Source organism: Oryx dammah, unplaced genomic scaffold (genome assembly GCF_014754425.2).
Source record: "Oryx dammah isolate SB20612 unplaced genomic scaffold, SCBI_Odam_1.1 HiC_scaffold_11163, whole genome shotgun sequence".
Lineage (NCBI taxonomy): Eukaryota > Metazoa > Chordata > Mammalia > Artiodactyla > Bovidae > Oryx > Oryx dammah.
In genome coordinates, this window is record NW_024080556.1 from 980,268 (window position 1) to 1,124,446 (window position 144,179).

Below are 144,179 nucleotides of genomic sequence, written 5' to 3' on the forward strand. Positions count from 1 at the left end.
GGTCTTGATCCCTGTCTCCTGTACAATGTCACTAACATTCCATCATTCATCAGGCACTCTATCTATCAGATCTAGGCCCTTAAATCTATTTCTTACTTCCACTGTATAATCATAAGGGGTTTGATTTAGGTCATACCTGAATGATATAGCAGTTTTCCCTACTTTCTTCAATTTGAGTCTGAATTTGGCAATAAGGAGTTCATGATCTGAGCCACACAGTCAGCTCCTGGTCTTGTTTTTGTTGACTGTATAGAGCTTCTCCATCTTTGGCTGCAAAGAATAGAATCAATCTGATTTCAGTGTTGACCATCTGGTGATGTCCATGTGTAGAGTCTTCTCTTGTGTTGTTGGAAGAGGGTGTTTGCTATGACCAGTGCATTTTCTTGGCAAAACTCTATTAGTCTTTGCCCTGCTTCATTCCGCATTCCAAGGCCAAATTTGCCTGTTACTCCAGGTGTTTCTTGACTTCCTACTTTTGCATTCCAGTCCCCTATAATGAAAAGGACATCTTTTTTGGGTGTTAGTTCTAAAAGGTCTTGTAGGTCTTCATAAAACTGTTCAACTTCAGCTTCTTCAGCATTACTGGGTGGGCCATAGACTTGGATAACTGTGATATTGAATGGTTTGCCTTGGAGACAAACAGAGATCATTCCACCATTTTTGAGATTGCATCCAAGTACTGCATTTTGGACTCTTATGTTGACCACGATGGCTACTCCATTTCTTCTGAGGGATTCCTGCCCACAGTAGTAGATATAATGGTCATCTGGGTTAAATTCACCCATTCCAGTCCATTTTAGTTCGCTGATTCCTAGAATGTCGAATTTTACCCTTGCCATCTCGTTTGACCACTTCCAATTTGCCTTGATTCATGGACCTGACATTCCAGGTTCCTATGCAATATTGCTCTTTACAGCATCGGACCTTGCTTCTATAACCAGTCACATCCACAGCTGGGTATTGTTTTTGCTTTGGCTCTATCCCTTCTTTCTTTCTGGAGTTATTTCTCCACTGATCTCCAGTAGCATATTGGGCACCTACTGACCTGGGTAGTTCCTCTTTCCGTATTCTATCATTTTGTCTTTTCATACTGTTCATGGGGTTCTCAAGGCAAGAATACTGAAGTGGTTTGCCATTCCCTTCTCCAGTGGACTGGGGTCACAAAAAAGAGTCAGATAGGACTAGCAAATTGTTGTTGTTTATTGCCAATATATATGCTGTTCTTAAAAAAAAAAAAAAAAAGCAGAACTGTTATGAAGAAAATCAAGCCAGTGGTTAATACGGATAGAAAGTGAAGAATTTGGTTGACTACAAAGGAAGCATGTGGGAATTTTTAGGGAAATGGAACTATTTTATACTCTGACATTATGGTAGGTATACAACTCTGTGCATATGTCAAATCCTATAGAACTGTCCATCACAAATAACAAATTTTACTTCTTAAAAATCTTTATAAATCATCAACAATGTATGGGGAAACCACAGTAAATACAACCTATAATTAATGAACTTTGTTGCACTAAAAGTAATAACATTACTACTCAGAATGGAAAATCATATTTTGATTGGATAATGTAAGACAAAAGACTGAAAGAACCCATACACAAATATTGTATTCTAAATAGGAAGCTTGTTCTCATAGAACTATAGGTTACCAATCCTGAAAATACTTTATGTTTATGCTAGATTTAGAAAATAAGTATATGGTAGATATTGAGAGCTGGGTAGTTTTTTTTTTTTTTTTAAACTATTAGACAAAGAAGTTACAAATGATGCAAGAAACTGGGGTGGAAAATCTAGAATGAACCCAAGGCATTTGATTAAATTCACAAGAATCAATATGAATGCATGTTTTTGTTTTGTTCTTGTTTTATGCATTTGAGTGTATGTATGTGTGTTCATATGGATAGATAAGGAGATAACGTAGATGTGTATGTTGGCATGAAAGATAGACAGACAGATAGATCCAAGCTCCTTTGCGCACTGAGAATACCTAGAAACAATGAAATTTTACTAATAATTAATCCATCTAGCATCTATATGATAAATTCTAAATACCATTCTCAAATAAATAAAAGGAATCAAACTAGTTTTAGTCATGAAAGGTCAGTGAAACATGTGATCCTGGCACAGAAAAAGCCTCCATGGAAAAGTGGTTGATTCCTGGCTGATTCCAGGTAACTACTAATGTCTCTTCAGCAGCAGCATCTGACAGTTGATCTCTGGTCTCTTCAGCTGATATGGACTTGCTCCGGGCAGAAAGCAAGATGGCTCACTACCTTCTCTCTCGAGGTCCTGAGAAGATACTCACATTGCTGCCTCACTCCCAAGTGTAAGACCAGAGAGGCAGCAGGCATTTGCTTAATGGTCCAGGTGTAAGTAATGAAAGAGGTCTCTATTCTCTTCTTATGCAGCTTATCTCTGACAAAAAACAACATGTTGAAAAACTAGTAAGATGAAGTAAATGGAAATTAATTGTAACGTTGTTGCTCAGTTGTGTCCGACTCTTTGTGACCCCATGGACTGCAGCACACCAGGCTTCCCTATACAATATTTATGAAAATTGATATTGATAAGCTTCTATTGTATTGTGCTATTCTCAGGGTCTTATTTCAGTACACATGAAGAATGTTTAAGTTCATTCTTGGCCCTGGTCCCTCCACACCAAGCTTCAGTTTTTACACATGGGAGTTCTCAGGAGTGTCGCCTACAGACAAGCAGACAAGGAGCCTTCTGGCCCCTGAAGGTCCTGATCACCTACATCTTTGCTCCTCTCCTCAGACACATGCCTGACAACTGCTATTTCTCAAACATCCATGCTTAAAGATCATTGCTGGATGACTTACTTCAGGGGAACCTTCATGAATTTTCGATCATCTTTAAAAGAAACAAAACTAGTACAAAGCAATGTTAAAACATTATTTTTTTTTAATAAAGCAAGCACACACTTCCAATTTACAATGAAAAGATTTTCATTTTTATATATTCAATGTTGATTTGTGCCTAGAGGCAATCATAATGTTATATGGTTCTAATCATTGGTGTAGAAGGAATTTTATAGTCTTTTTTTTTTTCATTTAAGCAGATCATGAACATTTTCCCTATACTGCCTAGTCTGCATAATTACAGTTTTTAAGAGCGGCATAATATTCCATCTAGTGGGTAGAGCATAGTGTATTAAACCATATTCCCAGTGTAGGTCTTTTAAGTTGCTTTAATTATTTTTTATTATGAAGAGTGTTGCAATAAAATTAGCCATTTGTGAACCACTTTTGTTCTTTCAGGGGGTTTCCTCCAGGTACGTCTCCTTCTTCCCACAAATTTCCTCCATATCACAGATGTCTGGGCCACAGACTCTCGGATAGAATGCTGCTGCCTTATTCACTCACTCACTCATTCATTCAATGATCCTATTTGTCTTGATTGTTGGAAACACAGAGGTATATATGACCTGCAAGGAATTTACAAGACAGTAGGAGAGACAAACTTATAAAAGATCATTGTATTTCAGTTAAGTTTTATGGTGGAAAGAGGCACAAAGTGTTTTGGAAAAGAAAGTGAGGATGGTAACTAACCAAGAATGAGGAGGTCAGGGGAGGGTCCTAGTGAACCAGAATATCAAAACATAAAGAGGGATGGAAAAGGGAAATGATGGAAGATAGAAGATGTGGGCGAATAAAAAACTGCCCTCTAGGCAGAAGGGAGAGGATGAAGGAAATGATGGAGTAACAGCATGCACACTGTTGCTGTTGTTCAGTCGCTAAGCCACGTCTGACTCTTTGCGACCCCATGAACTGCAGTGTGCCAGGCTTCTCTGTCCATCACCATCTACCTGAGTTTGCTAAAATTCATGTCCATTGAGTCAGTGATGCCATCCAGCCGTCTCATCCTCTGTTGTCCCCTTCTCCTCTTGCCCTCAATTTTTCCAACATCAGGGTCTTTTCCAATGAGTCAGCTCTTCGCATCAGGTGGCCAAAGTATTGGGGCTTCAGCTTCAGCATCATTCCTCCCGTGTACAGTACCTTAAGTAAATCATGGTGACAGAGCATAAAGGGTAGAACTTAGAGCTGTAGTAGTAGAGGTTATCAAAGAGAATGTTGTCAAGATCTTAGGGGCAAAGGTTCCTGCACTCCTGAAGAGTGCTGCATGCTACAGTACATCTAGCCACATGTGGTTAATCAAATTTAAATTAATTAAAATCAAATTAAAGTTTCAGTTCTTACATTTCAAGAGCCTTTAGCCACACTGACTAGTATTTAGAATAGAGAACATTTCTACTATCGCAGAAAGATTTCTCGGATATCACTGCCAGCGGCAATGGAAGTATACATAAAAAGTTGTTAAAAGTTGTTTTAAGTATTTTGCTCTAGGAGAGGCAGAAAAGAGACATTTTCAAAAATGCAAATATTTATTTGTACTTGCCTATATCACTAGCTGGGGGAAAAAAAAGTGCTGTATTTTAGTTTTGCTAAACTCTACATTTCCAGAAAGATGGATACCTGAGCCAATGAGGATTAAAGCCCTGTTTCCTTGGGAAAAAACTTGGTGGTGTCAATGCAAGGAAGAGAATAAGCTTCTTCCACTTTAGGGGCAATTAATTCTTTCCATGGACTTGGAGATACAGAAGGCAACTTAGTCAACTGCCATAAAGTAACTGTTCCCATTTAATTGGCATCCAGATCAAGAAGCAGAATATTACTAGCATCTCCTAAATGCATCCACTCTGTGTTTCCTTCCTGGTGCTGCTCCCACAAGTGTAACCACTGCCCTGGTTTTGCCAGTTGTAAAATTTTATATAAAGATTTAGGTATGTACCTTTTCACATCTGATTTCTTTCATGAAACATGTTAACACGGTACTGTTTTTTAATTTTTTTTTGCCATGGACCATTTTTTAAGTCTTTCTTGAATTTGCTACAATATTACCTCTTTTTTGTATGGTTTTTTTGGTTGCAAGACGTGGGATCTTAATTCCCCAACCAGGAATTGAACCCATACCCCTTGCATTGAAAGGTGAAGTCTTAACCACTGGACCACCTGAGAAGTCCCAACCCATGTTTTTTTACTATATGAATTTTAAAATTCTTTAGTTATGTCACAGGCATGCAAGAAAAAGCACAAAATGCACATGTGTGTTTGAAGTGAAATGAGAAAATAAAAACCTATGTATCCTCATCCAAGTTTACAAAATAGACTTTTACCAGGATCTTAGAAATTCCCTGTGTGCTTTTCTTTCACTAAAACTGTTTTTATCCAAACAGAAGTAGCAACAAACTTGCCTGTGTAAGGAAAGGACGACAGTAACAACAGGAAGACAGGCAGAACAGAGCGTCTGGGTCCTGCTTCATCCAGCTGGAGGTCTGGGAAAACCTCTTCCAGGAACATCTGTGCTAAAGTACTCCTGGCAGTTCTGGGAAACCTAGGGCTCACTACAGTCAGGGCAGGTGACAGCGACCTGCATGGACCGGGAATGTATTGTTGACCTGAAACAAATAGACTGCCAGATATTTCTCCAGCAAAGATGAGTTGTTTCAAGGTTAGCAGAGAATTGTAATTCCAGGTCTATCACCATGGTGAGCCATGTGCAATTCCCCACACAGCAAGTGAAGGAGAACACTTTTTTTTTTTTAAATATAATTTGCTTTTTTATTGAAGGATAATTGCTTTACAGAATTTTGTTGTTTTCTGTCAAAGCGCAACATGAATCAGACATAGGTATACATATATCCCCTCCCTTTTGAACCTCCCTCCCATCTCCCTCCCCACTAGGTTGTTACAGAGCCCCTGTTTGAGTTTCCTGAGCCATACGGCAAATTCCCATTGGCTATCTATTTTACATATGGTAATATAAGTTTCCATGTTACTCTTTCCATACATCTCACCCTCTCCTCCCCTCTCCCCATGTCCATAAGTCTGTTCTATATGTCTATTTCTCTTTTGCTGCCTGTAAATAAATTTTTCAGTATCATTTTTCTAGATTCCGTATATGTGCATTCAGTTCAGTTGAGTTTAGTTGCTCAGTCGTGTCCGACTCTTTGCGACCCCATGAACTGCAGGACGCCAGGCCTCCCTGTCCATCACCAACTCCCGGAGTTCATCCAAACTCATATCCATCCAGTCGGTGATGCTATCCAGCCATCTCATCCTCTGTTGTCCCCTTCTCCTCCTGCCCCCAATCCCTCCCAGCATCAGAGTCTTTTCCAGTGAGTCAACTCTTTGCATGAGATGGCCAAAGTACTGGAGTTTCAGCTTCAGCATCAGTCCTTCCAATGAATATTTAGGATTAATTTCCTTTAGGATGGACTGGTTGTATCTCCTTGTAATCCAAGAGACTCTCAAGAGTCTTCTCCAACACCACAGTTCAAAAACATCAATTCTTCAGCACTCAGCTTTCTTTATAGTCCAACTTTCACATTCGTACATGACTACTGGAAAAACCATAGCTTTGACTAGATGGACCTTTGTTGACAAAGTAATGTCTCTGCTTTTGAATATGCAATCTAGCTTGGTCATAACTTTCCTTCCAAGGAGTAAGTCTTTTAATTTCATGGCTGCAATCACCATCTGCAGTGATTTTGGAGCCCCCCCAAAATAAAGTCTGACATGGTTTCCACTGTTTCCTCATCTATTTCCCATGAAGTGATGGGACCAGATGCCATGATCTTCGTTTTCTGAATGTTGAGCTTTAAGCCAACTTTTTCACTCTCCTCTTTCACTTTCATCAAGAGGCTTTTTAGTTCCTCTTCACTTTCTGCCATAAGGGTGGTGTCATCTGCATATTTGAGGCTATTGATATTTCTCCCAGCCATCTTGATTGCAGCTTGTGTTTCTTCCAGTCCAGCATTTCTCATGATGTACTCTGCATATAAGATAAATAAGCAGGGTGACAATATACAGCCTTGATGTATTCCTTTTCCTATTTGGAACCAGTCTGTTGTTCCATTGTTACTTCTTGACCTGCATACAGATTTCGCAGGAGACAGGTTAGGTGGTCTGGTATTCCCATCTCTTGAAGAATTTTCTACAGTTTATTGTGATCTGCACAGTCACAGGCTTGGCATAGTCAATAAAGCAGAAGTAAATGATTTCTGGAACTCTCTTGATTTTTTGATGATCCAGCAGATGTTGGCAATTTGATCTCTGGTTCCTCTGCCTTTTCTAAATCCAGCTTGAACATCTGGAAGTTCACGGTTCATGCACTGTTGAACCCTGGCTTGGAGAATTTTGAGCATTACTTTGCTAGTGTGTGAGGGGAGTGCAACTGTGTGGTAGTTTAAACGTTCTTTGGCATTGCCTTTCTTTGGGATGGGAATGAAAACGGACTTTTTCCAGTCCTGTGGCCACTGCTGAGTTTTCCAAACTTGCTGGCCCATTTAGTGCAGCACTTTCACAGAGTCATCTCTTAGGGTTTGAAATAGTTGAACTGGAATTCCATCACCACCACTAGCTCTGTTCATAGTGATGCTTCCTAAGGGCCACTTGACTTTGCATTCCAGGATGTCTGGCTCTAGGTGAGTGATGACACCATCATGGTTATCTGGGTCATGAAATTCTTTTTTATATTGTACTTCTGTGTATTCCTGCCGTCTCTTCTTAATATCTTCTGCTTCTGTTAGGTCCACACCATTTCTGTCCTTTATGTGTCCATCTTTGCATGAAAAGTTCCCTTGGTATCTCTAATTTTCTTGAAGAGATCTCCAATCTTTCCCATTCTGTTGCTTTCCTGTATTTCTTTGCATTTATCACTGAGGAAGGCTTTCTTATCTCTCCTTGCTATTCTTTGGAACTCTGCATTCAAATGGGTATATTTTTCCTTTTCTCCTTTGTCTTTAGCTTCTCTTCTTTTAACAGCTATTAGAAGGCCTCCCTGGTGGCTCAGACAGTAAAGTGTCTGCCTGCAATGCGAGAGACCTGGGTTCAATTCCTGGGTCGGGAAGATCCCCTGGAGAAGGAAGTGGCAATCCACTCCAGCACTCTTGCCTGGAAAATCCCATGGACGGAGGAGCCTGATAGGCTACAGTCCATGGGGTCACAAAGAGTCGGACACAACTCAGTGACTTCACTTTCACTTTTCAGAAGGCCTCCTCAGACAACCATTTTGCCTTTTTGCATTTCTTTTTCTTGAGGATGGTCTTGATCAATGCCTCTTGTAAATGTCATGAACCTCTGTCCATAGTTCTTTAGGCATTCTGTCTATCAGATCTAATCCCTTGAATCTGTTTGTCACTTCTACTGTATAATCATAAGGGATTTGATTTAGGTCATACCTGCATGGTCTAGTGGTTTTCCCTACTTTCTTCAATTTAAGTCTGAATTTTTCAATAAGGAGTTCATGACCTGAGCCACAGTTAGCCCTTGTCTTGTTTATGCTGACTGTATAGAGCTTCTCCATCTTTGGCCGCAAAGAATATGGTCAATCTGATTTCAGTATAGACCATCTGATTATGTCCATGTGTAGAGTCTTCTCTTGTGTTGTTGGAAGAGGGTGTTTGCTATGACCAGTGCGTTCTCTTGGAAAAACTCTGTTAGCCTTTGCCCTGCTTCATTTTGTACTCCAAGGCTAAATTTATCTGTTACTCCAGGTATCTCTTGACTTCCTTCTTTTGCATTCCAGTCCCCTATAATGAAAAGGACATCTTTTTTGGATGTGAGTTCTAGAAGGATTTATAGGTCTTCATAGACCCATTCAACTTCACCTTCTTCAGCATTACTGGTTGGGGCATAGATTGGATTACCATGATATTGAATGGTTTGCCTTGGAAACAGAGATCATTCTGTTGTTTCTGAGACTGCATCCAAGCACTGCATTTCAGACTCTCTTGTTGACTGTGATGGCTACTCCATTTCTAAGGGATTCTTGCCCACAGTAGTAGATATAATGGTCATCTGAGTTAAATTCACCCATTCCAGTCCAGTTAGCTGATTCCTAAAATCAGCTGATTTTAGTTAGCTGATTCCTAGAATGTTGATGTTCACTCTTGCTGTCTCCTGTTTGACCACTTCCAATTTGCCTTGATGCATGGACCTAACATTCCAGGTTCCTATGCAATATTGCTCTTTACAGCATCGGACTTTATTTCCGTCACCAGTCACATCCACAACTGGGCATTGTTTTTGCTTTGGCTCTGTCTCTTCATTCATTCTGGAGTTACTTCTCCACTGATCTCCCATAGCATATTGGGCACCTTCCGACCTGGGGAGTTCATCTTTCAGTAACCTATCTTTTTTGCCTTTTCATGCTGTTCATGGAGTTCTCAAGGCAAGAATACGGAAGAGATTTGCATTCCCTTCTCCAGTGGACCAACTTTTGTCAGAACTATCCACCATGACCCCATCCATCTTGTGTGGCCTTACAAGGCATGGCTCATAGTTTCATTGAGTTAGACAAGGCTCTGGTTCATGTAATCAGTTTGGTTAGTTTTCTGTGATTGTGGTTTTTATTCTGTCTGCCCTCTGATAGAGAAGGATAAGAGGCTTACTTACTCTTAAGGAAACTTACTGATGGGAGAGACTGAGGGGGAAACTGGGTCTTTTTCTGATGGGCGGGGCCGTGATCAATAAATCTTTAATCCAATGTTCTGTTGATGAGTGGGGCTCTGCTCCCTCCCTGTTGTTTGATCTGAAGCCAAACTATTGTGGAGGTAATGAAGATAATGTCCGCCTCCTTCAGAAGGTCCCATGCACGCACTTTTGCCCTCAGTGCCACCGACGCTGCAGCAGGCCACCGCCGACACACGCCTCCGCCGGACACTCACAGCAAAGTCTGAATCAGTCTCTTGTGGGGTCACTGCTCCTTATTCCTGGGTCCTGGTTCACACAAGGTTCTCTTTGTTCCCTCCGAGAGTCTGTCTCCCCAGTCCTGTGTAAGGTCTGGTGGCTCTATGGTGGGGGTGGTTAATGGTGACCTTCTCCAAGAGGGTTCATGCCATACCCAGGCCTGCTGCACCTGTCTTAATCAGTGGCTGCATAAGATGGGCCAAGTTCAGATAAGATTCCAACTCGGCGCCTCCCCCACTCCTGCCCGGTCTGTCTTCCAGGTAAACACAGAGCAATTGGCAGTGCAAATATTTTAAGAACAGCCGTGAGTCTGTTGCATCACACTGCCTGTCTCCTAGTACTCACTCACTCTTGCTTCTGTTAATGGGATTGGAGATAAATCATAGCTTTTTTTTTTTTTTCAGAATAAAAGAGAGGAAATGTCCACTCCCTCAAGAAAACTTCTTGTTGAAAAGCCTTGTGTTAAAAGGCCCTGGTCTGCAAGGGGGCAGTTTCCAAGGTGCTGCAGTGGTGAAGAATCTGCCTGAAATGAGGGAGACCTGGGTTTGATCCCAGCACTGGGAAGATCCCCCTGGAGAAGTGAATGGCCACCCACTCCAGTATTCTTGCCTGGAAAATTCCATGGACAGAGGAGCCTGGTGGGCTATAGTTCATGGGATCATGAGTCCAGCAGGACCGAGTGAGCACCACAAACAGGGAGCAGCGTATCCAGGTGACAGGATGCAGGGTTATCAGGTGGGGTGGGGAGGGGTGCCCCAAACCAACTGCCTGGTTTTGCTGTTGCTTATACTTTCTTCTTACCGAGCTGAATGCATCAAGGCAGAATACAAACAACCTGCTTTATTTCCCCTCCTTCTCAGTAATAAAGACATTCTATTATCTAAATGGGAGTACATTGAGGTGACGGTTGGGGGGGGGGGGGCAGTCAGAGACCATTTCAGCCAGAGTTAGAAAATAAGCTCTTGTCCTCCACTGCCTGGGGTTTAAGGCCAAGGCAGAATCGTCCCTTTGGGTCCTTCTTGTTAGCCTTTATCCACCACAACACTCCCAGGTCCAGGTGAGAGCTGTAAACACAGAACAGGCTCTTAGAGAATTAGTTCTGTTCACAGGGAGAATTCTGAAAAGTGCCATTCATTGCTAGCAGCAGAGCCAGTGTGGGGAGGAAAAGCTTGGCTCCTCAGTTTGGAACGTGTGTCTAAATGTTTGTTTTCCATTCAGCTCGTAATTGCCAGGGTTTCTGGGAGGTGACCCGGGAAAGGGCTCCTGAATTCATCCCAAGTTAAAACCGCCACGAAAAGAAGCAGGGTTGCTTTTAAAAATGTAATAGGAAAGCAGTTCATTGCCCTCTGGGATCAATAGGGAAGTAAACTAGTTTTACCTAATTTCTAGTTTCGATTGGAGCGTGTAGGTTTGCTGTAGCATTTGCAAAAAATATTTCACAGCACTGGTGAAGGAGGCTAATGGGTATATGGGAAGGGATTTTTGGTGGTTAAATTTACTTAAAAGAGATTTAAATAAGTTAATCATTAACTTGCTATGAACAGTCATAGTGAATTAGCTAGGACATTCTAATTGTAGTTAATGGACTATTTATTGTATTTCTTTGGTCAAACTCAGTTTTCTTATTAAACATAAAAAGCATTACTTGCTGCTGTTGCTGCTAAGTCGCTTCAGTCATGTCCAACTCTGTGCGACCCCATAGACGGCAGCCCACCAGGCTCCCCGGTCCCTGGGATTCTCCAGGCAAGAACACTGGAGTGGGTTGCCATTTCCTTCTCCAGTGCATGAAAGTGAAAAGTAAAAGTGAAGTCGCTCAGTCATGTCTGACTCTGAGCGACCCCCGTGGACTGTAGCCTACCAGGCTCCTCCGTCCATGGGATTTTCCAGGCAAAGTAATGGAGTGAGGTGCCGTCGCCTTCTCCGAAGCATTACTTAGGAGGTGCTATAATTTTATTTCCAGAGGGAAATATGCCCTTTAAACCACAAGAGGGCAGCAGCATCACATTTTTAATCCAATGCTTGTTTTGAAGCCTAAAACCATTATTACACTGTGACAATTACTTTTTTCTGCAAATGGTTCTTGTTAATTCTGATGGTGTTTTATGAGGAAAGTTATTTTTAAAATTTTTGTGACTGTAGTTTGTTACAGATGAGACTACTTTCAAAGAAAAGTGCAATAAGATCATTTTAATGAGTGAATTAAAGTGCTTCACTAGGGTGAGTTTTAAAAAAACCTTTAAAATTCATTTTTAAAGATCACATCATTAAAATTCTATGAATAGAGCTTTTCAGCAATATTAAAGGGTATTAAACAAAACTATATTTAACAATGGATAAAACTTGTCGCAGTCTAGATGTATGTATTTTTTATAGCTATTATCTGGTAGTAAGTTTTAATAAGTTATATGAGCTTTAAAACTAGGCATAGTTAAAATGAGAAATCAGTACGCATGAAAATTTACAATGAATACCCCAAATGTAATGTAAAAAATAATGGAATATTTTTCTGTGCTGAATCTACATTTTCTTCATTGTTCAATATTCTGTGACAACCTAATTGGGAAAAGAACTTGAAAAAGAATATACATGTATATGTGTAACTGAATCACTTTGTAGTGCACCTGAACTTGTTAATCAACTATGTGTGTATTAGTCACTTGTGTCTGACTCTGTGACCCCATGCATTAAAGCCTACCAGTCTCTTCTCTCCATGGAATTCTCCAGACAAGAATACTGGAGTGGGTAGCCATCCTTCTCCAGGGGATCTTTCTGACCCAGGTATCAAACTTGGGTCTCCTGTGTTGCATGCAGATTCTTTACCTTCTGAGTCAAATATTCAAATTATTTAAAATAAAACATTTTTAAAAAATACAATATAATGGCAATAATTTCATTTCACCACCAGATGGTGCTATTTAAACAATGAAATAAATGCTGCTACTGCTAAGTTGCTTCAGTCGTGTCCGACTCTGTGTGACCCCATAGACGGCAGCCCAACAGGCTCCTCTGTCCCTGGGATTCTCTAGGCAAGAGTACTGGAGTGGGGTGAAATAAATGGGAAAGACCAAATAAAAGAGCCAAGATTTAATACATATCCAACACATAATTAGAAGACTCTTGAGAGTTCCTTGGACTGCAAGGAGATCCAACCATCCTAAAGGAGATCAGCCCTGGATGTTCATTGGAAGGACTGATGTTGAAGCTGAAACTCCAGTACTTTGGCCACCTCATGCAAAGAGTTGACTCATTGGAAAAGACCCTGATGCTGGGAGGGACTGGGGGCAGGAGGAGAAGGGGACGACAGAGGATGAGATGGCTGGATCGCATCACCAACTTGATGGACATGAGTTTGGGTGAACTCCAGGAGTTGGTGATGGACAGGGAGGCCTGGCGTGCTGTGATTCATGGGATTGTAAAGAGTCGGACACGACTGAGCGACTGAACTGAACACATATTTATATATTCACTAGATTTTTTTGACAAGTACAGACTAAGTTTAATTTCTGTGATGGAATCCTTTGAGAAAATATGTTTTAAAAAATCCAGGGAAAGAAAATGCACTGTCTGGAGCAGATACTTCACAGAACTAATATGAAATTCATGAAATTCATGTAATGGTAAAACTTAAATGTGGATGCTGATCTTTTCACACACAAAAGACAAAAGAGTCTATTCTAACAAAAGTCTTGCCCCATGGAAGCTACTTATTTTTGTCTGTGAAATTATTCCTTTTGTTTCTCAGGCACCGAAAAACAATCACATTTCATTACCTTTCACTTTAGTAAAAGGAGAAAGAAAATTGTTCCCTGATTCAGCAAAAGATGAACTCAAATCAAATCTCATGGAATCTGTATCATCTTTACATGCTGAAGTAATTATATGTGTAGAGAAGCCGAACTTTATCCTTATTCATTCATTCAAAAATAGTTCTGTTTAAATTTGGGGTGTGTGTGTGTGAGACAAATAACATGATTGTAGATATTCTGCTATGGCATAAATGAATTTGGAATGCATTACCCATTTCACTAAAAATGTGCTTTACATTGATTACTTGTAGTATAACCAATCAAATGATAACAAAATTATGAAATTTTACAGGTATGAACAGTTTTAGGTCTCCTATGCATTGTTGTCAAAACGTATATAGGAAAAGGAGCTACTAACACTTACTGAGTTCTACAGAGATGATTTTTTTTTTCATTTATTATCTCTTTTCTCTGTTTGACCCTGTAAGCCGTGCTCTTTTCTTCAAGGTTGGTAAAATCAATGAGGGGACAGGAATGTCACTTCATGCCTTCAGCAACAATCACTAAGTGATTCTGAACTTCTTTCCCTCTGAACCCAGATGGGGCTTTGGATTCTCAGTTTAGCATTCCAGGTAATTCCATCATCAACTTGTGGCAGAGAGTGAGGTTTAAAACTGTTTGCTATCTTGCCTTTTTAAGTCATATTGCTCATAAGCAGAAGTTCTCTTTTCTCAAAGTTTCTTTAAAATTCTAGAAGCAATTATCAGCCATAGAACACTAAATTGTAACAGAAGGTTGAGACATTTGATTTTAGTTCGTGAAATTAAGTCCATATTTACTTGTATGTTTTGTTGATAGTGAACAAATGTCTGTCTTTTCTTAAGTTTCATTAATTCCCTGGTAGAGGAAGGTATATGCCCTAAAATTGTTGGTATTTGAATTTTTGTTATCTAATTAAACAAGATAGTAATCAAATAATAGCTAGTATTTAACGAGTCCTGAGCTATTAATCTGTGTCATCTACTGTTCTAAGTGCATTTTATGTGTCCTCTCAACAGTCCTATGAGCTACTTTTTATTATCATACCCATTTAATAGATAAAGAATTTAAGGCAAAAACTTGCACATCAGTAACCACAAATCCAGGAATTTTGTTACACCTTTGGGTCAATCATGACCCAGAATCATGACCTCAAACACTTTTCTCTGTTGGTCACTGGCTCCTTTGCTGATCTTGGCCTAATCATATTAAACCTTATGCTAGGTATTGGTTTATTTATTTATTTATTTCAGCTACAAACCTTGTCTTTACTCTTCTTTGTGGTGCTAGGGCTAGAACTTTACAGACTACAAGTTTGCTTTGCCAGCATCTCCTAAGAAACTCTACCAATAGGGGGATGCCATGGGAAATAGATGGGGAAACAATGGAAACAGTGGCAGACTTATTTTTGGGGGCTCCAAAATCACAGCAGATGGTGACTGCAGCCATGAAATTAAAAGACGCTTACTCCTTGGAAGAAAAGTTAGGAGCAACCCAGACAGCATATTCAAAAGCAGAGACATTACTTTGCCAACAAAGCTCCGTCTAGTCAAGGCTATGGTTTTTCCAGTGGTCACGTATGGATGTGAGAGTTGGACTATGAAGAAAGCTGAGCGCTGAAGAATTGATGCTTTTAAACTGTGGTGTTGGAGAAGACTCTTGAGAGTCCCTTGGACTGCAAGGAGATCCAACCAGTCTATCCTAAAGGAGATCAGTCCTGGGTGTTCATTGCAAGGACTGATGCTAAAGCTGAAACTCCAGTACTTTGGCCACCTCATGGGAAGAGTTGACTCATCGGAAAAGACTCTGATGCTGGGAGGCACTGGGGGCAGAAAGAGAAGTGGATGGCAGAGCATGAGATGGCTGGATGGCATCACTGACTTGATGGACATGAGTTTGGGTAAACTTTGGGAGATGGTGATGGACAGGGAGGCCTGGTGTCCTGCGATTCATGGGGTTCCAAAGAGTCATACATGACTGAGCGACTGAACTGAACTGAACTGAACTAAGGGGCTGAAAGTGTGCAGTTCCCCTGAGCATCACCCTGGTGATGCTTCACCCAAGGAAGAGCAGTGCCTTTTTGCAGCAGCGGCTGAATCCAGCATGCAGTTTCTCCAAAGTCTGTGGTTTTTCCAGCATTTTCTGTTTCCCAGCATTTGCAGAAGCAGCCTCATTGCACCCTTCTCAAGGATTCCACCAGGTGAGCACAAATACTCCTTCCTCTTGGAGATGGAAATGGCAACCCCTTCTTGTATTCTTGCCTGGAGAATCCCCGTGGATGGAGGAACCTGGCAGGCTACAGTCCATGGGGTCACTAAGAGTCGGACACGACTGAGTGACATACACACACACGCCCCTTGCTCTAGCTCCTTGAGGGAGCCTTCTCTAGGCTTCTACATTTTATGTTCAGCCCCTTCACTTTGCCCCTCCAGTGCTAGTGGTGGTAGCTGTTCCTTCAGTTTCTATCTCTGTGAAATGTTTTGGTTTTTAGATTACCTAGTATTATGGATTCAATTGTGTTCCCTTAAAAGATACTGAATTCTAAGCCCCAGTACCTGGAGTGGAAACTTACTTGGAAATAGGATTTGTCAAAAACCAAACTCTGCACAGTGAGAAAAACAAAGGAGAAAGAGGTGTTTATTGCAAGGGTTTCCACCTGGAAACTCAAGACTCTGAAAGCAATGAATTCTGAGTTGCTCACAGGTTAGGGGTTTTAATGAGGCAAACGTGAAAGTGATTTGGCTTTTTCATATGACTGGTTGCCGAGGGGTTTTCTTCCCTATTGGATCGAGGAGAACAAGCAAGTCCAGACCTGATGTGGGCAGACTTGGTGGCTGGGAGATTCCCTGAAGTCCTCTGCTGATTTCTGAGGAGAGCTGAAAGTTCGGTAACTTAGGTAAGATTAAGGGTCATTTTCTTCGATACGCTTGCAGTGGCCAATTCTATTTTGTCCCTAACATAAGCGACTGCTTTAAGTTCTGGTTCTTCAGGCCTTTGCAGATAGTTAAGATGGGCTCACTGGGGTGGGCCCAAGTGCAATAGCTTGTTATTTTGTTGTTGTTAAGTTGCTCTTCTGCGAGTCTGTGGACTGCAGCCTGCCAAACTCCTCGGTTCATGGGATTTCCCAGGCAAGGATACTTGTACGGGTTGCCATTTCGTACTCCAGGGGATCTTTCTGACCCAGGGATCTAACCTGCCTCTCCTGCAAGTCTCCTGCCCTGCAGGTAGATTCTTTACTGCAGCCATGGGAGAAGCCCTGTGCAATATGACGGCTGTCCTTCTAAAAAGGGAAATTTGGACACAGAGCCAGTTGCTCACCCGGGGAGAACACCATGTGAACAGGAAGGCAGGGATCAAGGTGAGATAGCCATAAACCAAGGATTGCCAAAGATTGCCAGAAAGCAACCAGAAACGAGAAGAAAGACAAGGAACAGCTTCTCCCCCGCCGCCTTCAGAAGGAAGCACCCTCCTGACACCCTGAGCTCGGACTTCCGGTCTCCAGAACTGAGACGATAAGCTCCTGTTGTCTAAGCCCTCCAGTTTGCGGTACTTTGTTACGGCTGTCCCAGGGAATTCAGATGGCTAGTTGGCAATTTTTTAGGTTAAATTCTCTGTGAAAATAGCTAGCATGACTTCTCTCTCTCAACTGAGCACCAAATAATGTAAGTACAGAGAATCGTAGATCCTGTTTTTATCATGGTACCTTTACGGGTCCTCCATTTTACATCGCCGCCACAAGATTCTTATTGAACTTTAGCTGCTGTGTTTCTTTTGCTTGCGCCGCCATAACAAAGCACTCCAGACTGGGTGGCTTAAATAACAGAGCTTTACCTCCTCAAAGCTCTGAAGGCTCAAAGTCTGAGATCAAGGTGTCGGCAGAGTCGGTTTTCCTCTGAGGTCTCTCTCCTGGACTGATTTTTCTCCCCGTGTTTTCACACCGCCTTCCCTTTGTGCGTTTCTGTGTCCTAATCTCATCTTGAAAGGTGACCAGGCATATTGGAGCAGGGCCTGCTCGGACGGCCTCATTTGAACTTAATCACTTCTTTAAAGACCCTATCTCCAAATACAGCCACATTCTGAGATACTGGTGGTTAGGATTTCAACCTATAAATTTTGAGGTTGACTCAGTTCAGCCCATAACAGCAGGAACCTTTTGATAAAGAAAAAGTTAATTCCTTGGGGTCACACATCCTCCTTTCAGCAGCTCTTAGAAAGGCCATGTGGCAGACCTTCCGATTCTTCTCTTGCAGAAGCTCACAAATCGTTCCTTTAATAACAATCTAGTTCAGGGTGTTGCCCAAGGTCAGACTCAAGAGCTCACTGATCTGTTTTGTCTCCTCTTGAAAAATCAAAACTAGTCTTCAAACTTTTCCTATTCCTCCTGATCTCCAGCAGTGTTCAGAGTTTAAGAGACCGGCAGGTGGGTCCATGGGCTTTCTCAGAATCCTAGAAGGTGGTCCGTCCATAAGAACATTTTCATTCTTTTAAAAGAGAAATGTGTTCTCTTAAAAATCTTTCACTCCTCTGGGCAAGTTGAGTAGTTCCACATGACTTTGCCATGCCTTACCAAGACTCTATTTACCCCAGACTATTGTAATTATTTTGTTTCAAATGTAACTTAAAATCCTTTTAATCAGCTTTAATATTTTAATGATATTTATCTTACTTTGAGTTCTAGAATTATCAATGAAATATCAAGTCCATTTACTTTGTTGTCAGTTACCTAATTTTCCCTCCATTATTGAATTAAAAACTGAGGTCTTTAGGAAGCACTCTGAGAAGGCTTTATACTTACCAACCCCTCGCACTCTCTTCCTAAAGTAGAGCATCGCTAATCAAGATCTGGTTTTAAGATCAGATACATCTTTTCAACAAATTCTGTGCAGTGTGGGATGTAACTTTAACCATTCCTAACCTTTCTCCATGGAGAAGGCAATGGCACCCCACTCCAGTACTCTTGCCTGGAGAATCCCATGGATGGAGGAACCTGGTGGGTTGCAGTCCATGGGGTCGCGAAGAGTCAGACAAGACTGAGCGACTTCACTTTTACTTTTCACTTTCATGCATTGGAGAAGGAAATGGCAACCCACTCCAGTGTTCTTGCCTGGAGAATCCCAGGGACGGGGGAGCCTGGTGGGCTGCCGTCTATGGGGTCGCACAGAGTTGGACATGACTGAAGTGACTTAGCAGTAGCAGCAGCAACCTTTCTCCACAGAATACCAAGATGGTAATTCTGATATTGAAATGACACTTGGACATCTAGTAAAACACAGGGATAATTCATGCTAATCCTCATAATTAGCCAATTTGAATGAATCTAAAAATAGTGTGAGTTGATTGGGAACCCTGGGAAATCTCCCTGATTGCAGGGAAGTGATATTCATCTCATTAGGGAGGAATATTAAAATACTCCAGGTGGCACAAGCTGTCACTACCCTCCACTAATTAGAACTCCCTACATTTCAAGGCCAGCAAGGTGATTTCTCCTGCCAGACCTCTTCCTATACTGGCAAGCTGTAGGTAGTGATAATAACTCATGAAATATGAAAATCTTTACTTAGAGCAGAACTTGACATGAAAAACTAGAGGAAAGCCATAATGTAGCTCTTCAGAAAACTGCAGTTATTAATTTCAGAAATAGTTCTTCTGAGAGAAAGTTACCACAATATGTCTTCATTTAAAGTGACAGGTTCAGTTGGTTTTGAGCCTTCACTCTGTAAAGAGAAGTGTACCTGTGCCATGAAATATAGAGGAAAAGCTAAAGTGTTAGCCGCTCAGTCATGTCCAAGTCTTTGCAACCCCATGGACTGTAACCCACCAGGCTCCTCTGTCCGTGGGATTCTCCAGGAAAGAATATTGGACTGGGTAGCCATTTCCTTCTCCAGGGGATCTTCTTAACCCAAGGATTAAACCCAGGTCTCCTGCTTTGCAGGCAGATTCTTTACTGTCTGAGCCACAAGGGAAATGTGAATATACTGTAGTTTTAATAAAGTCACAAACTGAAGCTAAAATATGTATGATCACATCAAAGTTGTAAATGATCTGGAATGTTGTGTTTCCTTCCCTGTCCACCATTATTCTCTTTGCAATACGATGAAATTTTTACCTAATGAATAAATCCTGCAGATAAATTCAAAATTATCAGTTCATCTTGGTCATGACTTACCTGCTTCCAAATATTAGATTGAAATAATGATAATTCAAGAGAATAAAAAAGCTTTCAGTGTTCATTTCTGAGATATAAGTGGTGGGGACTCAAGCCGATATAGTCACAATTTTGTTTAAAAGAACTAAAATGGTAGTTGATATAGATAAATAAGAAGGTATCTATATGCCCCAAATATTTTTGGTCACACATTTTCAAATATTTATTTCATTTCAAAGTTCTTGCTCCTTGTAATAATACATGTTAAACATAGATGAGTATGCAAACACAGCTATTTGGATTTTTGACTTTTTTTTCTTTTATTTTATCCTGGTGTATAGCCAATTAACAATGTTTTGGTAGTTTCAGGTAGACAGCAAATGGACTCAGTCATTCACATATATGTATCCATTCTTCCCCAAACTCCCCTCCCACATAACATTAAGCAAAGCTCCTGTGGTCCTTGTTGTTTATTTGTGTTTAATCCAGCTTTATGTCAGTTTACTAACACATTTGCACAGGACTCAGGAACATGGCCACTCTTTAAAATACCTACATACCTACTCAATCATTCTCTGGTTTAAGGAGAAATATCTGTTCTAGAAAATTCTGTTTCTAGAATTCCTCCCAGCTAATTCTTCTTGTATTACTCTTGCCTGTTTCACTTGCTTTTTTCCCTCTTCTTGCCTTTTGGTTTCAAGCATAGCAACCAATGAAGAAAAGGTGCCTCCTTCCTGCATTTCCAGCCAGTCCCCAGTCGGGAGGGAAGGTGGATGATAAAAACTGAAAGAAAAATGAGAAGCAGAGAGGCTCTATACGTGAGACACCAGGGTGCTAACTACTTGTTTTGCTCTTATACTTACTGTTACACTATTGATTTGGAATCACACAACTCAACAAGAGAAAAATGGACCATTCTTTAAAACTTAAAAGCATGAGCAAGTCTGTAAAAGAGAAACAGTGAATGATCAATACAAAAAGACGCATCTCTTCTCTAATCATCCACATCATCTTGGGGGATATTTAAGATGGATCACAACTTCCCTACTTCTGTTTGCCGTGAGGAGGCCCTTTCTCTCAGCACTCCTGGTCCTTGTCTTCTATCTCTGTCTCCCCAGAGGAGGGAAAGTAACTTAGTTGCATAGGAAATTTGAAAGAGATACTCAGCTTGGGGCTTCCCAGGTGGCTCAGTGGAAAAGAATCCACCTGCCAAAGCAGGAGATATAGGAGACTAGGGTTCAATCCCTGAGTCAGGAAAATCCCCTGGAGAAGGAAATGGCAACCCCCTCCAGTATTCTTGCCTGGAGAATCACATGGATAGAGGAGACTGGCAGGCTACAGTCCATGGGGTCACAAAGAGTCGGACTCGACTGAGTGAGCACACATGCACCCATGCACCCTTATCTTAGCTGGGCCTAACTGAAGCTCTAACTGTCCTTTTTTTTTCTCAACCCCCCGGTCCCCTTCTTCAGGGCTCCAGACTTCTCCTGAGAGCCTGCTGCTTACAGGAAGCACTGTTTCCTCCTTCTTCCAGCTCTGCCCCCGAGGAGAGAGGTGAAGGTTGGTTGGTGCAAAGGCCAGAGCTTCTGTGACTGGTGAGTCAATGTTCTTATCCAAGGTTTGCATAACGGGTGAATTTGGCTCACCCAGGCATCCATCTTATTCTTGACTAAACTCTCAGCACAGATACTAGTTTGGTCTTCTCTTTATTCTGTTTTATTTATCTATTTGTTCAGTGGAGAAGAGGGATGCTGTTTGTTGGAAACTGTCTTGTAGACCAGCAGTCCCCAGCTGTTTTGACACTAGGGACAGGTTTCGTGGAAGTCAGTTTTTCCACTGGGGGAGTGGGAGAAGGGGAGGGCATGGTTTCAGGATGATTCAGATGCATTACACTTATCGTGTACTTATTTCTAATTTAATGCCCCGCTGATCTGACAGGAAGTACCTGTCCGTGGCATGGAGATTGGGAACCCCTGTTATAGAACATACCATATTGGTCATAATTTACTTAAATGCTCCATGAGCAATCAATACATATAGAATTAAACTTATTGCTGAGACTTGGGTTTACAAAGCTGAGCCTACCAACATAGGCTATTGAAAACAGTTCAGTAGAACTAAGAACATCTTTAAGTGGAAATATGGGTATTTGTCAGCCTTCAAGTCTTGAAGTCTTTATATTCACTACTGCTTCTTCATCAAAGCTTTTGCACACAGTTTAAGTCTGGATTAAATCTCTTCTTCCCTCTTCCTCTGTTGTATTAAACCTCTTGTGTAGCACTTGCCAAAATCTGCTTTGTCTTACAAGTGTTTGCATATTGTTTTCATTGGAGATCAGGGGCCATGGGTTATTGTAATTAAATGCTTCCAACTCCCAGATACGTGCCCTGCATAGAGTTATACTCAATAAATGTTGATTGAAATCAATTAAATCACAGCTTCCTTGAAAGCTAACAAAGAACAAATATGAATTGCTTTATTAATAACTAAGAACTAAAGAGTTAGATAATAAAGGCGTGTTTATTCCACTTTACAAAATTGCTGTAGCTAGACTAGATAATTTTCCAATGTTTGTGTTTTCAAAATCTGTGGCAAGCTTTATTTCTACTAAGTTTGATGGAATATAAATTTTAATAAATTGAAGTTTATTTAATAAGTAACGTAGCCTTCAGTGATAATAGTAATTCATTCTGTACATGAAGAAGTACTTGGTAATGGGAATAATTACCTCCTGTATAACTTTTTCTGATATTTCTCTTCACATATGCTTGAAATTATCTTTGCTTTCTGTTTATTCTTTTAAGAACTTAATTGCAGTTACAGATATTATTTTTGGAGTGGCAGGGCTTGACACATGCTGTTTCTCAATTTGATGAAATTCTCTCCTTTAAAAACTGACAGTCATAGCTGTCATAACATGCAGGACTGTATATTTAGTCAAGTAATTTAAAAATATCAGGAATTCTATATAATCATTTATTATTTGTAAAAGAACAAAAGGCTTATGATTAGAGAACCTGACATATAGTCCTTGGTTGATCACTTGTGAAAATTGAAGTTGCTCAGTCGTGTCCGACTCTTTGCGACGCCATGGACTGTAGCCTACCAGACTTCTCAGTCCATAGGATTTTTCAGGCAAGAGTACTGGAGTGGGTTGCCATTCCCTTCTCCAGGGGATCTTCCCAACCCAGGGATTGAACCCGTGTCTCCTGCATTGTAGGCAGACGCTTTACCCTCTGAGCCACCAGGGAAGCCCACTTACTTGTTATGAATTTGGGCAAATAAGTTATTGTGGATAGTTTTCACTTATTAAAAGTGAAATAACTACTTCAAGGGTTAAATGAGAAGATCAAGTAAGATTATGTATATAAATATGCATTGTCAACTTAAAGTTTATATAAACAATCATTATCATTACTTAACAAGGAAAACATTTGCTTTCTGGTCTCAGGATTATTAGAAAGATATGAATAAATTATCTTCAATTTTTTGTTACTTGTAATCTGGTACTTTGATGCATAGATGAAATGCCACCTAACAGTGCTGTAAGCCTTAATGGAGTAGTGGTTGAACAACCTCAAGAGACCAAACTCAAAGTCACAGCTTAAAGACTTCAGAAACAACCCGTAGTCATAACCGAAGGTCTTTATGAATCAATATGATTTATTGATGTGGTAAGTGATTATATGGTATGTGGTTATATGCATAACTCTTGAGTTCTACAATTTCTAACACAAAGGTATTACTTTTTTCTGTTTTCTATGTTATCATCAGCAACAGTTTGGCTAAACTCTCCAATACTTCCTATCAAAAATCTTTTCCCCCAATGTCCAATAACACTTTCTCCCTGTCTGCCTAAGCTTTATAACCTTCTCCTTGAGATATTTTCAGTTTTCAATAACAGTCTGCTCAAGGCCTTTCAGTCTCCTCCTAACCCCAGACTCAAAAGCAACGCCAGTTCTTTGTAGCCTACATGGAAGCGCCCATGTAGGTTGTATCACTATTACATAATATTCATCCCAAAGCTTACTGTTCTAGTCTTATTACAAATCCACATATTCAATGGGAAAGAAATTCAAACAGGATGTAATAAGAATAGAAATTTGAGTCTTCTCTATTCTGTGATGTCTGGGGCCTCAGTTGGGAAGACTGAAAAATTGGATCTTAAGATTGGGTACTAGAATCATCTGGAGAAAGTCATTCACTGTCCATGATGTTTGCTGACTGCTGCCTTGGAGACAAAGGATGGGGAAGAACAGCTGGTCCCACAGCACACACAGGACACGTGATTCTATCATGATCTAGTGACTTGTACAAGCTGAAGCAGCCCCCTCAGTGCAGAGGAACGCCTGTAATTAGCTCCACCCAGGAAAGCATGAAGAGTTTGGCTAGTCAAGAACAGGTTGATACAGTTTATTATTAGATTTTCTTTTAGGCTAGTCCTTTCTAAAATTAGTCTAAAGCCAGTGATATTTCAATATTGCAAAGGAGAAAGCCTTTGACTTACACTTTTAAAAGTGATTAATCTACAAGTATATAAGATTTTATTTCACATAGACTTAAATGTGATTGGGTGTAGGTTTGACATATTTCATATTTGCTAATATTGTTTTATAGATATTACTTAACATTGTTTTCAATTCTATAAAAGGAATTTGCCCCTCTTCCAAAATGTCCTATCTTGAAGTGAAGAAATAGAATTCCAGAGAGATGACATAACTTGCTCCAGTCTCTTAATAATTGGGCACAATCCCTAACTAGGTCTGTTTACATCAGATTTCATGTTCTTTCTGTTGCATGGTGTGGGAGAGTTAGTTACATAAGACAATACTTTTTTTTTTCCATTTAAATATAATAGTTATGCTTTGGTTTGTCACTTACATTAACAACTAAATAGCAAACTAATTACATGGGTGGACAATACATGCTATTATTTTCTTATTCATCAATGTGGTGATATCATAAATGCCAGTGAAAGACAGATAAGGACTGACTCTCCTTATCTCTTTGGATTGAGTTGTACTTGAATTGCATTTGAAAAAGTGCACTGTTAGAGATTTTAGACCCAAAGTCTTTGAAAGGAAACATTAGTTAAAAGAAAAAAAAGTTGGGTATTTTGCTTATTGATGTTATATTAAAAATCATTACCCATTGATACTTGACATTTTCAGAGTATTTTTGAAAAAATTAAATATGCTCTAGAAAACTTGAAAATCAAGTGAAAAATAAATTTATTGGTATAAAATTTTTGTAAATTTAATGAACTATGTGGTTTTATGGGTGGTACATGAGCATTTAATATACCATCTTAACAGTTTATTGCCTAAAACAGAGAGGAGAATTCCCTTGTGTATATAATTCTGAAGGGACACTATGAAGTATTTTGTATTTTTTCCTAAAGGACAGTGTGAAGCTAGTAAAAATTTTAAGCAGTACAGAGACTTCATAATTTTTTAGAAAAGAATTCTGGGTGTGGGCAGAAAAATGAAGTAGATGAAGCATGGGACAGAGTGGACAAAAACCAGAAATAAATCATAGGTCAATTACTGTGGTTTAACTGATCGATAGTAGTAGCTTGGGTATAGATGTGGCAAAGGAGCAGATCAAAGTAGATAGACATACTTTACAGAATCAGTATTACTGGCAATTTATTAGGGGTGTAAAGTATCAGAGAAGGTGGTGTCAAGAATGACTCTGAGGTTTCAGATACGTGCAAATGGGTAAGAAGTGGAGTAATTTACTACAATAGAGATCACAGCAAGAAGATCAGGTTTGGGTGCCAGGAGTCAATATCACGAGTTTAATTCTAGGTCTGTGGAACATAAGAGGCCTGTGAGGCATGTGCTTTTGCAGGGATTTGAGGAAAAGTCTAGCACAATCTGAACTATTTTCTTTCCATTCTCTGCTGGGCATTTGTCTTCTATGATCATGCTCGTTCCTAACCTACAATTGGCCCATGCTGTATTATTCTTTGCTTTAAAAGGTCAAAGGCAGGAAAATACCAATGTATGTTGCAATAAAAAGCAAAGTGGTCAGCCTGGTAAGGTGAAGATAGTTATATATGCTGAAATGCTGAGTCAGGCCATGATCCAAGTTAACTTTGCTAAGATCTAGAGATGATTCATAACAGATCAGGAGGCCATTAGCTTTCTAGTCCACCCTAACAGAGGAAGATACTCTGCAAAGATGGCCAGGATGGGCTCCCAGCTTCAGGATCACAATAGCTAGGAGGATGGTGGTATGGGTCATTCCTCTACTTACTGATATTAATTCTTGAATATATCCCCACATGTCAAAGAATATCACAGTGTCTATTTTCTTCCCTTCTCTTTGTCCTATACTTTCTTCACATCTCTTCTCAGTGTCCCTCTTGAGATAGGGCTTTCCTGATCATCTCTGTAAATTTATAGCCATCTCATAACTCTATACCCTCTTCCACTTATTGATTATCCTACTAATCACCACCTGAAGTATATTTATTTGATTTGTCTCCCCTGTCCTCCCATTCACCCCACTATAGAATGTAAACTCTTTTAGGGAAAGGACTTGTGCCATTCATCATGTATTTCCACTTCATAGTAAAATCCCTAGCACATAGTAGGTGCTCAATAAATAGTTGCTGACTGAGTATTGGTTGAATAATACTGGATGAGTGGATTACTGGAAACTGGGGTAGAGAGGAAGGAAGAAGTGGCAGGCAACTGGAAAACCACACCATACCCCTTCTGATTAGAATGAGTTAGAATGTCCTTTGTGTGTTGTGTTAATCATTGTCATACAGAAGTTTCATTTTTTTTACAGTCACCATGTTTTAAATTTTCCTTTAGATCACTGGGTCCTAGGATTCATTGATTCATTATTTCAGGTCAAGTGAAAAACTTTGAGTCTCTAAACCAACAGTCAAATATGTTTATTTCTTCGGTTAGCCCACTGATTGCCCCCCACTCTCTGTCCCAGTATTCATGCCTCATTTTTGCGCATGCCATCAGTTCAGTTCAGTCACTCAGTCATGTCTGATTCTTTGCGACCCCATGGACTGCAGCATGCCAAGCATCCCTGTCCATTACCAACTCCGAGAACATGCTCAAACTCATGTCCATTGAATCGGTGATGCCATCCAACCATCTCATCCTCTGTCATCATCTTCTCCTTCCGCCTTCAATCATTCCCAACATCAGGTTCTTTTCAAATGAGTCACTTCACATCAGGTGGCCAAAGTATTGGAGTTTCAGCTTCAACATCAGTCCTTCCAATGAATATTTAGGACTGATTTCCTTTAGGATGGACTGGTTGGATCTTCTTGCAGTCCAAGAGACTCTCAAGAGTCTTTTCCGACATCACTGTTCAAAAGTACCAATTCTTCAGTGCTCAGCTTTCTTTATAGTCCAACTCTCACAGCCATACATGACTACTGGAAAAACCATAGCCTTGACTAGAGGGACCTTTGTTGGCAAAGTAATATCTCTGCTTTTCATTATGTTGTCTAGGTTGGTCATAACTTTCCTTCCAAAGAGTTAAGTGTCTTTTAATTTCATGGCTGCAGTCACCATCTGCAGTGATTTTGAGTCCTCCCCAACCCCCGCCAAAAAAATAAATTCTGACACTGTTTCCATTGTTTTCCCGTCTATTTGCCATGAAGTGATGGGACGAGATGCCATGGTCTTCGTTTTCTGAATGTTGAGTTTTAAGCCAACATTTTCCCTCTCCTCTTTCACTTTCATCAAGAGACTCTTTAATTCTTCCACCCTTTCTGCCATAAGGGTGGTGTCATCTGCATATCTGAGGTTATTGATATTTCTCCCAGCAATCTTGATTCCAACTGGTGCTTAATCCAGCCCAGTGTTTCTCATGATGCACTCTGCATGGAAGTTAAATAAGCAGGGTGACAATATACAGCCTTAATGTACTCCTTTCCTGATTTGGAACCAGTCTTTTGTTCCATGACCAGTTGTAACTGTTGCTTCTTGACCTGCATACAGATTTCTCTGGAGGCAGGTCAGGTGGTCTGGTATTCCCATATCTTTAAGAATTTTCCACAGTTTGTGGTGATCCACAGAGTCAAAGGCTTTGGCATAATCAATAAAGCAGAAATAGATGTTTTTCTGGGACTCTCACTTTTTCTATGATCCAGCAGATGTTGGCAATTTGATCTCTGGTTCCTCTGCCTTTTCTAAATCCAACTTGAATATCTGAAAGTTCATGGTTCACGTACTGTTGAAGTCTGGCTTGGAGAATTTTGAGCATTACTTTACTAGCATGTGAGATGAGTGCAATTGTGTGGTAGTTTGAGCATTCTTTGGCATTGCCTTTCTTTGGGATTGGAAAGAAAACAGACGTTTTCCAGTCTTGTGGCCATTGCTGTTTTCCAAACTTGCTGGCATATTGAGTGCAGCACTTTCACAGCTTCATCTTTTAGGATTTGAAATAGCTCAGCTGGAATTCCATCACCTCCACTAGCTGTGTTTGTAGTGATGCTTTCTAAGGCCCACTTGACTTTGCATTCCAGGATGTCTGGCTCTAGGTGAGTGATCACACCATCATGATTATCTGGGTCATAAAGATTTTTTTGTATAGTTCTTCTGTGTATTCTTGCCACTACCATAGCCTGTAAATAAAAGTACACCATTTAAAGAAAATGGTCACTCAGAAGTCTAACTACTTGGTGTGAATGAAGTCGCTCAGTCATGTCCAACTCTTTGCAACCCCATGGATTGTAGCCCACCAGGGTCCCCTGTTCATGGGATTCTCCAGGCAAGAATATTGGAGTAGGTTGCCATTTCCTTCTCCAGGAACTACTCTGTGTAATACTACCCAAATACCAGCATATGGAGCTATTCAGCAACATCCTGATTACTCTTCCCTGAGAAGAGCGCTGTCAGAGAAATTGCAGATTTTCCAAACTGAAAATTTGAGGTTTTAGCTGCTTCAGTCCCCACAGTAAGGGACATCTTTTGTGTTTTCTCTTGTTCTTAGTGATAACTGCTTTAGGTGCAGGTCTTACAGAAAGCATGTGCCCCAGAGCAAGGACAGGTATCTGGCTCTTTTTTTTTTTTTTTCTGTTTCTTTTTAAGCCGCTTGGCTTTTGGGAAAGACCTCTACTCTACATTAGTACCTATTTTCACTAACCAAAAGAAATTCAAAGAGGATTTTTCTTTTATGAATTAAGCTCTTTTCTACTAATACAAGTCTTCTGTAAAAGCAAAGTGATGTAAGGTGAGCTTTTGGAAAGCAGGGGGAATATGCTCTTTTTATGCTATTTCAGCCCAAAGGTTTCATAGGAATGTTCTGTTGCTGGATAGTGGGGGAAACCTGTGTCTCATTTTCCAAATGCTGTGGAATTGACTACTCAAGGTGCACCTTTCATGAGCTTAAGAAAATGTCTATTCTAGTTCCAACTTTGTCCTGATTCACTGTCTAGATAGGGTGTTCATTTTAAAATAATATCTAATTAGGTGATCACTCCTATTGCTTCCACTTTAAAACTTATATTTTATGTCACTCTTTTCAGACTCTTCTAGGCAAAGCCAAATGCTAAAAATAGCTAAAACTAGAAGGCTTGTGTCAGTTTTGCACTCAGAGACCATGTGAAGGATGTGTGAACGCATGTTCTCTGAAAATAAAGTGAAAGTTTTATTCTAAATACATTGTTTTTGAACTGTTTGACTTTGGGCAAAATTCTCAGCTTCTCTGACCCTCAGTTTCTTCAATTATAAAATGACAATAAGGAAACCCATTTTTCAGAATGGTTGCAAGTTTGACTACTGAGGAAGCTAAAACTACAGTAGTTGTGATCTTGTTTTACAAATACGTGTTCTGTACAACACTGTATATTAACCCAGGAGCCCCAAACTCACAGTAGAACAACATATTTTAAAAGACAGTGTGTTGGGAACTTTCTGTGAGGAGTCAGACCTGATTTAGATAGGCTTAGAAAAGAATATTTCTTGTTTTTAAATAGAGTGAAACTCCAGTACTTTGGCCACCTCATGAGAAGAGTTGACTCATTGGAAAAGACTCTGATGCTGGGTGGGATTGGGGGCAGGAGGAGAAGGGGACAACCGAGGATGAGATGGCTGGATGGCATCACGGACTCGATGGACGTGAGTCTGAGTGAACTCCGGGAGATGGTGATGGACAGGGAGGCCTGGCGTGCTGCGATTCATGGGGTCGCGAAGAGTCGGACACGACTGAGTGACTGAACTGAACTGATCCAGAAAAAAAAGAGATGCCAGTGGATAAGACCTGTTTTTTGGGTAGCAGCAGCAGCCGCATGCTGTGGCTATGGCAGAACTACTGAAATTTTCGCAGCCAGCAGGCAAACCAATTGTCTAGGTTGGTCAAGAACTCAGAACATGAGCCAAAGAACCTGAACGTCACCAAAAGAAACATAGATTCATGCACTTAATTTATAGGAATGCCTTTGGCACCTGGGAAGCCCACATGAATCTCTACAGACACATTTTTATTTAAAAAAGGAAAGAAAACAGTGCTTCTAACCTGAGTTGAGGAGAAAACAAAAATAAAAATTAAAAACTAGTGGTAAGAAATTTCAGATCCTGACAGTCCGTGGCTGTTTAAGTACTACCTGGTTATGAGTCCTGGGACCCCCTCATTGTAAAACAGCACCATACAACCACTGACATTCAGAGTGATGAGTGATGGGCCCGATTTATGTGTGTGGAATGTATTTTGAAAATATTACCATATTAAAGAATCACGGGTGGCAAGCTTCGTTTATTATTTCAGTTTAATTTTCTGATTCTGAATTTTCCATGGTTTCTTAAATCATGCTTTCAGAAAGTTTTAAATCATATAAAATTTAAAACCTGATTCCTTCATTCATGTTTACAGTGATCTAATGTTTTCTGAGTTTATTCTGCATGTGAGACAGTGATCAGAACATACTGAGAGGTCTGATCTCTTGCTGTTTTTAATAGTCCTTTACTTTCAGAAAGTTAAGTGAAGTGACAGTTGCTTAGTCATATCCGACTCTTTGTGACCCCATACAATCCATGGAATTCTTCAGGTTTGAATACTGGAGTGGGTAGGTAGCTTAGTTGGTAAAGAATCTTTCTGCAATGCTGGAGACCCTGTTTTGATTCCTGCGTGGGGAATATCTGCTGGAGAAGGGATAAGCTACCCACACCAGTATTCTTGGGCTTCCATGGTGGTTCAGCTGGTAAAGAATCTACCTGCAATGCAGGAGACCTGGGTTTGATCCCTGGGTTGGAAAGATCTCCTGGAGAAGGGAACGGCTGTATAGTCCATTGGGTCACAAAGAGTCAGACATGACTGAGTGACTTTCACTTTCGCTTTTACTGTGAGAAAAAGATATCAATGCAGCTACAGTTTATGTAAGACTCTGAAGTATTTTTCTACGCTTTGGGACAACTACTTAGAGCAAGCTGAAAGAGCACAAATTAGCTAACAAATCCCATTACCCCTTGCCTTCTCTTTTATGATTGATACAACAAATGAGAAAATGTAAATGTAACACATTGTAAATCTATGACTTACAAAAAATACAAAAAGAGATGAGGGAAATATTTACCCAGTGAAAAAATGTAAATATGCATATTTAAGTGGGTATTATTGATATATGATAAATAATTTTTAATAGAAGTACATGAAAATGCTAATCCTTTTTTATTAATCTAAACTTATCATTTCAAACATTTGTATGCTTGTCTGGGGCAGGTTTAATTACAGTATGTAAGGCCAAATTTATTCCACTGAAAACAAGGGAAGTTCTATTCAGCTGACATGTGAAAAATATAAATCCAAATTCAGTCCAAGACATCTTTTCCTTACTTGTTTTGGTACTTGATGGTGGACTCCTACATTTGCGGAGAGTTTGGAAACAGACTCAAGTCCGCTTGTGCATCGGTGCCCGATGTATTCCTCAGCACTGGTTCTATTTCTTTGAGGACTTTTCATTTTCCTCAAAATGCTGTTGTGGTTGGAGTAGAGTTGAATTCCTTAAGTCTTGAAATATACATCGTTTTAAATGATCCAAAAGTAAAGAGGGATTGTGTCATTAAGTCATTTGGGCACCATGGAATCGACAGCAGTAGGAAATAGATGTGTGAAAAATTGTGAAAATGCTGAGCTCACTCAGTGAGCACATTCATCACATCTTGTGACTGGACCCTTCAGTGGTATTTGCACAGAATCCAAGAAGCAGCGATCTTGAGATGTGTGTGAGAAACTGGCCATTACATTCAGACTCCAATCTCATATTAAGCAGGCAAATGTATTGGCTACGTGACTTGTGCTGATTGTTTTACATATCTATCCCATGAATGGCCTCAATAATCTTCTGAGTAAATATTGCATTCATCTTTTTAATAAGTGATAAAACTGTCACTCAGACAATTAAGTTCCTTTTCGAAAGTCACCTAGTAGATAAAAGACAAAAGTGGGATCTAAATTTTCTGAATGATTTTAAGGTCCACGTTCTTTCAACAAGTACTGTCTGACACCTTCTAATGCCAAGGCGCTTCTTAAATTGACCTTGAAGATAACAAAGCTTCATTGTAGTTAAGTAGGACCTTCTGTGTCCAGTGTCAGCCCCAGGGAAAGCTAATTAGATACAGTAAGTTCCTATATATGAACCCTCAGTTGCAAACTTCCAAAGACGCGAACATGCATTCCATCAGCATCAGGTATGAGTGAAATTGCAGCTTGCTCTCATCTCCTATTGCTGACAGTCCGTCAGCTCTACCGTCTCCTACCTCTTCTCCTTTCTCCAGTCAGTAACGCTTCTTGCCTCTTCACTGGAGGCCAGCCCCAGTATGCCAGCTGTTGTACTGTAAGATAAAAAGTGTTGTGTTTTTTGTGTTTGTTTTTAATAAAGTATTATTTGTGTGAAAAGTAGTATACACCTATTAAAGAACAGTAGGTATAGCTGATTGTATTAGCTGGGAGCCTAGGCTAAGTTTCTTGGACTGAGGAACAAATTAGACTTATACAAATGCACTCTTGGAATGGAACTTGTTTGTATTCAGGGAACTTTTTTTAAAAATATGCTTTATTTTTTAGTGCAGTTTTAGGGTCAGTTTTTGCTTCCCTTGTGGTTCAGAGGATAAAGGGTCTGCCTGCAATGCAGGAGACCTGGGTTCAATCCTTGGGTCGGGAAGATCCACTGGAGAAGGAAATGGCAACCCACTCCAGGATTCTTGCCTGGAGAATCCCATGGACAGAGAAGCCTGGTGGGCTACAGTCCATGGGGTCACAAAGAATCAGATACCATTGAGCGACTTCAGTTACTTTACTTACTTAGGGTCACAGGAAAATGGGATGGTAGACAGATTTCCCAATGCCCTCTGTCTTCATTCATGCATGCTGCTGCTGCTGCTGCTAAGTCGCTTTAGTCGTGTCCGACTCTGTGCAACCCCATAGACGGCAGCCCACCAGGCTCCCCCGTCCCTGGGATTCTCCAGGCAAGAACACTGGAGTGGGTTGCCATTTCCTTCTCCAAGGCATGAAAGACAAAAGTGAAAGTGAAGTCGCTCAGTTGTGTCAGACTCTTAGCCACCCCATGGACTGAAGCCCACCAGGCTTCTCCACCCATGGGATTTGCCAGGCAAGAGTACAGGAGTGGGGTGCCATTGCCTTCTCCCTCATTCATGCATAACCTTCCCCATTATCAACCTCCCTCACCAGGGTGTACAGTTATTTCAATGGATAAACCTACATATCACTTCATGGCAAACAGATGGGGAAACAATGGAAACTAAGAGACTTTATTTTCTTGGGCCCCAAAGTCACTGCAGATGGTGACTGCAGCCATGAAATTAAAAGATGCTTGCTCCTTAGAAGAAAAGCTATGACCAACCTAGACAGCATACTAAGAAGCAGAGACATTACTTTGCCAACTAAGGTTTGTCTAGTCAAAGCTATGGTTTTTTCAGTAGTCACATATGGATGTGAGAGTTGGACTATAAAGAAAGCTGCTGCTGCTAAGTTGCTTCAGTCATGTCTGACTCTGTGCAGCCCCATAGATGGCAGCCCACCAGGCTCCCCTCCCTGGGATTCTCCAGGCAAGAACACTGGAGTGGGTTGCCATTTCCTTCTCCATAATGAAAGCTGGGAGTCGAAAAATTGATGCTTTTGAACTGTGATGTTGGAGAAGACTCTTGAGAGTCCCTTGGACTGCAAGGAGATCCAACCAGTCCATCCTAAAGGAGATCAGTCCTGGGTGTTCATTGGAAGGACTGATGTTGAAGCTGAAACTCCAATACTTTGGCTATGAATAACATCACAATACTTGTCTCAAATTTTCTTATATGATCATTTTAGAACTCTTTTTTAAAAGAATATTTAAATTGCATCTTGAATCTCTTTGATTTTGGGTAAAGTTTATTATTATCTACACTTTAAAGTTTACTACCAAAGTTTTGGAACTTTTCTTGTGAGTATCACATTGAAAGCAGAAGAGCCAGGTCTTCATGACTTAAAAATATCTACTGTGTATTTTAATCATTTACCATGTTATTTATTTGTTTTCTCTGGTAGGATATAAACTCCTTGAGGTAAGGGATTCTTATTTCTTCCATTTGTCACACTAGGCTCTGATCCTAGAAACAGTAGCTGATATATACCTTCTCAATGACTGTTGTGAGGCAATGACTATTTAGCAAAGATTGTATTGTTGAATGAATGAGTTCCCCTTGCTTCCTTCAGTATGACACAGAAACTGATATTTCCCAATATGTTGTCAAAATGACTTTAATCTTCTGTCAGTACTTTAGTTCATCAATTATCTTTTTCAGATGAGGTTACTGTGGTACCACAGTCATCCCCCTTTACATGGGGTTTCACTTTCCATGGTTTCAGTTATCTGCAGTCAACTACAGGCCAAAAATATGAACTAGAAAATGCCAGAAATAAATAATCCTTAAGTTTTAAACTCAGAATTGCCATTCTGAGTAGTATAATACAATCTTGAGCTCGGACCCTCCATCCAGTCTGAGATGATCTCTTGTTCAGCGTATCCTCCGTTAGTCACTTAGCACCTGCTTGGCACCTGCCTCCGTTATCAGATTGTGTATCACAGTACTGCAGTGCTTGTGTTTAGATCACCCTTATTTTACTTAAATAATGGCCCCAGAGCACAAAAGTAGTGATGGAGGCAATTTGGAAATGTCAAAGAGAAGTCAGAAACTGCCTCATTGAAGTGAAAAGGTGAAAATTCTCAATAAGGAAAGGAAAAAAAATGATATGTTGAAGTTGCTAAGATATGCTGTAAGAAAGAATATCCTGTGAAGTTGTGAGGAAGGGAAAATAAATTTTTCCTAGTTTTGCTGTCACATTTCAAACTGAGAAAGTTACAGCCATTGTGTATAAGTGCTTAAAGATGAAAAAGGCATTAAATTTGCAGAGACCACATTCACATAACTTTTTTTACACTATACTGTTAGAAGTGCTCTATTTTATTAGTAACTGTCAATCTCTTACTGTACCCGATTGATAAATCTTTATCATAAGTATGTACATATAGAAAAAGTCATGTATGCGTCAGGTTCAGTTCTGTCTGTGGTTTCAGGAATCCACTGCAGGTCTTGGGACGTATCCCCCGTGGATAAGGAGGCAGTACTGTAACATGAAACTAAAAGACGCTCACTCCTTGGAAGGAAAGTTATGACCAACCTAGACAGCATATTCAAAAGCAGAGACATTACTTGGCCGACTAAGGTCCGTCTAGTCAAGGCTATGGTTTTTCCAGTAGTCGTGTATGGATGTGAGAGTTGGACTGTGAAGAAGGCTGAGCGCCAAAGAATTGATGTTTTTGAACTGTGGTGTTGGAGGAGACTCTTGAGAGTCCCTTGGACTGCAAGGAGATCCAACCAGTCCATTCTGAAGGAGATCAGCCCTGGGATTTCTTTGGAAGGAATGATGCTAAAGCTGAAGCTCCAGTACTTTGGCCACTTCATGCGAAGAGTTGACTCATTGGAAAAGACTCTGATGCTGGGAGGGATTGGGGGCAGGAGGAGAAGGGAATGACCGAGGATGAGATGGCTGGATGGCATCACTGACTTGATGGACGCAACTCTGAGTGAACTCCGGGAGTTGGTGATGGACAGGGAGGCCTGGCGTGCTGCGATTCATGGGGTCACCAAGAGTCGGACACGACTGAGAGACTGAACTGAACCGTAACACTTAAGCACATAGAACTAGCACAAACGTGCTATTTACTTATGAAGTAATTTATATAATTTTCATACAATTTACACAGTTTACTTATGAAGCCTCCATGTTAAGCATATATGTTCTATTTATATTAGGAATGCTAAAAAGTTCATTTGGTTTTTTTCTATGCCACCTTACAAACATATTTAACATCCTAAAATATTTAAAAATCGTTTCAGCCATTACCTGGAATTTGACCACAAAATGGACTGGGAGCACACAGTGGATGGAATTACTTAAATAGATTTTGCCATAACTGTTGCAATAGCTTCAAGGATTGTTGTTGGCTTAAAAGTTTGGGGCATTATGACTATTTACATTATTAACTGTTTAACTTGCAGAGTATTTAGGGTCTTCACCTATCAATAGAGAAACAATAATAACCAAAGCTACAAATCATCTGATCCCAAGAATACAGCACTTGCTATTTGCCCTTCAGCTTGCTTTATTTACTCCTTGATATTAGAGAATAGCTTGCATAATTTATTATTTCTGGTATGTGTTCAATAACTGGCTGTGCCTCCTAAGGGCATTTGAATCATGAGTCTGGAGACAGCAGTAGAATATATGATTCTTTACTTGAAAATGTTGCTCCATTTCACTTTGAGTCTTCAAATGCTGTCTGCTGAAAAACATATCTGTAGGATAAAATTTGTTCTTCTAGAGGTTAAAGGAGAAAAAAAAAACAACGTGACAAGCTTTCATGCAAAAGATAAAATTCATGAACTGAACTGAACTAAAAGAGCCTGTAACTTCTGTGCACTGGTATTACAGAAATTACTTGTAACTTGTCAATCAAACAATCACTGGACTTTTGCTTAAAATATTTGCATTTTGGTACCTAGACTGTCAATTCAGTTCAGTCGCTCAGTCGTGTCCGACTCTCTGCGACCCCATGAATCGCAGCACGCCAGGTCTCCCTGTCCATCGCCAGCTCCCGGAGTTCACTCAGACTCACGTCCATCGAGTCAGTGATGCCATCCAGCCATCATCCTCTGTCATCCCCTTCTCCTCCTGCCCCCAATCCCGCCCATTATCAGAGTCTTTTCCAATGAGTCAACTCTTCGCATGAGGTGGCCAAAGTATTGGAGTTTCAGCCTTAGCATCATTCCTTCCAAAGAAATCTCAGGGCTGATCTCCTTTAGAATGGACTGGTTGGATCTCCTTGCAGTCCAAGGGGCTCTCAAGAGTCTTCTCCAACACCACAGTTCAAAAGTGTCAATTTCCTGTAGTCATCCAATTAAGTGAGCATTGTTTTAAATTCATATCTACTTAGCTGTTTTTAGTTGTTACCTATTTGCTGAAAACTTGAAAATCCATATTTTAGGCCAGCTCTTTTACTTTCAAAAATCTTTGTTTTGAAATGAGGAAAATTTCTGAATAATAAATGTATTACTTTAATTCTTGATTTATGTCCATCAAAATCAACAAATAAATTTTGTACCACTCCTTTGAATATAATTAGGTTTGGGGACAAAACAAGCTTAAAAATGAAATAGTTTGCTTTACCCTGTCCCTTCTACCCTTCCCTCTAAAAGAAGATTGGAACTTGAGAGAAGTGAAAAAACCTGATGACTTAACTTTTTGAAAAATCCCTACACTTGGATATGTCAAATATTTCTTTTTTCAACCCAGCCTTACAATACCTAAATGTTAAGTTTCTCTTGAAGACCTATGAAAATTTTTTTAATTAAAGCAATTTTTCTTTAATGTGAAGGAGAGTAAATTATTCACATTTATCTAGAATCCAATTTCAGAGATGTATTTAAGCTTATGAACTTCCAGGTTACAATTATGCTTTCCTTCTCTCCCACTAAACTCCAGTTGCATTTTAGATAAATCTGCTTATATTTTAAGAGCAGTTCTAGGTTTACACAAAATTGAAAGGAGAATAAGTTTTATTATAAGCCCCTATCCCCATACATGTATAGCCTCCTCTGTTTTCAACATCATTCAGTAGAATAGAATGTTTCATACCAAGGATGAACCTATATTGACACATAAGTCTTCCTAAGTCCATAGTTTATCTTGGGGTACACATTTGGTGTTGTATATTCTATAGGTTTGGACAAATATACAGTGACATATATCCATCATTATATATCACACAGAATAGTTTCACTGTCCTAAAAATTCTCTTTGTTCGGCCTGTGCATCTCTCTCTACTCCAGTTCCTGGCAACCACTGATGTTTTATTGTCTTCATAGTTTTCTCTTTTTCAGAATGTCATAAGTTTGGAATCTTACAGTATTTAGATTTTTCAGATTGGCCTTTTTCACTTAGCAGTGTGCATTTGAGTTTCCTCTGTGTCTTTTCACGGCTTGAAAGCTGCTTAATTTTTTAATGTCTCAAAACTTTTTCTGTATTTTTAAAATATTGCTAAAATACTCCTCCAGAGGGCAGTATGGTCATGTCAGTGAATATAGCAGAGTGGTTCTTTGCAGAAAATAGGACAGATGAAATCAAAAGTAATTAAATAACAAGAGGGTGCTGGCTGCATCTTTTTCTAAATTTTTTTCCTTTTCTATCATTCTCAAGTTGCACACAGAGGATCTCACAAGGGGGTTATACAGAAATTAGAAGAGGCATTTTGTTAGGACAGAAGTGAAGGAAAGCTAAAAAATGAAAAACAAAGTTTTAAAGGAAATGTATTGTCCAAATGTCTGTAAATTTTTCACTTTCATGGCTTTACTCTCTGGGAAAGCACCTGCTCTTTCTTAAAGATTCCTATGTGAGATGTCAATTTTTCCCAGAGGCTTCCTAATTGACTGTCAACCTCTGGAACAATGCCCTTCTTATGCACTCCCAGAACAGCCTGTGTTGCTCAAACCCTAGTATGTCTCACACTAAATTATTATTTTCTACTGGTTCTACTGTTCTCAGCTGTCTTTATCAGCTTTTTATGTTCATGGCCTAAAAAAGCATTAACACATAGTGACTTTTAAATAAGTATTTTTGAAGGAAAAGTTAACTAATACATGGATTTAATTATACACACACCGTTACATTTATTAAATAAGACTTAGATGGCTCTCATGACATGACAATCTCATAAGCAAACCAAAATTCCTCAGGGTTACAAAATCAAAACTTTAAGGGCAACAAATCACAAACAGCCAACTAGACTTTAAACTGCCAGTTAAATAATTTCCTTTCTCTTCTTCTTTTTCTTTATAGAAGTTTTTCTTCCTGCCTCCAACAGGAGTGCTTCTAACCACCTCTGGTTTAGCGCTACCTGATTGGAATGGTTAAGTGCTCAAATAAACCCTTAAAATTTTTAATACACCTCACTTATCTTTTAACAATACACATCTGTGTTCTTTTGGCAAATGTAAGATATTTAGGAAGAGTTTCAGGTATCAAAAGCTAAAATTTCTGGATAAAGTACCTTAAGAAGGTATTTCAATGCATCACTAAGCTACCAGAAAAGAAGGATTCCAGAAGTTTAGATAGGAAGAGAACACACAAACCCCAGGAGGAAAGGGATGGTTAAAGTTACTGCTCTACAAGTAGCACCTGGAGATTTCTGCCCAGAGCTTGGACTTAATGAAACCTTGCCCAAATTGGAGAAAAGATATGATTTTGCACTTGTATTAATAACTTGGGAATTGAGTTCTGACTCTCTTGCGTAAAACCAAAACACCTTTCAATGGAAATCAGGTGGAAAGCATGATGCGAAGTCAGTGGAACTACTTGTTTATTTTATTTTGGCTCTGGGTATAAAATAAATACAATTTATAAATATATATAAATTTATAATGTGAAAGTTTTTTGAGTTGGTTTACAGGGGTTACTGGCAAAACTAAATGTCAATCCTTTCTGTAAAAAGGCATCTTAAACCCAAGTAGAAAAAGTAAAATGTAAATAAGCCAATAAAATGTGTTCCAAGGAGCATGATTTCATGATTTACAAAAAGGAATCATTTCACAAAAAATGATAGTTATGTGAGTTTAAATTAACAATATAGAACATGAAAGAGTAATTTTTATTTAAAGGAACCAAATTGTATATTGAAGATATGATACATAAATAAAAGACTGTCTAAACAGCTTCCATAAAAAGATTATCTGAAGAGGAAAATAATTAATGATTGCTATCAGAGACTCAATGAATGAGTTGCCAGCAAATTAATCTGAGGTAAAGAATTCATACTCTAAAGATAACCCTAAACTCAGGATTCAAGGCAATGACATAAGAAATTAAAATTATGAAAAGATAAAATTAGAAGAAATGAAAAGTTCTAACACACCCTTAATGAGAGATTCAGAAAGGGGAAAAGATATGTCCAAGAAGCGCTATGTGAAGACCAAAGCAAAATCAGATTCCTCAGGTCTAAGAGAAGCTAAGAAATGGAGTAGAGAAATAAAAGGAAATCTACCCTAGGCATGTCATGTTCCCACTGTAAAACAGCAAAGGCAGAAAGAAGATCTTAAAAGTAACCAGTGTGGGATGAGGGGATGGAAATGGGGAGAGGGTACGTTACCTACAAAAGAATGATAACTTCCATGTGGCTGACTTCTCAGCAGCAACAGTAGAAGCTGGAGGATTGTGTATCAGTATTTTCAAAATGCTTAGAAAAAACAACCATCCACCTACATTTTCATAAACTGTATAACAATCATTCAAGAAAAGGAATGAGATAAAGCTATTTCCAGGCCAAAGACAAAAAGTAATATTGTGGGGTGATGTTCAGTTCTGCCTAAAATGGTCAGCTAATTCCTCTGTTTGTCCTCCCTTCCCATCAGTTCTAAAAGAACTAGAGAGGAAAAGTGAAGAAAAATAGAAGAAATCATTCTAGTGACAGCTGGACACAGGAGGTTCTTTGGAGCTAATGTGTGTGCAGAGGAGTAGATTTGACCTAGGACTGGAGGCAACCTGTCAATGTTGTAAAAATGTATACTTTTTTTTTTTTAATAGGAAAGGAAAGAAATTGTTGGAAAGTTACTCTTGCTATTGCCTTGGGAAACAGTGCATGACCCACACCTGCCTGACTCGGATCTCTGATCCAGGTCCCCTCAAGGACAGAATTCAGTTCAGTTCAGTTCAGTTTAGTTGCTCAGTTGTGGCCGACTCTTTGCGATGTCATGGACTGGAGCATGCCAGGCCTCCCTGTCCATCACCAACTCCTGGAGTTTACTCAGACTCAGGTCCACCATTAAGTCGGTGATGCCATCCAACCATCTCATCCTCTGTTCTCCCCTTCTCCTACTGCTTTCAATTTTTCCCAGCATCAGGGTCTTTTCCGATGAATCAGTTCTTTGCGTCAGGTGGCCAAAGCATTGGAGCTTCAGCTTTAGCATCAGTCCGTCCAATGAAAATTCAGGACTGATTTCCTTTAGGGTTGATTGATCTCCTTGCAGTCCAAGGGACTCTCAAGAGTGTTCTCCAATACCACAGTTCAAAAGCATCAATTCTTTGGCACTCAGCTTTCTTTATAGTCCAACTCTCATATCCATACATGCCTATTGGAAAAACCATAGCTTTGACTAGATGGACCTTTGTTGGCAAAGTAATGTCTCTGCTTTTGAATATGCTGTCTAGGTTGGTCATAGCTTTTCTTCCAAGGAGGAAGCATCTTTTAATTTCATGGGTGCAATCACCATCTACAGTGATTTTGGAGCCCAAGAAAATAAAGTTTCTCACTGTTTCTGTTGTTTCCCCATCTATTTGCCATGAAGTGATGGGACCAGATGCCATGATCTTCATTTTCTGAATGTTGAGCTTTAAGCCAACTTTTCCTTTCTCCCCTTTCACTTTCATCACGAGGCTCTTTAGTTCTTCTTTGCTTTCTGCCATATAGGTGTTGTCATCCGTGTATCTGAGGTTATTGATATTTCTCCCAGGAATCTTGATTGCAGCTTGTGCTTCATCCAGCCTGGCATACTTAGAATTATTTTCATTGGTAGGCACAGTGGAATTAGGCCATAGTCTCTTAGTGTATAACATTATCACACTTTGGAATTAATTACTGTTGCATTCATTTTACAAAAAGATTCTGAAAGTTTCTCTCTCTCTCTCTTTTTTTTAAACTATTCTTTGAAGCAAACTAAATAACCCTGAAATTTATTAGCTCTTCAAAGACTTGGTAAAATTTTTTGTGAAACCATCTGAGCCTTCTGATTTTTAGTAATATACTCTTTGACAAATTGGTCACCTGTGAGAATCAGTCTATTTAAATCCTCTAATGCTTTAAGAGTCACTTTTTGTAAATTTCCTGGAAAATTATATATCTATTCTTATTTTCACATTTGTTTTGAATTGAATTATGTAGTTTCTTATGGTTTATTAAAATTTGAAGTATTGTTATTCATTTCCTTTTTGAGGTCAAAAAACTGAAGCTGAAACAACATTTAGTTCCCAACTGTCCACTTATGAGAAAACAAAGCCTGTCTTTAAAAATCAGGTTTCTGACTCATCTTTGCATTTGTTCTCCTAAATCTCATTGCAGGTCCACTCTCCACTCAGTTTCCAAGCAGCCGGTCTTGACAGGACACTGAAATGTTAAGTTGTTGTCAGAGGGTGATAGAGTCTCCTTAAAATAATGCTACTTTTGCTATGACAGTATTATGAGTTCTGTCAAATTTCCTCACTGAAGATAAATCCTGGCCGTCCTTTACTGAAATTAAGCAGCCTGAATGTAGCTAAGGGGACACTAATCAAAATGACATCCTGTCATATATTGGGCTAAGGAAATGGACTTCTTCTTTAAATTTAAAAAAAAAATCAAATTAGGCTCTCTTGCTGTGTTGCAGCCTTTGCAAATGTGTGTCTGCGGGTAAAGAATACAACTCAATACAAATTAATAAAAAGTATCTCATAGGAATATTTCCAACTTACATTATTCCTCATACAGAGTGGAAATGTTTATTGCAATTAAAGTCTAATTAAAAATAATACAAATAAGTAATATATATTTTAGAGGAGATGTACTTGGAAACAAGGTTTATAGAATGGATTTTGATATATCAATTTATTTAGGTTTTTAGATTGACATAAAAATTGATTCTGGGTGAAAATATAATGGAACATCTCTTGCAAATGTAATGAAATGAGCAATTCTGCCATGCTACCAGTGCCAGACAATTTCTATCCTGCATCCAGGAGCTCCAAGCACAGCGTAGAGTACAGTGCTCTGTCCGTCTTGTGAGCCTGAACTTGCCAAGAGCCGGAGCAGCCTTTGGCGTGGACTTAATCCACGGGACCGAGGACAGCAATTCCACACTGTTTTCCAGCTTCACTGTGGGCTATGTTCCTGCTTGTTCCCTAAGCTTCGGTCACTCTGCCTGGCTTTTCAATTCTGGGAACATACATATTTTACTTGTTACAGATTGGACCTGATTACTTTCCCCCACCCCACCTTAAGATCTCCATAAGGCTAACTCTGTCACTATTCAGCATTCAGTTCAAATGCCACTTTCACAGAGATGTCTTCTCTGACCACATCTATTATTGCCCTGAATACAGGTTAAATAGCAATGACTTACACAGGACATTGTATCAATACTTCTAGGATGTGTTTATTTATTTTTTGTCTGTTTTTTTTTAATTTATTTTTTATTTTACTTTACAATTCTGTATTGGTTTTGCCATACATTGACATGAATCCACCACGGGTGTACATGCATTCCCAAACATGAAGGTACATTGAGCTTTGAATATGAAATAGTATGAAAATCCTTGATTTTGTAATCTGCCTGGAATGAGAAATATTTCCAACTGAGAAGAATCTGTTTTAGCCTTTATAAGAAGATTCTTTTACAAAAAACAATGTCATAAAAACTTGCCATATTCAAGCATGAATTTAAAAGGCTTATATAAGACAGATAAAAATGTTTAGAAAAAACAATATTTTTATGTTTATTACAAATATCTATACACTGATGCTACATTATATTCATGCATTTTAGACTTGCATTGAAAATGCACTTAGCTCATTTAAAGGGATTTCAGTGGGGACTTCAAAGGGATCTTCTTCATGCAAATACGATCCAAGATGGTACAAGATTGGATCACATCTACATATAGTATTAGCTACTTTACTAAAATATAAACTACATTTTAGATACCATTTCTTTTTTATCAGTTAATAATTCTACCACCACAAAAATTGTTACGAGGTTACAAAAAAGTATAATAGGATCTTCATTCATACTATTAGTATAGTCTTCTAATAGAAAGATGAAGTACATACAGGAGAGAACTGGTGACTAAGACAGCCTTATGTACTGAAACAAATCATAAATATACTAAATAATAAATACTAAATGATGTTAGAGAAGAGGCTGTAATGTGAGAAGTTTCTGTGTAAAAGATTAGTTCTTGGGGCCCAGAGGACAGTAACATGAACTAGACTTCTCAGAGAATATTCATTGAATTATTGGAACTTCTCTAGGGCTGTTGAAGGAAGATGAGACATGGATAAGATGAAAAAGGAAGAAGGCTGTTTCTTAGACCTTTTAGGGTTTGTACTTTTTTGTGTGCATATATTCACAAAGTCGAATATTAATATATTCCAAAATAGATTTAAGTACATTTCATTTATGTTTTATATTGTTTCAATTATATGTTGACTATACATTATGTCCACACAAGGACATAAGAACTCATCTATATATTTGACTCTTTTTATAGTTGTAAGAGCAATTAATTGCTCAGTTTGGGAGGCAGTGGGCTTCCCAGGAGGCACTAGTGGTAAAGAACCCACCTGTCAATACAGGAGACATAAGAGACCATCCAGAGGATTCGATCCCTGTGTCGGGAAGATCCCCTGGAGGAAGGAGGGCAACCCACTCTAGTCTTCTTGCCTGGAAAGTCCCATGGACAGAGGAGCATGGTGGGCTACAGTTCACAGGGTTGCAGAGTCAGACACAACTGAAGCTACTTAGCATACACGATGGAGGCAGCACAAAATTCAACTCATTCAAATTGTCGTCAGATCTCTTGTACAAGTTACTAGGTTCTCATCTGAGTTCTGCTTGCCCATGAAGCTAAGTGCTTGTGGCAGCTAATTTCCTGTTTCCAGATGATATTTTTTTAACGTCTCTGTTTGGACCTATGCTTATATTCTGGTGGTTGGCAGAAGTGTGATAGCAAATAGAACTTTAATATATATATATATAGCAAAAAAAACAAGTGTTAATCAACTAGTGTTCTAACTAAAATCCCTAGATTTTGTCATCCTATAAATATTCCAACAGTGAAGTTCAAGGATCACAATTTATTTGTGACTTTGTAAGATCAAGCATAAAGAAATTACTGAAACACCAAACAAATAAGTGCAGATTAAGAGAGTTGGACATGACTCAGTGACTTCACTTTCACTTTTCCCTTTCATGCATTGGAGAAGGAAATGGCAACCCACTCCAGTGTTCTTGCCTGGAGAATCCCAGGGACGACAGAGCCTGGTGGGCTGCCGCCTATGGGGTCGCAGAGTCAGACATGACTGAAGTGACTTAGCAGCAGCAGCGGCAGCAGCAAGGGCCACAAAACAGGTGATGAAAAAATCTTTTGATATTGTTAACATTTTTTTAACCTTAAAAAAATTTTTGTTTGGACAATTTTAACCATAAATAAAGCAGAAGAGCCCCACGAGCCCCCAGATAACCAGCTCTACATCAAGTGACATCAACTTGCTCTCCTCCATTCTGGTTTCAGCCACACACTCAGTCTTCCAGCACTCCACCTCCTCATGGGATTATTTGAAAGCAAGTTCCATATTTCATTTATCCATAAATAGCATAAGATGTGGCTCTTTAAAATATCCTGAAGAAACTCCCACACCTGCAAAAATTAACGAATCTTTAAATGTCTAACAGGTAGTCAGATTTAAACTCAGCCCATGTCCTCAGCCATGTTGCACTGTGTGTCAGAACTTCATTCCTTTTTGTGGTTGAATATACCATCATGTGTGTTGGTATATGGCACAGCACATTTGGTTCGTTCATTCATCTGTTGATGGACACTTGGGTTGTTTCCAGCCTTTGATATTGTGAATAATGTTATTAAAATAGTGGTACAAGTATCTCTTTGAATTCTTGTTTTCACAATTGGGGGTATATATCTGAGAGAAAAATTGCTGGATCATATGGTAAATTCTATGTTTAACTTCTTCAGAAACTGCCAAACTGTTTTCTACAGCAGCTGCCCTATCCCATTCCCAAGAGCAGCGTTTGAGGGTTCTAATTTCTGCACATCCTCACCATTTCTTATTTTCCATTTTTTGATATTAGCTATCCTAGTGGGTGTGAAGTGGTATCTCATTGTGATTTTGATTTGCATTTCCCTACACCCTTATGGCAGAAAGCAAAGACGAGCTAAAGAGCTTCTTGATGAAAGTGAAAGAGGAGAGTGAAAAAGTTGGCTTAAAATTCAGCGTTCAGAAAACTAAGATCACGGCATCTGGTCCCATTGCTTCATGGGAAATAGATGGGGAAACAGTGGAAACAGTGACAAACTTTATTTTTGGGGGCTCCAAAATCACTGCAGATGGTGACTGCAGCCATGAAATTAAAAGATGCTTGCTCCTTGGAAGAAAAGCTATGACCAACCTAGATAGTATATTCAAAAGCAGAGACATTACTTTGCCAACAAAGGTCCATCTAGTCAAAGCTACAGTTTTTCCAGTAGTCATGTAAGAATGTGAGTGTTGGACTATAAAGAAAGCTGAGGGCTGAAGAATTGCTGATTTTGAACTGTGGTGTGGGAGAAGACTCTTGAGAGTTCCCTGGCCTGCAAGGAGATCCAACCAGTCCATCCTAAAGGAGATCAACCCTGGGTGTTCATTGGAAGGACCTTTGTTGAAGCTGAAACTCCAATACTTTGGCTACCTGATGTGAAGAGCTGACTCATTTGAAAAGACCCTGATGTTGGGAAATATTAAAGGCAGGAGGAGAAGAGGACGACAGAGGATGAGATGGCTGGATGACATCACCGACTCAATGGACATGAGTTTGAGTAAATTCTGGGAGTTGGTGGTGGTGGACAGGGAGGCCTGGAGCACTGCAGTCCATGGGGTCACAAAGAGTCGGACACAACTAAGCGACTGAACTGAACTAAGGATCTTGAACATCACTTCATGTGCTGATTAGCCATTTGTATGTCATCTTGGAGAAATGTCTATTCAAATCTTTTGTCCCCTCCCCCCATTTTTTTTGGTTCTGAAATTTATTTTATTTTATTTATTTATTTATTTTTAGTGGAGTACACTTTATTACACCAGCAGGCCCAAGGCAGAATCTCCTCTTAGCCAAGGACCCTGAAAGTTTTTTAAATTATTCAAGTACTTTAAATTGTCTGTCTGTATTGAGGTGGGTTTTTTTTGTTCCAATATTCCATAAAATAGAAACTGTGTGCCCACTTCCTTTATTTCACTTCTAAAAGATATGTTAATGTACAGTATATAATTTTTAGATTAAGACTAAACTGTATTAAAAACACTAAAGCATTTAAAAAATAGTGTGCAGTTAGAAATAAAGCTTTTTCTTGTATGAAAATGAGATTTTGATCTAAATTTGTAATAATATGTATGTACCTTTACTTTTGCACTAAGTGATTTCATATTTATTTAATATTGCAAATGAAATTCCCAGGAGGCTTCTCTCTGGAAATGGAGCTGTCCTGGTAGTATCTTTGATAACTTGCAAATATAACACATTCTTTCTTAATCACATTTTTAGAAAAAGTTTTTCCACTGTCCTTGGTGATAACTGCATTGGAACTATATTTTGCCATTAAAATATATCAGCTGCCAAATTCAGTAGTATTTATTAGTAAGTATTATTTAATGGGAAATAGATGGGGAAACAGTGGAAACAGTGGCAGACTTTATTTTTTTGGCCTCCAAAATCACTGCAGATGATGACTGCAGCCATGAAATTAAAAGATGCTTAGTCCTTGGAAGGAAAATTACGACCAACCTAGATAGCATATTCAAAAGCAGAGATATTACTTTGCCAACAAAGGTCCGTCTAGTCAAGGCTATGGTTTTTCCAGTGGTCATGTATGGATGTGAGTTGGATTGTGAAGAAAGCTGAGTGCCAAAGAATTGATAATTTGGAATTGTGGTGTTGGGGAAGACTCTTGAGAGTCCCTTGGACTACAAGGAGATCCAACCAGTCCATTCTAAAGGAGATCAGCCCTGAGTGTTCTTTAGAAGGAATGATGCTAAAGCTGAAACTCCAGTACTTTGGCCACCTCACGCGAAGAGTTGACTCATTGGAAAAGACCCTGATGCTGGGAGGGATTAGGAGCAGGAGGAGAAGGGGACGACAGAGGATGAGATGGCTGGATGGCATCACCGACTCGATGGATGTGAGGCGAAGTGAACTCTGGGAGTTGGTGATGGACAGGGAGGCCTGGCGTGCTGCGATTCATGGGGTCACAAAGAGTCGGACGCGACTGAATTGATTATTTAATAGAGTCTGCAATGAATCATTCAGCACATGAAGAAATGCTTAGAAATGGGAAGAACTGCTTCTTCCGTCATGTCTTTGATATATCTATTCACATATATTTGAAGTAATCTTTAAAGGATGCAAACATTGGTACAGTTGGTTCTGGCTTATGGTATGGATTGAGGAAGGAGACAGTGGTCAAGAATGAGGCAGCTACTTGTTAAAACATGGAGGTGAGACCAACATGGCCTGTGCTGAGAGAATGGCAGTCATTCCATGTTTCTGGAGCATCAGTATTCTTTCCATGGCTTTTGAATTTTTATTCTAAGTCTGGAAGGCTTTGTAATGATTATACTTCAGGATCCGACAAATCTGGGTTCAAGTCACACTAGGTGTCTGACACAATATTTCTCTGACTCAAGACAAGTTATACATCTTTGCTAAGCCTTCCTGCCCTCATCCATAAGTAGGGTTAATAATGCCTGATTCCTCAGGTGCTTCTAAAGAATAAAGGGAATAATGTGTGTCAGTATTGTCTCTCAGTAGAGTGTTTAGAGTACAATCAGCTAAAAACATAATAGGACTCTTGACCTTACTTGTGTTAGTATTCTATATGGTTGATGCCCGTGTCTGGGTATTTTGTGGGCTTGTTAAAGGATCCTGGTAATGTGTCGTGATCATTGATTCTTGTACCATGTAAACCAGGGATTTTCTCTCCTTTACAGCTACAGCTGATAATCCTTAAAGCCTACCAGGGAAGCACAGAGAAGACACTGTGCAAATATACTACTCTTACTAGAAACCAGCAATGCATGGTGTGTGCATGCTTGGTTGTGTCCGACTCTTTGTGAGCCCGCCAGCTCCTCTCTCCATGGGATTCCCCAGGCGAGAATACTGGAGTGGGTTGCCATTTCCCCTCCAGGGGCTCTTCCTGGCCCCGGGATTAAATCCTCATCCTGTGTCTCCTACATTGGCAGGTAGATTTTTTACCACTAAGCCATCTGGGAAGCCCAGAAAGCAGCAATACTGCTACCTTATCTTTGAGTTCTACTGTTTCAAAGCACTTTTACATAAAGCTGTGAAAATTATATAGAAAAAAGACACTACCATAATTAGCCCCCTTGTTTAGATTTGTAAATTAATCAAGAAATATAAGTAAATTAATCAAAGTCAATATATTTTGGCTCTTACTCAAGGTACATTAGTCATATCTCCTTATGAGAAAGTCTAATAATCATGATTATGAGATACAATATTATTTTGATTTATACTTCTTGTTTGCTGGTAAGCCTGCTGCCAACATACATTAGTCCACAGTTAGGCAAAACCATCCTATTAAAGTGTAATAGATCACTGGTCTGTAGTCATCTCAAAGTGATTTCAGATGTAATGATATCAAAGGTATGTCTTCTACAAATGTGCACACCAATGCTGACAGCCTAACACACGCAAAAGTCCTAAAATAAAGTTGAAGAAACAAGACAAGTCAGTTTGTATTTGCTTTAAACCAGCGGGATATCTCATATTTCCATTTCAAACAAAAATTTTATGGAACTTCTGTTTTGTGTCGGCACTATGCTAAGTAGCAATAGGACATACAAACATCATTGTCAGTCTTAAGCAACAGAGAGCTCATAGGGACTGAGTCAGAAAACAAATAACCATAGCACGCCACATGAAATGTTTATAGTTACATAGCTTCATAGTTTTATAAAAATGTAAGTGCCATAGTGTGAAAGGAGAGATCTGGAAATTCAAATGAAGAGATCTGACTTGGGTCTGGGCAACCAAGAGAAGTTTTGTGATAACATTGAGGTTTAAGATGGTTCTTGAATGACAGATGGTATTTTTATATGCGGAACTGACAGAAAAGAATATCCTCTGGGTCATAGAAGCAAAAAGGAGATGCATCGGGGAGAAAGTAACTTGATAGGCTAGGCTAGAGCATGAAGTAGGAGAACCATGGAAAAACAAGCAGGATGTGACTATTAACAGAATATTATGGGAGGGTCTAAAAGTGAAGAAATTCCACTCATTTTCCTTTTCAACATAATGGGATGTCAGTACATGTTTCTGAGAAGGAGTAGGATGTGTGGGGAATAACTGAATCTGATCTACTTGACAATCGCTCAACAGATCTTTGAGGCTAGATGCAAAGGAAAAAAGGTAGAGATTGTCATGCTGAGTGGAGTCAGTCAGACAGAGAAGGGGAAATATCATATGACATCCCGTACGTGGGGAATCTAAAAAGAAATGATACAAATGATCTTAGTTACAAAACAGACTCAGAGAATGAACTTACAGTTGCTGAGTAGCGGGGAAGAATGAGGTGGAGGGATAGTTATGGAGTCTGGGCTCAATATGTATACACTGCTATATTAATAAAATGGATAGCCAACAAGGACCTACTGTATAGCAGAGGAAACTCTGCTCAATGTTATGTGACAGTCGGCATAGGTGGGGAGTTTTTAATAATAAGAGCATAATACAGGATGTACATGGAGAAGGCAATGGCAACCCACTCCAGTACTCTTGCCTGGAAAATTCCTTGGACAGAGGAGCCTGATAGGCTGCAGTCCATTGGGTTGCTAGGAGTTGGACACAACTGAGCGACTTTCACTTTCATGCATTGGAGAAGGAAATGGCAACCCGTTCTAGTATTCTTGCCTGGAGAATCCCAAGGATAAGGGAGTGTGGTGAGCTGCCATCTATGGGGGTCGCACAGAGTCAGACATAACTGAAGTGACTTACCAGCAGCAGCAGCAACAGGCTGTAAATATGGCAAGGGAAAGGCTAGAATCAAAGCCTGGGTCTTGGGAGAAGTTGTAGGCATATGACTTTGTAAATCTAAGTGAAGCAGTGATGATGGAAGAAGGACACGGGCTTCAAGCCTTGCTGACAGTATCTTCTCAGGCCAAAAAAAAAAAAAGTGCAAATGGGAAGTGAGGAACTGTCATCCCTGATTGCACTGACCAATTGTGTCCACTCTGCATCTGACCAACGAGGCCACAATCTTCTCTTTTATCCATCATCATTTTGTGCATCTCTCCTGAAGGATCGAGCATGTCTAAAATATGAGGACTTGCCTAACTTGAGGAAGAAACTGTGTGAGGCAGTGGTATGAGGAACAGTAATCTGAAAACATGTGTTTCAAACAGGGAAGTCCAGAGGAAGAGAATTTGATGAGTTTGGTCTTGAACACATCAAGCTTATTTATTTATTTTTTTTAGTAGTGTTGGGGGAACGAGTATCTTTCCTAAAAATTAATGTGTGAATTTTACTTTAAATGCTAGGTATCTCAATTGTTTCTGCTATTTTTAAATTTTTTTTCACTGGTGTATAGTTGCTTTACAATATTGTGTTTCTACTGTACAACGAAGTGAAACAGGTATATGTATACACATATCTCCTCTTTTTATAGATTTTCTTCCCATTTCAGTCACCACAGAGCACTGAGTAGAGTGCCTTGTTCTATACAGTATGTTCTCATTGGTTATCCATTTCATACGTAGTAGCGTCCAAGGTAAGAGAAACCCAAGTAAGATGGTACGTGTTGCGAGAGGGCATCAGAGGGCAGACACACTGAAACCATAATCACAGAAAACTAGCCAATCTGATCACATGGACCACAACCTTGTCTAACTCAATGAAACTAAGCCGTACCGTGTGAAGCCACCCACGACGGGAGAGTCATGTTGGAGAGGTCTGACAGAATGTGGTCCACTGGAGAAGGGATTGGCAAACCACTTCAGTATTCTTGCCTTGAGAACCCCATGAAGAATATGAAGAGGCAAAATGATAGGATACTGAAAGGGGAACTCCCCAGGTCAGTAGGTGCCCAATATGCTACTGAGATCAGCAGAGAAATAACTCCAGAAAGAAAGAAGGGATAGAGCCAAAGCAAAAACAATACCCAGCTGTGGATGTGACTGGTTATAGAAGCAAGGTCCGATGCTGTAAAGAGCAATATTGCATAGGAACCTGGAATGTTAGGTCCATGAATCAAGGCAAATTGGAAGTGCAAACAGCAGATGGCAAGAGTGAACATTGACATTCTAGGAATCAGCGAACTAAAATGGACTGGAATGGGTGAATTTAACGCAGATGACCATTATATCTACTACTGTGGGCAGGAATCCCTTAGAAGAAATGGAGCAGCCATCATGGTCAACAAAGAGTCTGAAATGCAGTACTTGGATGCAATCTCAAAAATGACAGAATGATCTCTGTTCATTTCCAAGGCAAACCATTCAATATCACGGTAATCCAAGCCTATGCCCCAACCAGTAACGCTGAAGAAGCTGAAGTTGAAAGGTTCTATGAAGACCTACATGACCTTTTAGAACTAACACCCAAAAAAGATGTCCTGTATATTATAGGGAATAGGAATGTAAAAGTAGGAAGTCAAGAAACACCTGGAGTAACAGGCAAATTCAGCCTTGGAGTACGGAATGAAGCAGGTCAAAGGCTAATGGAGTTTTGCCAAGAGAATACACTGGTCATAGCAAATACTCTCTTCCAACAATACAAGAGAAGACTCTACACATGGACATCACCAGATGGTCAATACCAAAATCAGATTGATTATATTCTTTGCAGCCAAAGATAGAGAAGTTATATACAGTCAGCAAAAACAAGACTGGGAGCTGACTGTGGCTCAGATCATGAACTCCTTATTGCCAAATTCAGACTTAAATTGAAGAAAGTAGGGAAAACCATTAGACCATTCAGGTATGACCTAAGTTAGATCCCTTATCAGAGAAGGCAATGGTACCCCACTCCAGTACTCCTGCCTGGAAAATCCCATGGACGGAGGAGCCTGGTAGGCTGCAGTCCATGGGGTCACTAAGAGTCGGACACGACTGAGTGACTTAAATTTCATTTTTCAGTTTCATTGGAGAAGGAAATGGCAACCCACTCCAGTGTTCTTGCCTGGAGAATCCCAGGGATGGGGGAGCCTGGTGGGCTGCCGTCTATGGGGTCGCATAGAGTTGGAGACGACTGAAGCAACTTAGCAGCAGCAGCAGCAGATCCCTTATGATTATACAGTGGAATTGAGAAATCGATTTAAGGGCCTAGATCTGATAGACAGAGTGCCTGATGAACTATGGACGGAGGTTCATGACATTGTACAGGAGACAAGGATCAAGACTATCCCCAAGGAAAAGAAATGTAAAAAAGCAAAATGGCTGTCTGAGGAGACCTTACAAATAGCTGTGAAAAGAAGAGAGGTGAAAAGCAAAGGAGAAAGGAAAGATATAAGCACCTGAATGCAGAGTTCCAAAGAATAGCAAGAAGAGATAAGAAAGCCTTCCTCAGCGATCAATGCAAAGAAATAGAGGAAAAGAACAGAATGGGAAAGACTAGAGATCTCTTCAAGAAAATTAGAGATACCAAGGGAACATTTCATGCAAAGATGGGCTTGATAAAGGAAAGAAATGGTTTGGACTTAACAGAAGCAGAAGATATTAAGAAGAGATGGCAAGAATACACAGAAGACCTGTATAAAAAAGATCTTCACAACCCAGATAATCACAATGCTGTGATCATTTACCTAGAGCCAGACATCCTGCAATGTGAAGTCAAGTGGGCCTCAGAAAGCATCACTATGAACAAAGCTAATGGAGGTGATGGAATTCCAATTGAGCTATTTCAAATCCTGAAAGATGATACTGTGAAAGTGCTGCCCTCAATATGCCAGCAAATTTGGAAAACTCAGCAGTGGTCACAGGACTGGAAAAGCTCAGTTTTCATTCCAATCCCAAAGAAAAGCAATACCAAAGAATGCTCAAACTACCGCACAGTTGCACTCATCTCACACGCTAGTAAAGTAATGCTCAAAATTCGCCAAGCCAGGCTTCAGCAGTATGTGAACTGTGAAATTCTAGATGTTCAAGCTTGTTTTACAAAAAGCAGAGGAACCAGAGATCAAATTGCCAGCATCCGATGGATCATTGAAAAAGCAAGAGAGTTCCAGAAAAAACATCTATTTCTGCTTTATTGACTATGCCAAAGCCTTTGACTGTGTGGATCACAATAAACTGAGGAAAATTCTGAAAGAGATGGGAATACCAGACCTCCTGACCTGCCTCTTGAGAAAGCTATATGCAGGTCAGGAAGCAATAGTTAGAACTGGACGTGGAACAACAGACTGGTTCCAAATAGGAAAAGGAGTATGTCAAGGCTGTATATTGTCACCCTGCTTATTTAACTTCTATGCAGAGTACATCATGAGAAACGCTGGACTGGAAGAAGCACAAGCTGGAATCAAGATTGCCGGGAGAAATATCAATAACCTTAAATATGCAGATGACACCACTCTTATGGCAGAAAATGAAGAGGAACTAAAAAGCCTCTTGATGAAAGTGAAAGAGGAGAGTGAAAAAGTTGGCTTAAAGCTCAAGATTCAGAAAATGAAGATCATGGCATCTTGTCTCATCACTTCATGGGAAATAGATGGGAAAACAGTGGAAACAGTGTCAGACTTTATTTTTTTGGCTCCAAAATCACTGCAGATGGTGACTGCAGCCATGAAATTAAAAGACGCTTACTTTTTGGAAGAAAAGTTGTGACCAAACTAGGTAGCATATTGAAAAGCAGAGATATTACTTTGCCAACAAATGTCCATCTAGTCAAGGCTATGGTTTTTCCAGTAGTCATGTATGGATGTGAGAGTTGGACTGTGAAGAAAGCTGAGCGCTGAAGAATTGATGCTTTGAACTGTGGTGTTGGAGAAGACTCTTGAGAGTCCCTTGGACTGCAAGGAGTTCCAACCAGTCCATTCTGAAGGAGATCAGTCCTGGGTGTTCATTGGAAGGACTGATGCTGAAGCTGAAACTCCAATACTTTGGCCACCTCATGCAGAGTTGACTCATTGGAAAAGACCCTGACAGTGGGAGGGATTGGGAGCAGGAGGAGAAGAGGACGACCGAGGATGAGACGGCTGGATGGCATCACCGACTCAATGGACATGAGTTTGATTGAACTCAGGGAGTTGGTGACGGACAGGGAGGCCTGGTGTGCTGCAGTTCACGAGGTCGCAAGGAGTCGGACACGACTGAGCGGCTGAACTGAACTGAGTGTCTATGTGTCAGTTCTAATCTCCCAACTCATCTTACCCTGCCTCTCCCCCTTTGGTGTCCATATGTTTGTTCTCTGTGTCTGCATTTCTTTTTCTGCTTTGCAAATAAGTTCATTTGAACCATTTTCCTAGATTCCACATATATGTGTTAATATGCGATATTTGTTTTTTTCTTTCTGACTTTCTTCACTCTGTGTGACAGCCTTTGGATCACCCATGTCTCTGCAAATGGCGTATTTCATTCCTTCTTATGGCAGTATAACATTCTGTTGTGTATATGTGTGCATTTTCTTTGTCCATTCCTCTATTGGTGGACGTTTAGGCTGCTTCCACATTGTGGTTATTTCAAATAGTGCTGCAATGAACACTGAGGGGCAGGTCTCATTTGTATGACTAGCAATTGAGCAGGACCAGGCAAAGTTGTTTAGATTAAAGAAGTCACAGAGCATTCACTGTGAACACAAAATATACAGTGGCATGGATTATGAAAAATCCAGAAACCTATAAGAAGTACAGTTACTTTGAAGAAGAGAGGACAGAGATGAAACCTGTCCACTAACAATCAGAAAACATTTCCATCATTGAACATACATCCACCCAAATGCATCCATTGGCACACGTGCAATATTGGAACAATTCCCCTGGGGACAACAGTAATAATTTGTAAACTGTACCCAGATTTTACGTTCCATTAACAGTCTCCCTGAGACTTAACTCGACACTCTAGCAGTAACTCAGCAAGCGACTTCGAAGTTAAAAATATTCCAAGGTCAAAGAATCAGAGTCCCTAGGTGCTAAGATTGTCCTAGGAATTAATTCCAGGCCCTATTAACTTTAGGGCATGAGGTACTCATGTGTATTAGTTCTAATTTATAAGTAAAATTGCTTATAATTATGTTTGACTTTTATTCATTGTGTAAACTGGCTCAAACCAGACAGGAGATTATGGTATAATCCCCACTTGGGCTTGGGCTATTTAATATTACAAAATAACAGAGAAGAAACAAATCCCATATCCTGGCCAGTCCTCATGGCTGCTTAATGCACTCTGGGCCCTTACCCACCCTCATTGCCCCAGCAGTATGTTTTCCCATGCCTGAATAATTCTTTTTTCTAAAAAAAATAAATCACCATCAAGATCATTGGTGGTAGCCTGTGCTTTTCAAGATCTGCATGAAATTCTAAGGGAAGGAGGTATGGACTCTTTAAGTATCCCTTCAAGATTTGCAATCCAGGTGAGTGAGAAATACTTCCTTTCCATGGATAATTTTGTGAAAGAGACACAGATACACATCAATGTATATATAAGCATATACACATTTCCCAGGGGCAGTTGTTGATTTTGAAGGACAGTAATTTTTGAAAAGGCTCTAACCTAAAAAAAAACAAAAAAAAAGGGAAACAGCTCCCTAGCTGTCCTTTAATTTGCAAGGTAGTATTTTTCACAAAGGAGTTTATGCTGGGGGATATGAAGCAACGTTGTGTTCAGCTATTTTCTCAAATTCATTCCAACTTTTCCCCCTGATGCCTGCTGGGCATGAGAAACATCTTCCTACTGCTGAACTACATGCCTTTATGATGTTTGCTTTCTCAGAGCCACATAAACCCAGGTGAAATACTGAGTTTTATGCTCATAGGTATTTTTTTTTAAGATTTTTTTTATGTGGAACACTTTTAAAGTCTTTATTGAATTTGTTACAGTATTGCTTCTGTTGTTTATGTTCTGGTTTTCTGGCCAAAAGGCATGTGGGATCTTGGCTCCCCCACCAGGGATCCAACCCACACCCCCTGCATTGGAAGGTGAAGTCTAACCCCTGGGCTGCTGGAAAGGTCCCACACATGGGCATTTTATCAAATTCTTAAGCAGGACCTCCCTCCTGTCTTTGTCTTCATAATAGAGCAGGTTTGTTCACTCAGTTACTCTTTTGTTTTTTTTCATTCTGTAAGTTATTTCATTTTTTTTTTAACTTATGAAATTGTGGCATATTTCCCAAAGCCCTTAGAGTCAGTTCCACTATGTCTTAACAGGAAACTTGCCCACTTATCTACACCAATGACCTGTTACTTCATGTATGTTAGTCTGATTCTCCTAAACATACAAAAGAATCCTTAAGGCAGAAACTGAGATTTATACTTTTAGGATCTCCTAGAGCAGCGCTGTCCAAAAGATCTTTCTGTGATGATGGAAATGTCCTAGCGCTGGCGGTTCAGCACCAGAGCCTAGAGCCACATGTATCTACGAGCACTTGCAGTGTGGCTAGGGCAGCTGAGGAACTGAACTTTAATTTTATTTAAGTATGCATAGCTCCATGTAGTTAGTAGCTAAGATACTGGAAAACAGAGCCTTAAAGCATCCAGTTCAAATAGATTATACACAAATGCTCAGTAAATATTGGCTAATGAACACATAGACCTTCATTGGGCATAGTACTTCTGTTTTCATGTACAGAATTTTTATTTCCTTTGGAATTATATCATTAAGTAAGGAGGAATAAACAACTTTTCTGAAAGAAAGGAAGGGAGGGAGCTGGCAAGAAGGGATGGAGGGAGGGAAAAAGGGAGAGGGAGGGGGTGCTGGAATGAGATACTTTAAAAGAGGACTTTAACTGATGCCCTTGAAAATCACTTTAAATTAGAAGTTATTCTCTTCACTTAGAGTTGGACTTAACTGTGTTATAATCTAGTTTCAAAGATTTCTTATGGAAGCTCAAAATGTGAAGTGGTTCTTACACTGATTGTAGTGAGCCAAATGATCAGTAATATGAGGACACCTAATTTCATTCGAAATTGTTCAATCAGATTTAATCAGCCGGAACCAAAGAACATCCATAAACATTTTCACAAAATGTGAACTTGAATTGACTTAAAATTGTATTGTATTCTTTTTAAATGTATTGATTAGCATTTTCTTGATCAGTATTTTAGACTGTAAACTCATGCTTTTGCTTCATAAAATAATTGATGAGCTTTTAAATGAATTGAATAAATGTTATTGTAAGTTTTATCACAACCCTTAAGATTCATGTAATGTTGCAATGTTGTAGGAAGTACATGAGCTGGTTAGAGTAAGATAGCTATTCTAATTCTGTACCTGTGATTCAATTCTAAGTGGAAGAGGATGTATAAATTTTAAACTATAGTCTGAAGAATGGTTGAAAATATTTAATTTTCACAAATACAAAGACTGACATGCCTAAAACATTTACCCATAACCCCCATCACATATGTTTTTAAACAGGCTCAGTATCTTCATTGATTACATACCTTAAGAAACAAATATTAACAATTTAAACTTATAACTGAATTTATATTAAAGAAATATCACCTATACATATTTTATACAGGGGTTCTTATAAGGTTCTATTTGGACATGCTTCACTGCTCAAATCTTTCAGTACTGCTGGCCTGTAAGGTACCTTGGACTCATCAGAGCAATCTTGATTCCAGCTTGTGCTTCATCAGCCCGGCATTTCTCATTATGTACTCTGCACATAAGTTAAATAAGGAGAGTGACAATATACAGCCTTGATGTGAATTGTATTAATCAGTTGCTTTTCACTCCTATGTCCATTATCATAATTGATCTTCCTCAGGAAGATAAGATTGGTGTGTGCCTGCTAGCTAAGTCACTTCAGTTGTGTCCGACTCTTTGCAACCCCATGGACTGTAGCCCACCAGGCTCCTCTGTATATGGGATTCTGCAGGCAAGAATACTGGAGTGGGTGGTTATGCCCTCCTCCAGGGGATCTTCCCAACCCAGGGATTGAACTCCCATCACTTTTGTCTTTCTATTAGCAGGCAGGTTCTTTACCACTAATGCCACCAGATTGATATGTTTGCTTAAACTTATATATTATAATTATGATTGCAAGCCTCTTAAGCAACCTAGATCTTCTGACTAGTCAAGCTTCCTTCCCACAGAACTTTCCTGCACTTGGTATAATTTAGGTTGAAGATCTTCCTCTCCAAGGTCTCCTAGCCTGATGTTCCAGGGAGCTGTGGTCTATCTAGAAGTGTAAGACAGTTTTTCCTACTCTCAGATCTTGAACATCAGATGATTGAAATTGTCCTCGTAGTTATTGATCGCTGAAAGAAGAATTTTCACATGACAGGAAACTCCCAAACTTCTACATTAAAAATCATGAAGCACTCAGCTCAGTAACTGCTATAGATAGTCTACCTGGTGTGTGAGTTTAATTGCATTCCTCCAGGTGTACCATTTGGCAAATCTAATTTGATTTGTACAAAGAGTCTTCCCTTAAACAGTGTTCCCTGAAAGTCCAGGGAGAAGGAGACTTGAATATAAAGTAGGAAAAGTTCTGATTCAGTTGATACACTGCCAGTCACATCCTTTAGACTTCACGGCTCGTGATAAGATGATGGAAACCAGCCATATATCTGAGTTGAGGACCTGAAGAGCGATGAATTGGAAGGACAAGACCCGTCTCAAACCTCAGAAATACCTGGAAAACCAGGATCTCTGACCAGGTGTGGGAAACAGATTATCTTTGGAAAAATGTCACTCACCATCAGGCTTTCTGTCTCAAGTAGGTAAACATTTTGACTCATCCTTACTCCTGTTTTCTTTCAAGTTTTGGAATTTTGTATGTAAGATTCAGTCTCCCAAAAGACATTAAACTCACTATCTTTGATTATCCAATGCTAATTTTTGCAGAAAGATTTGACAGGTCCAGCTTAGGTCAGCAAATCATATTAAACCAATCAGCTATGTCAATGGTGAGGTGTGGTCATTGGCTTATTGATTTGGATCAGATGCTCATATTTCATGCATTGGTGGGACAAAGGTTGAGGTTAATAATGACATGCTGTGTACCTGCCTCTTCCTCAGATTTTGAACTCTTTGAGGGTATAGACTGCTATAGTCCAATTCTGTAGCATAATGCTAGGCACATAGTAGATGCCAAATGAAATGTTATGACTTCACTGTTGACTTGTATACTTTGCATTTGGGTTAGTATTGGAGCCAACATAAGAGCTTGTTAAGCAGGTTCATATGTATTTCAGAGACCACAGAACTTATAATGGTTTCAATTTGTGTACAAGTTTAGGCTTAGCCCCCACCACTCTATCCAAGGACTGTACACCAAGGCTTTCCTTATGTAGTTATGCTCCCTGATCCTATAATTTTAATTGCATTCTCCCAGGAGCTCAGCTTGACGTCCAATTTGATTTGTACATAGACGTTTCCCTAAGGCGCTTCCCTAGAGTTGCTTACTCTAATGAATTTTAAAATCTGTCTTTCCTGGTCAGTTGATGGAGCTATTTTTTTTCTTTTAAACAAAGAGAACTTCTCAATTTTTCCAGAAAATGTCTCACTTTGCTTATATTTTCTTTTTGTAATATTTCCTGTATTTTATTTATTAATCCAGGGAACTATTCATTGCTTATTTTCAATATTGGTTTCTGAATATGTAATTTGTCATTTCAATACTTGTCGTTTTGTTTTTTTTTCCACATACTATTGCCCTTCCCTTTAAAGACAAGATATTTATGGGCAAGAAAATAGTCACTATGTGAAAAGAGAATTTAACAAAAATCACAACTGGCCAAAGAAATTCAATTCTTCCCTGAAGCTTGGAAACATCTCAAGGTCAAGTGTGAGGAGAAGCCAAAGAGTTCTTTCTTATAATTATATCCTCTACTTCCTATTTAGGATGATTCAACTGGCAGAGTTTTGGGTTTTTTTTTTTTCCATAACCAATGTACATGTCATTTTGCATGAAAACCCTACCATTTTTGTTTGGTGTTATTTGCCAGGGTCACAGATAAAAATCAAGCACTCTTTTATGTAATTCAACTGCTTTTACTTTTTTCAGTGTGTAGAGGGATTGTTGATGAATTTAAACTTATGAATAACATTAAAAAACAAAAAAAGGTCTCCCTTCAAGATGGAGTCAATTCTGGAGCAACATAAAATACTGAGATTAACTTGCTGCAGTCACAGTTACCTCTCTATTTAGTACTAGCCATGTGCCAAGCATAATTCATGTACTTTCCTTACTTCCACTTATGCTGGATATATCAGTTAATATTTTTGTGTCTTCATTTCCTTATCTCTAACAGAATAATAGCTACCTACCTTTTAGGATTGTTCTGAAGGTTAATTTTTAAAACATGGTATTCTTAAACTAATCCGTAACACTTAGTAAACAGTCAGGAAATACTAGTTATTCTTACTGGATTCTACAGGGCCAAACTGGTATTACACTTCCACTATGGTCTAGAAGAAAAAGTAAATCTAATAATTTCTATTGTGTGTACAAAAATTCACATAAAGGTGATGAGTGGCAATCAAGATCTTATAAACTTATGGTAATTTTTCTTAAGAACATTAAGCTCCTTCAATGCTATGCCCACCAAGCAATACTTCCAAGTTGCTGCATAAGATTGGGCTGCACAACTCTAAGGACATCATTTGCACAGTAGTCCATGTAAATGGGGTCCCTGCCAGTTGTTCTGTGTACAACCTGCACACCCCTACATGGCAGCCCTACTTCTCCTGTACTCATATAGAACCTACCCAGGGCAGAATGAGAATTTCTGAAACTTTCAGATTCATGAGTTCTTTCATGTGGTTCACTACTTCAAACTCTTACTGTCTCTAAATGAATTGATGTGATCAAGTCACTAAATTCCAAAGTCTAAGCAAAGAACTATTGATCTGCAGTGACACCACTTGAAAATAACAACACTCTAAAGTCCACCTTAACATCAGGCCAACTTCTCTCGTCATCATTTTTTTGGATAGAGTTACAGCAAATTTCTACTGAGCACTACTTATGGATGTGCACTGGGATAGGTTAGGTCCTGGATTGACTGTTGTTCAGTTGCTTGGTCACGTCCGACTCTTTGAGACCCCATGGACTGCAGGACACCAGGCTTCTCTGTCCTTCATCATCTCCTGGATGATAGAGGTGAAGAAATTAGATGTGAAAGTTACTATCTAAACAGTAGTATCATCCTAGGTTATAAAAATCTGGCAGACTTGTATCCAAGTGCAACAGGTAATTGTTACCTCTCCTGTATCTCTTAATGGGGGTGCAGTGGAATTTGGGGCAAGTGCTTCTCCATCATATAGGAATGTCCCCTGTAAAGCAATAGGATCCCTGGCCTTCAGGCCATGAGGTCAGGTAGCAAATTTCAGTCATGGTGACAATAACATTATTAGTCATTTTCCAGATATTTCAGTTGGAGAAGGAATGGTACTGTTTTTTGCATTTTTGGTTTTTGAGTTTGTTTAGCTCCCGCCTTACACACTAACCACTACTGGGCTAGAAATTCATCCATATTCTGAAAGAGCTTAATTCTGGGATGTTCAGATAAAAGAGAGAAACCTTGTTACTTTCTTTATATCTCCCCCTTGAATGCTTTGATCATATGGCTGGATTATACTGGGATAGAATATTTTTTCTAATGAATTCTGTCACTGTTTCAAACTTCTTTCTTTAATGCTAAGATGTCCATCTTATCTGCATTCAGAATTTCATTCAGAATTTTCCATCTGTATTATCTTTGTTTTTTTGTAAAATCAATAAATGTAATGTCAAATATGCTGTGATAGAAAATATAAGGGATAGTGTTGCTTGGTTGGTTTTTAAGCTCATTTTATTCTGTTATCAACACAATGTTTACTGAGGGTATACTATTATTTATTGATTATTTCCTTGCTCTCTAAGCAAATATTTTTTTTTAACTTTAACATAGGACTTTATACCAATGTTCTTCTTTGCCACTGCTAAGTCACTTCAGTCGTGTCCGACTCTGTGTGACCCCATAGACGGCAGCCCACCAGGCTCCCCCGTCCCTGGGATTCTCCAGACAAGAACACTGGAGTGGGTTGCCATTTCCTTCTCCAATGCATTAAAGTGAAAAGTGAAAGGGAAGACGCTCAGTCATGTCCGACTCTTCGCGACCCCATGGACCGCAGCCTACCAGGCTCCTCTGTCGATGGGATTTTCCAGGCAAGAGTACTGGAGTGGGGTGCCATCGCCTTCTCCAATGTTCTTCCTTACCTTTTGATATTCCACTTTTCCTACAGCATTTTTCTTTTCTCTACTACAATTTCTTCCTTTCTTTTCTATTTTTTTCAATTTTTTATCAAACTTTAAAATAGTTTAACTTTTATTTAAATATACTTGTCAAACAGATGAACAGACATAAACAAAGAGGAATAACCAATATAAAATATTGAATATGTCCTCTCTTATTTAGAATATTGAGTCAATAATCCTGAGATAAAGCTTACAATCTTACTTTGTTTCACGAGTCCAATCTGCCAGATGGGGATAACAATATCTGTACCATAATTTTTCCAGTGGGGCAAACAACTAACCCCAGTATTGTGCTTTGACCTTTGAATACACAAATTCTTTATATGGTAAGCTTACTTTTATAAAAATGAGTTTAACTGAATAGACTGTATGACCCAGATGCATGATTGTTCTGTCAGACACAGTTTAATGTACAAACTATGTTGAAATGCATACATAAACTCTAACCTCCTCACGCCTGGCTTTGTTGTCTATCTAATTACTTGGCTAATGCTGAATGAGCCAAATGCTTAAAGACCATTAATTTTCCTCTCCTATTACTCCCTAACACTTTTCAGAAAAGCTTGTAATTTTCTTATCTAAATGTTTCAAGTATTAGGAACCACTGCTGAAGTTGGAATGGTAACATAAATAGCTATGAAAATTATCTCAGTAACCAGATATTATTTTCACTCCCTAGCATCCATCACAGGCAATTTTGTTCCAACCGCTAGGGAATGTCAGTGACTAAAATCTAGAGCACATTGTGTCCCTTTAATTCTTTGCATTCAAGTCCAAGTATGGTAAGCAAACAGCTCTAGTCTTTTATTTTAGCTTTCTGTTGACCTTAAGAGATGCAGTAACTTTGTAGCTAATTGCATATATTAAAAAAAAAACTCACATAAGCTCTTCAAACTATAGTTAGCATAGAGACTATCACATATTAGAGGATAGCAGTTTGTTATTTTTCAGCTTGGCATGGGCTGTAGCAATTTTCAAGGGTCCTTGCTCCTCTGTGAAGGCTAGTTCAATAAATCTACATCAAATTTCCCACCATTCATCTAAGGCTTTATTCCCAGATTGATTTGTGTTCTTTTCAAATATGTCTGGTGGTTCAGGATTTAGGAAAATAGGTTTTACTGAGTATAAAGTAGGGATGTATTTAAAATTTTACTTAAAAAAAATCTAGATTCCAGACAAATCATAGAGAAACCAAAAAGTGAGATGAGTAAAACTGATGTTTTTCCTAAATATCTGCATAATAACCTTCAAGAAAGGGTGGCTTTGGGTGAAAAATCAGATTTTAAAAAATATAGTCAAGTATACTGGTGTACACATTTCCATTCTCTTAAGCTTACCTGCCACTTGGAAGTTGTTTAATAAGCATTTGCTGAAGTAAAGCATAAATCAATGGTTAAGAAACAGGTTCTGGATTTGTACAGTGTTTCTATCACTGGTGGGCTTTCCTGGTGGCTCAGCTGGTAAAGAATGCACCTGCAGTGTGGAAGACCTAGGTTCAATCCCTGGGTTGGGAAGATCCCCTGGGGAAGGGAAAAGTCTACCCACTCCAGTATTCTGGCCTGGAGAATTCCATGGACTGTATAGTCCATGGGATCACAAAGTGCCGGACACAACTGAGTGACTTTCACTCACTCACTCTCTCTATTACTGACTAGCTATGGGATGTGTGACCATTTATTTAACCTCACAAAATCTATTTCCTTATGTTGAAAGGATTAAATGACCTAATGCTCAGTGACCACCTAGCATAGCCCCTGACCCACTGCTGCTGCTGCTGCTGCTGCTAAGTCGCTTCAGTTGTGTCTGATTCTGTGCAACCCCAGAGACGGCAGCCCACCAGGCTTCCCCGTCCCTGGGATTCTCCAGGCAAGAACACTGGAGTGCCTGACCCACTAGCACTCAAGAAATGTTAGAAAGTAGATAATAATTATAATGCTCATAGAGGTTTACTCAAACTGTAGGCAGCAGGATAGGAGTTCATGCTTTCTCTCCAGGCACTGATATTGACATGACTCAACTCTAAATATTTTCAGTATGTGAGTGCCTTCACCTTAAGTTTCCAGTTGTTTGGAAAGGGAATATTACCAGCCCAATTAGGGTCAAGTATCTACCCTAGAGACAATCAGCATGGTCAAAAGGACAGAGCCATGTAATGCTATCACAAGGGTAGGAGTTTTGCTTCTTTGTTGCAGGCCTATTTCCATTAAAAGCAAAGGTGACTGAGAACACAGTAGTCAACTCAGGTAGTGGCTAGTTCTACTATTGTGTTACATTGTTATTGATTTCAGGTTCAGTTCAGTTCAGTCACTCAGTCGTGTCTGACTCTTTGTGACCCCATGAATTGCAGCATGCCAGGCCTCCTTCTCCATCACCAACTCCTGGAGTTCACTCAGACTCACGTCCATTGAGTCAGTGATGCCATCCAGCCATCTCATCCTCAGTTGTCCCCTTCTCCTCCTGCCCCCAATCCCTCTCAGCATCAGAGTCTTTTCCAATGAGTCAACTCTGCATGAGATGGCCAAAGTACTGGAGTTTCAGCTTTAGCATCATTCCTTCCAAAGAAATCCCAGGGCTGATCTCCTTCAGAATGGACTGGTTGGATCTCCTTGCAGTCCAAGGGACTCTCAAGAGTCTTCTCCAACACCACAGTTCAAAAGCATCAATTCTTTGGTGCTCAGCTTTCTTCACAGTCCAACTCTCACATCCATACATGACCACTGGAAAAACCATAGCCTTGACTAGACGGACCTTTGTTGGCAAAGTAATGTCTCTGCTTTTGACTATGCTATCTAGGTTGGTCATAACTTTTCTTCCAAGGAGTGAGTGTCTTTTAATTTCATGGCTGCTCAGTGATTTTGGAGCCCCCCAGAATAAAGTCTGACACTGTTTCCACTGTTTCCCCATCTATTTCCCATGGTCCAGTATTTCAGTTAGTATTGGATTCATTCCTATTTAATGTTCTACTTCCATTAATGACCAGAGGATGTGACCTATTAACTTTAGCAGTTGGGGCCAGGTTGTGGGTTGGTATAGAGAGAGTTGCAGAACAATAAAAACCAGAAAAATGAGGTTAGAATAAATTTTACATTAAGGAGTTAAGGAGTCAGGCAAAACAACGGGTTACCACGAAGAGGTAGTAATATCATTAGAAGACTATAAGATGGGTTAGACTCTATAATAGAATAGAAAAAAAAAAAGTTTTTTTTTTTTTTCCTCTTAGGTTTTGGCTATTTTTATGTTTATATGAAATATGGTTGCTCATGGTATTCTAGGAAATTACTTCAGATAAAGTAATGAAACTAAATTATGAAAACAGATCAGTGAGAACTGGGAAGCAACCCCATGTTCTAACCTATTTCCTTAAGTAATAATCAAAGAAATCAACTTTTCTGTCTTTCAAACATTTCATCAATCAAGAAATGTCTCAAGACGTATTTGAAACTGAAAACACTCTTGTAGAAAAGTAAATAAAAAGAGTTACCCCAAACTATGATTTTATTCCACTAATGTGGAATCATTTTGTGTTAGCAAATAAATTCTTTTTTTTTTATTGATTTTACTTTATAATTCTGTATTGGTTTTGCCATACATTGACATGAATCCAAGTTGTGAAAAGTTCAACAAAGATTGAAAATCGTATTCTCAAGTATAAACTTGAATTTGAGTAATTCCTAGTAGGGCCCTGCATTTGGGCTTACCTGGTGATTCAGATCGTACAATCCTCCTGTCTGCAATGCAGGAGACCTGCGTTTGACCCCTGGATTAGGAAGATCCCTTGGAGAAAAGGGAAGGGCAGCCAACTCCAGCATTCATGCCTGGAGAATCCCTTGGACAGAGGAGCCTGGCAGGCTACTGTCCATGGGGTTGCAAAGAGCTGGACACAACTGAGTGACTAACATTTGAGTAATTCAGATCAAAATAGTGTATCACCTTATTATAGCTAGGCAATTAGCCATGATAGTCGACAATGATAATAAAAGTAGCTATTTAGTGACAAACAGAATATTAAAAATGTGTGGACACATTTTAAAAATATAATTAAGTATAAAAACTTATTTTGCTTAATCAAACATTTTAACATGAGATTAATCTTTTGATAACAAATCTGTAGAGTTTGTAAAAGTACAGATTGTAAATACTAATAAATCCTGAACTAGCACTTTTCTCTATGCTAATCATGCTTATTTCTCTTATAAAATCCCATGTTCCCATTTTATGTGACAGGAAGATGAGGCATGGAGAAGTTATATAACTTGCCCTAGGCCACATTAGTACAGCAAAAATTGCTATTGGAACTCAGGTAGTCTTTTTCTATAACCTGGGCTCTTAGCCTAATATGATAGGATTATTCAGAAAATACTCAACTAAATTAAAATAACACATGTCCAAATAATCTTTCCAGAAACTCTCAGCAAAAATATCTTTTGGCATTTGGAGATTAACATTTGTTCCAAAACCATATTTGAATGCTTCTATCTTTTCTTTTATACCAAATTTAATTTAAAGACTGTTTTGAAAGCTTTGTGTTCAAGTGTGCTGAATTTACCCAGAAAATTATCCAAGAATTGATTGTTATTGCAATGTCTGTCTCCAGTTTTGTCTCAACCAAGGTCTTTTGCTGTAACTACGACAAACGTCAAATTGATGACTCACACTTCCAACACAAATACAACTCAATCTCATTCAGCTGCTACAGAAACTATGGAAACTATGCCCAGATGCTCAGTTACTATTCAGTCTTGACTTGAATGGCCAAATGTTTCAATGAGGATAATCAGGATAGAAAAGAAGTTGGGGAAAAAAGCAGTAATTCAGAATCTCAATGCAGTTTTTAATACACTATAACAGTTGGGGCACATCTGTATGGTTCTCAAGGTTCAAAACAGTTTTCTACATTTCTCTATGCTTCAGATGGGTCAAACTATGCAAAGCGTTTGATCAACTTTTGTTAATAAACCAAACTTGGGTCCACTTGCCCACGTGCAGTAAAGCTAGTCAGCTAACACAAGGTTGGGGTGAAGGAAAGTGTGGTGTTTATTGTAAAGGCCTCCATATGAGGAGTATGGGGTGACTCCTGTTCTAAAACCCAAACTTCTGGGAGTATTTCAGCAAAGCGGTTTTTTTTTTTTTTTAATACACTGATTTTTATTTTATTTTATAAAGTAAAAAAAATTTTTTTTTACTTTATTTTACTTTACAATACCGTATTGATTTTGCCATACATTGACATGAATCTGCCACAGTGTACATGAGCTCCAAATCCTGAACCCCCCTCCCACCTCCTACCCTATATCATCTCTCTGGATCATCCCCGTGCACCAGCCCCAAGCATCCTGTATCCTGTATCGAACATAGACTGGCGATTCATTTCTTACATGATAGTATACATGTTTCAGTGCCATTCTCCCAAATCATCTCTCCCTCTCCCTCAGAGTCCAAAAGTCCATATAGAGCAAAGCATTTCTTAAAAAATATTTATTTTTAGCTTTGGCTGTGCTAGGTCTTCGTCGCTATGCACAGGCTTTCTCTAGTTGTGGCAAGTGGTGGCTGCTCTCTAGTTGTGGTGAGTGGGCTTCTCATGGAGGGGGCTTCTCTTGCTGCACAGCACAGGCTCTAGGTTGCATGGGCTTCAGCAGTTTTAGCTCGTGGGCTTAGTTGTCCCATGTCATGTGGGATCCTTCTGATTGGGGATTGAACCAGTGTCCCCTTCAACAAAGCATTTGTAAAGGTCAGGTGAGGGGGGTGGGGGTCACAGGGTATGTGATCAGTTTGTGCACAATTCTCACAATTCTCTGATTTGTTGATGGTGAGGTAACAGGGTAGCATCACAGGGTTAACATTATCAATCCTTAAGCACGGTAGATATGGGGGGGCACGTGCTCATGGTTGTCAAGGAGCTAATTTCTTCCATGTGGTGGGTGGTTTCAGCATCTGTTAACCAACTCAGAAAATGTGCACTAGATACTATTATCTAGGTATTTCAAAGAGGAGCAAAAGCAGAGGATATGGGGGAGGGATCTGCCCTGGGAAGGCCCCAGAGAGTTCTGCTCAGTTCCATTTCCATTTCTGCACATCTCAAAACTCCAGTGAATCATGGAGTCCAAACCGTAAACCACCATTTTAAGTAAAACTGAACAGAGTAAAATTCAAGCACAGTAGAATATAGATATAGATCATATAACATGCTTTAACTGGAAGAGGTCTTTCAATCTCAGATTTTCTAATTTTTATTGTTTGGTTGCAGAAATATTTTATTAAAATCAGAGCCCATATAGCAATAAGTTCTTTGAAGTTTCCTTTATTTTTCGCCTTTCACTCTCTACCTGCTTCCTCTACGGAAGAATAGGTCTTTTTAACAAAATTTCTATTGGAGTATAGTTGATGTACAATGTTGTGTGGGTTTCAGGTATACAGCAAAGTGAATCAGTTATACATACACATACATCCACTCTTTTTTAGATTCTTTTCCCATATAGGCCATTAAGAGCATTGAGTAGAGTTCCCTGTGCTATATAGTAGGTCCTTATTAATTATCTATTTTATATATAGTAATGTGTATATATCAATCCCAATCTTCCTGTTTATCCTTCCTCCCCTTTTCTCCCTGGTAACATAAGTGTATTTCCTACATCTGTAACTCTATTTCTGTTCTGTAAATAAGTTCATTTGTATACTTTTTTTTTTAAGATGCCACATATAAGCAATATTTGCCTTTGTCTGACCTAGTTCACTCAGTGTTACAATCTCTAAGTCTATCCATGTTACTGCAAATGGCGTTATTTCATTCTTTCTTATGGCTGAGTAATATTCCATTGTGTGTGTATACCATATCTTCTTTATCCATTCCTATTTTGATGGACATTTATTAGTAGGTTACTTCCATATCCTGACTATTGTAAATAGCACTGTAATGAACACTGGGGCACTTGTATCTTTAAGAATTATGGTTCTCTCTGGAAACAATAAATGCTGGAGAGAGTGTGAAGAAAAGGGAACCCTCCTACAGTGTGGCTGGGAATGTAAACGGGTTCAGCCATTATGGAGAACAGTATGGAGGTTCCTTAAAGAAGAGCTACCATATGATCTGGCAATCCCACTCCTGGGCATATATCTGAAGAATAGTCCTTAATGCAATTGGCTCTGAGCATGTTTGCTCATGAGCAGAATCATGAATGTATACAGACATGTGATTGCTCTTAGTTCTTCATCCTCTCTATCCTGTGTATCTGCACTAGGATACTATCATTTGGCCAGCCCTTGGGCCTTTGTTCTCATCAGTACCTCCATTTCTTGCTGAAATGGGGAAAGCTTCAGGTAGCCTTAAAGGAAGGCTTCCCAGTTGGTGCTAGTGGTAAAGAATCTGCCTGCAAATGCAGGAGATACAAGAGACGTGGGTTCAATCCCTGAGCCAGGGGAGACCCCTGGAGAGGATATGGCAACCTGCTCCAGTATTCTTGTCTGAGAAATCCCGTGCGGAGGAGCCTGGTGAGCTACAGTCCATAGGGTCACAGAAGGTTGGACACCAAGCAATTAAGCATACAAAGGAAGGAGGGATAACCTATTGTCCCAGCCCACTTTATCAGTGTTGTGCATCATGATTTAGAGGAATATCCCAGTAAAAATTAAGTTGTTTTGCTTTATTTTGTGGATTGTTTCTAATGGAAACGTGTAAGGAGAGGGTCTTTTAATTTGGATCTTTTATTTCCTGAAGGCCCTGGCTAATTTACCATTGAATAAGAGAGCTTACCCTTGCTATAGCTTTGGTAAACTTTAGACAGGTTTAACTTTCTGATTCAAGGCCCTGACCTGTCTTTCCTTAGATCATTCACTTTAGAAAACTTAACACTGTAAATTCATTCTGTCTCGTTAAGAGGTAAATCTTTATAAAATCTTCTTGCCAGATTTATAATCCAGGGATGTCTTTCTTAAGGTCCTGGAAACCATCTCTTTGAATTGTAAACATAAAAGAAGATAGCATCCTATCTCCCAGTCTTTATAGCAAACACAAATGGCCTAAACACAGAAGGAAAAATGTGCAAGCTCAGAAATAACTCAATGTACTTACATATCCCAGTGGTCAGCTTCCCACAGTGGTTGTCCTCCAGTGCTTTTCCACCAGCTCATCCTAGTACTTTAAATCCCTCCTGCCTTTTGGTTTAGTGGAGTTGAGTCCAATCTGTCTCTCCAATTGCAATATCCAGAATGATGTCATCCTTAGCTGTTTAACTTTGTCCAGTGCAATTTTTGTTTTAACACTATCTTCCTAACCCAGGGGTCGAACCCAGATTTCCTGCATTGCAGGTGGATTTTTTACCACTTGAGTCACCAGGGAAGCTCTGCTGGCTCAGACAGTAAAACCGTCTCACAGTCTTCAAATCTTAGATCTGGGCCCTATGTGGATGGGATGCTCTGGATCAATCTCTAGATTGTCCCTGGAAGCAACCTAGAGGAAATTCCCTCAGCCTCAGGACTACACAGAACATAATTTGAAAACTGCTCAATTCCAGCTTCCTCAGATGAGAGAGGTTTTATCAGTTCTCTTAATTAGCCATCCCCACCCCCACAGAGTGGAGAAGGAAATGCATCCCATTCCAGTATTCTTGCCTGGAAAATTCCATGGACAGACGAAGCTGGAAGGCTACAGTCCAAGGGGTCACAAGAGTCAGACAGGGCTGAGCACACATGCACACCCATCCCACATGGACTATCATAGCCATCCAGGGTCTACTCTCTGGATCTTGGGACATTTTTTTTTTTAACAGGTGTTGTTGACTGAACAGAGGCACAACCTAAAAGTTGAGAATTACATTTTGAATAAAATATATTTATTTTAGTGGGCTTGCTGAGGACTTAAGCCTGGGAGAGAGCCTCTCAGATGGCTCTGAGGGATTGCTTCAAAGAGGTAAAGGGAGTAGCCAGGTTGTATAAGAGGTGTTTTTTCGTTGTTGTGTTTGTTAAAAACAAACAACTAGGTAGTTCGAATATCCAAAGATTACAGTTAATTAAAGAAAACCAGATATCTCAGATTAATAAATTTAGCACTTTTTTGTGTTTGGGAAATTACAAGAGTCTGGGCTCATTAAAATCATTCCTCTAATATGTACCTATTATCTAAGGCCAGTTTCTGGTTTTTCTCCCCATCCTGAATCCCCTCAGGGTGGACAGTCTGGGTGATTATAGTGGCTGCTAGGTTTATGGCACAACATTCTTTGTTTGCTGATATGGGGGGTGACATTCTTACACATTCCTCCAGCCTCTCTCTCAACTGGCCTCTTACATATTATGGAGGTCTCTACAGAAGAGACGGTCGCACCCCAAATGTCAAACATGTCAAAGGTGGTAGAATATTATAGCAGGGGTGTTAGGTGAGCCTGAGAAATGGAATATTTCCTTCCGTATCAGTAAACGATGTCACAGTCATCAGTGATCGCATGGATGAACCCTGAGGGAATTCAGGAAGGAAAGAATACCTGCTATCTAGCAGCCATCAGACTGCAGACACTCCCTATGGTGAACCCTCAGGAAACTCAGGATGTGGAAACACAGGATACCTGTCCCATATAGGTGAGGTATATATCAAAGGAGTGATTTCAGCAAGCCCAGACTCTTGCATGTTCCCATACACAGAAAAGTGCTAAATTACTTAAGTTGCCATATCTGATTTATTTAATTAGCAGTGTGGATCACAATAAACTGTGGAAGATTCTGAGAGAGATGGGAATACCAGACCACCTGACCTGCCTGTTGAGAAACCTATATGCAGGTCAGGAAGCAACAGTTAGAACTGGACATGGAACAACAGACTGGTTCAAATAGGAAAAGGAGTACGTCAAGGCTGTATATTGTCACCCTGCTTATTTAACTTCTATGCAGAGTACATCATGCAAAATGCTGGGCTGGAAGAAGCACAAGCTGGAATCAAGATTGCCAGGAGAAATATCAATCATCTCAGATATGCAGATGACACCACCCTTATGGCAGAAAGTGAAGAGGAACTAAAAATCCTCTTGATGAAAGTGAAAGAGGAGAATGAGGAGAATGGTCCCATCACTTCATGGCAAATAGAAGGGGAAACAGTGGAAACAGTGTCAGACTTTATTTTGGGGGGCTCCACAATCACTGCAGATGGTGATTGCAGCCATGAAATTAAAAGACGCTTACTCCTTGGAAGGAAAGTTATGACCAACCTAGACAGCATATGCAAAAGCAGAGACATTACTTTGCCAACAAAGGTCCGTCTAGTCAAGGCTATGGTTTTTCCTGTGATCATGTATGGATGTGAGAGTTGGACTGTGAAGAAAGCTGAGCACTGAAGAATTGATGCTTTTGAACTGTGGTGTTTGAAAAGACTCTTGAGAGTCCCTTGGACTGCAAGGAGATCCAACCAGTCCCTTCTGAAGGAGATCAGCCCTGGGATTTCTTTGGAAGGAATGATACTAAAGCTGAAACTCTAGTACTTTGGCCGCCTCATGTGAAGAGTTGACTCATTGGAAAAGACTCTGATGCTGGGAGGGACTGGGGGCAGGAGGAGAAGGGGACAACAGAGGATGAGATGGCTGGATGGCATCACGGACTCGGTGGATGTGAGTCTGAGTGAACTCCAGGAGATGGTGATGGACAGGGAGGCCTGGCGTGCTGCGATTCATGGGGTCGCAAAGAGTCGGACACGACTGAGCGACTGAACTGAACTGAATGAAGCTGCAGTCCTCATTTACCCTCAAATCAAACTTAACTCACAACTTTCACGTTGTGTAATTATTTTTTCAAAAAACAAATGTAGTATTTAAACTCTCTGGGCGGGTCTGTCAAGCAATCTAAAACCAAGGCCTTGTGGTATCTATTAACTGGGTTGACTTATTGGGGAGGAGGGAGAAAATTTTCTGGAAAAGTAGAGAATAGCAGGGTAGTACCTGTTCCCTAGAATGGTCCCAGATGTCTGTCTGAGTTCCAAAGGGAACTCTGGGCAGAATTTCAAGGGAAAATGAGCCCTCTTGGGATACAAGCCTCAATAATTCATAATGAGGTAGTCTTCATCAAAGAGTATTACAATGTGGAGACACAAGTTCATGAAACTGGAGTTCTTATTCTTCATATAATAACATAAAAAGCTGGAATAAACTCAGTTATAATGGTAAGAAGCAATGATTCCACTGAGCAGCCGAGCAAATAATTTTTATAACAATACCTCTTATGACTTTACTTTTAATAAAGTCACATAAAAATGTTTCTGTGTTTATAGAGGAATAGCAAATGGGGAAAAGAGGCACGTGGAAATGAACAGGAATTCAGATTTACTTGTTGTACATGGGACTTCCTTCTCATGTGGCATTTCCCAGAATATAATTTTTGGAACACCAATATCTCCAGTCAAAAGTGTTGGGTCACAGTGCATGCTGTAAACATTGACTTCCCAGATGTGGATACATCACCAAACAGAAGTTCATGTGTCCAATGTACAAGCCAAACAAACCAAAACATCAGTGTTTGGAGCAGAGAAAGGTTTATTGCAGGGCCGTGCAAAGAGACAGGTGGCTCATAGCCCCCAGACCCCAGACTCTCTGAAAGCTTTCAGCAAAACATTTTTAAAGGCCAGGCAAGGGAGGAGGGTCACAGGGTATGTGATCAGCTCATGCACAATTGTGATTGGTTGGTGGTGACATAACAAGGCTGTGTCACAGGGGTTAACATTATCAATTCTTAGGCTCCAGGTGACCTGGGGACTGCATGCTCATAGTCATCAAGTGGTTACTGTCTTCCATTTGGTGGAGGTTTTCCTGTCTGTAAAATGGCTCAGAAATTGAGCATCAGATACTGTTATCAGGTACTTCAGAGAGGAGCTAAAGCAGAGGATGGGAGAGGAGGAATCGGTCCCAAGAAGGCCCCATAGGGTTCTGCTGGGTAATAGATATGCCCGATGCCATTTTAAGGAACTATGGTGGACAGACTCTAAGTTTCCATCAAGCTCTCTGTCTCCAGGGACTTCCCTGGTGGTCCAGTGCTTAAGAATCCACCTCCCAATGCAGGGGACTTGGGTTCCATCCCTGGTCGGGGAACTTAAGATCCCACGTGCCACAGAGTGACTAAACTCAGATGCCACAACAAGAGAAGCCCTCACATGTGCAACAAGGAGTCAGCACAGCCAAAAAGGATCTGTCTCCAGACGTTCATGCTCATGCCCTGGTTCCTTCTCCCACTGAGTGTGGGACCTTTGGCTTGCTTCTACAGGGGAGCAAAATTAAATACCCCAAAATGCTCCTTTGGCACTTGGATTATTTCAAACTGAAGATAATCAAGACTCAAAAGAAGCAGGAAGAAACTTTGATCTTCTCCCTAAGTGTCTAAAAGAAGGACCTGTTGCAGGAAGGGAGCTATCACCATAGATAACTACACTGTGAAGCAGGTGTGTGGACAGGGAGGAATCTAGCAAAGTCCATTTGTTAAAATTCCTATCTGAGTCCATTGTCTCTGCATGGCCCAGCATACATTTTTTTTTTCTGATTTATTTGTTTATTTATTTTTTATTTTACTTTACAATTCTGTATTGGTTTTGCCATACATTGACATGAATCCACCACGGGTGTATTTACTAAACTTTTGCTTTCCCATCTCCATGTGAATTGCCATCCTCTCCTTTGAAATCCCAAACCACTACTACCAATATATTCTTTTGTCTATAGTCGAAGGTGGTATTTAAGATGAGAGTTTTGAGTAGTTTGGCAAGTTATGCAGTTATCCTGGGTCTTTCCTGTATATACATGTTATTGCACTTCTGATTTTCTCTTGTTAATCTGTAATATAATTCTTGGACCAGCCAGAAGAACCTAGAAGGGTAGAGGAAAATTTCTTCCTCTTCAATACTTGGAACCAATAGAATATAGCAAAGATGATAGCATGATACGTCCATAATCATGTTACATCATAGAAGATTGTACCTTGCATCTAGAGTGAGTCTCTAGAGACACTCCCTGCTGGTTTGAAGAAGTAAATAACCATGTTGGAAAAGCCAGTTGGCAAGGAACTAAAATCAGCCTCTAGGAACTTATGGTGGCCTCTAGAAGTTGAGGGCAGCCTCTAGCAGAGAGCTAGCAAAAAGCCAGACCCACAGTTCTATAACTTTAAAGAAATGAATCCTGCCATCAACCTGAGTGGGCTTGGAAGTGATTCTTCCCCCATTCAACCTCAGGATAAGAATGTAGCCTGAATGACACCTCAATAATACCCTTGTGAGACTTTGAGTTCAGGATCCAGCTAAGTTGTGAGACAGTGAGGAGGTAGTATACCTTTAAAATGTTAAATTTGTATTAATTAGTTACACAGCAATAAAAAAAAATGAATACAGCAACTGAACTATTTTGCAGTAGAGTATGTGTTAGTCATTCAGTTGTGTCTGACTCTTTGCAACTCCATAGGGTGTATCCCACAAGGCTCCTCTGTCCATGGAACTCTCCAGGCAAGAAAACTGGAGTGGGTTGCCATTCTCTTCTCCAGGTGATCCCCCCAAGCTGGCGATCAAAGCCAGGTCTCCTGCATTGCGGGCAGATTCTTTACCATCTGAGCCACCAGGGGAGCTTATCTCTAGTGGTGGTGGTTTAGTTGCTAAGTTGTGTCCGACCCTTGTGACCCCGTGGACTGTAACCCACCAGGCTCCTCTGCCCAGGGGATTCTTCAGGCAATAATGGAGTGGGTTGCCATTTCCTTCTCCAATTTTGCAGTAGAGAAATCTGTTCTAATAAAACACATCCAAAATTTATTTGGGAAGAGTAAATTATATTTGGCTAAGAGTTTACAATTGTGTATTTAGTTCCTAACACAGTCTTAGGAACTTCCCCTGGTGGCTCAGCAGTAAAGAATCCACCTGCGATGCAGGAGATGTGGGTTCAATCCCTGGGTCAGAAAGAGCCCCTAGAGGAGGGCATGGCTACCCACTCCAGTATTCTTGCCTGGAGAATCCCATGGACAGAGGAGCCTGGTGGCTTACAGTCCATGAGGTTGCAAAGAGTCAGACGTGACTGAGATGAGTGAGCATGCATGCAGTGCTTAGAACACATGGGGCACCAGTTCTGGAGTGAATGGATGAGTAAGTATATGTGCATGCTTCAGGTCCTTAGTAAGGATGCTCACCAATAAAAGTCACTCTCCCTGGGAAATTTCCCTTCTTTTCCATAGTTTCAATTGCACGCTATACTCCATGGGCTCCCAAATACATACCTCTAGTACTTTTTCTTCTGCCATGTGTATTAGCCCCTTCTCCCCACTGGACCCTCTCTTAGGTATCTTAAACCTAACACTTTCCCCATAGAAATCTTCCTGCATCTGAATACCACTGTCCACTGGTCATGCAAACAAACCCTGGGAATCATCTTAGTCTCACCTCACCTACCTCTCATATACATATGTTTGCCAAGTCATATTGACTGTAATCTCTTGCAGCCTAGTTGTCTGCTTATTCCATTCTGATCCTGAGCAACTTAATGGAGGAAAAAAAAAATGTTCTTCCTAACTGGTCTCACTTTAAATTTTTTACTTTGTTTCATGTCTATAGACTTTAGGGGTCATCCTAAGGCAAGTGAAGTCTTCATAGCCAGAATTAGGGGATATTTTCCTCCAGCTTTTTTCTCTCTGGGATTCCCATCTGCAAGTCTGGAGGTGTGAGGTATGCTTATTGTCTTATAAGACATCTCATAAAATGATGACTGAAAAAAATGTATTTTATATAATATACATGGAGAAATAGTTTCAATACCTTCAGTTATATTTTGTTTACTTGGTCTGTCAAAGACTGAGAAAATTAAATATAAATCCATTACTACTGTGTTTATTGGACTTCACTGATAGCTCAGCTGGCAAAGATCTGCCTACCATGCAGGAGACCCTGGTTTGATTCCTGGGTCGAGAAGATCCCCTAGAGAAGAGAAAGGCTACCCACTTCAGTAATCTGGCCTGGAGAATTCCACGGACCATATAGTCCATGGGGTCGCAAAGAGTCGGACACGACTGAGCGACTTTCACTCTCACTGTGTTTATTATTTCCCCTTATATTTCTGAAGGTTTTGCTTTATATATTTTGTACAATATTTTTAGAAGCATAAATATTCATGACATCTAGAGGTCCATTGTGAAGTTAATCCTTCATCAGTATAAAGTTATTATATGTGACTTCCTTTGATATTGATATTCTGAACCTTTCTTTTTATTTGTATTTACTTGGTGTATGTACATATATATATATAAAACTTCCTGTTTGGATTCTTTTTGTTTTTACTTCTTTTTAAATCAGATAACTGGTTCAGGTACCTAAAGCTGTGTTTCCCCTTCTCAGGAGAGACATTCTTTTATTTTAATCAGTATTGTTTTTATTTTTTTTTCATTGGAGTATTAGTTATTAGAGAATTTATATTATGGTTTATTTAATTATGTTTTCTACATTGCAACAGAAACTAATGAACCTCTTCCTTAGTGAGATATGAAGAAATTAGGATAGTCAATCTTGTCATTTTTTAAAATCTCCATTCTGGGGGTTTTGTCATGCTATATTACAGGATTTTTGGTCCCATAATCTTGTTATCATACTCAGCTTTCCTTCTTAACAATTAATATATATTACTATATATATAATTTATAAGTATAACCATTTAACATTAATTCTGTGTTCAGAAATATACAGAGGTGAACTTTCATAAAGTTTACATTTTGGTTTATTTTTCATTGCACTAAATTACATATTCAAGTAGATTCATCAGGATGTACATGGAGATGTATTTGTGAATGTTCACATGGTTGACAGCTCTGTTGACTCTGCATTGACAGGACTGTAAGGAAACCTCGTATATGATGCACATTCTGTATGGAGTACAGCACTTTTGTCTAACAGCTATTTTTGCTGACAGATTAAAGCAAGACTAAGTTTTTCGCTTGTAGGTGACCTTCTGGTCTAGATATATGAAGAATTCTTTCCTTATTCTTAGAGATCAATAAGCTCATTAAAAATTTTCTGAGTGTTGGCTGATAAGCCCTATCCTATGAATCTGTAGTTTTAGGTTCTCATTCAATTCAGGAATAGTTTATCTCTAAATTTTTATCTGTTGAATTTCTTCTTGTTTCATATTCAAACATGACTATTATCTCAATGATGGATTTCCATTATTTTCTATAGTTTTGATTATCTTGTATTTAATCACATGCTTTGAACTATGTGATATTCTGAAATCTGTCCTCCATTCAGAATCTTTTACATTATTACTTCTGTTTTCTGCCTTCAAAGTGGTTTTAAGATCATCAGTGTCATTTTCCCCTTTAATACATTTTATGCTAACTTTTTTGCAGTCTAGCCTGTTTTTTTTTTTTTTTTTAAATCATCTCATTGCCATCTCCATTTCACAGAGTTAGGATTTTCTTTAATTTCCTTTAAGAAGGTAAAGTTACCCAATCTTTCTTCTGTTACTAGGGGGAAAAAAATCTTTGAACATAGGCTTTTTTGTCAATCAAACATAGCATACCATGCTTTCCTTTATGTCCCATTTTTACTGCATATAGACTTTCTTATTTTTCATTTATTCATTTTAAATTGTGAGTACAGTTAACCCTTGACAACATGGGGATTAGTGAGACAATCTGCACATAACTAAAGAGTTGACCATCCATGTGGCATTTTCTCTGTACTCAAGAGTTCCACATCCACAGATTTAACCAGCCACAGATCATGTTGTACAGCAGTATTTGCTACTGAAAAACTCTGTGTATAAGTGGACTTGCACAAGTCAAACCTGTGTTATCCAAGGGGCCCAACTATACTGTTGTTTGGCTCTTAAAGTCTGAGAATGGACACACCTCAGCTACCTTATCTCCCTGAGGTCCACTTGAAGTCCCCTGTTAGAATCTGGCTGGAGCTTTGATATTGGTATTTGCATCATTTCCATCATTCAGGCATCTAAAGGTGAGAGGAAATTGATATGCCATGAGCATTCACAATCAGGATATTTTGCCTCTGCCTTCCAACTTCCTATGTTCTCAAGGAGAGGGTTGAGGGCTCTTTGCTTGATGCAGTTGCCATTCTCCTTTCTGTACCATGTTTGTTCTCAACTCTTACAGTGACTCTCAGCTGAAGCAATGGCCCGCAATGGGCCTGACTTTGCAGAGAATTGGTATAGTTTAGTCTTTAATACTTTTAAAGTGTGTGGGAGGAATGCATGTGTATCCATGTCCCAGACTGGCTGAATGATCAAAACACAATGGCTTTATATATTGGGTCAGGAAAAGAATGGAAAAATAGACTAAGATCTTGTTTCAGAACAAAGAACTAATGAAATTCAAAGTGTATTTGCATGAAATAGAGCTCTGTGTCTTTTTCCTATCATTTACCTGTGGTAAAATAGGATTATGCATTATGAAACTCTTATGAAAGTGACAAATATTTCAAACCAAAATAGGCTTTTATTGATAAAAAAAATTACCAACTTAGGATTTTTATTTCTGTATGCTACCTCATTTCAATTTTGCTTTAAAAAAAGTGGCAGGATAAATAAACATATCACAGCTTTCAACTGTTAAAGGAGACATTAAAATTCTAATATATCATTATTTTTTAGAGATGATCCGATTTCTTATGCAATAAATTCAGTTAAAATTCTCAGAATAGAAGAAAGTATGCTTGGAAGATTTTGAAGTGAAATGAAATAATTTGACAGTCCTTACATGAAGCAAGGCAAAAATCTTTGACAATAAAAATAAATCACTCAAGAACAGTCTTAAGAACCTATCTAATGAATATATAATTTCTCAAGAATTTCTGGTTGAAAATGCCTTCTTAGACTTTAGTGACCAACTTATTGCCACTGGAAGCATTATCTCAATATCCCTCTTATTCTTTTGTTTATAGATAATATCCACCAGCTTAGTACCTTGCTTGTTATTCAGTAAGAAGATGATGCCCAACTAATCACAGATTTTTCTTTTTTTTTTTAAGTTTCTGGGAAGAATTTAGATTCCAAATATCTTTAGAAGAGAAAAATTGCCAACATTCTTGGAAAAACACAATACTGATGCTTGTATTTCTATCTAAATTTCAAGTTCTCTTTTATTTCCTAAACTTAAAGTCATACCCTTAACATTAATCATTAGTATGCCTTCACATCCCTAGACAGGTGTTAATAATTTAAATATATAAAATTTGTTTAATATGAAAGAAAACCACTCATTCAAGGAAATGATGAGTAGGTAGAAACCACATTTTTTTAACTTTTGATCTGAAGAGTATTGTCTTTGAAAATAATACCCAATGATGATGACAGTTGGGTTGATTTTCCATGTTAGAATCTTCTTAGCTCTCTACAGTTGCAATCGTAGATAAAAGACATTACAAAGAATAATATTCAACTGAACAAAATATTTTTCAAAGACAAGCTGTTACAAAGTAATATCATATAATAAATTATGAAGCAAATGTTCGGGTTTCTACTACTTCAGTGTTTCTCTCTATTCCTTTGTCTATAGGGCAGCCAATCAAGAATTTATTGAAATTGTTTAAGTTTCCCAGACAGGGAAACTTTGGTAACTCTACAGGACATCTCTACATTTAAAAGTATGCCTGTTGTCACACAGGCAGCTAATCACCAATACATTATTTGGATTTTAAACCATAATTCTTAAATGGTTAAATGAAACAATCCATATAAAGCACTTAGGGTAGTGCTAGCAAAGAATAAGAACTCCATAAATCTTAGTTGTCATTATAAATTATTAATATCATCATTATATTGTTCTCTTGCTAGATAAACATTCCTAAATATATGAAATACTAGGAAAGCTTCTATTTCTTAGATTCCTTCAAGTTCTTTGAAAGTTGCCAACTAACATCTCTCTCTACTTAAAAAAGTTGACTTCTCTGTTACCTGTTGTATTTTAAATTTCTGTTTAACCCTAACCCTGTCTCTGTCCTTGCTCATTTCACTTTTACTCCCTTTTCCCCTCTCTTTATAAATTTAAATGCATTTATCCTTGATTTTAAGGTGGACATTATATCCCTATTATTTTTCTCTATAAATGCTCTGAATTTTATATTTGGAACAGTTTTCACAGAAAAGTAACCTATACTAAGTAACTCTTTCTCTCTGAATAGCCCCTAAAATTAAGAATTTCCCAAGTTTTTCTGAAAGCATGTTCTTCATCTTATGATTAGTCAGGGGTCACAAATTCAGTGACTACAGGTTTAAGAGGGGAAGTTAATGGATTAAGCTGGTCAGGAGTTTTTCTCCAGCAAACTGGAGAGAATGTAAGCAGCTGCTTCTCACCTCCAACCAACAGTTGCCCAGAGGAAATGTGGGCCGGTGTTGCCAGATCATCTGATATTTTTTTTTTCCCCAGATAAGGCAGGATTATGAAAACTCTTTTTGATGAGATCTTTGAGTGTTTAAGTGTTATTAATCAATTAAAAAATTTATAAAACACCACATGTGTTTAGGAAGCAACTGTTAGAACTGGACATGGAACAACAGACTGGTTCCAAATAGGAAAAGGAGTACGTCAAAGCTGTATATTGTTACCCTGCTTATTTAACTTATACGCAGAGTACATCATGAGAAATGCTGGGCTGGAGGAAGCACAAGCTGGAATCAACATTGCCGGGAGAAATATCAATAACCTCAGATATGCAGATGACACCACCCTTATGGCAGAAAGTGAAGAGGAACTAAAGAGCCTCTTGATGAAAGTAAAAGAGAAGAGTGAAAAAGTTGGCTTAAAGCTCAACATTCAGAAAACTAAGATCATGGCGTCCAGTCCCATCACTTCATGGCAAATATATGGGGAAACAGTGGAAACAGTAGCTGACTTTATTTTTCTGGGCTCCAAGATTATTCATCTGCTCGGATGGTGACTGCAGCCATGAAATTAAAAGACACTTACTTCTTGGAAGGAAAGTTATGACCAACCTAGACAGCATATGAAAAAGCAGAGACATTACTTTGCCAACAAAGGTCTGTCTAGTCAAGGCTATGGTTTTTCCAGTGGTCAGGAATGGATGTGAGAGTTGGACTATGAAGAAAGCTGAGCACCGAAGAATTGATGCTTTTGATCTGTGGTGTTGGAGAAGACTCTTGAGAGTCCCTTGGACTGAAAGAAGATCCAATCAGTCCATTCTGAAGGAGATCAGCCCTGGGTGTTCATTGGTAGGACTGATGTTGAAGCTGAAACTCCAATACTTTGGCCACCTGATGTGAAGAGCTGACTCATTTGAAAAGACCCTGATGTTGGGAAAGATTGAGGGCAGGAGGAGAAGGGGACAACAGAGGATGATATTGTTGGATGGCATCACTGACTCAATGGACATGAGTTTGGGTGGACTCTGGGAGTTGGTGATGGACAGGGAGGCCTGGAGTGCTGCGGTTCATGAGGTCGCAAAGAATCAGACACGACTGAGCAACTGAACTGAACACATTTTTATATATAAAATATATGAAATCTTGATGTGTAGATGTGATGGAGATGTTTAGCTGTCCACTGAATATCTGTTTTCCATTCTGTTGGATTAAATTCTTCCTGGAAAGTGACTGCATAGCAGGGATTAAGTTTCCCGGTATCCTTTGCAGTTAGGGGAAGCCACATGATGACGTTTAGATACTTTTACATTCATAGGTCCTGTTGTCACACAGCTAGCCTCTTCTTTAAGTAGATGTGGGGGATGTTAAAAGGTAAGCTGGAAAACCAGCATTTTCATATTTCCACCAATAAGTACAAACGTCAATATACAATGACTACTTTTTTATGGCAGTTTTTTTAATGTGAAATGTATTACAGAAAATTTTAGACAACATGATTATAATGTGTGTTAGTTGCTCAGTCGTGTCTGACTCTTTGCGACCGCATAGACAGTCCACCAGGCTCTTCTGTCCATGGAAATCTCCAGGCAAGAATACTGGAGTGGGTTGCCATTCCCTTCTCCAAGGGATCTCCCCAACTCAGGGATCGAACCTGGGTCTCCCACATGGCACACAGATTCTTTACCATTTGAGCTACCTAGGAAGCCAGGTAAATACTTGGCATTAAATACTTTGTTCATTTGAATTATAATACTTTGTTCATGTTGTTTTGTAGTTTAAAAATCATCAAAGGGAAAAAGACTATCTTGTATTCACTGGATTTAGTCCGATTGCTGATGGCAGAATGGCTTTTGTTTGATGCTCACTCACCTGATGGCCTCCAACTGGGATAGACTCACCTTCTGGTGTGGAGGTGGGCAGAGAAGAGCAGGATGGGGCAGGAAAATAGCAGCAGCAGATGAGGAGGTGTAAGTTGAGTCTCTCATTCCTACTATTATCTGTCCCCAGTATCCTCAATAGAAGTGGAACCAACAGCAACCAGCAGGTTTTTGGAACCCCTGCTGCTGTCTTGGAGGGGCCAGTCAGCCGCTGAACCCAGAGTTGCTCTCAGTTATATTTAAACCCAAATCAAATCTACCACCAGGTGGCACTGAGCCACACACAGGACGTGGAGCTATTGGCATGAAATTTCTCCGAGGCTAGCCAAGCTCTCTCCCTTGTCAGTTCGTTAACCTTGAAAAGAAAAAAAACAGCTCTGTATTTTGTGCCATGTAATCATGTTGTATCCCACATATTGTCTTATGGCAGGAGTGTAGGGTCTTTTCCAATACATTTTCTCACTTGTTAATAACAACCCTAAGAAGTGAGTGAGGCTGGTACGTTGTTGTCCTTTTGGGTAAGGAAATTGAGGCGCAAAGATTTAGTGTGACACTAAATAAAACAGTAAACAATAAAATTAGGTGCCCATTTTTTAATACAAAAATTAATATTAAATGGAAGTCTTTTAATTACTCTGTAAAAACCCTAAGTAAAGCAGTTCATCTTAACTTGTGTATGGTTTTCATGCAGCCATGGCATTACAGTTCACATATGTTGTTCTTTTATCATGTAACATCCCACAGATAAGGTCCCAAGGGCTCAGAACAGTTACTAATTGTTTGATCTTTACCTTCTGTAACATAGATAGCCATTGTCTCAATCAAGCTACAGGCATCATGGTAACAGAGGGAATTTGTCTTGCTGCTGGCTCTATATATCAGACAGACAGACATCGATCTAATTTGTTGGCTAACTATTTCATATTTTAAGATATAATTTTTAAAGAAACAAGATGCCTAAGGACTTTTATTCTAATTTTACACTGACTAGAATTAGATTTTCTCTTTTTTTAACCTACTCTAATTCTCATAGAATTAAATATAGTTTAAAGATGAATAAATAAACTGATAGCCATACTATGATTTAGGACTTCCCTGGTGATCCAGTGGTTAAGAATCCACCTGCCTATGCAGGGAACATGGATTGATCCCTGGTCCAGAAAAATTCCATATACCGTGAGGGAGCTAAGCCCGTGCTCCACAACACGGGAAGACACAGCAATGAAAAGCCTAGGCATTGTGACTAGAGAGAACCCCAGCTCATCAATGAAGACCCAGCACAGCCAAATATAATAAATAAAATTTTAAAAAACATACTATAATTTACCAACTAGGCTCCTAACTCAAAGTCATTAATAAACTCAAAGCTGGCATGCTATTAATGAAACCTACAATATTTAACATTGATTAGAAAAGAAAGAGTTGGGCTTCAAATGTGTCTGTAGTATGATGAGGTACCAGATTGCACTATATAATTATGTAACAACAAATGAAAAAAACTAGGAATTTTGAAGGAAGATTCAGATGCCCAAGAGTTCCATGAATTTGAGCAAAATATATGCATTTGTTTTAAAGACTGAATAACAACTTTGTTGAAGGGTTCTAAATTGGGTGGGGAAATTATTCTAGTAATAGAGCATTTACACTTCAAGCACTAGAGGGAACAAAAAATAGACAAATATGTTCCCAATTCTACATTAATTATTAACTCAGAGGGCTGACCCCATGAAGTTCCATACACGAATAATGAACAGTCATTTGTATCAAACCTATAACTTATCAGCAAGGGAGACCTTTTCCTTATGAACAAGGAACTAACCACATTTTAGACTTCAGAAATAACTCACGAAAAAAGGAAACTTTTGCAGCTCAACATTCTTATTTAATAATTTCAGTTGCTTGGAGGTAAAACTTAGCTTTAATGTTAATCTAAAATATTAATCTTGAAAATGCATATTTTAAAGAGACATCACTCAAAATAGAAAAACGACAAAAAATGCTACATATGTTGATACATCTCATTGATTCTAAGACGGACTTTTTCACATTTGATATGCTAACTTCAGGATGCATCTTCAAATGAATGATGTCATAGTGTAATTGACAGCAACTTTTTTCTTTCTTGGTAGTGAAAAAATAAGTTAATCTTAAAATTAATGAGTTTCAGAGTCAATGAAATATGTGATCTGTCTTCTGCCTAGCTCTGTTTGAACCGAATAGATTCTCTCTCCCAAATTTGCTTTGCCTCGCTCTCATTTTCCTTGACTTTAAAAATGCATCTTAAGAACACTCCTACTATCCCTAGTATGCCATGAGTATTGAGCCATGAGTATTGAGTATATGTGTACATATTTTATACATATATATTGCAAAATATATAATTTTATAGTTAGATATATTATTATGGAATATACTTAAAAACTTAAAAGCTTTTGCATAGGAAAGGAAACTATAAGCAAGGTGAAAAGACAACCCTCAGAATGGGAGAAAATAATAGCAATTGAAACAACTGACAAAGGATTAATTTCCAAAATATACAAGCAGCTCATATAAGTCAATACCAGAAAAACACATAGCCCAATCAAAAAGTGGGGAAAAGACCTAAACAGACATTTCTCCAAAGAAGACATATAGATGGCTAACAAACACATGAAAAGATGCTCAATATCACTCATTATTAGAGAAATGCAAATCAAAACTACAATGATATAAAACTCCCACCAGTCAAAATGGCCCTCATCAAAAAGTCTACAAACAATAAATGCAGGAGAGGGTGTGGAGAAAAGGGAACACTCTTGCACTGTTGATGGGGATGTAAATTGATACAGCCACTATGGAAGATGATATGGCGATTCCTTAAAAACTAGGAATAAAATCATCATATGACCCAGCAACCCCATTCCTAGGCATATACCCTGAGGAAACCAAAATTGAAAGAGACACATGTCTCCTATTGTTCATTGCAGCACTATTTACAATAGCTAGAACATGGAAGCAACCTAGATGTCTATCAACAGATGAATGGATAAATAAGTTGTGGTACATATACACAATAGAATATTACTCAGCCATAAAATGAAACACATTTGAGTCAGTTCTAATGAGGTGGATGAACCCAGAACCTATTATACAGAGTGAAGTGAGTCAGAAAGAGAAAGATAAATATTGTATTCTAACACATGTATACAGAATCTAGAAAAATGGTACTGGAGAATTTATTTACAGGGCTTAACAATGGAGAAACAGAGAATAGACTTATGGACATGGGGAGAAGGGAGAAGAGGGTGAGATGTATGGAAATACTAACATGGAAACTTACATTATCATATGTAAGATAGAGGAGGAAAAAAAATGTATCTTAAGAACGCTACTATCCCTAGTATGCCATGAGTATTGAGTATGTGTGTACATATTTTATATATACATATTGTATAAATATATAATTTTATAGTTAGATATATTATTATGGATTATGCTGAAATTAGGGAATGTGAAGTCATTTCACCAAGGGAAGGAGATAACAGGAAATCCTCAGAATAAAGTTGGCAAATTCACACAGTATTTATGTAATCACATTTTGGTTCTTATCGAGTTTATTGCGAGATGACCTGGAGACAACCACTTTGACACTGCTTGAAAATAAAACAAAGTTTAAAAACTATCCTAGATAACATGTTCTAAAAACTTCATTCATCTTATATTTTTTCTCAATTATATCCAAATGATAGCAGTAGTAATAATGCCAATTTCTCTATGTCCTTTGCCTAAGTTTTATTTTTATAATATAAAATGATTACATAAGTTTTTCTGTATCATTGTGGTAAACAATTATTTCTCATATATTTATGGCTAAAATTTGGTGATTTCATTTTTTGGTGTCCCTTGCATTTCAAAATAAAATTGCAAAACTGCTGGAATAGAGGCAGTCATCGAGAATTATGCTATATTTTTCCTCTGTAACATCTCACTGCTTCTGATACAGTTGAAATAGTGTTAAAGGCTAATTGACTTGAAAGATTCAACTCTTCAGGCTGTTTATAAACAATGTAAACCTAATCAACTCATTTTAAATAGTAAACTAGTAACATGACATTTTTATTATTTCAATATTCACATTCTAGCTATTTTATCAATATTCATGCTAATTCAAATTATTTCAATTTTCACATTTCAACTATTTGACTATATCTTCACACATTTTCATGTGAAAGTGGTTCAGTCATGTCCAACTCTTTACGACCCTATGGACTATATGTCCATGAAATTCTCTAGGCCAGAATACTGGAGTGGGTAGCTTTTCCCTTCTCCACATATTTATATGATTCTCCCCTTATTTCCCTCACAAAATTAAAATGGCTTAGTTTTTAAAAACAAACAATTGGTAACAATTTTTAAGATAAAGAAGATAGACTTTATTATATGTGTACACTTTGGTTACGATGAAGGGAGATAAATGTACTTGGAAAGGGGATCAGATGGTTACCATAACTAAGCATTTGAATTTAGTTTTGTAGTTCCTGGCATTCAGGCTCTAAAAATTAAAAATACAAAAAGCAATGGCATTCATATTTTCTGGTAAATGTGTCAATCCTTCAAAAGATAGAGTGATTTGACACTGAAGTTCAGAATAGATTCATCAGTTAGTTTCTTATACAAAGGTCAACGAGTAACATCATGAACCTGGACATGTAAATAAAGAAGAACTGCTATGCACAATATGAGTTACACATTTTTATCTGGACCAGGTGATGTGTGTAAAATTCAGTGTTTACAACTGTAATAGTTTGAAGGTCTTTCTCTTTTGTAAATTCCTTTATTTTGTGAAAAAAAACATAAATCTGTTGAATGTCATAACAGAGATATCCCATACACTTCTTCAAACTGGTCTTTAAGTACAGTGTTCTTATTCTCACTAATATAACAGTATAGAAGTTTAAAATGTAAATGTCATTTACTCTATGTCACAGAAATTGAATATATATGTGTGTGTGTATATATATATATGTGTGTGCGTGCACACATACATCCCATTTATATAGCTTTCATTAACCTATACAAAGCATTGATTACCTTTTGTCAAAATTTTAACCACCGAAATGTAGCTAGTTAAAAGTTAAATATCTTAGCCCTGTGTTTCCCTTTTGGTAATGGTGAGTAGAGAACCTACTGAACTTTACAGAGTGATACAGATCTTCTGAGTTTTTCAGGAATTTTTTTTGATATAAAATAAAATGCTTTTACACATGAATGATTCACACAGAAATAAATCTCTGCCCCTCTCATCAGTTCTTAAAATTTTCAAGATTTTTAAAGCCCCAAAACAATGGAAAAGCTGTCACTTTCTGTTATTTTTCAGATCAAGCCTTACTTAAATGACTGGTAAATCTGGTGGACTTTCCAGCTTCAAACCACAAGTACAAATTTTTAAAAGAAATTCTGAATTCAAATTACATGATAAATTCTTGGGTCATCTCTGCTTTCCTGAATCAGTCATAATGGAAGAGATTTCAGGCATGAAGCTCCATGGGGTCTTAGAGCAAATGAATGACTACACAATGTAACCCAAAATATGACATTTGCATAGCCTGAAACCTTTGCATTTAACCAGCAACCTTCTTCTAGAAGGACACTGACAAGGATTAGGAAGAATATCAGGTTCTTACACAAATAAAATTGAAACTTAAGCCTCCTGCCAGTCCTAGAGAAAACTACAATGCTAGGGAAAGAAAACAAATTCCTAAGATTACGCCATTATTTCAGGGTATAAGAATGCTCAAGTGCCAAGTCCTGATCTCTTGGCAAGATTTATTGCAAGGCCTTCTAGACCGTGGTGCTAAAATACCTAATATACTTACTGCTCTATTTGCTTTTGGCTCAAAAATCAGACAAGACTGAGTCTCAAGGTAGAGACATCAGTGAAGTGATTGAAAAGGTAGGGACTGGTAGATTTTAATGAAGAATTACAGTTCCTACCTAGTTAATAAAAACACAGTATCACAATGGTGTCCAGGGCACATAATAAAAGCACCAAAAGAGTAGCTTAACCATTATTTAGGTTACCTGCTTCATAACATGAAATTAGGAAATAACATAATTCAGGTTTGCACATCAGTTCAAGTATGCCATCAAACATTCATTTGCATTCTGATTTCCAGATCTGCTGTTCTTAACACAACATTTTTCTCATGCTCACAAGATATCTACTCATTATATCCATATTGCTGGTGGTAACATTTATTTATTAAAAAAAAATCTCCAACAACTCATCTGGAAATATAACACATGACCATCTTTAACTGCAGTTGAGACTGAGATTTCTTTACATATATTGATGTCCTGAACACAACTGCAGTTATGTTAGAAAGGAAAAAAATGTTAAATGGATATTGGGTAGATACCTTCATTTTCTGCTCTGAATATCTCATATTCATATATTAACCATGTATTTTGGTATTACAAGATGTCCATGATGAAATGAATAGAGAAATTGTTGCAGAAACCCTAACCTTGAGGACATGAAGTAAAAATGGAATACTACACTTGAGAACTGTTTACCTTTATTATGGAAACATAACAAACAACAAACTGTTTGGACTTTTTAAAGCTATTAAAGAAAACACAAAGTATATGGATATAAATGAAGTTATAGACCCCATTCTTCACTCCCAGAGTAGAAGAATATAAATATGTATCATACATTGTTTTGATGAAAAAAGTATAACTTGCAAATTTTTAATGTATTATCTTATTTTGGAGATAGATATGCAATCTCATTTGAGATATCTTCTGTGAGATAACACTGAATTTTTAATGCTATTTGGAAGAGATTGTAGGAATAAAATGTTTTATAAATCCATTATGTTTCTGAGAGATGAAATTGGCATTTAGACATAGTTTTGCAATAGTCCTTTTAAAATAATTATATTCAGGTTTGTAGCTTTACATATTATTAGTAAAATGCTATCTTAGAATATACTGACTTTAACATCGCAATGCAAAATTCAAACTTGCCAATTTTTGTTCAGATTCCTTTAATAAATTTCATTTGTACTGAACACTTCAGCTCTATTTAACCAAGGGAGAGATTTTCCATTTTATTGCCCATGTAAAATTACAACTTACTTTAACTCCATTCTTGTTTTTCAAATATGGTTATGTTATTGTGAACATATTTTGTTAAGCACCCATCAAAATGTAGTATAATTTTATCCTTTATTTTCTATGGTAGAGACTACACCATGAATTTTTTAAAATAACATTTTCTTTGATTGACTTCAGATTTCTTTCTTATCAATAAGAATTATATCATTTCTAACCTTCTCATTATGAAACTACATGGATGTGAAATATAAGTCAACACAATAAAAAATGAGGCTGAATGGGCTTGAAATTCTGTAAGTGTGCTGAAAGACAGTTTTTGTTGTGGTTGTTTAAGTAGTCAAGCTATTACTTCATTGCTGTAGAAATATGATGGCTCCAATTTTGTTGACAATGTGATTGAGGAAACACTTAAACAGGAAGGAAAAAAGACAATAGCATTTCATATGAGATATTCATGATGAAAAATCATCTTTCAAATATAGCATTCACTGTAGTAGGACCAAGAAAATACACAATGGCATTTGATAACATCTCAGAGCTACATGTGTGATCTAAAATTCAAATGTTTTACTTCTTGTTTTCCAATTTGGATGCCTTTTATTTCTTTTTCTGCTCTGATTGCTGTGGCCAAAACTTCCAAAATTATGTTGAATAGTAGTGGTGAAAGTGGGCACCCTTGTCTTGTTCCTGACTTTAGGGAAAATGCTTACAATTTTTCACCATTTAGGATAATGTTTGCTGTGGGTTTGTCATATATAGCTTTTATTATGTTGAGGTATCTTCCTTCTATTTCTGCTTTCTGGAGAGTTTTTATCATAAATGGATGTTGAATTTTGTCAAAGGCTTTCTCTGCATCTATTGAGATAATCATATGGCTTTTATTTTTCAATTTGTTAATGTGGTGTATTACATTGATTGATTTGCAGATATTGAAGAATCCTTGCATCCTTGGGATAAAGCCCACTTGGTCATGGTGTATGATCTTTTTAATGTGTTGTTGGATTCTGATTGCTAGAATTTTGTTTAGGATTTTTGCATCTATGTTCATCAGTGATATTGGCCTGTAGTTTTTTTTTGTTTTGTTTTGTTTTTTGGTATCTTTGTCAGGTTTTGGTATTAGGGTGATGGTGGCCTCATAGAATGAGTTTGGAAGTTTACCTTCCTCTGCAATTTTCTGGAAGAGTTTGAGTAGGATAGGTGTTAGCTCTTCTCTAAATTTTTGGTAGAATTCAGCTTTGAAGCTGTCTGGACCTGGGCTTTTGTTTGCTAGAAGATTTCTGATTACAGTTTCAATTTCCGTGCTTGTGATGGGTCTGTTAAGATTTTCTATTTCTTCCTGATTCAGTTTTGGAAAGTTGTACTTTTCTAAGAATTTGCCCATTTCTTCCACGTTGTCCATTTTATTGGCATATAATTGCTGACAGGAGTCTCTTATGATCCTTTGTATTTCTGTGTTGTCTGTTGTTATCTCTCCATTTTCATTTCTAATTGATCCTCTACATAGAAAACCCTAAAGACTCCACCAGAAAGTTACTAGAGCTAGTCAATGAATATAGTAAATTTGCAGGATATAAAATCAACACACAGATATCCCTTGCATTCCTATACACTAATAATGAGAAAATAGAAAGAGAAATTAAGGAAACAATTCCATTCACCATTGCAACAAAAAGAATAAAATACTTAGGAATATATCTACCTAAAGAAACTAAAGACCTATATAGAGAAAACTATATAACACTGGTGAAAGAAATCAAAGAGGACAATAATAAATGGAGAAATATACCATGTTCATCAATAAGCAGAATCAATATAGTGAAAATGAGTATACTACCCAAAGCAATCTATAGATTCAATGCAATCCCTATCAAGCTACCAACGGTATTTTTCGCAGAGCTAGAACAAATAATTTCACAATTTGTATGGAAATACAAAAAACCTCGAATAGCCAAAGCAATCTTGAGAAAGAAGAATGGAACTGGAGGAATCAACTTGCCTGACTTCAGGTTCTACTATAAAGCCACAGTCATCAAGACAGTATGGTACTGGTACAAAGACAGAAATATAGATCAATGGAACAAAATAGAAAGTCCAGAGATAAATCCATGCACCTATGGACACCTTATTTTTGACAAAGGAGGCAAGAATATCCAATGGATTAAAGACAATCTCTTTAACAAGTGGTGCTGGGAAAACTGGTCAACCACTTGTAAAAGAATGAAACTAGAACACTTTCTAACAGCATACACAAAAATAAACTCAAAATGGACTCCTAGAGGAGAACATAGGCAAAACATTCTCCAACATAAATCACAGCAGGATCCTCTATGACCCACCTCCCAGAATATTGGAAATAAAAGCAAAAATAAACAAATGGGACCTCCTAAACTTAAAAGCTTCTGCACAATAAAAGAAGCTATAAGCAAGGTGAAAAGACAGCCTTCAAAATGGGAGAAAATAATAGCAAACAAAGCAACTGACAAACAACTAATCTCAAAAATATACAAGCAACTCCTGCAGAAAAATAAATGACCCAATCAAAAAATGGGCCAAAGAACTCAATAGACATTTCTCCAAAGAGACATACAGATGGCTAACAAACACATGAAAAGATGCTCAGCATCACTCGTTATCAGAGAAATGCAAATCAAAACCACAATGAGGTACCATTTCACGCCAGTTAGAATGTCTGCGACCCAAAAGTCTACAAGTAATAAATGCTGGAGAGGGTGTGGAGAAAAGGGAACCCTCTTACACTGTTGGTGGGAATGCAAACTAGTACAGCCACTATGGAGAACAGTGTGGAGATTCCTTAAAAAAACTGGAAATAGAACTGCCTTATGACCCAGCAATCCCACTGCTGGGCATACACACCAAGGAAACCAGAATTGAAAGAGACACATGTACCCCAATGTTCATCGCAGCACTGTTTATAATAGCCAGGACATGGAAGCAACCTAGATGTCCATCAGCAGATGAATGGATAAGAAAGCTGTGGTATATATACACAATGGAGTATTACTCAGCCATTAAAAAGAATACATTTGAATCAGTTCTAATGAGGTGGATGAAACTGGAGCCTATTATACAGAGTGAAGTAAGCCAGAAAGAAAAACACCAATACAGTATACTAACACATATATATATAGAATTTAGAAAGATGGTAACGATAACCCTGTATGCGAGACAGCAAAAGAGACACAGATGTATACAACAGTCTTTTAGACTCTATGGGAGAGGATGAGGATGGGATGATTTGGGAGAATGGCATTGAAACATGTGTAATATGATATATGAAACGAATCGCCAGTCCAGGTTTGATGCATGATACTGGATGCTTGGGGCTGGTGCACTGGGACGACCCAGAGGAATGGTACAGGGAGGGAGGAGGGAGGGGGTTCAGGATGGGAAACGTGTATACCTGTGGTGGATTCATGTTGATGTATGGCAAAACCAATACAATATTGTAAAATAATTAACCTCCAATTAAAATAAAAAAATTTATATAAAAAATAAATGTAAAAAAAATAAATCAAGGGTAGAGGCACTAATGTTCTTTTATTAAGTGAAGAGTCTAGAGAGACAGTCTATAATTGGTAGAAAACACAAATAACTAACAAATGTCATAAGATAGTGCTATAATAAAAAAAAAAAAAACTGGAAGGTGGTAGTGGTAGCAAGTGTATAGACTGATCTTCATCTATCAGAAAGTCAGTAATGTCTGTGTGGAAAATTAAGACATAGTTACATAGTATATAGATATATGAAGTTAACTAGAAAAGAAGTTTAAGATGAGAACACAAGAGAGAAGAAAAAATTTGTGTCTGGGAAACAGAATAACTGTAGGGAAAGATGGGCAAGGAACTGCTGCTTTTAACTCTAAATTCTTCTATATGTTATTTTTAAACAAGGGAATGTATTATGTTTATAAGATTTTTTAATGTATGTAAGAAAATATAAGATGCTCTGAATATCTATGTGTTCAACATACCAGTTTAAGCCTGATGTACAATGGGAAAGTTAGGCGAATGCATTAAAAATTCAGAATCTATTTAGAGAATGTAGACTAGAAGCTCTTGTTGGGGTGGGATTTGTTAGGGTTTTGTATTTTTTTGCTTTGTTTTGTTTTTTGACATTTTATTTTTAATTAAAGACATCGGTAACTCTGAGATTAAAAGACAATTTTGTGGCTTATAATGTTTTTCCTCATAGAATGTGATTGTTGAAGAAAGTGCACTGAAAGTTGCTTTCAAAAAGTACAATGCTTTGTTGAAACTTAATAAGTGGCAATTCTTTTTTTCTTGGCTGTCTGAAAAAAAATTAAAAAATAAAATAAAATTCAAATCTTTTCAGGTATCTTAATGTAAGGAACAGACAAAGTCTTTTTAAAACTTTGTAGGACTTGAAAGACAACACTACCTCTCTGCTTTTGGGAAGAATGGATTGGAGACTGGAGACAGAGGGGACAAGACAGATGCAATGCTATTTTTAGTCTCTTTGCTATAAAATAAGAGACAACAGAGTAAGAGTTAATCTTCTGCTGGCAGTTTCTTTCCTCAGAGATGTTATCTGTTGATTTATCTTTATTGTCTGGTTTTGAAAGAAACCTTGGCAGTACAGTAATGCAGGAGTGCTGGCCAACCTACCTGTGGATGCCAAAGTGTTATGATATCAAGAAAGTAGAAATATGGTTGGACTGTTTCTGCTGATAGTAACTGAGTTCGTGAAATAAATGTTGCAGGATATAAACTAGTTAACATAAGGATTACCTACCTACCTATATGTAAAGGATAGTCCACAAAGGAAACAAAAAACACTTATTTGTTGTGAATGGTGTGTTTGGCAAAGGAAAATTCTCTGTGTGTGTCTTATTATTTTTCTTGATATATTTTGTTGGTATATAGTTGATTTATAATACTATGTTGTATTGGTTTCTGGTGTACAGTAAAGTGAATCAGTTATACATATACATATATCCATTTCTTTTTTAGATTTTTTTCCATATATGTCCTTACAGAGTATTGAGTAGAGCCCTGTGCTACACAGTAAGTTCTAATTAGTTATCTGTTTGTCATCCCATATAGTAGTGTGTATATGTCAGTCCTAATCTCACAATTTATCTCTCCTCTGTCCGTGAGATTTTTGAGCCAAGAATACTGGAGTGGGTAGCCACTTCCTTCTCCAGGGGATCTTCCTGACCCAGGAATCGAACATGGGTCCTCCTGCATTACAGGCAGATTCTTTACCATTTCAGCCATCAGGAAAGTCTTCTTATAGCCACATTTTTTCACTTTTCTTGAGTAAACATCTAGGAATAGAAATGCTGTGTCATTGAGTAGGTGTGTGTACATATATATGTATGTGTGTGTGTGTGTGCGTGCGCATAACTTTATGAAAGTTAAAGTTTCCAAAGTGGCTGAACCATTTAACTTCTATCATCAGTGTGTGAGAATTTCATTTACTCTAAATCCTTGTCAGCATTTCGTTTTATCAGTTTTAATAGCTGTAGAGTGTATCATATTATTGTTTTTATTTTACTGATCACTTATGCTGAATATCTTATGATGTACTCACTGATCATTCATATATCTACTTTTGTCTTTTGCCCATTTTATTGGGCTGTTTTTCTTAATATAAATATCTGAGTATATTTGAATAGGAGCGCTTTGTCAGAAAAATGGTTGCAAATGTTTTCTGTCATTTTGTAAACTGACTTCTCAGTTCCTTCACAGCATATTTTGAGAAGCTTAAGTTTAAAAAAATTGTTAATGATTAATGTGTTTTGTGACCTCTATAAGAAATCTTTTTGAATCTTAAGCTCATTATTTCATGATCTTTTTTTCTTTCATACAAGAATTTTGAATTCTGTTGACTTGTATTCAGTTTTATTGATATTCCTGCCATTGTGTTAATTATGCTTGAATTTAAGTAACAGGTGTCCAAGACTTTGTTTTTCAGTCCAGTCCTCAAGTTTTTATACTGCCAAGGGGATTTGTTACTAAAATTTAATTGTATCAGGATTTGGTTACAACAGTAACCATTTGAGAGTGACAACATTTTGAGAGTGAATTCAGAGGACTCTGATACTGCTAGACCTCAAAACTTCATAACCTTAAGTCTGCTAGATCATGGAACTGCGAGACTTGGGAGTCTATGAGACTTTGAGATTCTGAGAAAGTGTAGTTGACTTAAAGTATTAGTTTCAGATATGTAACATAATGATAATCTTCAAATTTTTTTAAGATTATTATCTTTTTAAGATTATTATAAAATATTGACTATCTTCCTTTTGCTGTACAATATAACCTTGTAGCACTCTTTATGCTTATTTGTTTGTACATCTTAAATTCTTACCCATATCTTGTCACTCGCCATTTTCCTCTCCCGATGGATAACTACTAGTTTGTTTCTGTTTTTTATATGCCATCATTTATTTTTTATCAGTTCAGTTTGGTCACTCATTCATGTCCAACTCTTTGAAACCTCATGGACTGCAGCAGACCAGGCTTCCCTGTCCTTCACCAACTCCTGGAACTTACTCAGACTCATGTGCATCGAGTCAGTGATGTACTGGCGACAGAATGAAGCACCAACACTGCAGAGTGGTTTGAATCTTTATATTTTAACACTTGCTTCTTACAGCTGCCTTATTTTATATCCCTTGCACAACAACCTACAGGGCAAGTTGCCAAGCACTATGATTCAGAGACTATACAGTGCGCAGGTGCAGGGCGAGATAACCTTTACCTTGACTTATTTACTGCAGCTAAGACCTTGTTTTGGGGAACTTCCTTATCAACTTAGAATCTGTTTTGTCCCTGGGTTTGTTCCTTTTGAGGAATCAGAAAAACATCCTTGTGTGCAAGAAATGTTCTTTTCCCATGGGAACAAACAGAAGATTCTTAGCTGAACATCTCGTTTGCAAGAATGTTCAGCCCTGGTTGAGAGTCTCGTTTGCAAGCACTTCTCAACCTTCCTTATACCTTGTTTCCTACAGTGATGTCATCTAACCACCTCATCCTCTGACATCCCCTTCTCCTCCCACCTTCATTCTTTGCTAGCACCAGGGTCTTTTCAAAAGAGTCAGTTCTTTGCATCAGCTGGCCAAAGTATTGGAGTTTCAGCTTCAACATCAGTCCTTCCAATGACTATTCAGGACTGATTTCCTTTAGGATGGACTGGTTAGATCTCCTTGCAGTCCAAGGGACTCTCAAGAGTCTCCTCCAACACTACAGTTCAAAAACATTGATTCTTTAGCACTCAGCTCTCTTTATAGTACAAATCTCACATCTATATGTGATTACTGGAAAAACCATAGCCTTGACTAGACAGACCTTTGTTGGCAAAGTAATGTCTCTGCTTTTTGATATGCTCTCTAGATTGGTCATAACTTTCCTTCCAAGGAGCAAGCGCCTTTTAATTTCATGGCTACAGTTACCATCTGTAGTTTCGGAGCCCAAGGAAATAAAGTCTTTCATTGTTTCCATTGTTTCCTTATCTATTTGCCATGAAGTGATGGCACTGAATGCCATGGATCTTAGTCTTCAGAATGTTGAGTTTTAAACCAACTTTTTCACTCTTTTTCACTTTCATCAAGAGGCTCTTTAGTTCTTTGCTTTCTGCCATAAGGGTGGAGTCATCTGAATTTCTGAGGTTATTGATATTTTACCCAGCAATATTGATTCCAGCTTGTGCTTCAACCAGCCTGGCATTTTGCATGATGTATTCTGCATGTAAGTTAAATAAGTAGGGTGACAATATACAGCCTTGACATACTCCTTTCCTGATTTGGAACCAGTCTGTTGTTCCGTGTCCAGTTCTAGCTGTTGCTTCTTGACCTGCATACAGATTTCTCAGGAGACAGATCAGGTGGTCTTGTATTCCCATCTCTTGAAGAATTTTCCACAGTTTGTTGTGATCTGCACAGTCAAAGGCTTTGGCATAATCAATAAAGCAAAAGTAAATGTTTTCCTGGAACTCTCTTGCTTTTTCAATGATCCAATGGATGGTGGCAATTTGATCTCTGGTTCCTCTGCCTTTTCTAAATCCAGGTTGCACATCTGGAAGTTCATAGTTCATGTACTGTTGAAGCCTGGCTTGGAGAATTTTAAGCATTACTTTGCTAGTATGTGAGATGAGAGCAATTGTGCAGTAGTTTGAGTATTCTTTGGCATTGCCCTTCTTTGGGCCTGGAGTGAAAACTGACCTTTTCCAGTTCTGTGGCCACTGCTGAGTTTTCCAAATTTGCTGGCATATTGAGTGCAGCACTTTCACAGCATCATCTTTTAGAATTTGAAATAGCTCACCTGGAATTCCATCACCTCCACTAGCTTTGTTTGTAGTGATGCTTCCTAAGACCCACTTGATAGCATTCCAGGGTGTCTGGCTCTAGGTGAGTGATCACACCATTGTGGTTATCCAGGTCATGAATATCTTTTTTTATATAGTTCTTCCATGTATTCTTGCCACCTCTTCCTAATATCATCTGCTTCTTCTAGGTCCATACTGTTTCTATCCTTTATTGTGTCCATCTTTGCATGAAATGTTACCTTGGTGTCTCTAATTTTCTCAAAGGCTAACAGAGTTTTGCCAAGAGAGCGCACTGGTCATAGCAAACACCCTCTTCCAACAACACAAGAGAAGACTCTACACATGGACATCACCAGATGGTCAACACCAAAATCAGATTGATTATGTTCTTTGTAGCTGAAGATGGAGAAGCTCATCAGTCAGCAAAAACAAGACCGGGAGCTGACTGTGGCTCACATCAGGAGTTCTTTATTGCCAAATTCAGACTTAAATTGAAGAAAGTAGGGAAAACCACTAGACCATTCAGGTATGACCGTAATCATATCCCTTATGATTATACAGTGGAAGTGAGAAATTGAATTAGATCTGATAGACAGAGTTCCTGAAGGACGGTGGACAGAGGTTTGTGACATTGTACAGGAGGCAGTGATCAAGACCATCAAAAAGAAAAAGTAATGCAAACAGGCCAAATGGTTGTCTGAGGAGGCCTTACAAATAGCTGAGAAAAGAAGAGCCTCAAAAGGCATAGGAGAAAAGGAAAGATATACTCATTTGAATGCAGAATCCACATTTAAGTGATAACTTAAAGTACTTGTCTTTCTCTATCTCACTTATTTCACCAAGCATAATACATTCCAGGCCCATCCATTTGCTGCAAATGGCAAAATTTCATTCCTTTTATGTCTGAGTAGTATTCCATTGCACATATACCACATTGTCTTCACCTATTCATCTAGTGATGGGTACATAGGTTGCTTCCATATATTGACTATTGTAAATAATGCTGAAATAAACATTGTGGTGTGTGTATCTTTTTTAATTACTGTTTTTGTTAGAAAAATACCCAGGAGTGGAAACGCTGGCATGATTATCGACACTGAGCATCTTTTCATATGCTTATTAGCTATCTGTACATCTTCGTTGGAAAGATATCTATTCGGGTCTTCAGCTCATTTTGTAATCAGATTGTTTTTTGATATTAAGTTGTATGTGTTGTTCATATATTTTGGATTTTAACCTCTTATCAATTGAAATATTTGCAAATATTTTTCCACTAAAGAGATTGTCTTTTTGTTTTATCAGTGGTTTTCTTTCCTGTGCAAATGCTTTTAAGAAATAGAAAATATGAGTAGTCTTAAGTCTATTAAGATTGCTATGCAGTCTTGAGAGATTTTACAGTTTTAGGAGTGGTTTCCATGGTGTAGTGGTATTTTATGGACACATTTCCATGTTGCAAACTGTGCGATTTCAAGACCAAGAGGCTGTGAAACTTTGAGGTCTTGATGTTATAAGACTGCATACAATGGAGTCTGAAATTGAGGAACTGAGGACTATGAGTCTCAGTGACAGTGGGAAGATGTGACAAGAGTCTCTGAGATTACAGGACATCAAAATTGCGATACTTTGAAACGAGATACATATTTTGGCTTTTCAGCCATTCCCAGCCTCTGATTATGCAGCAAAATTTCTAGCTGCAATACTTTGGCCACCTGATGCGAAGAACCAACTCATTGAAAAAGACCCTGATGCTGGGAAAGATTGAAGGCAGGAGGAGAAGGGGGCAACAGAGCTGAGACGGTTGGATGATATCACTGACTCAAGGGACATGAGTTTGAGCAAACTCCGGGAAATGGTGAAGGACAGGGAAGCCTGGCATGCTGCAATCCACAGGGTCATAAAGAGTTAGACTTTAGTGACTAAACAACAGCAACAGCAATGAGCAGAAAAACTTGTCTTTGGGTTTGAGCTTTTTTGAGATTGAAGCCTGACACACTAACCCATGGGTTTGTCAGAAGGTTTGCCTGGCTTCTCCTCATCTAAGCCAAGATTTTCATTTTACCAACAATGTGTCTCTCCTGTCCTCTCCTCCTAACACAGCTTCAGCCATGGGTCTTGAGGATGGAAGTGTCCTCCATCTGTTCCCTTGTAAACGCACAATGTCTCATTCCTCTGAGTTTAGTGTTTTTAGGTCCTGCATTTCTTTGTGTTCACATCTCTTTAAAGAAAATATGTATATTTGGAGTAAAATGTTTACCTTTACATTGAAGTATATAATAAAACTAAATGATTTCTACTAATTAATGTAACTTTGCCAAAGCAGAATCACTAACTTCTGCCGGAGAGTCCAGTCAGCTAGAAGTGGTGATTCCCCACGCAGGAACACCCAGGAGAAATGAGGGACCCCATTCCATAAGCTTCCTTTCAAGAGACTTCACATTTTTGTACATGCACCCACACAGACTTAGGAGTGTGGATATGTTCCCCATTTTCATATGCTTTCAGTTTCTTCTTTACTGTGATAATCACAAAATTGCCAGTTGACATATGACAATACAGATAATATTTCAAGCTTTACATTATGTCTGTATCTGTCTGTCTTTCTGGATATGTATATTTGTGCAATAATTTCTTATTTTTTCAGTGGGAGTAAAGGTATTTCATATCCTTCTGCATTCTAACTGGTAGTGGGAACTTGGGTTTCCCAACTTTCCAGGTGTCTTGAGAGTGTCCATTGTCCATTTCACAGGGAGTCCTCTGATATTAGTAGTTGAGACAGATTTCATCAGAAAATTTGACAAATCCTTATTGGTTATTTCAGTTTGGTTTTCCTTGTCTATGTGGTGAACAGTGACTCTTTAGTGTAGTCAATGTGTATTTTCAACATAAAAAATTTTAACATTATAATTTTGTTCTTGGAACTGATATCTCAAAATTGAAATTGAGGCTTGCACTTTTAAAATTGCATTTTAAAAATTTTAAATTGAGGCTTGCACTTTTCTGCTTTTTCCATTTCAACTGAACACTGGAAAAATAGGAATTTGGAACTTATGTGTAGAGTTTTATCTGGGAAAAGAACTCTCCAGTTTGAGCCTTATTTCCACTTTTAGTCCATTTAGAATTGCCTTTTTATTTTTCTGTTTCAAAAGGATGTTGAAAATGGAGCTATCTAATGTAGCTGCTATTGTACTATTTTTTAACAGTGTATAGTGCGTGAGGCATGAATGGGTTACACCTTGAAAGTTGTGAGTAGGACAACTTTAGTTAGTATTGTGTCATGGAGAAAAGAGATGTATTTAATTACTACACAAGGTCAGAGTTGTTAAAGTGATTACTAACAGTAGGAGACTTCAGAAAAGAAATAGAAGAAAGAACAGAGGTCACTCCTGAGCTTTCTTTATAGCATTTTTTCATCTCCCAACATAGGACATTTTTAGTATATCTGTTTCTGAAAAGACAAAATATGAGAGGCAGATGTCCTCAAGACACGGTGTTAAACAATTCCACTGTCCTTCTCTTACTACTTTCAGTGTTATAATAGTGACACTAAAGGGGAAAATTACAGGTTTATCTTGGGCTTCTCCCAGGTATTAGTCCTGGAAGTAATATGGCATATTTTATATCCCAGACAAACTTTGTTTTGTGTGTTGATTAATGCACAGTCTGCTCTGTTTTTGACAGAAGTTTCTGAAGAAAAATCCAATGTTAAGGTAGCTGCCAAGAATAGACTCTCATTGAATTTGTATTCAATGTAAAGGTGTTAAAGTCTAATATATTATTAATAATTAAAGTTCTTAACATTTAGGATTTATGTTCCTAAAGTTAACATATATGATACATACTTTGAAACTGACTAGAGAGTAGATTAATGGACATGAAACCTCCCCACCCCCACTCTGACCCTACACCTCACTCATGTTTAAGTGAGTTCACATACATACACAAATGAATCAGTCTTCTTGGGATAAATGCATTTTTTTCCTATGGTACAGAATTTTCAGCACTCTAAAGTTTGACTACAAATACTTATTCAAAGACATTGTCATCCTGTTCTTCTTCGTATGTGTTCCATTTACATTGATATTCTTTTTTAATTGTATCTTATACTTGAAGAATAACAATAATGTCACAAATAACTCCTACATACTTAGCAGAAGTAAATGAATTTGAAAAAATGGAAGATACTTCCTCCTTTCATAGGTGATAGAATTTCATTGACAAATACCTGGTTAGTCAGGATTCAGTCTGAAATATTTTGACAGAATGTCAGAAGGTTGACTGATGTTACAAATGCATGTAGTGAAATCTTACTTCTTAAGATGAATAGAATAGGAAAGAAATACAAGATCAAAAATATGTATTGGGACTGAAAAGGGAATAACAAGATGGAGCAACAAGTATCAGATATAGTCTCCCAATGAGTCCTCAACAGCAGCAACCACTACAAAAAGAAGATACAAGAAGCAATGTTGTTTTTAAAGACTCTGGACATCAAACAAGACTGTAGTCTTGAGAAACGGGAAACAAATGAGGTGAGCACTTCTATTGCCCTTGGCTTATTGTTTCAAGTTTTTGGTCCATGACACAAAAAAGGGAACCTGGGAGAGCCTGGTAGACTGCTTTATTGAGGATAATTGTTTAAGGATCCCAGAAGACCAAGTTCTTAGAGTTCATAAGACTGAGTAACAGAGAGGATCAAGTTGCATAGAAAGAGAACTCTGGAGATCAACAGAAGATCTTTCTTTAGTAATCAGAAAATACAAAAAATTAATCAAACTAGACATATAACTAGTGGAAGTATCTTCCAAAAACAAAGGAAAAATAAAGACTTTTACAGACATAAACTAGCTCAAGAATTCATTACCAGCAAACCCACCAGATTACAAGAAATGTTAAGGCTAAAATATACACACTATCAAGCAAACATTTAAAAGTCAAATATTAGAGCTGTAGATTTTGAGTATCCAGCTCTCAGTAAATGATATAGATGTGAATAACACTATCAACTGCATTGACCTAATTGACATCTACAGAAAACTTCATCAAACAGCAAAAAATAGTACATTATTTTAAGCGTACATAGAATGTTTCCCAAGAAAAACTATATACTAGGTTAAAAAATGTGTCAATTAACTGTAAAAGGATTCAACTCTCACACAAAACAAATTTTCTGAGCATAATAAAATTAGTAATTAAAAAAGAATCACTGGCAAACATGCAAACATGTATGACAAAGTAATATTGCTAACAAAATACAATGGGTCAAAGAAGGACTCCAAAGGAAGAAATAAAATATTTTTAACTGAATAAAAATAAAAATACAACATATCAAAATGTGAGATGCTGCTAAAGCACTACTTAGCAGGAAATTTTGGGCACTGGATGCCCATATTTTTTGTGTGTGCAAGTTCCTAAATCATTGTCAGCTTCTATTTTAATACACTAGAGAAAGAAGATCAAAGAAGATCCAAAGTAGCATGAAAAAAGGAAATAATAAAGATCAGAGTGTAAATCAATAAAATTGAAACAGAAAATCAATAGAAAAAACAAATGAACCTCAGAGATGATTTTTTGAGAAGATCAATGAAATTGATTAACTTTTAACCAGAAAAATGAAAGTGTTAGTTGCTTAGTCATGTCTGACTCTTTGTGACACCATGGACTATAGCCCCCCCAGGCTCCTCTGTCCATGGGATTCTCCAGACAAGAATACTGGAGTGGGTTGCCATTCCCTCCTCCAGGGGATCTTCCAGACCCAGGAATTGAACACAGGTCTCTAGCATTGCAGACAGATTCTTTACTGTTTGAGCCATGAGGGACCCCTTTTAACTAGAGAGAAAAAGTAAATTAGCATGATCAAAGATGTGAGGAAGTCACCAGCTGCATCAGCTAACAAGAGAGTCAGTCTGTCCTTTGACGCTTAGAAGTCAGGTGTTGACTTCTCTCTAGCTCTAACCGTCCTGGATGGCATCTTCTTCCAACATAAGGCTGTTTCATCTACATTGAAAATCTGTTGTTAGCTACATTTGTTAATTATTTTATCTAGATCTTTTGAATAACTTGCTGCAGTTTCTATATCAGCACTTGCTGCTTCACTCGTAGTTGTGAAGACAGCTTTTTTCCTTAAGGCTCATGAACAACCTCTGCTAGCTTCATGCTTTTCTATAACTTCCTCATCTCTCTAACCTTCATAGAGTTGAGGAGAGTTAAGGCCTTACTCTGAATTAGGCTTTGGTGGAAGGGAATGTTATGAGTGGTTTGATCTTCTATCCAGACCACTTAAACTTTCTCCATATCACCAGTAAGGCAGTTTCAATTTCTTATTATTTGTGTGTTCACTGGAGTAGCACTTTTAATTTCCTTCAGTTTAGATTCACACCTTGGCTAACTGTTTGGTGCAAGAGGCCTAGCTTTTGACTTATCTTGATTTTGGGCATGCCTTCCTTAATAAGCTTAATCATTTCTAGCTTTTGATTTAAAGTGAGGGACATGTAATTCTTCCTTTTACTTGAACTCTTACAGGTCATCGTAGGGTAATTACTTGGCCTAATTTCAGTATTGTTGTGTCTTAGAGCAGGGAGGCCCAAGCCGAGGGACAGAGCTGGAGGAATGACTGGTCACTGTAGTAATTAAAACACACACATTTATGGGTTAAGTTCACCATTCTTAGTTGGGTGCAGTTTATAATGCTCCCAAACAATTGCAATAATATCAAAGATTACTGTTTACAAATCATTATATGATATAGCAATTGTAAGAATTACTGATATTACAAAGACACAAAGTGAGAAACGTGGTTGGAAAAACTATACCTATAGACTTGCTTGACACAAACCTTCAACTTGTAAAAAAAAAAGAAAATGCAATGCAATGAAGTGAAGTGTAACAAAACAAGATATGCCTGTATTTGATGATGAAAGACTGAATACTTCCCCTCTAAGATCAGGAATGAAACAAAAAACTAGAAAACATTGTTGAGAGAATTAAAGACCTAGATAATTCAAGAGTTCCATGGTGTTCACAGAGAAAAACACTTAATATTCTTAAAACACCAAATCTCTTAAAATTGACCTGTAGATTAAATGTGATCTGAATCAAAATCCCAGCAAACATTTTGTATTGATAGATTTATGAGCTAATTCTGAAATGTATGTGAAAATGCAAGAATCTAGGAAATAATAAACAACTATGACAATGGAAAGCAAAGTTGGAAAATCGGCAGTACCTGATTTCAGTCTTAATGTGAAGCTACAGTATTCAAGAAAGTTTAGTATAAAGATAATCAATTTGATAAATGGGATAGAATAGATACTCCAGAAGACCAAAATTATGGATTCTTAACAACAATAATGAAGACAATTAATTGAAGAAAGAATCATCTTTTCCACAAATGCTGCTCTGCTGGGATAACTGGCTATCCATATGCAAAAAACAGTCTATCTATATTTTATAACATATACAAAAGTTAACAGACTAAAACTTCTAGAATAAATGATAGAATAAAATCCCTGTGACTTTAAGTTAGGCAAAGATTTCTTAGATATGCCACTGACAGCAAAATTCACAAAATTGAAGATTGATAAATTAGGCCTCATCAAATTTTCAAACTTTTTTCTGAAGACACCATTAAGATAATCTAAAGAAAAACCAAAGGCTGAAAAAAATAACTGCAAAGCATTTATCTGATAAAGGCCTAGTGTTATGGGCTGAATTATGCCCCCTAAAAATTCATATATTGAAGCCCAAACACCTGTTTCCCCAATGTGACTCTTTTTTGGATTTAGGGCCTTTAAAAATTAATTAAGGTGAAATGAGGTCATGAGTATGGGGCCTAATGCAATATGACTGGTGTCCTTAAGAACAGGAGGAGAGGGATGTGCAAGCACAGAGAAAAGGCCTTGAGGATTCAGAAAGAAGGCAGCCATCTGCAAGCCAAGACAGGAGGCTTCAGGAGAAAATAACCCTGCCGTCTCCTCAATCTTGGACTTTCAGCCTCCAGAACTGTAAGAAAATACATTTCTGTTGTTCAGTCCATCAGTCTGTGGTATTTTGTTATGGTAGCCTATCATATCAACTCATCTACTCTCTGGAAAACATGTATTCCATGCATGCATGCTAAGTTGCTTCAGTCGTGTCTGACTCTTTGCGACCCTAGGCTCCTCTGTACAGGGCATTCTCCCGGCAAGAACACTGAAGTGGGTTGCCATGCCCTTCTCCAGGGGATCTTCCTGACCCAGGGATTGAACCTGTGTCTCCTATAACTCCTACATTGCAGGCAGATTCTTTATCACTGAGCCACTGGAAAACATATGTGTATATACATATATATATACACACATATATACAAAAAATATATGTGTATATACATATATATACACATATATACAAAATTCTTAAAACTCAATGATAAGAAAAATAATCCATTTAAAAATGAGCCAAAGATTAATAGAAAATTCACCAAAGAAGATGTAAGATGGCAAATAAGCATATGAAAAGACTGAAAATATCATTACTCATTATAAAAATGCAAATTATAACCATAGGAAGATACCAAAACAGATCTATTAGAATGACTAAAATTTTAAAAGATTCACCACAAGTTTTGGAGTGAATGTGGAGAAATTTGATGCTCATACAGTGATGGGAATATAAAATGTTACAGTCACTTTGGAAAACAGTTTGGCTGTCTGGAAAAATTCAGCGTACCCCTATTGTATGATTCCTCTCTTAGGTATTTAATCAGGAAAAATAACAGCCTATTTCGTAAGAATACACAATTTTTTATATCAACTTTGTAATATCCCTAAACTGGAAATAACCTTAATGCTTGTTCTTCAACATGTAAATAAAGATTGTGGTGAAACCATACAGTGGAATACTATTCTACACATAGAAAGGAATGAACTGTTGATAACCGTAACATGGCTGAATGTCAGAAATGGATCTGAGTGAAAGCAACGAGAAAAAAAAATGAAAGAGCATATCGTGTACGATTATACATATATATATAATTCTTGGAAATTCAAACTAGTCTGTAGTGACAGAAAGTATATAAATTGTTGGCAGCAGGAAGAGTACACAGAGAGTGGCAGGAGGTGAGGATGAGAAAAGGGCATGAGGAAACTTTGGGGGATGGCGGACATTATGGACTGACTGTGTCCCCTCAGAATTCATATGTTGAAATCCTAATCTGCCAGTGTGATAGTTTAGGAGGCGGGCCCTTGGAAAGTAATTAGGTCATGAGAGGGGAGCCCTAATGAATAAAATTGTGCCCTTGTAAAAGAGACCCCAGAGAACTCTCTTGCTCTCTTTTCACCATGTAAAAGATACAAAATGTTGTCAGTCTACAACCCAGGAGAGGGCTCTCACCAACTCAACCATGCTGGCACCCTCATCTTGAACTTCCAGCCTCCAGAACTTTGAGAAATAAAATTCTATTATTTACAGACCACTCAGTCTATGGCACTTTGTTACAGCATCCTGAACTAGTTCAGGTCAGTTCAGCCGCTCAGTCGTGTCCGACTCTTTGTGACCCCATGAATCGCAGCACACCAGGCCTCCCTGTCCATCACCAACTCCAAGAGTTCACCCAAACTCATGTCCATCGAGTCAGTGATGCGATCCAGCCATCTCATCCTCTGTCATCCCCTTCTCCTCCTACCCCCAATCCCTCCCAGCAACAAGATCTTTTCCAGTGAGTCAACTCTTCGCATGAGGTGGCCAAAGTATTGGAGTTTCAGCTTTAGCATCATTCCTTCCAAAGAAATCCCAGGGCTTATGTCCTTCAGAATGGACTGGTTGGATCTCCTTGCAGTCCAAGGGACTCTCAGGAGTCTTCTCCAACACCACTGTTCAAAAGCATCAATTCTTTGGCGCTCAGCTTTCTTCACAGTCCAACTCTCACATCCATACAGGATACCATACTTTGCCAACATATAAAGCTTTGTTGGCAAAGTAATGTCTCTGCTTCTTAATATGCTATCTAGGTTGGTCATAACTTTCCTTCCAATCCTGAACTAAGAGAACATATATGTCAGTATCTTTAGTATGTGTTATTTTCGTGGGTATATGAACATATTAAAATACATGAAAAATTTTTTAATATTTTATTTTTACTTTATTTTACTTTACAATACTGTATTGATTTTGCCATACATTGACATGAATCCACCACGGGTGTATACAAGCTCCCAATCCTGAATCCCCCTCCCACCTCCCACCCCATATCATCTCTCTGGATCATCCCCATGCACCAGCCCCAAGCATCCTGTATCCTGTATTGAACATAGACTGGCACTTCGTTTCTTACATGATAGTATACATGTTTCAAAGCTATTCTCCCAAATCATCCCATCCTCTCCCTCTCCCTCAGACTCCAAAAGTCTGTTCTATACATTTGTGTCTCTTTTGCTGTCTTGCATAAAGGGTCATCATTACTATCTTTCTAAATTCCGTATATATGTGTCAGTATACTGTATTGGTGTTTTTCTTTCAGCTCCAGTTTCATCCATCTCATTAGAACTTATTCAAATGTATTCTTTTTAATGGCTGAGTAATACTCCATTGTGTATATGTACCACAGCTTTCTTATCCATTCATCTGCTGATGGACATCTAGGTTGTTTCCATGTCCTGGCTATTATAAACAGTGCTGCGATGAACATTGGGGTACATGTGTCTCTTTCAGTTCTGGTTTCCTTGGTGTGTATGCCCAGCAGTGAGATTGCTGGGTCATAAGGCAGCTCTATTTGCATTTTTTTAAGGAATCTCCACACTGTTTTCCATAGTGGCAGTACTAGTTTGCATTCCCACCAACAGTGTAAGAGGGTTCCCTTTTCTCCACACCCTCTCCAGCATTTATTGCTTGTAGACTTTTGGATCACAGCAATTTTTATGTAACCTGAAATTTATCATGTATAGATTATTCCTCAGTAAAACAGTTAAAAATTAAATAAATTTAAAATACATTGGTTCATACTTTAATTATGCACTAGAAATTATTTTCAGTTGTTTAAATTTAGCAAAAATCTTACTATAGTGGCTTCCTGGCAAGGAAGAGATGTCTCAGTGGAGCCTCCATATATTAATTAGGCTGGTGTTTCAGAAAAACCATGCCTGTTATATAAAAATGCAGTTTTCTGTTTTGTGATATGAATTAATGCTATTTTATAATCCTCACTGGTGACTCAACATGATAATTTCTTTCCAAATAGTAAATTCTATCAGATAATTTTACCTTCAGTTTCAAGGGAATTAAGAACTTCACAGAAACTTTTCCCATACCTAAGCCACTTAATGAAGAAAGTAGGTGATGGTTATATCTAATGGTTATATTACTGTATGGGAATGTGTCCTCACAGACTCTGAATACCTCTGGCAGCTCTCCATTGACATCCAAATATTAGAATACCCCATGACCTGATCCTCTTATTTTTCTGTCTCTTCTCTTAGACAAATTGATTTCATTTCATCCTGTTGTTTCCAATAGCTTCTCTGTCCTGGCGATCCTTATATTTTTATTTTACTGAGTCCAGGCATTTTCTTCCTCTGCTGGGTAACTCTACACGTGGGAACTCAAAGTGGTTTCAGCCACTTCCAGAGTCTGCATGAGGAATCTTAGCACATAAGAGAATGACTGTACTATCCAATTTATATACTAAGCTTTTTCACATTCATTGTGTATTTCAGACCTCTGTCTCTAAAATGCTGCTGCTATGTAGGCATTATAGCTATTATCCTCATTTTATAAATTAAGAAGCTAAGAGCCAAAAATTAAAACTCATTGGTAGTCACACAGTTAATCAACAGACTAGTTTTACAGAAAAGCCCATTTTTATGCAGCTGGACTGTAAGCCATGTGAAAGTGAAGACTGTTCAGCTCTTCATTATTTTTCTTAGTTGCAGGAAATGAGAGATGTTTAATCATTTCTTAAATACTTGAATCTATTTATTTCAATCTTTGCTATTAAAATTCTTAAGTACAGTGTCAATCCATTTTGCTGATTGAAAACGTATCTTCAGATAACCAAGGATCTTAGAATGCATCTCAATCAAATTCAGATCATCAATTTTTATATATTTGTGAAGTTCAAACCTGGAATGAATGAAAATGAAACCTAGAACATTGTCTCAAAGGAATTTAAACCCAGAACTTTTACCAAAAGGCATTAAAATGAAATTAAATTATAATATTGAATTGTTTTCTTGTTTGGTTCATTTCCCACATGTAGAATGCCAAAAAAATTATTTAAGAGCTTTAGTTCATATATCACTTATTTTCATAGCCACAAGTCTCATTGTAAAATATTAGCACTTAGTTTCATAAGTCACAACATATCATAGAATTAGGTGACTGTAAAAAGAAAGTGGCAACTTTCTGGTCAAATCTAGAGGAGATACGGGACTAGCAGTAGCTTCTCATTTAACTGTGCTAGCATGCTCAGTTGCTTCAGTCCTGTCCGACTCTTTGTGACGCTATGGACTGTACCCTGCAAGGTTCTTCTGTCCACGGGATTCTCCAGGCAAGAATCCTGGAGTGGACAGCCATTCCCTCCTGCGGAGAATCTTCCCAACCCGGGGACTGAACTTGTATCTCCTGCATGCCCTGCATTGCAAGTGGTTTCTTTACCCACTGAGCCACAAGGAAAGTAGTCCAAAGCAATTACTATAAAACTAATTTTAAATCTTTGGTACTTTAAATGAATGTAAGAAACACAATGAATTTCAGTGAGCTTCATGAGTAAAAGTATATTTTTTTTAGTCTATATGTGAATAAAGAAGAAGAGTTCATCTTAAAGAAATGGGTTACTTTTAACCACTTTAGGGAAAATGTATACTATTCCTTAAATAAAAGCGCCCTTAGAATAGAGATTCTGGACATGGCGGTGGCAATTGTGGCAGAGATGTTGGATTTTCACAAATTCAACTGAAAACCAGAGCAAAACGACACAGTAAAACTACATCATATGGATAGCATGAAATAAACAACATGGGTGAAGCCGAGGGGCATTCTACAAAGTGAAATAAGCCAGACAGAAAGAGAAATCGTATACCATATCACTTACGTGTGAACTCTTAAAGGAAAAAATAGAGTTTACTTCATAGAACCAGAGAATAGTGGTTGCCCAGGGGTTGAGGGAAAAGAAAATGGTGCTATAGGTCAAAAGGTACAAATGTCCAGTTGTAAGAATATGCTCTGAGGATATATATGAGTATATATGTGATTATATATTCAGCTTATATATATATATAAAGTATATATATAATGTTTAGTATTAATTATACAGCATTAATCATATATATATTATATTAATATATATCATTATATGTTATATATATAACGTCAATGACAATATTTAATAAAACTGAATGTTGCTTAGAATTGATCGTAAGCATTTTTCCCATTTCAGTTGCTCCATTGTGTCTGACTCTGTGACCCCATTGACTGCAGCAGGCCAGGCCTCCATGTCCATCACCAACTCCCAGAGGTTGCTCAAACTCATGTCCATAGAGTCAGTGATGCCATCCAACCATCTCATCCTCTGTGATCCCCTTCTCCTTCAGCCTTCAATCTTTCCCATCATCAGGGTCTTTTCCAAAGAGTCAGTTCTTTGCATCAGCTGGCCAAAGTATTGGAGTTTCAGCTTCATCATCAGTCCTTCCAATGAATATTCAGGACTGATTTCCTTTAGGATGGACTGGTCAGATCTCTTTGTAGTCCAAGGGACTCTCAAGAGTCTTCTTCAACACCACAGTTCAAAAGCAGCAGTTCTTCAGCGCTCAGCTTTCTTTATAGTCCAACTCTCACATCCATACATGACTACTGGAAAAGCCATAGCTTTGACTAGATGGACCATTGTGGGCAAAGTAATGTCTCTGCTTTTTAATATGCTGTCTAGGTTGATCATAACTTTTCTACAAGGGGCAAGCATCTTTTAATTTCATGGCTGCAGTCACCATCTGCAGTGATTTTGAAGCCCAGAAAAATAAAGTCTCTCACTGTTTCCCCATTTACTTGCCATGAAGTCATGGGACTGGATGCCATGATCCTAGTTTTCTGAATTTGAGTTTTAAGCAAACTTTTTCACTCTCCTCTTTCACTTTCATCAAGAGGCTCTTTAGTTGTTCTTCACTTTCTGCCATAAGGGTGATGTCATATGCATATCTGAGGTTATTGATATTTCTCCCAGCAATCTTGATTCCAGCTTGTGCTTCTTCCAGCCCAGCATTTTGCATGATGTACTCTGCATATAAGTTAAATAAGCAGAGTGACAATATACAGCCTTGACGTACTCCTTTTCCTATTTGGAACCAGTCTGTTGTTCCATGTCCAGTTCTAACTGTTGCTTCTTGACCTGCATACAGATTTCTCAGGAAGCATGTAAGGTGGTTTGGTATTCCCATCTCTTGAAGAATTTTTCAGTTTATTGTGATCCACACAAAGGCTTTGGCATAGTCAATAAAGCAGAAGTAGATGTTTTTCTGGAACCCTTTTGCTTTTTTGATGATCCAACGGATGTTGGCAATTTGATCTCTGGTTCCTCTGCCTCTTCTAAAACCACCTTGAACATCTGGAAGTTCACAGTTCACATATTGTTGAAACCTGGCTTGGAGAATTTTGATCATTACTTTTCTAGCGTGTGAGATGAGTGCAATTGTGAGGTAGTTTGAACATTCTTTGGCATTTCCTTTCTTTGGGATTGGAATGAAAACTGACCTTTTCCAGTCCTGTGGCCACTGCTGAGTTTTCCAAATTTTCTGGCATATTGAGTGCCGCACTTTTATAGTATCATCTTTTAGGATTTGAAATAGCTCAACTGGAATTCTATCACCTCTACTAGCTTTGTTCATAGTGATGCTTCCTACCTACTTGACTTCACATTCCAGGATATCTGGCTCTAGGTGAGTGATCACACCATCATGGTTATCTGGGTTATTAAGATCTTTTTTGTACAGTTCTTCTGTGTATTCTTGCCACCTCTTCTTAATATCTTCTGCTTCTGTGAGGTCCAAACCATTTTTGTCCTTTATTGCTGCTACTGCTACTGCTAAGTCACTTCAGTCGTGTCTGACTCTGTGTGACCCCATAGACGGCAGCCCACCAGGCTCCCCCATTACTGAGCCCATTTTTGCATGAAATGTTCCCTTGGTATCTCTAATTTTCTTGAAGAGATCTCTAGTCTTTCCCATTCTATTGTTTTCCTCTATTTCTTTGCATTGTTCACTGAGGAAGGTTTTCTTATCTCTCCTTACTAGTCTTTGGAACTCTGCATTCAAATGGGTATATCTTTCCTTTTCTCCTTTGCCTTTTGCTTTTCTTCTTGTCTCAGCTGTTTGTAAGGTCTCCTCAGACAATGATTTTGCCTTTTTGCATTTCTTTTTCTTGGGGTTGGTCTTTATCACTGCCTCCTGTACAGTTTCATGAACCTCTGCCATAGTTCTTCAGGCACTCTGTCTATCATATCTAATCCCTTGAATCTATTTGTTATTTCCACTGTATAGTCATAAAGGATTTGCTTTAGGTCATACTTGAATGGTCTAGTGGTTTTCCCTACTTTCTTCAATTTAAGTCTGAATTTTGCAATAAGGAGCTCCTGATCTGAGCCACAGTCAGCTCCCAGTTTTGTTTCTTTGACTGTATAGAGCTTCTCCATCTTTCACTGCAAAGAATATAATCAATCTGAATTTGGTATTGACCATCTGGTGATGTCCATGTGTAGAGTCTTCTCTTGTGTTTTTGGAAGACAACTTATGCACAGAATTTCATCTTATGTCATTAAGATCAGATTATGAGCATGCCTAGTTCCTTCTCTTGACCAAAATATGAGGCATTAAATTACTTTACTCATTCACCCAGCCATCCATCTATTTATTAAACAAACCAAGTGAACAATAATTATTCTCTCTCTCCCTCTCCCAACCTTCTTCCCTCCTTCCCTCTCTCTGTCATATACACAGTCACATTATATTTGTGGTATCTCTATAAATGGGAGGATCAGAGATAAATGACAGATATCTTGATCTCAGAATTAATGTAATCTACTGGACATTTCCAAAGAATTTTATCATATACTTTATCAAAAAGCCTCCCAAAAGAGGATCAGAGCTATTTGGAAAATTTTTAAAGCCCACTCAATATGAAACAAGCTAAACTTTTATTGAATTTATTGACTTTTGAGAGGTTCATCTAAAATCTTGTTGAATAAACATTTCTATATTAGACTTTTCTTGACTCTATTAAAGAAATAAATGTAATTTCTGATTTTCCTTCAGAGGTTGGGTGTGTGGAAAATTTTTTCAATATAATTTTTGAAGATTCATTGGGATTTAGTTTTATTCTACATTTTAATTCTCAATTGAAAGTAAAGGTGAAAGATATCTCCAAAAATATCAGAAAAGAGTACTATAAATGTAAGGTTCTTGTATATACTATGTCTGCCATTTGTTTCTTTATAACAACAGGTCCAAGTTCTGATCAGTCCAATTTTTTTCACAGTGACAATTATAGAGTTTATATGAGAAAGGCACCCCCTTTTATAAAGGATACTTACGCTGGAGGAGGGCATGGCAGCCCACTCCAGTATTCTTGCTTGGAGAATCCTCATGGACAGAGGAGCCTGGTGGGCTACAGCCCATAAGGTCGCAAAAAGTCAGACACGACAAGGTGAGTAAGCACAAGGATGTTTAACAGAAAATGAAATGGTTACAAGTTATAGAAACTACTACTTAATCAGAGTTTCATTATGACTAAACTTTTAAAGCCTTGGCACACCACCATAACATTAAATAGTTAACTGTGCGTCTCTCACTCTCAAGATAAAAGCAATTATAATTTATAAATGGCCCCCTCAGTTGTTTCTGAACAGCCACCTTGTAATTATATTCAGCACAAGGTTAATTGAAAACCTGTTTTCCTGGTTCAACTTGAATTTTTATGTAATTATCCAATTCTTATACATGAAATCAATATTAAGGAAGCAATTTGTTTGGAAAGAGTTCTGACTTTATGACTGAAAAACACTTTGCTAAAAAAAGAAAACTTTGTAAATAATGTACTCGGGGGAAAAAAAATCAGCCTTTGGCTCAACTCACAAAGTATGTAATTTGTCCAAGGGTAAAGATTCTCCTCTAGACTTTTCTGATGTACACATATGTTTTTCAATGAAGATATTAGCAAGTTGTTAACCCAAACAGGTGTCTATTAGAAATACAAATGCTTTACGCCTTATTTCATGGTGTATGTGGTACAGAGACGTCTATACATGAAATCATAGTCGTGGTTAACACTCACACAGGGACATACTGCCCCTCTTGTAGTTTGTACCAGCTGAACACAGAGTGGCCTTTGCCCATTTCACTGCCAGAGGTATTACTTTGTTCGCGCCTTGGGAACCATTTGTAGCTGGAACCATAAGGAAAGTTACAACTCAGAGACCGGCATGAGCAGTCAGTGTCTCATCACATCCTGTGAGTGATTATCTTCAGCTAAACTTCTCCTATGTTGTTTTGTTATATTTTATAATGCTTTTCCAAAGCTGGAAGTGGCTCACATAAACCTATAATCTGAGCACTATGAAAATGATTTAGTCATACTACTAATGTGAATCTATAGCTAACCTGTCCACTCATTCAATAATTTATATGCAAATAGGAAGATCAGTCAGAAATTATTTGTGATGTACTTACTACCACTTGTAATGTGCTAGGCCAATTACTACAATAAACAGATGAATATTACAGTGAATAAAATTTACATCTAGTTAGTGTATGCAAGGTGATTCAGGATCATTTGAACCTATGGATTTGAAAGACATTGTCCTTATAATTTCAAGATAACATTTATAATCCAGATGACATAGATATTACCTTAAAACTCTGCTGGGCTTTTAAAAATGGACCACTGTACCATGGTTCAGTATTAATACTGCATTTCAAAGGCTCACAAACCAAATAATGACTTCTAAAATATATTAACATTCAAGGAAAATACCTCCAAGTCATAAAGTAACTCAGATAAAATAATTAGCTAAGAAAAATTATTTATGAAAAGATCATAAAATATTTTGAAGAGGTGATCACTGTTGTTGAGGGGAAGTGAAAAGGCATAGCAAGAGGAGCTTCCTCCAATGAAAATGTTAGCAACATTTTTAGCAAGCCAAAGGAATCAAATAGAAGAATCCAAGAAAAGAATAAAATGTCCAAAATTAAAGATAGAATGCTGCATTGGTTTTCATCACTTGGTTTCATTTGATAAGCTAGGCATTATTTTAATTCTCAGAACATACCTACAATGTAGGCATAGTTTTCTCTATGTTATGGGTAAGAGAGTAGAGACCAAATTGAACTGTATCAAGAGCACAGAGAGAAAATAGTAGGGCTTGAAACCAAGTTGTATTTTATACCTAATCACATATCATTTCTAAAGTGCTAAGTTGCTATCTTTGAAGATTACCTGAAGCAAAGCTTAGTGTATAGAAAGATCTTAGTATCCCTTGAATATCACATTCTGAACTTTTAATGAGAGAACGTGAACTCTAAAGGAGAAATAAATAATAATTTCTCACTACTATTTGCAAGCTAAACTATCCTTTGATCCAAATAGGCCCTAGTAAGTTTATTTTGTTAGAAATACTCTAAATATTAAATATATTTGTGTTATCATAGCAAAATCTAACATGAAATCCACATGGAATGAAATTTATTGAAGTGAATAGATATCTAAGGCAAAATTCTAATGATTGGAAAAAAATTCAATTCAGTTCAGCTCAGTTCACTCAGTCATGTCTGACTTTTTGGGACCCAATGGACTGTAGCACATCAGACTTCCCTGTCCTTCACTGACTCCCAAAGCTTGCTCAGACTCATAAGTATTAAGTCAGTGATGCAATCCAACCATCTCATCCTCTGTTGTCCCCTTTTCCTCCTGCCTTCAATCTTTCCCAGCATCAGGATCTTTTCCAATGAGTCAGTTTATCACATCAGCTGACCAAAGTAGTGGAGCTTCAGTATCAGTCCTTCCAGTGAAAATTTAGGACTGATTTCCTTTAGGATGGACTGGTTTGATCTCCTTGCTGTCCAAGGGACTCTCAAGAGTCTTCTTCAGCACCATAGTTCAAAAGCATCAATTCTTCAGCTCTCAGCTTTCTTTATAGTCCAACACTCACATCCACTACTGGAAAAACCATAGTTTTGACTAGACGGATCTTTGTTGGTAAAGTAATGTCTCTGCTTTTTAATATGCTGTCTAGGTTGGTCATAACGTTTCTTCCAAGGAGCAAGTGTGTTTTAATTTCATGGCTGCAGTTACCACCTGCAGTGATTTTGGAGCCCCTGAAAATAAAGTCTCTCACTGTTTCCATTGCTTCCCCATCTATTTGCCATGAAGTGATAGGACCATATGCCATGATCCTTGTTTTTTGAATGTTGAGTTTTAAGCAAGCTTTTTCACTCTCTTCTTTCACTTTCATTAAAGGCTCATTCGTTCCTCTTCACTTTCTGCCATAAGGGTGGTGTCATCTGCATATCTGAGGTTATTGATATTTCTCCTGGCAATCTTGATTCCAGCTTGTGCTTCATCCAGCCCAGCATTTTGCATGATACCCTCTGCATATAAGTTAAATAAGCAGGGTGACAATATACAGCCTTGATGTACTCCTTTCCAGATTAGGAACCAGTCTGTTGTTCCATGTCTGATTCTGTTTCTTCTTGACCTGCATACAGATTTCTCAGAAGGCAGGTAAGGTGGTCTGGCATTCCCATCTCATGAAGAATTTTCCAGTTTGTTGTGATCCACACTGTCAAAGGCTTTAGCATAGTCAATGAAGCAGAAGTAGATGTTTTTCTGGACTTCTTTTGCTTTTTCTATGATCCAACGGATGTTGGAAAATTGGGCTCTGGTTCCTCTGCTTTTTCTAAATCCATCTTGAACATCTGGAAGTTCTCAAATTGCATACTGTTGAAGCCTAGTTTGGAGAATTTTGAGCATTACTTTGCTAGTGTATGAGATGAGTGCAATTGTGTGGTAGTTTGAACATTCTTTGGCATTGCCTTTCTTTGGGAATGGAATAAAAGCTGATCTTTTCCAGTCCTGTGGCCACTTCTGAGTCTTCCAAATTTGCTAGCATGTTGAGTGCAGCACTTTCACAGCATTATCTTTTAGGATTTGAAATAGCTCATGGATTTCCATCACCTCCAGTAGCTTTGTTCATAGTGATGCTTCCTAAGGCCAATTTGACTTCACACTCCAGGATATCTGGCTCTATGTGAGTGATCACACCATAGTGGTTATCTGGGTCATTAAGATCTTTTTTTGTATAGTTCTGTATATTGTTGCCACCTCCTCTTAATATCTTCTGCTTCTGTTAGGTCCATACCATTTCAGGAAAAAGATTACTGAACAGTAATATAGAAACTATCATGTTAGATCCAAAGTTAAAGCTAATAGCCAGTTTCATAGTTACTATAATTTTTCACATGTTATCGCAGTGGTATAGCTTAGCTCCATCAGTAAAATTTTAAGTGAGTAGATTGCACAGAACAGCAGTTGTCTAAGGAAACCTTAATATGCAATCGGTATCAACAAGGATGGGAAATAGAGAAGAACATTATCATCTTATGCGAAGCTTCCTCTTCTGACATTTGAGATTTTCTATAGTGGTGACCTATAAATTTATACTTTGGAACAAATTAGCAAAGGAAATGTTCCAGAACATTAATAACTGAACTTACAGAGCAAACGTAACAATCTAGTGAGGTACTTCCAGAGCAGAATAGTCCTTATTACAGAGGAACTGAAGAGATGATGGAAAGATGTAATATGATAAAATAATACCATAATCCCTGAAGCAAGTTATAATCAATGCAGCTCAGAGTAATTAAGAAGATGGCCACCAGATAGAACATAGTCATCAGCAATAATATGTGTTCTAACCTAAAAACTGAAGAAGGATATAAGGAAAATGCAAAGCATTGCTTCAAAAAAAAAAAAATACCAACAGTATCAAAAAACAAAAATCAGTCATCTTTGCTGTGACTCTTACCGGTCTCCCCAGTCTTCCCTTCCCATCTTCCCCGATACACATAGAATCTGACCTAAATTTTGAGAAAAAAGCATCATTCATAATCTCACTAGAGCACATTCAGGATCCCCTCAGGGTAAAAGTTAACTAGATTGTCATCAGTGCAAAAAGATCCATTGCCTATATAGGATCTAGGGACAAGGAATAAAGAGAACAAATGAAACATGTATGTTCAGCCTCTGATTTTCCACGAGACCCCTTTTCAAGCCCCTGACCATCTGACCATCCTTCAACATATGGAGGAGTAGATGGGTAATAGGAACCTGCAACTCAATGGAGTATTGGTCTCATGCCTGGAATTAGTTCTGATGAAGTAGAAGAAAAAACATCAGAGTATATTCAGGTCAGAATTATCTTAGGTATATTTCCCCAAGATAAACTATCAAATCAGATCTCAAACTTGCCAAAGCATAAACATTTACATACATACACATATAGGCACTTACTTACACATGTACACCAGGTTTACTTGCTTGAAATAGGTTGGATAAAGAGAGCTATCATATACATATTCTTTTTCAAGGACAGCACAGCAAAGCATGTCTTGTGACACTGTACTTAATAAGCCTAAAATTAAATCTCCACTGTTGTGTCCCTTTGTGTCTGCAACTCAGTAACAAATACAGAATGTGCACTTAGTGGTAAAATACAGAATGATGGTAGTTGCAGCAAATGGCAAATTCTCCTTTCCACGTGTTTAAAATTTATTCATTCCCTCTCAGACCTTCGGGTTTCATTATGTTTTTGTTCACTCACTAAGTCATGTATGACTCTTTGTGACCCCATAAACTACAGCACGCCAGCCTTTCTTGTCTTTCACTATCTCCCAGAGTTTGCTCAAATTCATGTCCATTGAGTCAGTGATGCCATCCAACCACCTCATCCTCTGTTGCCCCCTCTATTATCTTAGTATTTCCCAAACATGGCAACACTTTAGAGTTCTGTGTAGAGAGTTTTGAAAGTATTGATACCCTGGCCTCATTCCAGACTGTCAGAATGGTACAGATGTAGTCTGTAGCAGAAAACCATCATATTAGATAATTCTGTGGCCACGTGTAAATCAAGTCTGTAGAACCTTATTATCACTTAGAATTGACAAGTTTTGTCATGAGTTTGAGTGAACTCCGGGAGTTGGTGATGGACAGGGAGGCCTGGCATGCTGCAATTCATGGGGTCGCAAAGAGGTGGACATGACTGAGCGACTGAACTGAACTGTCATGAGTTTGGGTGTCTTTGTGATAGTTGTGAAATCAATTGCCACCCTTTCCCTGTGCTTCCTTGGCTAAGATGTCTCCTCTAGCTGTCTTTTGTCCCTTGCAACATTCAAAAGAGTATCTTCTGATCTATTGCCCCCAGTACTTTTCTCATTTCTGCTCATCTTGCCTCCCAGTGGGATCTTATTCAAGCTTCAAATCACATCATTTTATTTCTACAGAAAAAAAAAAAAAACCCTCCTGAGGCTATGAACTTATTGCAGTGAATCCAGTGAATACTTTCAGCCTTTCCTTACAATCAAATTATGTATTTTATTGAACATATATATCAAGACATCTAAAATGAGTGCTCTAAGGTTTCAGTCCTCTTAAACAGAAATGGATTGGTCCCATATTTTTTTAAAGTAAGCATATCACATGCTTCTTCTGGTTCTATATTTCTATGCAACTACCATATTTATTGGTATTCTGTCATGTATGGATATGAGAGTTGGACTATAAAGAAAGCTGAGCACAGAAGAATTGATGCTTTTGAACTGTGGTGTTGGAGAAGACTCTTGAGAGTCCCTTGGACTGCAAGGAGATCCAACCAGTCCATCCTAAAGGAGATCAGCCCTGGGTGTTCACTGGAAGGACTGATGCTGAAGCTGAAACTCCAACACATTGGCCACCTGATGCAGAGAGCTGACTCCTTTGAAAAGACCCTGATGCTGGGAAAGATTGAGGGCAGGAGGAGAAGGGGACGACAGAGGATGAGATGGTTGGATGGCATCACTGACTCAATGGACATGGGTTTGGGTGAACTCTGGGAATTGGTGATGGACAGGGAGGCCTGGTGTGCTGCAATTCATGGGGTCACAAACAGTCAGACACGACTGAGTGACTGAAATGAGCTGATGAGGTCTTGAACCATGCCACACTAAAGTGAAAATTTAGTACTTTTTTTTTTTGATGCAAATCTTAGTTTTCAATTCCTACTGTCCCACCTCATTTAAATGAAATTAATTTTGGTACTGTTTTCCTGCCACCATGAAAAAATTAGAGAAAAACACAGGATGGACAAAACAACCACCCAAAATTTGACATACAAAAATAACTTCTGTATAAGCAGTATTAATCTTAGTCTTTCAACAATGGAACAAATGATAACTTTCCCCAAAGCTATCAATTCAGTGAGTTAACTGAAAAACTTCCTCATGACATTTGCTGATGTGCTAAAAAAAATTGTGTTACAAGGCAGGATGTGAGAAAGGGTGAAGAAAAGTAAGATTGATAAGACTAGGTTGTTATATCAGAAATAGCTACAAAGAATTTGATGCAAGATCTAGGATCATAAGTGACAAATGAGATACTGATGGATGCTAAGAGAGAGTAAGGTATCAGAGGAAAGGAGATCAGAAATGCAAGTCCTAAAATGAGAGTAGAAAGAAATCAGGACAGGAAAGATATTGACATTCCTTGAGAGACAATTATATGCTGGTATTTTTACTTGACATTCAATTTAATTTTGTTGTTGGCATGCTGCCGTCCATGGGGTAGCAATGAGTCGGACACAACTGAGTGACTGAACTGAACTGAAAATGCTATCAAGGGGGTCATTGGTAGATACCCAGCAAAATGTTTGCAGAAAGATACATTGGAAACATGACAGCAAGAATCCAGTTATTCAATTTAGGACCTGAAATTCAGCCTCAGGGAAAATTTCTGTAACAAATCATTATTTTCTTTCCAGAAGAACTGCACTCGAAACAGGGACCCAGACTGTAAGATAAGATAGAAGCTTGGTCATAAAACTTTCTATTCTTAATAAATAGGATGCAGGCATAGAAAATGACCAATATCTAGAGAGATTTGGAGCTAAAATCTTACTCTAGAACTCCCAAGTTCATTTTGATGAAAAACAAGTTGATAAATCGATCTAGCTAAAAGGCCAGGAAAACTGTTGACACAAGGGAGGTGAGTGTGGATGTGAATTTAAAATTAATTTTTTTAGGGATGTAAGCTTTAATCTCTGCCATATTTGGGTTCTCTTTTTTTTTTTTATCCCAGTCATATGTGGCACTCCAACTGGAAGGGAGCCTAAAATGTGATTTCAAGGTGTCTAACCACTTTGGTGCTGAAAGACATGCTAGCGAAGGATTGACCTGGATGAGAAATGAGCAACTGGGCCATAGATACCATGTCCTTTGCTCCATTCTATCGGCACAATCTTCAGTTCAGCTCAGTTGCTGTGTCATGTCTGAATCTTTGCGACCCCATGGACTGCAGCACACCGGGCTTCCCTGTCCTTCACCAACTCCCAAAGCTTGTTCAAACTCATGTCCATCAAGTCAATGATGCCATCCAACCATCTCATCCTCTGCCATCCCCTTCTCCTGCCTTCAATCTTTCCCAGCATCAGGGTCTTTTCCAGTGAATCAGTTCTTCACATCAGCTGGCCAAAGTATTGGAGTTTCAGTTTAAGCATCAGTCCTTCCAATGAATATTCAGGACTGATTTCCTTTAGGATGGACTGGTCAGATCTCCTTGTAGTCCAAGGGACTCTCGAGAGTATTCTCCAACACCACAGTTCAAAAGCATCAGTTTTTCTGCGCTCAGCTTTCTTTATAGTCCAACTCTCACATCCATACATGACTACTGGAAAAACCATCAGTTCAGTTCAGTTCAGTCGCTCAGTCGTGTCTGACTGTTTGCAACCCCATGAATTGCAGCATGCCAGGCCTCCCTGTCCATCACCAACTCCCGGAGTTCACTCAGACTTGCGTCCATCGAGTCAGTGATGCCATCCAGCCATCTCATCCTCAGTCGTCCCCTTCTCCTCCTGCCCCCAATCCCTCCCAGCATCAGAGTCTTTTCCAATGAGTCAACTCTTCGCATGAGGTGGCCAAAGTACTGGAGTTTCAGCTTTAGCATCTTTCCTTCCAAAGAAATCCCAGGGTTGATCTCCTTCAGAATGGACTGGTTGGATCTCCTTGCAGTCCAAGGGACTCAGCTTTGACTAAATGAACCTTTATCAACAAAGTAATGTCTCTGCTTTTTAATATGCTGTCTAGATTAGTCATAGCTTTTCTTCCAAGGAGCAAGCATCTTTTAATTTCATAGTGGCAGTCACCATCTGCAGTGATTTTGGAGCCTAAGAAAATAAAGTCTGCCACTGTTTCCATTGTTTTGCCATCTATTTGCCATGAAGTGATGGGACCAGATGCCATGATCTTTGTTTTCTGAATGTTGAGTTTTAAGCCAACTTTTTCACTCTCCTCTTTCACTTTCATCGAGGCTTTCTAGTTCCTCTTCATTTTCTGCCATAAGGGTGGTGTCATCTGCATATCTGAGGTTATTGATATTTCTCCCAGCAATCTTGATTCCAGCTTGTGCTTCATCCAGCCCAGCGCTTCTCATGATGTACTCTGCATAGAAGTATAATAAGCAGGGTGACAATATACAGCCTTGATGTACTTTCTCTTAGCTCTTAGAGGAAAAACTCCAAGGCATGTTTCCTACAGTCTCATTACAACAGGGTTATAAATTGGCTTTTTCCTATGCTGCCCACAGAGGAAAACTGCTCAATAAAGCACTCTCTAATGCCTGTCTTCCCTGCCTGGTTTCACTTCCATATTTGTTTAGAGTACTTCCTGGAGTCGTTTCCAAAATAAACTACTAGCAATCAAATTCTTGTTTAAAAGTATGCTTTGTGAGACCTCCACATAAACCCAGTTAATAATGTGTTCATTCACAATAATTTTTATGAACTCAGTAAAGCATCTCCACAGAATTTAACCCAAGACAGGGTAACCCAAAACTGTGCCTGACACTTGGTAGATATTTAATAAGATATTAATTGCCTTTAACTTTGTGTGATACTTTATTCTCTTAGATTAAATAAAATTGGTAATAGTTGAAGATAAGACATTGCATTTTGCATAGTCATTTGTTGTGATTTGTTTTGATACAATGCATTATATTTCTAAATTGTGACCTAAGTTAATATATTTTTAAAAATCCCTCTTGTTATATTCCATATAAAAATTTCCAGCTATTTCTAAGTTTTTATCTATTTGAATATTCTTTAAATGAAATTCAAATGTCAAAATCTAGTGTAACTTAGTAAAACTGTGAGTAAGAAATTGATGAAAACAGTTACATCAAACTGCATATCAACTGACACACTCTTCATGGGAACCTAGGACTGAAGTAACTTTTGCTCTTGGGAAAAAGGCAACAGTGTATTTGTTCTTGAAAGAAAATGACAGAAAGTCTTCAACTTGAGGCAGTTTATGTTATAATTTATTATTAGTTTCTATAACTGGTAATTGTAAAATTTGTACAGTGAAGAATAAATTATGTGGAAGAGGCAAAAGCTAGTACTATAGCTTCCCTCGTGGCTCAGATGAAAAAGAATCCACCTGCAATGTGGGAGTCCTGGGCTGGGATGATCCCCTGGAGAAGGGCATGGTAGCCCACTCCAGTATTCTTGCCTGGAGAATCCCATGGACAGAGGAGCCTGGTGGGCTACAGTCCATGGCATCCCAAAGAGTTGGACATGACTGAGTGACTAAGCACAGCACATGGCTTTTAGTACTATTCATATCTGAACAGTATTTTATCAGTTAGTAATTATTCAGTATTTTCAACCTCCAGTCCTTCTTACAATAACCCTGGAGAGTAAGTAGGGTTGTTATCTTTTGTATCTCCATTTTACAAAACAAGAAATGTAGCTGAGAGTAGCTGAACACTTTGACCAAAGTGACACAACTGAGAAGTAATGAGCCAAAATTTCAACTGAGGTCTTCTAAATCACTGTGAAGCTGTAGCATACTGTCACAGTGAAGAAAAAGACAATGAATTTTGAACTTTCGGTAAACATGGAAATCTCTTTTAAAATTCATTTCTATCCCTTATAGAAGAAATTTTAAAAGCTGGATCTAGTAACCTCTAAAACTCTTTTGGAAAAAGTTTCCATTTTACTTGTTGACCTATCTGAATTTTACTCACCATAAACCAGGTTTGATCTTTCTCTTTGTTTCAATATCTACTAGCTTGTTTTTTAAAAAAGGGTTTAAGTTGGCTCATTCATGTTGTAGTTGCTTTTCCATTAACCAATTGCCCTTGAATATAAAGCTAAAAAGTCTTAAAAGATTTTCTGATTGGAGAGTCCCATGAAAATGTTATTTCCACTAACAGTAGTGTGTCCATCAGTAAACAGATATTCAAAGAAGTGAGACTTAGTGGTATCATAACCCAACTGCTGAATGATTTACTGACTGAATGATGGGCTAAGGTGAAGATGAAACATAATGGTGAGATGTAAGGAACGTACAAAAGGAGAATCAACAGGTCAGATCTTGATTGAATGTATAAGAAATAATAATAAAGAAATCAATGAATAGTAGAAGACTTCTGCTTCATCAATAGTTACAAAGTAAGTTATCTGGTTATCTTTGGGTTTATCTTCCATATGCACACAATAGAATGAGTTAAAATGTGTATGATCCATCAAACATGTACATACTTTTCTGTTTAGTCGTTTTGTTGAACTGAAATCTAAACTTACTCTTGTTCCTATCAGGAAATAAAAAGAAACAAAAAGCAAGATTTCATATTTTATGGAATGCTAACCACTGTGTAGCACAGCTTTCTACCATATCTAAATCTAGAGTATTTTGTGCACTTCATTTTTTTAAGCTATGCTATGGCTCTGGAAGTTTAGAAAGTTGATATTGATGCAAAGTATTCCTGACCATAGATATGCAAGTGTATTTTTTTCCAGTGAAGGTATACAGATCCCCCAACTCCTGAAAAAGGAGCCAGTTTTACATCTATTAACATACCATTTCATCATTGCTTTATTGCCTATGTTTCTTCTCTTTGGCTTCTCCTTTGAACCATTTTTTAATGCCTTTGCTCAATCCCTCATTAATGAATGTTAATTAATTTGCTTTGTTCACTTTTTACTTGTATGAGAGTTATGGTTTTGCTGTATTTAAAAATTATCTTGTAACATACCACTTTTAAAAATCCAATGAGTTATTGTTTCCTCTTGATAATATCTAAGTTGAGAATGATGGTGATGGTGGGGAAAGGAGGGGTTATGCATGTTGGATAGTAATTCAGTGTCAAGTTGCCATGGACAAAAGAACAAATAATGTTTAAACAAGAATGAATTAAGCAGATGACTTGTACTGTTGAGTGGGGGGAAAATGCACAGTGTGAGAACTGTGAGTTTCAGTTTTCTTTGGAAACTTACTGAGGACTGCAGCCCAGAGGACAGAATCTCTCAGTGAGCTGAAGAGACAAGGGGAGTGGTCAAGCAAAAAAGCAAAAGTCGCTCAGTCCTGTCTGACTCTTTGCAACCCCATGGACTCTACAGTCCATGGAATTCTCCAAGCCACAGTACTGGAGTGGGTAGCCTTTTCCTTCTCCAGGGGATCTTCCCAACCCAGGGATCGAACCCAGGTCTCCCAAGTTGCAGGTGGATTCTTTACCAGCTAAGCCACCAGGGAAGCCCAGGGGGTGGTCAGCATATATGCAGCTTTGGTTTGGGGCTGAATGCAATGAGGCATGAACCTCAGTAGAACATTGCTGTTGGTCACAAAGAGTAGCTGTCTTCATGAAAGACTTTAGTGCTTCTCTAAGTATGAAAAAACACAGAAAATTGGGTTCAAAAATTTTTCTTCTGAAAATACTTATCTGAAGGCCTGCTCTGCCCGTTTTCCCCAGAGCACAGTGCCTCATTTTTTATCCTCACCCTGAACTGCTTTCAGGGGGTGTTGGAGGTCAGCAGCTTGCAGTGGCTACTGACATAATCCTTGTAGAGCCAGAGGGAGAGTGACATTCTTTAGTTGGCAGCACAAAGGAATGGCGTACTTGGTTCTTACTCCTCATTAGTAATTATAGACTACATAAAGAGAGTTCAATTGCTTCAGCCTTTGCTTGCTTTTATACCTAAAATAGTAACTTGGTGAATTTATATATCGTGTGTATAATAAGGTTGCTGTATGATGCAGAACTGATTCAATGAAAAAAAGTACAATTAACTGGTTGATTGGCTCTTGATGAAGTCTTGTAATTTCAGGTTCGATTTTAGCAACAGCCATAAATCTAAACCTCTTTGAAATATTGCTTTTATCATAGGACATTGGGTGCTTCACTGTCAATTTTTTCTCAAGTGGAAGTGGGAGCTTATTCCATTTTTTTCCCCTCCAAAATAAGGAGAGAGAGCCAAGATGATTCATTTTACTTTTTACCTTCTGTGAGTCATGCTGTGATGCGTAAGCATCCGTCACCATGTGACACAGCCTCAGCTGCCGGCTGCTGGAGTCTAAACCTAATTACTGTCTGTCAGGACGCTATTGAAGAAGATACCTTAAAGGTTCTGCATATGTGATTCTAGCCTGCCAGCCACCAGTTCTAAAATGATCAGCTTGGAAAAGGCATACCCTAAAGATACGCACATTGTTAACTAGTTTATGGCTGATTTCACTCTTTTAGGTAAACCCAGGTATTTAGCTATTTACTTATAATTCCCAAGTTTCCTTTCTTTTGTGAAATCTTCCACATGTTTTTAGGTTAAAAAAAAAAAAGAGAAGAGTTTGACTGTATCTGCATTATAGAATTATAGATTAAAAGATGTTTAGTAGAATGTTGGTTGCGTTTATATTACAATTCATTTTTCTTTTACTGAGTTTTGAGGGAATGGAGGAGCCCTTTTATTCTTAGCTCTGCTTTCCTTTACCATAAGCAAAGAGATCTTCATTTCTCTTCACAATGAGGAGAAAAGAGAAGAGAGTCTGTTTCTCTTTCCACCCCGTATGTACTACATGATTGAAAGGATAACTCATGTAACTGGTAAATGGATTAATATCCATTTGGTCCTTTTAGCAGTGGGTGGCATTGCTGTGTCTCAAAAGCAAGAACTGTTTCACCCTTTCCTGAATTGTTACCATGCACCAAGGCTTCCCCTCCATTTCTCCTTCTGGAGGCACACTTATAATTTGATAGTTACTGGATTTCTGAAGAAACTTGCAACAATCCATGCATCTGGTTGGGTGAATATACTTGGAATCTGCTTCGAAAACTCAGTTCTTCCCACAGATGGAAGTTAAAGAGTAGATTTGCAATAAATAGTAGAATGTCCTTACTTTGGTCTGAATTCCAAGACATGCTCCCCAATCTAGATTTTTCAGAAAGTTTTGTACATTAGAAAACGAGTGAATCATTATTTACAAAACCTGTACATCTGTATTTGGTATTTTTGTATCTATATCTTTATAAAAGAACCTAAAGAAAAAGAGGTGATGATTGAGATCCAAACAGAAATGTTTGATTTTAAAGTTTTTTCTATGTACATAATAATCCTAAAGGAAACCCAACTCTGAATATTCATTCATTCACTGATGCTGAAGCTGAAACTCCAATACTTCGGTCACCTGATGCAAAGACCTGGCTTATTGGAATAGACCCTGATGCTGGGAAAGATTGAAGACAGAACAAGGGAGCAGTGGAGGATGAGACAGTTAGACAGCATCACCCACTCAATGAATTTGAGCAAATTCTAGGAAATAGTGGAGGACAGATGACCTTGGCTTGCTGCAGTCCATGAGGTCACAAAGAGTCAGACACCACTTAGCAACCGAGCAACAACAACAAAATAACTAATTTTTCAGAATCAGATCTCTTTTGTAGTATTGCTTCATTTAAACATTTACCAGTACTGAGCAAATGTATGTTGTTGTTGTTAATATATTTATTCTCTTAAACCTGTTTTTTAAACCTATTTTCAGCTTTTCTGGGACATGAAGCTCTTTTGGATGAAAAACTATGCCAGCATTATTCAATATGAAAATTTGGAACCTTAAGAAATGCTGATAGTGATAAAATAATCATTCTATGCATACCTTAATGAGCAATGCAAGTATTTTATTTTGACTCACTTTTATTAAAAAGTTTTTATACTGTCTCCAGTTCAAGATAACTAGTTGAGCCCAAGAAATTATCTCATATCTCATAAGAGACCTTGCTAAAAAGATGATAAAAGAAATTTAAAAGTTGTAACAGTGAGGTGAAAGTAAGATGGACTATTAGTATATCTTTCAGTGAATTTCTGAAACATCAAAATCAAATGAGAATGTTGAAGGATGAATCAGCAAAGAAAGTCACAGCTAAGAAAAGATGTTGTGGGGACAATGGTAAAAAAAAAAAAAAAAAAGGAGCTGATCACTTTGGGAGAAACAGAGAGAAACTTTAGATCAGGATTAGTGACTATGGCCAAGGACCAAATGTGCAACTATGGTCCAGTCCACAGTCTGATTTTATAAACAAATTTTTATTAGAACACAGCTACTCATATATGGATTTTCTTTGGATGTTTTCTTGTTATAATGGTAGAAGTAAGTAGTTGTGACTAAGACCATCTGGCCTTCAAAATCTGAAATACTTTTTTTCTGGCCCTTTACAGAAAAAGTTTGCTGACCCCTCTCTAGACTCAGAAATAGAATGTTGCATAGATAACCAGAGAGAAAAAAATAGGACTTAAAAGAGAGAAGTGAAGGTGGTAAGGTGTTAAATATCTACCTTACCTTCCACCTCCCACCTTCTCATGCCAGGAAAGAGTAAAAACCTACCCAAGACGGAAAGAGGGAAGGTCACCTCAAACTGAAAAGGAAAAGAGCAGTCTGCCATTCTTCAGGCTGTGAAAACAGACAGAAAAAGCCAGCTTTAAAGTTAACAGAAAACATTGTTTCACTCAAGATCACAGAGCTGTTGTAAAATGCTACCACCTGTTCCTCTTCAACTGACTACTGCTTTCTTATCAGTGATGCCCCAGAGCCATTTGGCAACTTTCATTTATTACTTGGAATATTGAAATGCCAAGTCTTCCTCACTTTAAGGCAGACCCACTGCCTAGTCAATCCCATTTCTCCTAAACCTGCTTCAGAAAAAGCAAGCAGTCCTGAATTGAAGGTGTGTGTGTGCTCAGTTCTGCCTGACTCTCTGCAATCCTATGGACTGTAGCCCACCAGACTCCTCTGCCCATGAGATTTTCCAGGAAAAATTAATAAAGTGGGTTACCATTTCCTCCTCCAGGGGCTCTTCTTGACCCAGGGACTGAACCCACATCTGCTGAGTCTCCTGCATTGGCAGGTGATTCTTTTCCACTGAGCCACCTCGTTAGAGTCCTTCAGTGAAAAGCCAAACCTTATAAAAGACACTTCCCTCCTCCCTCTGGCCCAGCAGAATTCCTCTGGAGTGTACTCGCTGCTGCAAATCAATAAATCTTATTTTATCAGACCATGGACTTGTTCCTGGTCACCTGATTAGGTTTTAACAGCTATTCAATATAATATTCCGAAAGATAAGAGCATGACTCTCATATAATTACAAAATGAACACATGTCAAAGATATTACGTTCAACTAATGAGGGAGTTAATAAAGTTATAGGGAGGCAATTTAATAGAGATTATGGTAGGGTAGGCATGCTAGGTTATATACACAGCTGGTTCATGTCCATCTGGAACACAAGCTATCATCTCTAGGATCATTTTTTCTACTGGACAAAAATTATTTGTATCTCTACTAAACAAAAATCTAAAGATTATCCTCCACCCCCAAGAATGGTAAGCACAGATAACATTAATAAAATATAAATCCCAGAAGTGCACTAAAAGAAAACTGAACAGTCTCTTCTGCTTTTTACAGATTTCAGATAATTCTCTTATCGTGCAGATCACAGAGGGTGTGGACTGTCTCCCCTCTCCAGGGCAAAGTATCAGCAGTTTTTTTTGTTGCTGTTGTTAGTAAATTAGAAAAATTGAGGAGAATGAAGGAATTTGTTTTGCTCCCAACATCTCAGAGTCAGCTCCACTCAAACTTTCTGGTGTTTGTGAGGCTTTACCCCATAATGGTTGGATTTTGCCTACTAACCCTAAAGCAAAGGTGAATGAGAGGTGATAAACTGCTCATATCTGCAAAGATCTCAGTCAGTATCCTCATCTACTTTCAAGAAGATAAATAAATTACCAGGCCTCATCAATAGTCCAAGAAAGCTTTCAGAATAAAAAAGAAATAGAAGTGAATATATATATGTATATAAAATATTTAAATTTAATATAAATTTAATAAATTTATTGTATTTTAATTTATTATCTTAATAAATATATTATTTTATATTTGTATGTTTATATATAAATTTATAATATATAATGTAAATATTTTATATTTATAAATATATTTATAAATATATACATATATTTCTTAACTAGGAAGAAATATCTAGCCTTAAAAAAAAATTTTTTACTCTCAGGGATATTCAAAAAGATTCTCCACCCTAAAGGACTAGATACCAAGAAAAAAGGGCAATGAAAATAGAAAAAGCTCCTGGACATTTACAACACATTGCCAAGACAAGATTTCAAAAAGAAAATTTGAAAGGAAAAGATAAACACCCAAGAATATAAACAAAAATTTAAAGAATGAATTTAGTTTGCCTACCTTCATTGGCAGATGCCTGTTTATGAAAAACATTAACAAATGATTCAACATTAATTGGTGATTTGGGAGTCATATTCTTGAAATGTTTGCAAATGGGTATTTTATCAATTTAAATACCTAAATTTCCTATCATTGTATTGTACATTTGGAAATTGTTAAGAGTAAATCTTTAAAGTTCTCACCACATGGAAATAAATATTAACTATAAAATACCTACACAAATGTACATACATCCATCAGTTCAGTCACTCAGTTGTGTTCAACTCTGCAACCCCATGCACTGCAGCACACCAGGCCTCCCTGTCCATCACCAACTCCTGGAGTTTACTGAAACTCATGTCCATTGAGTTGGTGATGCCATCCAACCATCTCATCCTCTTTCATCTGCTTCTCCTCCTGCCTTCAATCTTTCCCATCATCAGGGACTTTTCAAATGAGTTAGTTTTTTGCATCAGGTAGCCAAGTATTGGAGTTTCAGCTTTGGCATCAGTCCTTCCAATGAATATTCAGGACTGATTTCCTTTAGCATGGACTGGTTTGATCTCCTTGCAGTCCAAGGGACTCTCAAGTCTTCTCCAATACCACAGTTTAAAAGCATCAATTCTTTGGCGCTCAGCTTTCTTTATAGTCCAACTCTCACATCCATACATGACTACTGGAAAAACCATAGCTTTGACTAGACAGACCTTTGTTGGCAAAGTAATGCCTCTACTTTTTAACATGCTGATTAGGCTAGTCATAACTTCCCTTCCAAGGAGCAAGAATCTTTTATTTCATGGCTGCAGTCACCATCTGCAGTGATTTTGAAGCCCCCAGAAATAAAGTCTGTCAGTGTTTCCATTGTTTCCCCATCTATTTGCCATGAAGTGGGGAACAGATACCATGATCTTAGTTTTCTGAATGTTAAGTTTGAAGTCAAGTTTTTCACTCTCCTCTTTCACTTTCATCAAGAGGCTCTTTAGTTCTTCACTTTCTGTCATACATACCAAGTCAATAATAAATGTTGATTACTTACTCCTTGTGTAAGTTCTGCACAAGTTGCTGTGTGTGGAGAGAGGGCATAAAAAATAAAATTATAAAGCATTAGAAACCTCTAAACATATGCAAGATTTGTGATCTTTGTAGCTCAGCTCTATATGGAAATCTCCTCTTTAAATGAAAAGAATCCATTACAGAAAAGTTAAAATTATTTCCTACTCATGTCTTAAGTTTCATTGTGACTAGTCTTCTGAACACTTGAAAGAGCTCACAATGATCATGAGACAGAGACAGTGATGTTCTTTGGTCCTCAGGGTCTCTGACAATGATGAATGATATGTCTTTAAATAAATGAGCTGTGACATGGTATTGCAGGCAGTCTTACTTGTCATGCAGATAGCCTCTTCCTCTCAAAAGAGCAAGAAGGCAGTAGTTAAGATATTTTAGTCCAACTCCATTGATGTTTCTGAAAAGCCTTACATGGACAAGGACAGGGTGTAAAATTGATACTAGGCAATAAAACCCAGTGAAATGTCATCTTTGCTGGATGAAGCCATGGGCTCACAAACATGGCTAATGGATAGACACCCAAATCTCCCACTCTTAGAACTCATACAAAGGGTGCTTAATTAGCATGCTTGGGTTATAGATCTCTTAATCACCATTATTCACAGGTTAAATTAAAATTAACACTATGTAATTGCTCATCTATTGAGAACACAGCTGTAACCAACAAAAAGGCATAAAAACAGCAAGTCAAAAGAGGCGAAATGGATGGCTTGGAATTCATTGCACATTTTTGGGAGGGTTTCCATCTTCCAGTCTCTAACAATCTTCTTTTTTAAAAAGTATACTTTAACAAAATTTTTTTATACAATTTTTGAAGGTTACTTTCCAATTACAGTTATTTAAAATATTAACTATCTTCCATGTGTTATATAATAAATTCTTGGGTCTCTCTTACACACAATAGTTTGTACCTCCCACTCCCCAACCACTACTGGTAACCACTAGTTTGTTATCTCTCTCTATGGGTCTGCTAACTTTTAGCTATTTTCACTATTTTGTAGTGTTTTTAGATTCCACACATAAGTGATATCATATGTTATTTATCTTTTTCTGTTGAAATCATGTCATATAGCATAATGCCATCTACTACCCTTCTTATTGCTTTTCTTTTGCAGATTCATGGCTATTTTCCTTCCTTTTTTTTAGAATGTGGCACCTGCAGCTGTATCTTCCTTTTGGAAAAAGTCACAAAAGGAGGTACTGGGAACTTGCTGATCACTCTACCACCAAAGTGAATATTTACTGTTCCTCAGCATTTCTCTATCAAAGTCAGCCCAAGGAAAGGACCAAAGTCAACTGTTTTATTTTGTTTCCTGATAGTGCAATATGTTCATTATATTAATTTTAAATATTACTAAATTTGGAGATGAAATAAAAGACAAATGTAAATTTAGCCCTTGAGGGCTTAAAATTTAAATAATTTATATAATAAATTTTGGACCATTAAAATTTGATGCCTAATACTTTGGGGTTAGATAATTCAATGAGAAACTAATGAAAAACAATGAACACTTACCTTAAAGTCAGTAGGGAAATGAAAGTAAAATTGTATTGTATTCATAAATTCAGGAGATCCTTGTAACTCCTAAAACCAATTGGTAAAACAGTTAAGAATACTTGGTTAAAACAAAATGTCTTCTGTGAATGAAATAACTGACACAGATTATTCAGCATGATTATGTTAGTTACGTGATACACACTGCTAGAGGAAAGAGCAGTATATCTTAGCAAAACAATTGATCAATTCAGTTCAGTTCAGTTCAGTTGCTCAGTCATGTCCGACTCTCTGCAACCCCATGAACTGCAGCATGCCAGGCTCCCCTGTCCATCACCAGCTCCCGGAGCATACTCAAACACATGTCCATAGAGTTGGTGACGTCATCCAACCGTCTCATCCTCTGTCGCCCCCTTCTCCTGCCATAGTAAAGAAAAGTTAGCATTTCAGGATTCAGTTTTTTAAATTTGTTTTCTACAACTTAGTCTTCCCAGATAATTACTTAGTTTTTGTTTTTTGTCTTTGTGTTTTAAATGATTTTATCCTGTTTGGCTGTTCACAGTCGAAGGGCAAAAAGGTAAATTCTTTTAATCAAACCTGTCATCCTCCAGGCTCCTTACTATACACACATTCTCTCAAAGCAGAACACAAAAGTGCTCACAGAGGGAGCTCGTGTTAATTTCCTTCACCCAAACCAATGCCTATTTTCCCTTCCTTACAGCAAAACCCATAGACTATATAAATAAAACAATTCACAAAGAAACTTAATTTTTAAATGTTTTCAGTTGTCCATACCAAAACCAAAATCTCATCAAACTGAAGTGATCACGATGTCTTTTGTATCTACCACTCTGGTGGATGGCTGTCACTTTGGCAGATAAATCAGAGCTGTCTTTGCTCCTTTCTTGTGAATTTCTGATGAGGAAAATAGTATTAAGCTGTAAAAGCTGAATCATATTCAGATGCACATATTTTGCCCATTTAGATACACAGTTAATAACTTGCTTTCCTATAAAATAATAGTAGATATTGGGACTGTTTCAGAGAATCTCATATTTATTCTCTATTATTAGGAATCTCATAAAGCACTGTCTCTCAGCCAGGCTACAGTCTCAGAAATTATGTTGTAGTTAGTTTTGAGGTATAGTCTGGGCATCAGGATTTTTTTAGAGCTCTCCAGCTAAATCTAATATGAAGCAAAACTTAAGAACTATTGATATAAATAATGATATTTTAAATAAGAGTATACTAAATTTATCTTATAGCAGGTCTATCTAAAGCTAACATTTTCCCTCATTACTCTCTGTAATTTAAAACAGTGCTTCCCATTCTTCTGATATCTTGGCCTACTTAGAAAATTGTGATAAATGCAGTCAGTGCGATATGTGTGTGATATGTGTGATCAGTGAACTGAGGGTAAAGAGAGAAGGTTATTTGTATTAATAGAGAAGCCTGGAAATCTCAGCTTCCCCAGTGGGAACTAGATTTCTCTAGGATCACAGAGGGTCAGAGGTCACCAGTGAGACATTTCAGTAACCATTCTGTGCAATTCAATGACTGAGACACTCGGTCATGGTTACACTAAAATGTAAAGTCAATGAATATCAAGAAAAACATAATAATAAAGCTATTTACTTTGATTTTTCCAATTTTCTTAGAGATAGCTTAGTTTGGGGCTCTTTAAGAAGGTTTCTAGACTGGAATGAACTTATGAGTACTTAGCCAATCTTGGGGGATTTCTGATGGAATACCTGACCCAAACTCATCCCCCCTCCTGAATTCATGGGAGAAGTAACACTTTCTTGCTCAAATCTAGTCATTCCAGGGAAAAGACTCACCAATATTATTCTGAGTCTTATTTTTTCAAGGCTAGACTGGGTTAGAAATTGTCATTTCCTTTATCTTACCTTAATCTTTACTGGGAGAAAAGTATGGAGAATCAATAATCCCTGGCACCTGAACCTAATAATAATGGATTTAAAAGCTATAAAATAATAGCATATGAGAAAAGAACAAAAGTTGATTTTTATTAAAGTTACATCTTAACAAGAAGACATATACCATATGGGATGGGAATATAAAATAAGACAGAAGAGGCTGAGTTTAATTATGCTTAATTAAAAATTGTCCATGTGGGACTATGACAAAGCAAAGCATATTTGGCTTTAGTTATTTTTGCTTAAAACAGGTATGATGAAATGTAACTTTTAGAGTCTGAAATTAGATCACTATCGAGGTGTTTTATTGAGGTAAATCTCATATTTTAAAACTTGCAGGTGGAAAAACTTTAAAATATGCAATAACAATGTTACAAGGTTTTACTTGAGAAGTGATTTTAAAATCAAATTTCAGAGTTTAGTAGGAGTAACTTGTAAGGGTCTTTTTTTTCTCAAAACATTTATGAACCATCATTTATCGGCAGTGACATTTTCTACCTAGACTGAAAGCTTAATTCAAGACACAGGTGTATTAATAGAAGGGGGAAGAAGTGGAGAAAATGCACAACCTAAAAGTTGAGAATTATGTTTTATTGGTGGGCTTTCTGAGGACCTCAGGCCTGGAGACAGGCTCTTAGATATCTTTGAAGGACTGCTCCAAGGAGGCAAGGTGAGGAGCCAGTTTACATAAGAATTTTGTAACAAAGACCAGGTAGTCAGAACATCAAATGATTACTGTTAGTTAAAGAAAATCAGTTATGTCAATTTAAGGAATTTAGTGCTTTTCTATGTATGGGAAGATGCAAGAGTCTGGGATCACTGAAATCATTTCTTTGATATGCACCTCAGCCATCTGGGGTCCGTATCCTGTGTTTTCTCATCCCTGGTCTCCTCAGGGCTGGCTGCAGCAGCTGACTGCTAGATGGTGGGTATCCTGTTTCCATCCTGAGTTGCAGAAGCTATAATGTGGTGGCTTCATGGTTACAACATCCTCTGTTAACTACCATGGCAGGCAAAATTTTTCCTTCACAGTAAGAAGGATGGGTGGAGAAGGCAATGGCAACCCACTCCAGTACTCTTGCCTGGAAAATCCCAAGGGCGGAGGAGCCTGGTAGGCTGCTCTCTATGGGGTCACACAGAGTTGGACATGACTGAAGCAACTTAGCAGCAGCAGTAGCAGCAAGAAGGATGAGAAAGAGGAATAGTAAAAGAAAATATGTTGCAACTTATTTACCTGGTGGCTCACACAGTAAAGAATCTGCTTGTAATGCAGGAGACCTAGGTTCTATCCCTGGGTCAGGAAGATCCCTTGGAGAAGGAAATGGCTACCTACTCCAGTATTCCTGCCTGGAGAATCCCTTGGACAGAGGAACCTGGAGGGCAGTCCAAGGGGCTCACAAGAGTCACCCATGACATTAGAGACTAACACTTTCACTTCAAAGAACATCATAGACATCAATGCCTTCACACTCTGGACAAAGTTCTAACTCTATGAAGCTTCATTTACAAAGTGTAGAGAAGAGTTTCAGCTAAGCGAATTATTATGAAAAATGGTAAGATGCATGTTAGACAAACATATGGGACATAGTAGGTCTGTGGTTGAAGTGAAAGTGAAGTCACTCAGTCGAGTCCAACTCTGCAACCCCGTGGACTGTAGGCCACCAGGCTCCTCCGTCCATGGGATTTCCCAGGCAAGAATACTGGAGTGGGTTGCCATTGCCTTCTCCAAGGGATCTTCCTGACCCAGGAATCAAACCTGGGTCTCCTTCATTGCAGGCAGACGCTTTAACATCTGAACCACCAGGGAAGCCCAGGTCTGTAGTTAAATACCTTCAACGCTTCTATCTCAGTGTGTTTAAAGCTAAATTCAGTTTTTCTCCCTATTCTAAAGCAAACTCCTCTCTTGAATCTCCTATTTTTATGCCACCTGCCCAATGTTTCTCAGAGGTGTGAATTTCTTGCTGTTCTCACCACCAGCTTATTAGTGAGGACTTTAGTTCTCCACCCTGTAGTTGTTGTGATGTCTCCTTAGCTGATATATTTTCTTTCTTGTAACCTTATTTGGAAATAGAATGGTTGCAGATGTAATTAATTAAGAAGAGGTTTGTGCTGGAACAGTGTGGTTCCCTGATCCAATAGAAATGGTGCCCTTATTAGAAGAGGAAAATATGGACATAGAGAGAGAGACACACAGAGGGCAGGAAATACTGTATGAAGACACAGAAATACAGAAGATAGGATGTAAAGATGAGACAGAGATTGGAGTTATGCTGCCACAGAGCAAGGAACCCCCAGGATGACCAGAGCTAGAAGAGATGGAAGGATCGCCATCACAGGCTTGAGAGGGAGTGTGGCCCTGTCAGCCCCTTAATTTTGGACTTCCAGGTTCCAGAATTACAAGAGAATACATTTCTGTTATTTTTAAGCCACTCAGTTTGTGGTATTTTGTTACAGCTGCCCTTGGAAACTGTTAAACCCTCTGAGTTTTTGTAGAGTGCTGCTGCTGCTAAGTCGCTTCAGTCGTGCGACCCCATAGACAGCCCACCAGGTTCCTCCATCCCTGGGATTCTCCAGGCAAGAACACTGGAGTGGGTTGCCATTTCCTTCTCCAATGCATGAAAGCGAAAAGTGAAAGTGAAGTTGCTCAGTCGTGTCCGACTCCCAGCGACCCCATGAACTGCAGCCTACCAGGCTCCTCCACCCATGGGATTTTCCAGGCAAGAGTACTGGAGTGGGCTGCCATTGCCTTCTCTGACTTGTAGAGTGCAGCCAACTGCATATGCTAAGGGTCTGTGGTGAGGGTAACTAAACAGTATAAGCAGTGGAAGGTGAAATCTCTCACACAGCCCCTTGGCCTACCTCCCTCCACCCCCACAGCTATTCCTGTTTACACCAGTTGCAGGCAGGTGCCCCCTTAAAACACCTTGTGCTGCACATTCTTTACTTTCCACGTTCAATTGTTTTATTTATTTCTTCTGCTGTTGTCTTCTGTGTTTCTAATAAGATGTGTAGACTCCTATTGTGTTGTTGCTTAGTCGCTCAGTTGTAGCTGACCCTTTTTTGACCCCAGGGACTGTAGCCCGCCAGGTTCCTCTGTCTGTGGAATTCTTCAGACAAGAATACTGGAACAAGTTGCCATTTCCTTCTCCAGGGGATCTTTCCAACCCAGGGATCCAAACTTGAGGTTCCTGCTGCACTCCTGTGTTGCAGGCAGATTCTTTACCACTGAGCCATGTGGGAAGCCCAAGGCAGATATTTATTGATTCTTTCCCCCTTTATGTAGTAGTGGTGTAGTTTCAGAAAAAAACGATAGAGGTTATGGCACCCTGTGAAGGATTTATGCCATGCAGTCTGCTCATCATAATTTAGTTTCGTAACAGACATTCCATTTTATGTTTAGAAATTAATCATTTAGCAGCTAGTTTTATTGGGTACCACAGACCATGTAAGAAATCCTGGGCTATCTGGTTGCTCAATATGGGGAACTGAAGGTGCCCAGTTAACCACATTCTATACCTCTTTGGAGGTGCAGGGAATCAGCACCCCTCCGGGGAACCTGTGATCAGTGGGAGATGGGAGCCGATGGCTCACATTCTCCCCGCTTCACTTCCAAATCCAGTGCAGACAATTCTGATGTGCTTCAGCTCACTCCTCCAAGGGGCCACAGTGGTAATTAGCTCAGGGCTGCATCCTCAAATTGCCTTCCTTTCCTTCCTGTTTCTCTCCTCTTGTTATCCCATTCTAGTTCCTTAGGATCTTTTTGCAAAGTAAATTAACAACAAGGGAGCAGTCTCTATTGTCAGAAGGAACCCAAGGAAAGAAAGCTGTAAAGTTTTTCCCAGAAAGTTGTGCCTGACTTTTTTCTTTATTATTATAATACAAGGGCCCAGCATAATACCTTGTACACAGTAAGCATTCAGTACTTATTTATTTACTGAATGAACAAATGCACAATGGCTGATCCATTTATTATCACACATTATGTATATACATGTTCCTGGGCTTTCCAGGTGCTCTAGTGGTAAAGAACCTGCCTGCCAATGTAAGGGATGTTAAGAGTCATGAGTTCAATCCCTGGGCTGGGAAGATGCCCTAATGGAGCACGTGGCGATCCACTCCGGTATTCTTGCCTGGATAATCCCATGGACAGAGGAGCTTGGTAGGCTACCTTCCATAGGATGGCAAAGAGTCAGGTACGACTGAAGCAACTTAGCACAGCACAGCACATACACATTATAGCTGACTCTATATACAACTAAGATAGTATCTTTATAGTGATCAGACTGTACTTCTATGCCTTGCCTATGTGGATATTTTGAGAAACGTTGTTTTAAATAGTAAGATAAGCTATGTATCTGGAAAATTGATAATTTATAATTCTAATAATATTATTAAAAATAAAATCAGGTTTGTGTTTCAGTCAGTCAGTCATATCCAACTTTTTGTGACCCCATGTGAAGGGTTAATGTGGCCACAATAGGGAAAGTGGAGATGTGCTGCTTGCAAACAGGATGTTCTGCCAAGGAGACGGACACAGCCTTGAGATTAATGGTCCCTTGCAAATACGGGAACACTCCCTTCTTGTGATAAGGGCTCTGGACAGACTCTGCAGTAAACCAGAATTTCACTCCCTTTTGCTGTACGATAACATTTATGCACATGCGCTGTACTGAACAAGTTTGGTCATACAGTCTGGAATTCTGCCCAGGGGGGCTATATAAAAATAAACCGCGAGCTTGCTTGCTTGCGCAGTTATTATTTTTCCTCTGGCCAGAGTGTGTCTGTCTCTTGTATGTGTGTCTTGTTCTGTGTCATTTCACTCGTAATCTCCAGAAATCTCCTACACCATGGACTGTAGCATGCCAGGCTTCCCTGTCTTTCGCTATCTCCAGGAATTTGCTCAAACTCATATCCATTGAGTCAGTTATGCCATCCAACCATCTCATCATCTGCCAGAAAGAGAATCTTTCTGCCTTCAATCTTTCCCAGCATCAGGGTCTTTTCCAATGAGTCAGCTCTTCTCATCAGGTGGCCAAAGTATTTGGAGCTTCAGCTTCAGGATCACTCCTTTCAATGAATATTCAGGGTTGATTTCCTTTAGGATTCACTGGTTTGATCTTGCTCTCCAAGGGACTCTCAAGAGTCTTCAGCACCACAGTTCAAAAGCTTCAATTCTTCAGGGCTCAGCCTTCTTTATGATCTGACTCTCACACCTGTACATGACTACAGGAAAATTGACTAAAATCAGGTTAGTGTTTGTTCAATGTCTGACATCAAATCTAGTGACCTACACACAGCTGGACCAACCTTCTGCAATGCAGAAGTGTCTTCCCTCCCTATCTGAGGAAAATCATTCTTGCCAACACAAGAATGTACTTACCTCCTACCATGCTAAACTTTTCTTCTTCCACTCTCCCATCATTTCCACTCCACTTTCTGGAATGCTGTGGTTTTATTCTCCTTTGATGTCTGCAAATGTGTCAATCTCTTTCTGAAACCGTGCAACTCAGATTGGGACTTGAACCCACATGGAGGGCTTCCTAGGAGGTACAGTGGTAAAAAATCCACTTGCTGGTGCAGGAGACATGGATTTGACCCCTGGGCGGGAAGATCCCCTGAAGAAGGAACTGGAAACCCACTCCACTGTTCTTGCCTGGAAAATTCCATGGACAGAGAAGCCTGGCCAACTACAGTCCATGGGGTCACAATGTGTCAGACACAACTGAGCGGCTGAGCATGTGTGCACACATGCTGGGACTCAAATTCAGTCAAAACCCACAGTCTTCCAATTGAGAGCATGCATCTGGTTTCAGGACTTAATGAAGCTCAGGTTATTGATGTCTCATTGCAGAAAGAATTTAGTGAGACACAAAGTGATAGGT